Consider the following 133164-nt stretch of genomic DNA (forward strand, 5'->3'; position numbering starts at 1 on the left):
CATACACGGCCTATGTACGCGCACATGGACCCACTAGGCGGGCTCATATACGTACCTCCTGAGCCTGGCTTGGTCGGGCACAACATAATACACGTCGCCGGACACCACAGAACAGAAAAGGGCCCACATGATATCATGGCGAACATAAATATCGTATTTCATTCTTTCGTAACATAAAGGGGAAGTATCCCGATACAAGTGACATACATATATGCATGAGGTCCCTTTAACATATTTAACATGGCATTACATAAGCATTGCTAACATCACATATACGTTTCTTACATTACATGGCGTATCACATAACTTACATTACATGACATATTACATAACATGAAAATACATTCTTGTTCCATAAGCATCTCATGACATGACTCGATAATACTACGTGTATCCATGGCATCAATCAATATTTTCATTGCATATAATACGAGCAGATCAATAATCTTTTCATAGCATAAACAGTCAACAGTCAACATCATCCATAACTTTTCATAGCGTAAACAGTCCACAATCAACCGTCAACATAATTCATAACTTTTCATAGCATAAACAATCAACAGTCAATAGTCAGCATAATCCATAACTTTCCATAGTGTAAACAATCACATAATCCATACATCATATAGTCATAACACATAAAATATGATGCATGCAGAAGCTACAGGGCATGCACCATCATACAACACGTAGTAAGCTAACTCCAACAGTAAAGTCACTTACCTCGATGGCCATGGTCGAAGTCACTCACAACAAGCTAATTCTAACGGTTAATTACGTCCTATAATAACCACATAAAAATTTAGGAACCTTTCATAACATACCATACCTAAATTTCATGCTATTTATTGAAATAAACTCCCAACACAAACTGCCTTTGACGGTTAGGAACCATACTGACCTCAGATGGTAAAAATAAGGGTGTGAACGGCTTCGGAAGGGCCAAAAAGCTAGAAATCGATATATTATGGGTACCGAGCCGCTAAGCCGAGCCACTGAGCCGACAATCGAGCCGACCGTCGAGCCGCCTTCGATGAGCCGAGGAGTGATGTAGCCGAGCTGCTTGACACACGTGTGAGCCGAGATGCCACGAATACGTGTGCGAAGCTGAGAGAATGCACGCGCCTGCTGGGCCGAAACGAGTGCGGCCCGTGTTTGTTTGTGGATTGGTTAGAGGCTGAACCCGACCTGATTCCTTCGTCTTCCTTACTCAAAAGGCCGAAACCCCTAATTGATTATGTTGCCTCCCGTCCGACAACCCACGATGCAACCTTCTATTTCCAACGGTCACTTAACGCCTCCTACTCTAATTTCTGACGAGCACAGCGATCCTGACGTCGATTCACTCAATTCTGCCTCCGAACAGCACGTTTCACAAACTCACCGAAAAAGAAATTTAGCGAACCAACACGCTTTCCCCTCTAACACTCTCGGTTTTCCCATTCTTTTCGACACCCTTGGACACTGAGACGAGTTTGGAGAGCAAAAATCGTTTTTAAGGAAAGAAAAGGGTTGAACATAGGAATAAAAGGAGTCCCATAACATTTCCATTAAGGTAATAACTTCCTTGTCGGAAATCACGCACCTTTTCCGATAAGAACAAATGCATAGCATAATATCCTTTCATTTTTTGCAACAAAAATAAAATCTCAAACATAAAATCTAAAAAAATGAAATTAGAATCCTCATCGTTTGATTTTTCCATGATGTTTATTTAGCTGCCACATTATCATGTCGGGTATCTTGTTTCGATTGTAACTTCTTCGGAGTGATTGAAAATTCGCTGAAATTGTTATTTCCCGTCTTAGACTACGGACAGTTCAAAATACTTAAAATTGTTAATAATTAGAAGTAGGTTTGTTATCATCAAAACATCACTTAATTAAAATTAATTAAAGCGAGATTAAAGGCCAAAAAGTCAACAACTGCTTCATGCTAATTTTTGTGGCCCAATCATCACATCATCATCCTTGTTGGTAATAAGTATTTTCTCTTACTTGTTGATGATTACAGTAGTTGGATATGGGTGTAATGCTCAAAGAAAAAGGAGAGGCATTATGTGCATTTAAGAGATTCAGAAGACTCGTTGAAAACGAGTCTGATCACAAGCAGAAAACCTTGCGCACCGACCGAGGTAGCGAGTTCTTATCCTAGAACTTCTCAAAGTTTTTCGAAGAGGAAGGTATCAAGCGCCAACTCATTGCACCGTACACTCCACAACAAAATGGTGTGGTCGAACCAAGAAATCGCATCATAACAAACACTGCAAGAAGCCTACTCAAGAGCATGCAAGTCTTGGCGATTTTCTGAGTAGAGGCAATATGACATGCAGTTTATCTTCTAAATTGTTTACCGAAGAAGGCGCTAAACACTTGCAGCCCCTATGAAGCATAGTTCGGCAAGACACCTAAATTCGAGTAGCTAAGAGTCTTTGGTTGTACAGCACATGTTAAGACTGCAAAACCATATATCAAAAAGCTTGATGACATAAGCCAAAAGATGGTGTACTTTGGCATAGAGGATGGAACCAAGACACACAAGTTGTATGATCCGCAACATTAGAAAATTCATGTAAGTAGAGATGTCGTATTGATTGGTGCAGCGTTGGCGATTACAAGCAGACTGTTACAAAGTTCATTACTCTGGAAGAAAAGGAAGACGCCACAGACCTCAAAAGGGCCCCTACAGCAACTCCAACAAGTCCACACATGTCATCACTGGTGATACCAAAAGGCGTGATGGACTCTCTAGAATAAGAGAGCTCAGGCGAGGGCACAAGAGGATCCACAACAGAGGATGGACCAAAGAAGTTTCGTTCTCTTGCTAAAATTTATGCTGATACACTTGAAAAAGAATTGGATCCTAATGAGTTAGTGTTGCTCGCAATCGAGGAGCCGATAACCTATCGTGAGGCAGCTGTTGGGATTTATGCCCTAAAGCCTCGTAATTAATTATTTAGTTTTTAACAATAATTTTATTATTTTATTTGTAATTTAATTGTTATCCATGGTAAGAAAATCCAAGGTCATTAATGTAATCTTAANTATTTATAATTTAATTGTTATCCATGGTATGAAAATCCAAGGTTATTAATGTAATCTTGAACAGTACTTGGTTGACATACAAGCAGATCGTGTTCAAGTAATAACATAAAGAGTCTATAGTATATGAATAAGGTTGGGTGCCGTATCCTGTTAACACTATCGATACGACCCACTTTGTAATCATTACAAATGATTTGATCTAAATCGTTCATGTGGAGACATGCAAGTGGGGGTATCCTATACAATGAGTTTGTATAAGACGGACCAAGAAATATTTAATCTCTCTCTATAAATCTGTCAATTGAGAAGATTAATATTTCACATGATGATCATATGCGACTCGATCTTAATCTTATGAACTCCTGCCTGTGAGGGCTTGTCCTTTAATTTACATGGGTGAGAATGGCTCTGTTAGCCGATTCAATATGTCTACCATTTTGGGGACTTGACCAAACAAGGAGTTGTGAACATAATATCATGAAATGGAATTCACTCATTTCCATATAAGGAAGGTAGATGAGTTGTTCTCAAGTACTATTTTGGAACTTGAACAATGGACCCCACCCTCTCATTGGCCCGAGAGAGACTTGGTTTATGATTGGATCATAAACAAATTGTTCATTAGAGAATCAGTGGTACTTAAGGTGAAATATGTAATTACAAGGGTAAGATGGACTTTTGACCCAACTGTAATTATGAACAACTCGTGAAGGATTGACTTCCTTGTAATGTCCTACAGTGCATAAGAGTGCAACTCTAGGTCTATAGTGAAGTGACCTATAGTTAATGAATGAAAATTGATTAATTAATTAATTTTATATCATTGGAGCTTATAATATGTACGTCTATAAGGTTCCCTTGCTAGCTCATAGTAACGTTAAAAGGTTCAATTTATTTGAAAGAAAAATTGAAGTGTTCAAATTTATATTTAATATATTAGATAGGTTAAATATAAAGGAAAAAATAGATTTAATTTAAAATGTCAAATTAATATTTAATATATTAGATATATTAAATAAATAGAAAAATATATTTAATTTGAAGTGTTAAAATTAATATTTAATATATTAGATATATTAAATATAAATGGAGAAAAATATAATAATTTGGAGGTTCAAATTAATATTTAATATATTAGATATATTAAAAAGGAAAAATATATTTATTGTATTTGATACAACTAAATATTAAATCAATTAGTATATTTGAATACATTAAATAAAAATATATTTGAAATTTGAATGAGATTCAAATTAATTAAATATATATTAGAATATGTTATTATATCTAAATATGATTTACATAAGGTATTATATTCTAATATATTAAATATGCAAATATATTATTTGGCAAAGATTCTCCAAGACTCTCTATCAATAGGACTCTCGAGTTGAGCCAAAGATATATTAATCTCTCCTACTTTCTCTGGAGAATGAAATTAAATCTCCAAATAATTCTCGAAACTCTTTCTCCAATCCCTTTGGGATTTTCTTTCAAGAGGCTCCCACAAGCGTTGATCTTGTGTTCGAGAGTAAGGAAGATCTTGTAGAATGTTGAAGAACTTCTGCATGGTTGGAATACTCCGATGAGTCTTGCAAGCTAGGGTTTCTACAAAGGTAGAGTTTTTACTCTTCTATTTATTGCTTTGTTTTAATTCATAATAAAATCAAAACGGTTCTCAATGCTTCTGCTACGTGGATGAAGAGTTCATTCCTTTCAGCAGCAACTGAGACGATCTGGCATAGGAGGCCATACAAAAGGAGCTTGAAGCCATTGAGAAGAACAAAACGTGGGCACTAACTAACTTGAAGCCATTAAGAAGAACAACACAGGCCCATCGGTTTGAAGTAGGTGTTTAAGTTGAAGAAGAATAGTGAAGGAAATGTCATCAAACATAAAGCAAGACTCGTAGCGAAGGGATACGTGCAATGACAAGGAGTTGATTTTGAGGAGGATTTTGCGCTTGTGGCTAGACTAGACATTGTAAGATTGATTCTTGCCCTTGCAGCTCAACATGGGTGGGAGGTCCATCACTTGGACGTCAAATTAGCATTTCTAAATTGTGACCTCCAAGAAGAAGTGTATGTTGCCCAACATAAAGGGTTTGTCATCAAAGCAGAAGAGCACAAAGTGTAAAAGTTGTCAAAAGCCCTCTACATTTTACGGCAAGCACCGAGGGCGTGGAACATACATCTGGACAAGAGCTTAAAGAGTCTAAACTTCATGAAGTGCTCACAAGAATAAGTAGTGTACACAAGAAACGATGGGGTTGAAACACTCGTCGTTGGCATGTACGTTAATGACCTGATTGTCACTAGTACAAGCGTGGAAGGCGTCAAAGAGTTCAAGCAGAAAATGATGAAAGAATTTGAAATGAATGATCTCGAGTTACTCACATACTACCTCGGTATTGAAGTTGACCAAAGGAAAGATTACATCATGCCAAAAAAATCGACCTATGCTAAGAAGTTGTTGCAGAAATTTAAGATGGCAGAGTGCAACCCGACCAAGTATCCCATGGAAGTATAGTTACAACTCGAGAAAGATGCTGGAGGAAGCTTGGTGAATTCCATTGAGTATAGGTGTGTCATCGAAAGTCTAAGGTACTTGACTCATACTCGTTCGAACCTTTCATATGATGTTGGAATAATGAGTAGGTACATGGAAAAGTCCACTATGATGCATCATCAAGCGGTTAAGTATATTCTCCGCTACGTGAAGGAAACCACAAGCTATGGGTTGAAGTATCAAAGAGGGCGAGGTCTTGAAGAACTAGTCGATTTTACCGATAGTGATTTAACTGGAGACATTGACGATAGAAAAAACACTGTAGGAATGACATTTTATCTCAACAGAAATTTGATCTCTTGGCAGTCTTAGAAATAGAGAACTGTGTCATTATCTTCCTGTGAGGCCATCAGCAACTATGGCCTCGTGTCAAGCATTGTGGCTGAGAAATTTGTTGAGCGAAGTGACTAGATGAAGTAAATGAACAAATTTTCCTGCAATATTTATGGACTAGATGAACAAAATGTTTAAGGAATTCCTGGATAACTTCGTGATTGCATTCATTTATGAAATTCTGGTGTATTCTAAATCTAAGGCAACGAGGAACATTTGATAAGAGTCTTGACCTTATAAAAAAGAGTCTTGACCTTATTGAGAAACCACAAGTTGTATGTCAAATTCACAAAGTGCAAGTTCTAGCTACAAGAGGTGACTTTCATTGGTCACATAGTGTCTAACTTGGGAATAACCGTGGATCGAGCTAAGATCGAAGCAGTTTTAAGGTGGCCCAGACCAACCACCATATTTAAGTAAGAAGTTTTCTGGGCCTCGCAAACTATCATAAGGTTTGTACAAGATTTTTCTAAGATCTCAACAACTGACTCAACTAACCAAGGGAAGACCCTTCGTTTAGTCACCAACATGTGAGTAGAGTTTTCTTGAACTTAGAGAAAGGTTGGTCATTGCACCATTACTTACAGTGACGGATGGCTCCGGCAGACTCGTAGTTTACAGCGACGCCTCAGGAAAAGGACTAGGGTCTGCACTTATGCAACAGGGCAAGGTTATAAACCTATGCCTCAGGTAGTTGAGAGAATATGAGTGCAACTATCCTACCCATGATCTAGAATTGGCAGTTGTGGTGTTCGCATTGAAAACCTTGTGTCATTATCTGTATGGGAAGAGGGTAAGTGTACATCGACCACAAGAGACTCAGGTACCTGTTTATGCAGAAAGAGTTGAACATGAGACAACAAAGGTGGTTGGAATTTGTTAAGGACTATGACATCGAAATACTCTACCACCTAGGATAAGCCAATGTGGTGGTCGATGCCTTGAGTAGAAAAACAGTCCAAACATTCGCTTTGATCACAAAGCATATAGGTATCTACAGGATGAGATGTAGAGTGACATAATAAAGGTCATCGTTAGAGGCGTCACTGCTCAATTAGCACAGCTTTCTGCTCAACCTAACCTTAAAAGATGTATCATCGATGCTTAGTGAATTGATATGCATCTCAACAAGATCTGGGATCAACATAGAACTGAGAGAATAGAGGGATACTCAGTTTGTTCAGAAAGGGAATTAATGTGGTAGGACTGACTATGCATGCCTTGAGATGAGAAAATCCTATAAGAAATCCTAACTAAGGCCCACTACACGTCCTATACCTTCCACCCTAGAAGCACTAAAATGCATTAGGACTTGAAGTGTAGTAACTGGTGGTCGGGAATGAAGAAGAACGTAGTTGAGTATGTGGGTCGGTGTTTGTGAGTCAATAAGCTTGACTCGGTAAAAAATAGTTATTGGCTTGAATAGGTTTACAAAAATTGTTAGTCTTTAACTAGGAAGATAATTAGCTGTGCGTAAGTTGAGGAGAAATTTTAGGAAACTAGTTGTGTTTTCTCCACTATAAATACTCATGAGATGTATGCTACTTTCATAACAACAAATATATTTGAAAAGCTAAGTGCTTAACGCTTCTTTGTTTCAAAAGATATCTCCCCTCAAGTTGTCCTTTTTGCTTCCTTCATTTGTTTGGACACATTTCAGTCGTGGGCCAAATCCAATGTTTGGTATCAGAGCTATGATGCCAAAAAAAATGTCGTCACCATACAAAGTTGCTGGAGGAAATGTAACAATGATAAGGAGCGAAAGGGAGGGAAGTGTAACGCTCCAGTACCCGTTACTCACGAAGAGGAACTACGCAGCATGATCGATAACGATGCGTATTAACTTACAAGCACAAGATGTGTGGGGCACTGTCAAACATCGTGACGTTGAGGAGGACGTCCTTCTCATGTTGGTAGAGAAGGACTCGATAAAGGGAGCATGCGATACGCTGCAAACAATGCATGTGGGTGTGGAACGCATCAAGGAAGCAAAGATGCAGGCCTTGAAGAGTGAGTTTGAGGATATCCGCATGAAGGAAGGTGAGTGAAGAGGCGAAGTTGGCATGAAGTTGACAACGATTGTCAGCGGCATCCGTTCATTAGTCGACGTGATGGAGGAGATCTCCGTCGTCAAGAAGTTCTTTCGAGTTGTTCCCTCAAGACTCATGCAGATTGTTACCTCCATCAAGTAGTTTGGCGACCTCAAGAACATATCGGTTGAGGAGGTCGTTGGTCATCTTAAGGTCTATGAGGAGAGACTTAATGACTATGAAGACAAAGAGAAGGAGAATACCTCTTACTCACACATGTAGAGTGGCTCACATGGATGAAAAAGAAAGATGCAGATGACTCTTCTTTTTCAAGTACGAGCAGACATGGCAGCCATAACAAAGAAAAAAAGGTCGTGGACGTGGTGGCAGAGGAGATCATAACAATACATCACAAACTCATTAAAATGCCAAACCTCGGAAGGACAAGAGTATGATCAAGTGTTACTCTTGTGGAAAATATGGGCATTACGTGGCAGAGTGCCGCAATAAGGAGCGCGATGAGGAGGTAAACCTCATGTTCTCGGATGATGAAGAGCCTACATTGATGTTGGACGAGAAAATGCCCAACATGTTGATGCTCAATGAAAAGAAGGTTATGGCGAACCCCTTCATAGATGAAGAAGACCAAGTGGAGACCAGCATGTGGTATCTAGACAACAGAGCGAGCAACCACATGACTAGAGATCAAGGAAAGTTTAAGGAGCTTGATGAGAAGTTCACTGAAAATGTGAAGCTTTGCGGCAGATCAATTGTACTGATCCAAGGCAAAGGATCTATCTTTTTCCAGTGTAAGAACGACGATCAACGTCTATTGACCAAGGTGTATTACATCCCGAGTTTGAAGAGCAATATTATTAGCCTTGGTCAAATGATAGAAGAAGGTAGCAGAGTGGAGATAGTCGGCCCATTCCTCAAGGTATACGATAGAAATAGAGCCCTGTTGATGAAGGCAAAAAGGTCGTAAAATCGCCTGTATAAGATACTATTTAAATATAATCAACATCTTCCAAAAGTATCCATTGGTGTTTACAACAAGAAAGTGAAGAAACCAACCGGTTAGAAGAAAAAGGAACCGACGAATATAGCCAAGAAGAAACCATAGGTTACTATAATTAGTGAAGAGAAACCTACAAGATGACGTGTTTCATCATACTTATCATCTCAACCACATAGGTCTAGAGGAAGGCCACCAGGGCATAAGAAAAATGGGATATCAATTTGTCCCCTCACTGATGAAGGCTAGAGGCATGTTTAAAAAGAAGGTTGAAAGAGAAAGGAGTACCCTACAAGATGAAGAAGTCCCTGCACATAAGAGAGAAACGAAAGAAATTTTATGTTGTGCAATTAAAGCTTCTTATGAAGAATACAGAGTTGATCAGGGACTCAGCAACGTTAACAATACAGAGCAACATGCAAATATTCTCACTAAGACCCTAACAAGGGTTAAGCTTTGCAGACATGCAAGTGTTGTTCGAAGTGAAGAATCTCAAGAAAAGTCAAGCTTATGGGTAGAAGGTGAGTCAATCAGCTTGACTTGGTAAAAAATAGTTATTGGCTTGAATAGGATTAAGGAAATTGTTAGCCTTTAGTTAGAATGATAGTTAGTGGTGTATAAGTTGAGGAGAAATTTTAGGAAACTAGTGCTTTGCTAAGTGTTTAACGCTTGTTTGTTTCAAAAGTTCTCCCCTCAAGTTGACTTTTTTATTTCTTTCATTTGTTTTGGCATATTTCGATCATGGAATATATCCAACAGTGTCTGATATATAAACAGGTAAATATCCTATGACAATGACCAACAAGGTTGTTACAATCGTTGAATGTTCCACAGTGGAAATAAGAAGAAATAAGTATGAATTTTATCTCGAACCAATTGAAAACAAGACGAGGCTTCAACGTTATCTGGGTCATTGTGGATAGATTGACCAAGACAACCCACTTTCATTCCAGGCAGGGTCACTTATGTAGTTGACCAATGGGACCAGTTATACATCAGAGAGATAATCTGTCTACAGTGCCAGTATCCATTGTGTCAAATCGAGATGTTAAGTTTACATCGAATTTCTGGAAGGGTTTGTCGAAGGCACCGGGAATGCAACTCATGATCAATACGGCGTTGCACCCTCTAACGGTTGGGCAAACTCAGAGGTTGAATCAACCTAGAGGACATGTTGAAGGTAGACTTTACAGGTTGCTGGGACAAGCACCTGACCCTTATGGAATTTGCCCAAAACAACAGTTATCAATCGACTATTCACATGGCACCATTTGATGCTCTATATGGGAGGAGATTTCGAACCCCAATATTGTAGGAGGTTGTAGGGAAGAAACATCTTTTATGGCTAGAGTTGGTATAAACTACTAATGCAGCAGTATAGAAAATCTGACAGAGGGTACTCTCTACACAAAGCCGATAAAAGAGTTATGTATACTCTTGCAGGAAGGACCTCGAGTTTGTAGTGGGTTGTTAAAGATCACGTGTTTGTTTAGATTGATGTCAGTTAGTATATGATTGAATCTTCTTATAGTTAGAAGTTGATTTAGTTTTGATTTGATTTAGTTTTTGATTTGTTTATTGATTTGTTACCAGATTTTCTGCAGATTTTTAGGTAGATTTTCTAAATTTCTTTTTGTATTCTCTCTCTATATATATAGAGCATTCTTGCTCTTCATAATTCAATTTTCTTATCAACCATTCAGTCACTCATTATTTCACTAACAGTTGGTATCAGAGCCGTCTTCTTAAGGGATCTGTGAGATCAAGATGGAAGGAGAATCTAGCTTTTCAGCTGTTGCACCACCAGTCTTCGATGGAGACAATTATCAAATGTGGGCAGTTTGTATGGAGACTTATCTGAAGGCTTTGGATCTTTAGGAAGTAATAGAAGAGGATGACGAGGTCCCTCCGCTTCTAGAAAATCCTACTGTAGCACAAATTAAAGTACAGAAGGAAAAGAAGACAAGGAAATCAAAGGCAAAAACTTGCCTATTTGCGGCTGTATCTCAAATGATCTTCATGTGAATAATGTCCCTCAAAACAACAAAGGAAATCTGAGATTATCTCAAGACTGAATATGAAGAAGATGAGAGGATTCGTGGAATGAAAGTCCTAAATTTGATTAGAGATTTCAAGTTGTAGAAGATGGAGTCTGAGTCGGTGAAAGAGTACTCTGACAGACTTCTCAGCATTGCCAACAAGGTGAGATTGCTTGGTTCTGTGTTAAATGATTCAAGGATCGTTGAAAAATTGCTAGTCACTGTTCCAGAGAAGTTTGAAGCCGCCATTACTACTCTGGAGAACACCAAAGACTTGTCAAAGATTTCTCTTACAGAGCTCTTGAAAGCTTTACAAGCACAAGAGCAAAGGAGGTCTATGAGGCAAGAAGGGGTGATTGAAGGTGCCTTACCTGTTAAGCATCAAGACAACAACAGGTATAAAAACAAGAAAATTTTAAAAAATCAATCGACGAATGGAGATTCATCCACCTTGTCGCCATTGTGAGAAGAAAGGTCATCCACCAACAAGTGTTGGAGAAGACCTGACGCCAATTGCTCCAAATACAATAAACTTGGACATGAAGCTGTGATCTGCAAAGTCAAAGGTCAGGTGATAGAAGTAGATGCACAGGTAATTGATCAAGAAGAAGAAGATCAATTGTTTGTGGTCACTTGTTTCCCAAACAAAGAATCAAGCGAGAGCTGGTTGATTGACAGTGGATGCACAAATCATATGACATATGACAAGAAGTTTTTTGAGGAATTAAGAGACATTGAAGTCAAGAGAGTGAGAGTTGGCAATGGTGAACACTTGGAAGTCAAAGGAAAAGACACAGTAGCTATAACAAGCTATGAAGGTACAAAATTTATTCCAAATGTTTTATTTGTACCTAAAATTGATCAAAATCTCTTTAAGTGTTGGTCAGTTACTTGATAAAGGCTATAAAGTGTTGTTTGAGAATAAGCCGTGTTTGATCAAATATGCTAGTGCCACTGAATTTTGGCACAAAAGACTTGGGCACTTTCATCATCGAGGTTTGCTTCAGATGCAGTCAAAGAAGCTGGTAGAAGGACTCACTGACATTGATGATGACATGCCTCCTTGCCGTGCTTGTAATTTTGGGAAGCAACTTCGGCAACCCTTTCCTAAACACGCATGGAGAGCCTCGAAAAAACTGCAACTGGTTCATACTAATCTTTGTGGTCCTCAGCGAACACCATCGTTAAATGGTAATCTTTATTACATTGTTTTTATTGAAGATCTAACAAGAATGTGTTAGGTCTTCTTGTTGAAGCAAAAGTCAGAAGTTGCGGGTGTATTTTGGAAATTCAAAGCTAGAGTTGAGAATGAAAGTGCATGCTTGATTCAGATTATAAAATCAGATAATGGCAAGGAGTACACTTTCAGAAACTTTTAAAAGGTTTTGTAAAGAGGCTGGAATTGAACATCAATTGATAGCACCATACACTCCTCAACAGAATGACATCAGTGAAAGGAGGAATAGATATATAATGGCGATGACGAGATGCATGCTTTATGAGAAGGATCTTTCAAAACTTTTTTGGGGAAAAGCAGCAAATACTGTTGTGTGCTTGCAAAATCGAATTTCAACAAAAGCTATGAAGGACCTGACACCATTTGAAGTTTGGTATGGTTACAAACCTTCTTTAAAGTTCATTAGAGTATTTGGGTATCTTTTCTTCACTTACATTCCACAGGTCAAGCGTGAAAAGCTTGACAAAAAGGCAGAAGCTGGCATCTTTGTGGGGGTATAACATTATATCAAAAGTTTATAGAGTTTTTCAACCACACATTAGTCGTGTTATTGTGAGCTGAGATATTCATTTTGCTGGAAATGAGCAATGGAATTGGGAAGAACTGACAAAGGTGAATCAGATTTCTAATGCACCAAACAATTTAATCTTTGGTAGCATGTTAGAAGAGTCTGAAGATGAACGACAAGATGCTTTGGTTGATGATGCACCTGTCAGAGGAGGAGCTTTCGGTGATCGAGAAAAACAAAACCAGGGAGTTGGTTGATCGACCTCTAAACAGAAAGATTATTGGAGTAAGATGGGTATTTAGGAAAAAGCTTGGAGTGTTAAAGATCACGTGTTTATTTAGATTGTTATTAGTTAGTATTTAATTAAATCTCCTTATAGTTAGGAGTTTAATTAAATCTCCTTATAGTTAGGAGTTTAATTAAATCTCCTTATAGTTAGGAGTTGATTTAGTTTTGATTTAATTTAATTTTTTATTTGTTTACGAGTTTGTTACCAGATTTTCTGCAGATTTTTAGGTAGATTTTCTAAATGTCTTTTTGTATTATCTCTCTATATAGAGGATTCTTGCTCTTCATAATTCAATTTTCTTATCGACCATTCAATCACTCATTCTTTCACTAACATGGTTAATCACGTCTTCCTAAAAGTGGCCCTACGAGAGGGATGCTGAGGTTTGGGAAGAAGGGCAAGTTGAACCCGAGTTTTGTGGGCCCCATTGAAATTCTAGAAAAGGTAGGGCCCGTGACATAAGATGTGTTACCACCCACCCTCGCTGCGATGCACAATGTCTTCCATGTCTCGATCTTGATGAAGGACACTCCGGATCCCACTCGTATCATTGATCATGAGACACTTCCCCTCTGGGAGTACCTGTCCTACGAAGAGAAGCCCATCAGGATAATGGCACGTGATGTAAGGAAATTGCGCAGAAGAGAGATTCCCTTAGTCAAAGTCCTATGGAAAACCACTAAGACAAGGAAGCCACCTAGGAACATGAAGATGATATGAGGAGGTCTTACTGTAAACTCTTCCAGGGAGGACCAACTTTTAGGGCGAAAGTTCCTAAGAAGGGGAGAATTGTAATGCTTGAGCTTAGGCGGTACTAACGACCGTTGCTTTCCTTCCTACGATTCAAAAAAATATTTATATAATAAGAAAATCATAAGATCTTATTGTATGCCGAGGAGACCGAGACTCAATTCATTGAAGAAGGGAGATATTCTCAAGATAGTTGGAAAAAAACGATCAAAGTCAACTTAGGGGCAAAATGACCATTTTCCCCCTACTCCGACTTGAGGGGTCTGAAGGGTCTGAACATAATATGAAAGAGAGCGAGAGAGAGAAAAAAGGAGATTAGGGTTTTGAAGGGGGAAGAAAGACGAAGCCAAAAATTGCTCAAATCTGTCATTGGCGGAATCACTCGTTTCGGCAAGAAACCCGAGAACACATCAAGGTATGGTTATGGCCTTTCGATTTGGTTTTATGTAGATCCAAAGAGTTTTTCGAGTTTAAAGCTCTAATCTTTGAAGAGATGAACTAAAGAGGGTCTATAAAGGTTTCTTGAAGAAAACTTAGACGAAAATCGGAGTCTAATAGGAGATCAGGTGAATCAGTCAAGAACAGTAAACGTGAGTTTTTTTCGCTAATTTGAACGTTCTTATTTTGTTTTGAGTTCAAGTAAAAGTAATAAGAAAAATACATCGGGGTAGGTGGACTAAAACTCTACGACTTTGGTGAAAAAACCAAATCGATATGAGTTGTGTGCGTTAAGTTATAAAGATCCGAAGAAAATGGATTGAAACAGGAAATTCTAACTTTTTGAAAAATTGCAACACACAAGGAGAGAGAAAACTACCGGTATGCATTGCCCGACGTGCGGAGGAGCAGCGGAGCCCGTGGATGGCACGTGACAGAACTCGGCTGAAGAAACGCGTCAAGCCCACCAGTCGACACGCGCTAGACGTGCATCCAATGTGAAGACCCACACACGATCCGAACTGCTCAACTCGATGCCGATCAGAATTTCATGTGTGGTACGCACACATGAAAACATGTGTAGTGACCCCCTGAGCGTGTGGTCGGTGCGTGCAGCGCACGTGATGTCAGAATTTAGTGCAACTTATTGCTAGTTTGAATTAGTCAAGTTATTCATTTTTATTAGGAGTCGGTTAGCTTTATTTCTTCAAATAAATTAGTTGCACGTTAAGTAGTTCTGTGCAAATCAATTGAGTCTTTATATGAGTTATTTCAGTTTAAATAGAAGTCTTACTGTTAGTAAAATACAGCTACAATACAACAGTTCATATTTCAGTTTTCTCTGTGTTGTCTTCTTTGAGTAATAATAATTTCAAATTTCTTCACACTTTTGAGTGTTAGATATTGTGTAAGTTGATATCAGAGCTAGGTTGGTAACTAAGAGCTTGATATTATTACTTAACAAGATGAATGGTGGAAGTGCTTCTACGGGTATAGCTATGGAAAAACTTGTTGGCAATAATTATAATGGAAAAACTTGTTGGCAATAATTATAATTATTGGAAGTTATGTTTGGAAGGTTATCTATAGGGGCAAGATTTGTGGGATTTAATTGAAGGTGATGACGCATAAATTCCAGTAGATACTCCACAGAATGTTGAATTACGCCGAAAATGGAATATTAAATGTGGAAAATCTTTATTTACCTTGCGAACTTTGATTAGCAAGGAATATATTTATTGATCATGTTCGTGATTTAAAGTCACCAAAGCAAGTGTGGGAAATACTTCAAAAGCTGTTCACTAAGAAAAATACAGCTCGGTTGCAATTTCTAGAGAATGAACTAGCTATGGTAACTCAAGGTAATTTTTCTATTGAAGAATATTTCTTGAAAGTGAAAAATCTGTGTTTTGAAATTTCAGAATTAGATGCTGAGGAGCCAGTGAGTGATGCTCGATTACGTCGTTATCTTATTCGTGGATTATGAAAAGACTTTATGCCCTTTATTTCCTCCAAAGCCAAAAGATGTGTTGTATGTCAAAGATCAAAGGAGACAGAATTCTCATTCAAAGCCTTGATCAAACAATCAGAATCAATTTAGAAGTGAGGAGTCGTCAAAGAAGTCATTTAAAGCTTGTTACAAGTGTGGAAAACCTGACCATCTTAAACGAGATTGTCGAGTGAAAGTGGTGTGTGATAATTGTGGAAAGCCAGGCCATATTAAGCCAAATTGCCAAGTCAAAATGCAAGAATCAAAAGAAAATGTTGTACATGAAAGTAAAAATTCTTCAAATCCATTTTGGGAACACTGTTTAACTATTGAGGTTCTTGACTAGCCAACAAATGTGACTTCAATTATACATCAAGACCATGTCTCTGCATATGTTCATGGCTTTATAGACTACAATGAAGAATAAATTGTCGATTCTAGTTGTTCTCATTATGCAACTGGAAACGAAACTTTTCTATCAGATGTTCGTCCACATTGTTAAAAGAAGGTCATTATGACAGTTGATAATTCAATGCGTCCTTTGACGAAAGAAGGGGATTTGAATGATGGAAGTGTTCTACTCAAGGATGTTTATCATTTTCCTAGTTTGAAGAAAAATCTTGCTTTTGTATCACAAATAACAGATTCAGGAAGGTATGTTCTCTTTTTTTTGCTTGAAGATGTTCAAATTCTTTCTAATGTGAACCATGGTGCTGCTGATATCCTGTTCTGTGGAAAAAGAAAAGAATCTTTGTATGTTTTATCAACTAGTGATGAATATATCAAGAAAGGTGGTCATAATGCAAGCTCAACGCTTTGGCATGCTCGTTTGGGTCATGTGGGTTCTCAATTGTTGCAGAAAATATCCACAAAACAACTTCTTGATGGTGTCCCTGTTTTTAAAGATATCTAGCATGATGAGATTTGTCTAGGCTGTCAATATGGCAAGTCTCATCGTCTTTCTTTTCCAAGGTCAAAGAGTAGAGCTTCAACAGTATTGGAATTGATTCATTCTTATCTTTTGGAACCAACGCGAACAGCAAGCTATACCGACCTTCATTATGTGATGGTGTTTGTGGATCATTACTCTTGTTTCAATTGGGTATACTTCTTAAAACACAAAAGTGAAGCTTTTTCAAAATTTATTCAGTTTAAGCATGCTGTAGAAAAAGAATTTAAATTGAAAATCGAGTGTTTGCGCTCCGATAATGGAGGGGAATTTCTTTCAAATGATTTTATGAAATATTGTAAGGAGCATGAGATTCAGCGCCAACTGACTTGTCCAGAAACCCCGCAACAAAATGGGGTGGCTGAGCGCAAGTTAGCTCATCTTACATCAGTTTGCTTGTCTTGGCTGCATGTGAGGAGTCTTCAAAGAGAGTTATGGGCATTAGCTTTTCAAACAGCTTGTCATGTTGTAAATCAGTTGCCTCCATGACCAAGGACAGAATCATCACTATTCAAGCTGGTTTATCATGGTAAACCCAATGTGAGATATTTTCGTAATTTTGGGTCTATTTGTTATGTTCATGTACTGGAACATAATCGAACTATACTTGACCCAAAATCCAAGAAATGCATTTTTGTTGGCTATGATACTCATAGAAAGGGTTGGAGATGTATGGATTTGGAAACAAAGAAGGTTATTGAATCTCGTGATGTGGTGTTTGATGAAATTTCAAGTTACAAATATGATGCAGATGGCAGCAAAGTACAACTACTGTTGCACTCTTCCCTGATGATTGATTCTACGTTAGGGAGAAAAGATTTTTTAATTGCAACAGACATTCAAGCGGGGGAAAATACAGAAGCCACTACAAATATTGAAGTTGCTACAAGAAAAATCCTCAATGACAGAAAAAGTTACTAGATCATTTGTCTTATTTTGTAGTTGACATTAATCAATTTTCTATTATGTCTTGTTCGTTTATGGGAGATACAAGTGAAAATAAGCCGAAGTTGTACAATGAAGCGAAAGGAATCTCAAAATGGGAAAATGCAATGATGGAAGAAATTTTAGCACTTGAAAAAAATGACACTTGGGAGCTTGTACCAAAGCCTCATGATGTCGATTTAATTACTTGTAAGTGAGTTTAAAAGTTGAAGAAAAATGTTGATGGTAGAATTGATAGACACAAAGCTCGTCTTGTTACTCGTGGGTTCTCTCAACAATATGGTCGAGACTATGATGAGACTTTTAGTCCAGTCGCAAGGATGGTAACATTACGGACAATCATCTAATTTAGCTGCTAGTAAAGGCTGAAAATTATGGCAGCTTGATGTGAAAAATGTTTTCTTTTATGGAGAGTTGGATCGCGATATTTTTATGGAGCAGCCGCAATGAATTACCTCTAAAGAATATCCTGGCTATGTGTGTAGACTTAAGAAAACATTGTACGAACTCAAGCAAGCTTCTCGTGCTTGGTTTGGTAAGATTGCTCAATATCTTAATTTTTGTGGTTTTAAGTCTTCATGTGTTGATCCGAGCTTATTTGTAAAGAAAACAACAACTGTATGCACCCTGCTCTTACTTTATGTTGATGACATGATTATTATTGGTGATGATATTATTGAAATCAGTAGTCTCCAAGATACCTTGTCTCGTCGTTTTGAAATGAAAAGATTGGGTGAAGCTGATTGTTTTCTGGGTTTGGAAATTAAGAATTGTGATGGTTATTTTCTCTAAAAAAGGATATGAAGCAAGTTTATTATAGCGGTTTCATATAGAAAATCATTAGAAGATGCTATATTCTTTCTTCAACTTGTTGGTAGTTTATTCTATTTAACTATCACGAGGCGACAATGTTTTTTTAGGAGTTGTCTCAATTTATGGATAAGCCACTCATTTAATTGCAGCAAAAAGAATTCTTTGTTACACAAAGGGACTTTAAATTATGGATTAATGTATGAGAAATCAAAGTCTTTTTTCTTGAGTGGTTTGTGTGGATGCTGATTGGGCTGGTGATGTGAACGATATATGCTCCACAACAAGTTTTTGTTTTACAGCAGGCTCTGTTGCAATTGCATGATGTTGTAAAAAGCAAAGCACTGTTGCTTTGTCCAGTTGTGAAGCAGAATATGTAGTTGCTACAATAGCTACTCAAGAATGTTTGTGACTCAAGAGGCTTATTCAAGAAATGGTGACTACTCACAATCAGCCAATTCAATTAATTGTGGTAATGAAAGTGCAATAAAACTTGTGGGAAATCTGGTGTTTCATGCTCGTTCGAAACATATTGAAACTCATTATCATTTTGTTCAAGAGAAAGTGTTTTCATAGGATGTTGAATTGCAGAAAATACATACTAATGATCAAGTTGTAGCCATATTTACTAAGACATTTGTCAAAATGAAGTTGGAAGTTTTTCGTAAGGCTCTCGGAGTTATTGAGAAATAAGCTTCCACTAAGGGAGGCTATCAGAATTTAGTGCAATTTATTGCTAGTTTGAATTAGCTAAGTTATTAATTTTTATTAGGAGTCTATTAGCTTTATTTCTGCAAATAAATTAGTTGCACCTTAAGTAGTTCTGTACAAATCAATTGAGTCTTTATAGAAGTTATTTCAGTTTAAATAGAAGTCTCACTGTTAGTAAAATACAGCTACAATACAACACTTCATATTTCAGTTTTCTTTGTATTGTCTTCTTTGAGTCATATTAATTTTATATTTATTCACACTCAATGAGTGTTAGATATTGTGTGTTGAGAATTGTTGGGGGCGAGTCCTACAAAATGATCATGAGTTTATAAGTAAAGGAATACATCTCCATTGGTATGAAGTCTTTTGGGGAAACCCAAAAGCAAAGTCATGAGAACTTATGCTCAAAGTGGATAATATCATACCATTGTGGAGATCTGTGATTTCTAACATGGTCTTAGAGCCATACCCTAAAATTAGCTATGACAATAGAATCCTCATATATTGAACAAAGAATTGTGAGCCTCAAAGGTGTAGTCAAAAGTGACTAAAGTGTCGAAGAAAGGGAGTAATTTGTTCGAGGGCTCTAGCGAAAGGAGTTGAGCCTCGATTAAGGGGAGGCTGTTTGAGAGCTCCATAAGTTTCAAGGGAGGCTTATAGTGTACTTTGTTCGAGGGGAGGATTGTTGAGAATTGTTGGGAGTGAGTCCCACAAAATGATCATGGGTTTATAAGTAAAGGAATACATTTCCATTGGTATGAGACCTTTTGGGGAAGCCCAAAAGCAAAGTCATGAGAGCTTATGCTGAAAGTGGACAATATCATACCATTGAGGAGATCCGTGATTCCTAACACGTGAGTCCTCCAATTTCCTTTGTTCGGCCTCCGTTTGCTAGTTTTTCACTTTGATTTCACTACTAACTCTGTTCTGATGTGAATTAGAACCCACCAAGGAAATTTCATAATTTTTAGTACCTTCTCCAGTAAGAAGTTCGAGCTTGGGAAGGCACTCGTCAACCATGTAAATAACCATTTGGATTTTTCCATAGACAATATTTGTAGGATTCGCTTGGATAAGCATGCATGCTATTAAACCACTATCCTATAAAGTCGGACCAAGTGGATTAGATTACAAGTTATGGAAAGAGATTAAAATGAGAAAATATTATGTTATTGTATGTACATGAAAAGAGGAAGTGAATTTTGTGAAATCTGTGCTCTAGGTGAAGATGAACGTTATCTCCGTGTCGAGAATACATGTTAATATTGTATGAATTGTTGAATGTTAACTCCAGTGTGTGATTGCCTGTATTTTCTTACTTGTTGAGAATAAGGAGGAATAACAAACCTAGTCTAGGGCGCTAGAGACTAATTGGCCTAGATAAAGACCTAGAGTAGGATACCTCCAGGAGACCGTGCAATTAGGGTCGCATAAGGGTGGCCAGTGGGCCTAGACCCTAGTATTCCAGACCATGATAAGTTTGAGAGCTCTTGCGCAAGAATCCTAGAGATGTGTGAATCCATGTCTAAGCCATCAAGATTCTCCCTAGAAAACCTAATAGGACACCACGGTAATCATGGAAAACCGAGGTAGCTCACCACGATTAAGCAGTATGAATAGTGTTACCATAACCTCCACTTCCCTCTTTGCTCCGATACCGTATCGTCGAGGCTCCACTCTAATTCTGGGATCGTCAACTAGGTTTAGCTGAACATGGTAGTGTCACTCGTTCCCCAACCTAATGAAGATAGCTAAGCCAAGGGGTGATCAAATAAATCAACAAACCAAGTTTTCTTGAAAATAAATACATCAACCTTCGTGAAATGGAAACCCTAGCAAGTTGAATTTAAGAACTCTCATACTCACAAGCGCTTTGATATGCAAGCCCCTAGTTCACAAATGTTCAAACCCTAATCAATTTGATTTCATTCCAAATGGTTACAAATTTTGGGAATTTGATCTAACAATCTTATTGAAGAATAAGATCTTTAGAACTAAATATATCTAAGAACCTCAAAACATAAATCATCCCAAGAGAAAATAAGACTCGAATTATCTTGTAGATCAAATATCTCAAGACAATAACATTTTTTTTAGATTCGAATCACTCCATAAGTAAAGATTAATTATGTCAAGCTTGAATGATTTTAAACATACCACCTAAATTACATAGAATAATAAAGAAACTTAGCTCTTAACTAAAAGAAAGCACAAATGCTATGCTTACTACATTTTCCAAATCTACTCCACAAATATAACATACATGACTTTATATAGTCTCAAATTGAAATCCTTAACTTTCCATGAGACATTTCAAGAATGACAACATTCCTATTTTATGACCATCATTAGTCACTATGTAAATGTAACCTTCAAGTATATAAAGTCTTAAAATACATTGATAAAACATCCTATCTACTCAAAATTTATAACCATTTGAGAATAAATGAAATTCATCTCTCTTGAAGTTCATATTACAGGACTGAAATGTCTTGCTTCTTATCATATCGAGTAAAGTGTATATACCAGAAAAAAAAAATATATATATATTAAAGAGTAGAATCAATTTCCATGACATGAATTAAATTTTTTTCATTGAAATTTTGAGTGAAGAAATTGGCACACTTAGTAAATATAGCCGAGTGGTAATTAAATAATTTGGAATTTTTAAAAGATTAAAAAGAAAAAGGATGAGAATCAACTTAATTGAAAAAAAAAACTGAATTTTCTTTTAATTGATTTATTAATCGATTTTATCTGACATTAAAAACAATAAAAATTTCCACATATGATGCATAACCACTTCAAACATCTTGAAATGAATGTGAAAGGTGCCTAATAAAGCAGACGTGGAGGGGAAGGGAGCCACCTCATTTCCCGCCAAAAATTCCCGCCAAAACAACCTCATCGATGACTGAAGTGCGTTTAGGTCAGTGAAGTTCATTTCGTCCATTCACACTCCCATTTCCTCTCCTTCTCCCGCTCCCGGTCGCTAAGAAATGGCTGGGCCAACTCCCGATGGCAACTCCGGCAATCCGCCTTCCACGCCTGACTCTCCCACCACCTCCGCCGGTTTCGAAACGGACCAGCTCCCTCATCTCAGCCAAACTTCCGACGTCTACCCCGATGAGGACGAAGCCGCTGTTGATCCTCATGTCCTTCCCGACGAGCCTGACCCCGATGAAGAGGAGGAAGGAGAGGATCTCTACCACGACAATTTCTTGGAGTCGGTTCTCGAAATCAAATCCCGTTTTGTTTTCTTGTTTTTTAATTAAAAAAAAAAAAATCTCGAAATCTCTTGCCTAATGTAGTACCGATCTTATGAATTTTCTTCTTAATCTTGTAGCGATTATCGGAGGATGGACGAGCATGACCAGTACGAGTCCTTGGACCTCGACGATTCATTAGAGGACGAGAGAGATTTGGATCAGATTATGGAGGACAGACGAGCTGCCGAGATAGAATTGGACACTCGCGATGCTCAGTTCACCCGTCGGAAGCTTCCTGAGCTATTACATGATCAAGGTAATTTTTTTGCCTATTATATTCCATCTGAACAGCAAATTGTAACCTTTTCCCTCGATTTCAGCGTGTTCACTCGCTCAGCAAGTTGTCAATACATTACTGAGCTATTCGTGCTTCCATTCTTTTCTCTTACCCTTCGTTCGTGTTTTCTTTAATGTATTACTATTCTAATTTTAATTTTAGGATTGATCATGCTTGAGAATATGAATTATGCACCATATTGATTCTTCAGCTTTACTTTTCCCTAACAAAAGCTTGAGATATGTAGGAACTAATTGAAGTGAACTCACTCTAACTGATGAGTTTCAATATCTTGATAATCTTTAGTTTCAATTTGTATTGAAGTTATTTTCAGGCACAAGTTTCCAAGTATACAACCATAAAAGATTGACTGAAAACTTTCGCAACAAAAAGAATCGTGAAGCATTCTATTCTGGTTTCTAGCCATTCTGACTTGTCATCCAGAACATAGTCATCTGCTCTAACCAATACAAAAATTCCTGTTGGTATACGCCAAAGATGTTTTATTATATGGTTTTTAAAATTAGTTGAAGATACCTTGGGGTGTAGCCTCCTAAAGGAACTGAAAGCTAGAGACGTTTCCTTGATGTTGCTTTACTACTCTTAGCAGCTGGAAGTTATTAGTTGTTTCCCTTTTGATTTATTTTTTTGGAGACTGGCAGATTTAACTCTTGAAATTTAACTAGTTTGTATGTTTTGTTTCAGACTCGGAGGATGACAATTACAGGCCTTCAAAAAGAGCAAGAGCTGATTTTCGGCCTCCAGCTGCTGCAAGAAGCTATGATGACATTGATGGTATGCAGAGTTCTCCTGGTAGATCACAAAGGGAAACTTCACGAGACGACGTGCCCATTACAGATCATTCTGTTGATGACCAATATGAGGTATTTAAGGCTGTCACATCTTTATTTTCCTCATATTAGGATTTTGCACCTAATTATTGTTAGCCATATTTGGAACTAACAATTTACCTCTAATTTAGGATGAAGACGATGATGAAAATGAGAATGAGATGTATCGTGTTCAAGGGCCACTTAGAGAACATGTTACCATGGATGCGGTTCGGCGCTTTATAGGGAAAAAGTTCAAGAGATTCTTGGAAACATATGTGAATCCAAAGAGTGGAAATGGTGAGCTTGAGTACATGCGACTGATAAATGAGATGGTGTTAGGTGAGCATCTGCTTCACTGTACTTGCAGTGGATTGTTAACATTTAGTTTATTTTGTAAAATGATAAAACAAATATTGTTTTCTAAGATAACCTGTTAGAGTCATGTTCATGCTTCTCTCATTTTTCTGACTGGTTGCTTTAATGTTTGATTGCAGCCAATAGGTGCAGTTTGGAGATTGATTACAAACAGTTTATCTTTGTCCATCCGAATATTGCAATCTGGTTGGCTGATGCACCCCAGCCCGTCTTAGAAGTTATGGAAGATGTTGCAAAGAAGGTTGTCTTTGACATACATCCAAATTACAAAAATATCCACCAAAAGATCTATGTTCGCATCAATAACTTACCAGTCTATGATCAGATTCGAAATATTAGGTATCCTTGTAGATTCATGGTGCAGGGCCTTTTCAGATATATGTTTTCTTTTATTATTTTCCTAGTCATCCTATTTTCAATTGTGTCCTGTTGCACTTTGTAGGCAAATTCATTTAAATACCATGATTCGTATTGGGGGCGTTGTAACCCGACGCTCTGGTGTCTTCCCCCAGTTGCAGCAGGTGAAGTATGATTGTGGTAAATGTGGCACAATATTGGGACCATTTTTTCAGAATTCTTATTCAGAGGTCAAGGTTGGCTCTTGTCCTGAATGCCAGTCGAAAGGGCCATTCACAGTAAATGTCGAGCAGGTGAATTCTTAGTTTTAATTTCCTTCTATATTTTTATTTTTATTCTTTTTGGGTGGAGCAACTACGGTTGAAATTCTGTACCTACAAATCTCATTTTAGGGCTTGTTTCATTTATTTGTTTCGGCTGTTCCCTTAGTGCAAAATGGGCGAGATGGTTTCTTGTCATGTATTTTTGGTTAACATTTCTCTGTAGTGAAATAAAATCTCGGTGAATGTCAATCAAATTTCACACATTGTTGACTGTTATGCTGCAGACTATATATAGGAACTACCAAAAGCTAACCCTCCAAGAAAGTCCAGGAATTGTGCCAGCTGGACGACTTCCTAGGTACAAGGAAGTGATACTATTGAATGATCTAATTGATTGTGCTCGTCCTGGGGAAGAAATTGTATGTTCCCTGCCCTTGATGTACTTTTGTCAAATTTTCCTTTTTGTAACACTTGCAGACTTTTTGACATATGACCTGATTGATTTCAGGAAGTTACAGGCATTTATACAAACAATTTTGACTTATCATTGAATACAAAGAACGGTTTTCCTGTATTTTCCACCGTTGTTGAAGCAAATTACATTACCAAGAAGCAAGATCTCTTTTCTGCTTACAAGCTTACCCAGGAAGACAAAGATGAGATTGAGAAGTTGTCTAAAGACCCTAGAATTGGAGAAAGGGTTAGTTATATTTAGAAATTAATGAGTACATTCCTTACGTGTTCAGATTAAGCGTTTTGATTTGGTTTGAACTAATAACAGATAATCAAGTCCATTGCACCATCAATATATGGTCACGAGGACATAAAAACAGCAATTGCTCTTGCAATGTTTGGAGGTCAAGAAAAAAACGTTGAAGGGAAGCACCGGTTACGAGGCGATATCAATGTACTTCTATTAGGTGATCCTGGCACTGCGAAATCTCAATTTCTCAAGTAAGAGCTACATTTATCAGTTTGGGGATAAACCTCCTAAATGACATACGGGTCTACAGCTGGTGGAACATGAAGTTGTATATTATTTTTTCCAGGTACGTTGAGAAAACTGGGCATAGAGCAGTGTACACCACAGGGAAAGGAGCTTCAGCTGTAGGTCTAACAGCAGCAGTGCACAAGGACCCTGTCACAAGGGAGTGGACCCTTGAAGGAGGTGCCCTTGTATTAGCCGATAGAGGAATCTGTCTTATTGATGAGTTTGACAAAATGAATGATCAGGATAGGTAGAGAAAACAACCATCGATTCAACATTCTGAATTTTGCAATTCTATCTATTTTCCTGCCGAGTCTAGAAAGTCTTAAATTTTTGGTGTGTTGGAATTAAAGTTCTCATCTGTGATTAGGGTGAGTATCCATGAAGCAATGGAGCAACAAAGCATTAGCATATCAAAAGCTGGAATAGTCACTTCTCTTCAAGCCAGATGTTCTGTCATTGCTGCTGCCAATCCCATTGGAGGAAGGTATGACAAGTACTTTGTGTTTGACTTGTAAGCATGCGAGGAAAGAAATCAAACAGTACCAATTGATGAACAATAAATGGTTGTAAGTCATAAATTTGATCAATTCTGGGATGATCATGTTTTTATTGTTTTTGTCCAAGCACACTCTTCCTCACTAAATAGGATAAAAAGTGAACTTATTTTTCACCAATCCTTCACATCTAGTAATTTTAAAACTACTGCATATTTAATCAACTAGCATTTTTATAGGTACGACTCCTCAAAAACATTCACGCAAAATGTAGAGCTGACCGATCCTATTATTTCTCGATTTGACATCCTCTGCGTTGTTAAGGTAAATTTCAGGAAACTGCATCCTTCTTTCTTCAAATTGTAGAAGTTGATTGTAACTGAAAAGGATTTTGATAATTTGCAGGATGTGGTGGACTCTGTAACAGACGAGATGCTTGCTAAGTTTGTGGTTGATAGTCATTTCAAGTCACAACCAAAGGGCGCCAATATTGATGACAAGTCTATAAATGAATCTCAGGAGGACAGTCAAGACTCTGCAGGGCCACTGGATTCGGAGGTCATACACTTGTACTTATCATCCTCTTAGTAGGTTATCTGTGGACTTCTGCTCTAATATTTCTAAATACTGATCCTCCAGGTGCTCCCCCAAGATCTGCTGAGGAAGTACATAACTTATTCTAAGTTGAATGTTTTTCCAAGGTTGCATGATGCTGATATGGATAAGTTAACACACGTCTATGCAGAATTACGAAGGGAATCTTCTGTAAGGCTTTACTTTACCTCCTTATTTTTATTATTATTATTGATAGTATTTTTTTTAAAGCGCACTTAACTTTGTCGATGGAAACATCGCATATTAACTATCATTTGCCATGTGACTAGCATGGGCAAGGAGTTCCTATTGCAGTTAGGCACATAGAGTCAATGATACGCATGTCTGAAGCACATGCAAGAATGCACCTTAGACAGCACGTCACACAAGAAGATGTTGATATGGCAATTCGTGTGTTACTGGATTCTTTCATTTCAACCCAAAAATTTGGAGTGCAGAAAGCTCTGCAAAAGGTATAAAAGGATATCACTGCTCTCTCTCTCTCTCTATCTCTCTCTCTCTCCGCATGTCATATAAATGCTGATATGGCTATTCAATATTGGCTACAAGAATTAACCAGTTGCCTTCCTCGATTTATATTAATATACAAGGATATGCTTGAATCATGAAGCTGAAATTCTGCTTGGATCTTCGAATTATACTCTAAAAGAAATCCAATATAATTTCTTTATTATTCTCGATTAAATGATCAAGGTCCTGTAGTTGCCATGGGGGATATTTCCATCAGAAATTTGATGACCTTAAGTGGTGCTAATGCTAATATTCGTACCATTTTCTATAATTTACTGATAAAGACAACTTTGTGCAGTTCTTAATGTTGTATTTTTGTTAGACTAACTAGTTTTAGTATCTCAAATCTTAAGATGTGCGATGTGGCTGCAAATATGTTTGATGAAAGTTCGGATAATACTAATGGAACAATAATGACCTTTTGTTATTCTCACTGCTTCTATTCTGCCAAGATGACCANTTTTTTTTTTTTTTTCCGTATCTAACGTTGATTTTTACATTGTTTTGCGTTGTTCTATTCTGTAATTTTCCCCATGTTCTAACATATAACATGTAACATCTCCAAATAGCATAGTTAAAAATAATTTTGTTACAATAGATTTGTACCATATGATTATTTCATGTTTTGAGTACAATTATTTCACAATATATTATAGGTAAACAGGGGTCTGAGCATATATTTATAGGATTTGGAAGGCGATGGGATATTGTAAAGGATGAGAGTTGGATGGAAAGGGATTAGTACACTTCAATGATAGACCTTAAACCCAGCACAGGAATTATGTTGTAATCACTAAAACCAGCTGCTAGGAAAAGACTCTTCCATTCTCTCTCATTCCGTTCTCTGCCAGTGAAAGTGGTCATCATGTACACGTCCAAACAGAGTTGAGTTTCTACCGACTCCTTGTCTCTCTGTTCTTCCAGTACTATCTCTATAATTATTACCTTACCCCCCTCAGCTCTACTTGGAATTGCAGCCTTACAATTCTTCAATATTTGAATGCTCTCTTCATCACTCCAGTCATGTAGAACGAACTATTAACCAAAACCAAAAAGGAACGAGTGGTTTACTTGTTAGGTGGTTTACTTATGTTAGGTTAGTTTCGTCTTTAAACTTTCACTCATGTGTTAAATAGATCTTTCAAATTTAAAAAAGTATTATGAGGCATTGAAATCTTTCAATTTTGTATCTAATAACTTCTTAAATCTTAAAAACTTTAAATCGGTCCTTGAAATAATAGGACATGTTTGAAATCAATTTAAAGACGTATCAGATATAAAATTGAAAGTTTCTTTTGACAAATTAAAACTTTTTATGGAAACGATTCTTACTCGCCCTTTAAAAATATATTTACCTTCAACAGGAGTGCATTTGCTTGTGGAATTTTTTCAAACATATCTCCTCCAATGAAGTTGAGGTTTTTTTTGGCTTGTTGAGGCTCTTGGTTAGCAACAACTTGTGGGAGATCAAACACAATGCAAGAGATGTGTGGGAATGCCTCCACAATAGCCTTAGCCATAGCGCCTCCACCTCCGCCAACATCCACCAACGACGTCACCCCTTCAAACATCCCTCGGCATTCGCTCGTCACCACTTTCCCAATTAACTGAGAATCATGGATCAGCGTTTGATGGAATAGATTGCCAAAACCAGAAGGTTGTTGTGCAATATAATCCCATATTGTATTCCCGTTTGCCATTTCGAAGGCAGTGGAATTATGGTCTTTATCATCACTACATAGCCAGTTGCTCATAGTTTCCCACGGAGCCATGAAGACTGGACTGATAAGTAGAAGCAACAAGGGCGTGGTGTCAAATGCGTTATGGTTTTGGCGGAGGAGAAGGCGAGAGGGTGTGGTGAGAGAGAAGAAGCCAGAATGAGTTTCAGCAAAGAAGCCAGAATGAACGAGGAGACGCATAAGACGGCCAAGGCATTGAGCTTTGGAGGGTTGAATATGGAGTTCTTTCACTAAGCTAGAAAGACTCATGGGTTGGCCATGGCTGTGGATGATGTCTGGTATGCCTAATTGGACAATGCATCTTAGAGACATGGAGTTGATATACTTGAAAGTATGATTCCAGACATGGGCTTGAGCTTCCATTAATTCTCTGTTTTCTCCCATTTTGTCACCCAAAGCTTCTTGCTTTTCCACCAAAGAAACACACGTCTATATATAGACGCACATCCAACTTTCACAATCCTTCAAATCCCTTTCATCCAAACTATACAAATTTTATTCTTGTGAAATATAATCCAAAACATTGCTTTAAAATATGTTTAATATTTAAACCTAAGCAACCAACATTTGGGTGGAGTCTCACATTGACTAATTAAGAGAAAGATGATGGAGTTTATAAATAAGAAATATTATCTCTATTGGTAAAGCAAAATCCTGAGAACATATGCTTAAAGTGAACAATATTATACTATTATGGAAATTCGTGATTTCTAACATGCTAGTCATGTCAGAATCCTAAATGTCGAGTAAAGAAGTTGTGAGCTTTGAAGGTGTAATCAAAAGTGACATTGANATAGCGCCTACTACTTATGTTACCGCCCTGAGAGAAACTAAGGCCATAAAAGGAGATGAAGGACCTCGAGAACCCCCTCCACCGACCATCGTTGTGGGACAAAAATGACGTTATGACTAGATTGGCCCTTACGACCAACCTTCTACGCGATCACAACGACGACCTGATAGATATCCAGGGATCCTAGGCGTGGTCAACAACTAGGCCGATATGAGACTAGAGAAGTTGAGAGACCTAGATGCAATGAATACAAGAAAAATCATTGGGTGTAATGCTAAAAAAAAATTAAAAAAAAATGATCAAAGTCAGAGGGGCAAAAGGGGCATTTTGCTCCCAGCCCATTATAGGGGTTTTGAGGATTCTCCACAAATTACCTGCAGCAAAAGAGAAAAGTGTGAGAGAAAAAGTTGAGAGAAAACTTGAGAGGAAAAAGTAAATCGACAGAGTCCTCGTCGGAGAATCACCAACGAAATTCATCCTCTACCGAGACTTACACTCTGGAGCTTCTTCGAGAGAGAAGAAAGACTCGTGTTGTTGAGGTTCCATCTTCCGTCAAGATCCGAGAGAAATCCGCAAGGTAAGATCTCGAACGTTACTCTCTAGATCTGAGATCTTTGTTTGGGAATAGAGTGTTAAAGTTTACTATCTTCTTCTAGGGAAGTTCAGCCACTGATTTTGTGAGGAAATCGGACGAAATGTTGAGATCGGAGAATCTTTCCAAGAACGGTAAGGATGTTATTAGACTTCTTTCCGATGCTCATAACTCGTTGTATGATTAAGTAAAAATCAAGAAAAAAATATTGGCACGTAGGTTGTAGTATGATCTAAAACTTTGTTGAAGAAGTCATTATGGTTTGGATCAAGAATCGAGAGATAGAAAAATGAGAAGAACGTCATAAAACTAATCGAAAACCTCATTTTTCGGCTAGGATGAGAGAGAAGGCGACAGCGCGCCACGTGTCAACCGGCAAGAGGTCCGCATGCGCCAATAATCACCGGACACGCGTCGAACGCCGCCTGGGGAGCTGCGGCTCCAGCCTTCCAGCGACACGCGTCTGTTGCCACGCAACCCGACCCGCGTTCCTCGGCTAACACGGTACCCGCGAGACGAAACAAACTGCGACGACCCACAGTCCACCCGAACCGAACCAACAACCCACGGCTGCAGAAAAACGTGTGCGTGTAACACTCATGCGTGGAACCTGCGAGTGAGTTTGTCCCAGCGCGTGTAAGCCCATTTTCGTCCCGTTCAACTCCTTTTTTCCCTATTTTCCTCCCGAATCCAATCCTAACTCTATTTTATATGAAATAGGATCCTATTGAGGAACAATCAGTACCTTTTGATATGCTAATTGTGTGGAAACGCTACATAAGGGCACACATCATCCAAGTAAGTCACCACACGGATCTTTAGGAAGAAATACTTGTAGGAGTCGCTTGGATAAGCATGCATGCTAGTTTAATTACCTTAGGTAGTAGCTTTCCATGTTTGATTGTAGGTAATTTGTTTGTTAAGATTATGGATGTTTTATGAGAAGTATTATGAGAATCGTCTGAGTGTTGCAATTATGTTTTAACTTCCGCTTTATATGTATATGTTTATTTCATGCTGAAAGGAGGATGGGAACATGTGAACTCTGCGCTCCGGGAGTTGATGGATGTTATTGCCCCGTTGAGCATGTATGTTTACTTTGCATGAAATATGTATGATGATGTTGAATGATAGTTTTGTGCACACTCACTTAATTTTCATGACCCACATTTATGATTAAGTCTAAGATTTGTGGTTAGAGTAACAAGACACTAGGTAACCTTTCCCCTAGGAGTATAAGAAACTACCATGGTAAACAAACTACCTCTAGAGTACCCTTAGGTTAACTGTGTGCGATTGGTGTTAATGCTTCGTGGGAGACCAGGGGGTTCCTGATCAGGACTTGTCTGCTCTAAAGCCGTTTTAGCATGGGAAATGGGAGACCCACGTTGAAACGAACCATTTAGCTAGATGGGAATGGGGGAGGTAGCCCTCCCCGAACAATGGGGGATTATCATAGGACTAGGGGGTTGCAGCTCACTTCCTAGATATGACACCAGGTAGTCTCATAGCCATGCCGAGGTAGCTACTCGTAGAGTACTAGTCAAACACAGGTTGGCGTAAGGGAACTCTTAAGGTATAAATGAAAGGACGAAGTACCAAAGAAGCCTTAAGGAGCTAAGACCTGAACTAGATGTTCTAGAGTCAAAGAAAAAGACAGTGGCAGTTTGTCAAAATTAGGATGTGATAAGAGCCTACAAGTAGGTGGCTTACTCAATATAATTTTATACTCATTCTTGCTATATCTTTCTTTGTTAGGTACGTGAGGCGTTGGGTCAAGAGAGGGCACGTTGAAAGATGTGGAATGTCACAGAGGAAGCGTGTCCCGGGGCGTCAGTCCAGTTTTACCGATTAGTACACTTGTCCTTCATGTTTTCTCTCTTTGTCTAAAACTAGTCACCCACGTTCTCTTTGTATTAAAATGCTCTTTTTACAAAATAAATGATTGATTTTTGAAATGATGTTTTCCTTTGAATTTCTTGCATACATACTACACGTCATGGTCTTAATGAGTCACGACTTGAGGTAAAATTTATGGGTCGTGACAAATTTGGTATTAGAGCACCAGGACATAGGTCCTGTAAACACTTAGGTTAGAGAATCGTATCCTCTGTGACGCGCCCATCAATCACGTGTCGCTCGCGACCAGACAGTCTCACGAATTTGAATTGCGAAATCAAGAGATAAGTTGTTAAGTAGAGAATTTATCATGATTGTTTCTTGTGTTATAATTGCACATTTTCTAGAGGTTGAGCTTTGAATGAATTGTAACCGTAATTTTTCTATTGTGGTAGCTAAATGGCACCAAAGAGATGTGGACCCTATCTAGGGCCTGGACCTAGAAGGAGAAGAAGAGTCGCTCAGAACACTGATGTCCCGTCACCTGAGGTGGAACAACCTATACCTGAACCTCAAGAGGAGGTTGATGAAATGCCCTAATGGTTCGAGAGTCCTATACCACAGGCATCAAGATCAGGAATGAGTCAAAGGAGAGCAATGACTCAAGACTTACCTGACGTAGACTCTACTGCTCCTTCTCCTAAGGCGGTCCCACCAGTGCCCACCAATAATGTAGAGGTTCCACCTAGCCAACCAACAACTAATCTCACTACAGATGTACTACAGGCATTTATGTTAACCTCTATGGAGAATCAGGCACAAATGACTCAGATGATGCAGACACTAGTTACTAACTAGGCTACAGCAACAGGCAATACAACAGGCAACAATGCAACAGACAACAATGCAACAGACAACAATGTAACAAACAACAATGTAACAGGCAGCAGTGCAACATACAGCATTGCAACGGAACAGAGACTCAGGGACTTTGACTGTGGAGTCTCGTTATCTGAAAGACTTCCAGAGGCATAACCCGCCTTCCTTTGATGGTGGTAAAATAGATCCCGTCGCAGCAGAAAACTGGCTCGAGGCTATGGAAACAGTCTTCTTTTACATGAACTGTCCACTGGAATATCAGGTTCATTGTGGAACTTATATGTTGAAGGGAGAGGCTCATTTCTGGTGGAAGGATGCTAAAAAAAATATTGCACCGCTTGGAGAGTCTATTTCTTGGTGTCAGTTCAAAGAGGCCTACCTCCGCAAATACTATCCAGTCACTGCCAGGATGAAGTTGCAGACAGCATTCCAAGAACTCAAGCAGGGTGACCAATCTGTGGAGGATTATGATTTGGAATTCAATAAATTGGCAAGATTCTCTCCTATATATGTCAGCACTGAAGAGCTTAAAGCTGAACGTTTTATCGTCAGTCTAAGGGAGAACATTAGAGGTTACGTGGCATCTCAGACATCCATAGATTATACAGCAGCCCTCAAAATGGCGACCCTCATTGATACGCCTCGTATTGACAAATTACAGTCAGGGTCAGCCCAAAAATCCTACATAGCAGTTCTAGGGAAAAAGATAGACCAGAACTATCCCAAGACTAGCAGAGCACCCTGTGGTGGCACTGCCAATCGTGGAAGAGCCCTAGCACAGAACAAGGACCCATGTCCTTGTTGGATTTCGATAATCGGCCACGTAAATCCTTTCTTTTCGGTGAGAGGAAATTGTCGACAGGAGGTTGTTGGAAGAAAAAATAATGCGTAAAATAACAGAGAGAAGGACTGAAAGTTTGACTGCTCTTCAAAATCAGGTTATGAAATCTTGTAAACAGATTTCCTATTTAAATATAACCTATACTAAAAATGGGTGGAGAGTGGCCAACTTAATCTGTGCCACTTCCTAGAAAATTGCCATCTAAGAATTCGCTAATCCATTCGAAGTGTTTGTCAAATGGTCAAACGAAGAATTAAATGTAAACGTGTGAAACTAAATAAGGAAAAACAAAGGTTTTATCTAACAATCTCCTCCTAAAACATGTGTTATATCTGCCTTATTTCGTTTCGTTTGAACTCCGTTTTGAGCCCTATGGCTCGGTGTTCCTGGCGGCATGTCCTCCAGACTCCACGTCTTGTTCGGCCGCCTCTTCTTCGAGTTGGCGCGCCGCCAGTCCAGGTGGTTCACCTCTNAAGAAAAAATAATGCGTAAAATAACAGAGAGAAGGACTGAAAGTTTGACTGCTCTTCAAAATCAGGTTATGAAATCTTGTAAACAGATTTCCTATTTAAATATAACCTATACTAAAAATGGGTGGAGAGTGGCCAACTTAATCTGTGCCACTTCCTAGAAAATTGCCATCTAAGAATTCGCTAATCCATTCGAAGTGTTTGTCAAATGGTCAAACGGAGAATTAAATGTAAACGTGTGAAACTAAATAAGGAAAAACAAAGGTTTTATCTAACAGTCCTAAGTGTCAGCGCCCTCACCTAGGGGAATGTCGACAAGGAACTGATGTATGCTACAGTTGTGGCCAAACAGGACACTTTGTAGCAAACTTTCCTCATAAGAGAGAACATAATACTAACCGACCTGCAATAAAGAATCAAAGGGATCGGGGTGCCCAACAGCAGCAAGGGTAAGTTGTAGCCCATGCAACCACAGGCAGACAAACCGACGCGCCTGACGTAGTTGTTACAGATACACTACCCGTCTTTGGTCTTGATTCAGGTTCTACACATTCGTTTGTGTCTGAGGAATTCGTTGACTTGGCGCACCTAGAAAAAGAACCCTTAGAGACCATTCTATTAGTGTCCACCCCTGTTCACGAGCTATTAATGGCTACTCATAGAGTTAAGGGAGGTAGTGTGACAGTGTCAGGACGTGTCATAGAAGCTGCTTTAATAGTATTAAGTATGCAAGACTTTGATGTCATTTTGGGTATGGATTGGCTAAGCGAGAATCGTGCTTTAATAGATTGTGAAACTCGAACAGTTACTCTCAGATTCCTGCGAGGGGATAGTTTTACATATAAAGGAGCCACTTCCAAAAGAATCCCAAGCGTCATAATTGCACTAAAGGCTAGAAATATGATCCAAAGTGGTGCAAGCGCATTTTTAGCCACTGTGACCCTAGACAACAGAAATGAACAGACAGTCTCGTTAGTACACATTGTCAGGAAATTCGTTGATGTTTTCCCTAAGAATTTGCCAAGTTTGCCCCCAATTAGGGAAGTTGACTTCGGGATCGACCTAGAACCAGGAACTGCACCGATCACCAAGGCACCCTATAGAATGGCACCTGCAGAACTCAGGGAATTGAAGGAACAGATACAGGAGCTATTGGATAAGAGTTTCATAAGACCCAGTGTATCGCCCTAGGGAGCCCATGTTCTGTTTGTCAAGAAGAAGGATGGATCCCTACGTCTGTGTATAGACTATAGAGAACTGAACAAGGTGACCATAAAGAATAAGTACCCCCTCCCGAGAATCGACGACTTGTTTGATCAATTACAGGGAGAAACGATATTCTCCAAAATTGACTTGAGATCAGGGTATCATCAATTGAGAATAAGAGAAGAAGATATACCCAAAACGGCCTTCAGAAGTCGCTATGGACATTATGAGTTTCTTGTCATGTCCTTTGGTCATACCAATGCACCATCCGTCTTTATGGAACTAATGAACAGGGTGTTTAAGGAATTCTTAGACACTTTTGTTATAGTCTTTATTGATGACATTCTGGTGTACTCTTAGTCAGAGGCAGAGCACGAAGAGCATTTGAGGAAAGTTTTGACCGTACTGAGAACGCAGCGACTGTACGCTAAGTTTTCAAAGTGTGAGTTTTGGCTATCTGAGGTAGCGTTTTTGGGTCATGTGGTGTCAAGCAGAGGAATCACAATGGACCCAGCTAAGATAGAGGCAGTGATGAAGTGGCCAAGGCCGACCACAGTCACTGAAGTACGGATTTTTCTAGGACTAGCTGGATATTACAGAAAGTTTGTCTAAGATTTCTCCAAAATATTTTTGGCGCTAACTTAGTTAACCAAGAAGGGCAAGTCCTTTGTGTGGATATTAGCTTGCGAACAGAGCTTCTAGGAACTCAAGGAGAGGTTGGTGACAGCACCAGTCCTCACAGTTCCAGATGGATATGGGAATCTAGTGGTGTACAGCGACGCATCAGGAAAAGGTTTAGGGTGCGTGCTCATACAGAAGGGTAAGGTGATAGCTTACGCTTCCAAACAACTGAAGGAATATGAACAAAATTATCCCACTCATGACCTCGAGTTAGCAGCAGTGGTGTTTGCATTGAAACATGGCGACATTATCTGTATGGAGAGAAAATCCAAGTATTCACTGATCACAAGAGCCTCAAGCACCTATTTACACAGAAGGAGCTTAATATGAGACAGAGGAGATGGTTGGAACTAGTAAAGGATTATGACATCGAGATCTTGTACCATCCAGGTAAGGCCAACGTTGTGGCGGACGCATTGAGTAGAAAGGTTTTTCATACTTCCGCGATGATCACCAAGCAGGAAAGAATACAGGATGAGATGAAGAGGGCTGGTATCGATGTTGTAATGAGAGGTGGTACTGCTCAGATAACATAGATTACCATGCAACCCACCTTGCGAAAACAAATTATTGACGCTCAGAAGTCTAATGAACACCTTGGAAAAGTGTGAAATCAAACAGAGACAGAAAGACTAGTATGGTACTCTATCTCTTCAGAATATGACATCGAGATCTTGTACCATCCAGGCAAGGCCAATGTTGTAGCGGAAGCATTGAGTAGAAAGGTTGTTCATACTTCCGCGATGATCACCAAGAAGGAAAGAATACAGGATGAGATGAAGAGGGCTGGTATCGATGTTGTAATGAGAGGTGGTACTGCTCAGATAACACAGATTACCATGCAACCCACCTTGCGAAAACAAATTATTGACGCTCAGAAGTCTAACGAACACCTTGGGAAAGTGTGAAATCAGACAGAGACAGAAAGACTAGTATGGTACTCTATCTCTTCAGACGGGGGCCTGCTGTGGAAAAATCGTCTGTGTGTTCCCCATGACAAGAAAATCCTGAAGGATATTACGACAGAAGCCCATGATACTTCTTACACGTTCCACCCTGGAAGTACAAATATGTATCAGGATCTTAAGGGATGTAATTGGTGGCCATGGATGAAGAAGGACATAGCAGATTTCGTAAGCCGATGCTTGACTTGTCACCAAGTGAAGGTCCCGAGACTGCGCCTAGCAGCACTGCTACAACCCTTAAAGGTCCCTCAGTGGAAATGGGAAGCAGTTTGTATGGATTTTATCTCGGGTTTGCCCAAGACCAAGCAGAGCTTCAACGTAATCTGGGTAGTTGTTGATAGACTTACCAAAATGGCTCCCTTCATCCCAGTAAAATCCACTTATCGTGTGGATTGGTGGGCTCAACTGTTTATTAGAGAGATAGTACGCCTGCATGGGGTATCGGTGTCCATAGTATCTGATCAGGACACTAGGCTCACCTCTCAGTTTTGAAAAAGCCTCCAAAAGGCATTGGGAACTCGGCTAAGGTTTAGTACAACAATTCATCTTCTGACGGACGGACAGACTAAAAGACTAAACTAAATCTTAGAAGATATGTTGCGAGCATGTGTCATGGATTTCGCTGGGTGCTAGGACGAACATCTACCTCTGATAGAATTTGCTTACAATAACAGTTATCAAGCGACCATCCAAATGGCCCCTTTTGAGGCACTGTATGGGCGGAGGTGTCGAACACCGATATTTTGGGAAGAAGTAGGCACGCAGCAACTATTGGGACCTAAGTTGGTTCAGGTCACCAATGCAGCGGTACAAAAAATTAATCAAAGAATTCTCACCGCACAGAGTTGACAGAAGAGCTATGCAGATTTTCATAGAAGAGACCTCAAGTTCGAGGTGGGTGACCATGTGTTCCTGAAGGTAGCCCCTATGAGGGGGTGATGAGGTTTGGAAAGAAGGGAAAGTTAAACACAAGGTTAATAAGCCCTTTCAAAATTTTAGAAAGAGTTGGGGTCGTGGCTTATAGGATTGCTCTACCACCAAACCTTGTCGCGCCGTTCACGATGTGTTCCACGTGTCAAAGTCAGAGGGCAAAAGGGGCATTTTGTTCCTCAACCCATTATAGGGGTCCTGAGGGTTTTCCACAGAGTACCTGCAAAAGCGAAAAGTGTGAGAAAGAAAGTTGAGAGAAAACTTGAGAGGGAAAAGTAAATCGCCGGAGCCCTCGTCAAAGAATCACCAACGAAATTCATCCTCTACCGAGACTTACACTCTGGAGCTTCTTCTTGGAGAGAAGAAAGACTCGTGTTGTTGAGGTTCCATCTTTCGTCAAGATCCAAAAGAAATCCACAAGGTAAGATCTCGAACGTTACTCTCCAGATCTGAGATCTTCGTTTGGGAATAGAGTGTTAAAGTTTACTATCTTCATCTAGGGAAGATCCGCTATTGATTTTGTGAGGAAATCGGACGAAACGTTGAGATCTAAGAATCTTTCCAAGAACGGTAAGGATGTTATCGGACCTCTTTCCGACGCTCATAACTCGTCATATGATTAAGTAAAAATCAATAAAAAAATATTGGCACGTAGGTTGTAGTATGATCTAAAACTTTGTTGAAGAAGTCATTACGGTTTGGATTAAGAATTGAGAGATAGAAAAATGAGAAGAGCATCGGAAAACTAATTGAAAACCTCATTTTTCTGCTAGGAGGAGAGAAAAGGCGACAGCGCGCCACGTGTCAACCGGCAAGAGGTTCACGTGCGCCAATAATCACCAGACACGCGTCGAACGCCGCCTGGGGAGATGTGGCTCCAGCCTTCCAGCGACACACTTCTGTTGCCACGCAACCCGACCCACGTTCCTCGGCTAACACGGTACCCGCGAGACGAAACAAACTGCGATGACCCACAGTCCACCCGAACCGAACCAACAACCCACGGCTGCAGAAAAACGTGTGCGCGTGACACTCATGCATGGAACCTGCGAGGGAGTTTGTCCCGGCACGTGGCTGGCGCGTGGAAGCACGTGTAAGCCTGTTTTCATCCCGTTCGACTCTTGTTTTCCCTATTTTCCTCCCGAATCCAATCATAACTCTATTTTATATGAAATAGGATCCTACTGAGGAACAATCAGTACCTTTTGATACGCTAATTGTGTGGAAATGCTACGTAAGGGCACGCATCATCCAAGTAAGTCACCACACAGATCTTTAGAAAGAAATACTTGTAGGAATCGCTTGTATAAGCATGCATGCTAGTCTAATTACCTTAGGTAGTAGTTTTCCATGTTTGATTGTAGGTAATTTGTTTGTTAAGATTATGGATGTTTTATGAGAAGTATTATGAGAATCGTCTGAGTGTTGCAATTATGTTTTTACTTCCGCTTTAAATGTATATGTTTATTTCATGCTTAAAGGAGGATGGGAGCTTGTGAACTCTGGGCTCTAGGAGTTGATAGATGTTATCGCCCCGTTGAGCATGTATGTTTACTTTGCATGAAATATGTATGATGATGTTGGATGATAGTTGTGTGCACACTCAGTTAATTTTCATGACCGACATTTATGATTAAGTCTAGGGATTTGTGGTTAGAGTAACAAAACACTAAGTATAGACCTAACCTTTCCCCTAGGAGCATAAGAAACTACCACGGTAAACGAACTACCTCTAGAGTACCCTTAGGTTAACTGTGTGCAATTGGTGTTAATACTTCGTGGGAGACTAGAGGGTTCCTGATCAGGACTCGTTTGCTCTAAAGCCGTTTTAACATGGGAAATGGGAGACCCACGTTGAAATGAACCATTTAGCTGGATGGGAATGGGGGAGATAGCCCTCTCCAAACAATGGGGGATTATCATGGGACTAGGGGGTTGCAGCTCACTTCCTAGATATGACACCAGGTAGTCTCATAGCCATGCCGAGGTAGCTACTTGCAGAGTACCAGTCAAACACAGGTTGGCGTAAGGGAACTCTTAAGGTATAAATGAAAGGATGAAGTACCAAAGAAGCCCCAAAGAGCTAAGACCTGAACTAGATGTTCTAGAGTCAAAGAAAAAAACAGTGAAAGTATGTCAAAATTAGGATGCGATAAGAGCCTACAAGTAGGTGGCTTACTGAGTGTAATTTTATACTCATTATTGCTATATCTTTCTTTTTCAGGTATGTGAGTCATTGGGTCAAGAGAGGGCACGTTGAAAGATGTGGAATGTCACAGAGGAAGTGTGTCCCGAGGCATCAGTCCTGTTTTACCGATTAGTACACTTGTCCTTCATGTTTTCTCTCTTTGTCTAAAACTACTCCCCCATGCTCTCTTTGTATTGAAACGCTCTTTTTATAAAATAAATGATTGATTTTGAAATGATGTTTTCTTTTGAATTTCTTGCATACACACTACATGTCATAGTCTTAATGAGTCACGACTTGAGGTAAAAAATTTGGGTCGTGACATTGGGAGAAATTTTTGGCCTGCATTAGAGTCTGTTATCGGTGTGGACAAGAAGGTCATATAGCCAGGAATTGCTCAAGGGTCACTTGGATAATTGTGGTAACTAGAAAAGTGGTCCAACTGCAGCAGATCGCCCCACTCAGAACCGTCCTCCAGCGAGAGCTTATGCCTTCACTAGTAAGAATACTGGAAATCCCGACGTTGTGGTGACAAGTACTTTATCTGTCCTTGGTCACCTTGCTTTAACATTATTTGACTCCGGATCTATGCATTCATTTATATCTACTGTTTTCATTAATCAAGCATAGAATCTCTTTTGCATGAATTTTTTGTTATCACCCCAATAGGTGTGGATTTGATTTCTGCGAATCGGGTGAAAGACAGTCAAGTGATAGTATCAATAATTAGCCTAGAATTAAACCTAATGGTTTTTGACCTTATTGACTATGACATAATACTATGTATGGATTGGTTAGCTAAAAATCATGCTAGTATAGACTGTTATAAGAAGGAAGTGGTGTTTACGTCACCGTCCAAGACTAGATTTAAGTTCAAGGGTATTTGTCTAGGGACTATGCTTAAATTAATATCGATGATGAAAGCGAGGAAGTTGGTCTAGCATAGAGCGTGGGTTATACTAGTCAATGTTAGTAGAAAATGAATTTCTAGACGTGTTCCTAGAGGATTTACCAGAAATTTCCCCTTCTTGAGATTTGAACTTCGTAATAGAACTTGAACCATGTATCGACCCTATCTCTAAGGCCCCGTATCATATATAACTTCTTAACCTACTTTCTCTATTGTTTCTATTGTTTGTTAATGTATATACCTCATCAATATAAACCTTTTAGCCAGGGTTCTTCTTGCATTTTCTCTCTCTTGTTCTTGTTCATCTAGATCGAATGTAAGCGTTGTTGTGCGATCCTAACATTTTCATCCACAGATAGATGGTCAAACGAAACGTTTTAACCATATCTGTCTAACGGATATGGTTTAAACAACAGTTTTCAGGAAAATATTGGCATGATACCATATGAGACTTTATATGGAAAATGGTGCAGGTCTCTATTATGTTGGGACGAAGTAGGGGAACGATAATTGGGGGGTCCCAAATTAGTTCAAGTTACCAATGAGGCGGTGCAAAAGATCAAGGCGAGGATGCACACTGCTCAGAGTAGACAGAGAAGTTATGCAGATTTAAGGCGTAAGAGCCTAGAATTTGAAATGGGCGACTTGGTATTTCTAAAGGTGACCCCGATGAAAGGCGTTCTAAGGTTTGAACGCATAGGTAAATTGAGTCCACAATTGGCACATGAACTAAATACACTACGTAACAGGGACATTGCTTTAGTCAAAATATTGTGACCAGTGAGGATCTTGGCACATGAACTAAACACAATACATACCAGGGACCTCGCTTTAATCAAAATATTGTGACCAGTGAGGATCTTGGCACATGAACTAAACACACTAGGTAACAGGGACATCGCTTTAGTCAAAATATTGTGACCAGTGAGGATCTTGGCACATGAACTAAACACACTAGGTAATAGGGACATCGCTTTAGTCAAAATATTGTGACGAGTGAAGATCTTGGCACATGAACTAAACACACTACGTACCAGGGACATCGCTTTAGTCAAAATATTGTGACGAGTGAGGATCTTGATACATGAACTAAATACACTACCTACCCGGGACATTGCTTTAGTCAAAATATTGTGAGGAAACTAGCAAATGGAGGAAACCACGTGAAAAATTGGAGGAATAAATGAGAGAGAAATACCTAATCAAATCAGATGCACCGATTTTATAATCTTGATCTCAAAATAATAATCTTTTATTATCTGATGGATTATCATTCTTATTCTTGGATACATTAACTAAAAAGGGCATAAAATTTATTGGATTTGGTAGTAGATGTTGTGAAGGATAAGATTCAAGGGAAGACCTCAATAAGAGACCTTAAACCCAAGAAGGTAGTTATCTTATAGTTACTAAAACCAGCTGCCATGAACAGATCCTTCCATTCTCTCTCATTTCTCTTTGTATTGTTGAAAGTGGCCATCATCAACGCATTACCACAAAGCTCAGTTTCAGTTGACTCCTCATCTTCCATCTGCCTTTCCAGCACTGCCTCTATGATAATCACTTTCCCACCTTTGCCCTTACTAATTGCATCTTTACATTTCTTCAGTATTTGTATGCTTTCTTCATCGTTGCATTGGTGTAGAACTGACTGATGATCACCAAAATCCCAAACTAAGTACTTTTTCGGAATGTTTAAGGTTTAAAATCGAAAGGGAAACAACCTTCATACCTTGAGTAAGACTGCATCTGTTGGTGGAATTTGTATTGCTAAGTTCAACCCTTTTGTGGTTTGTTGCGGGAGATCCAACACAGTGCAAGTGATGTGTGGGAATGCTTCCGCTATGGCATTGGCTATAATGCCTCGATCGCCGGCAACATCGACCAGTGACTTCACCCCCTCGAACACGTCTCGGCACTCCGGCCTCGTCACGATCCTCCCAATCAGGTGAGAATCATAAGCCACGGATTGATGGAACAAATTTCTAAGATCAGGCTCATCAGCAATGTAATTCCATATTGACTTCCCATGCACCGTTTCAAAGGCAGACCCATCTGCAGTGCGCAGCCAGCTGCTCATGGTTTCCCATGGAGCCATCATGGCTTGATGGAGGGCTAGAAACACGAAGGGTAAGGCTTGTAATGTCGTCGTCGTTGAAGTCGTCATATTGGGGCTGAGGAGAAATCGAGAGGAGGGTGTAAGACCATACTTCACTACTTCTTGATGCTGATGATTCTGGTGTTGAGTTTGAGAAAAGAAGCCAGAATGATGGAGGAGGCGCATAAGAACGCCAAGGCAATGGGCTTTGGAGGGTTGAATATGGAGCGCTTCCACTAATTCTGATAGGGTCATGGGTTGGCCATGGTTATGGATGATATCTGGTACGCCCAATTCAATAACACACTTCAAAGACATGGAATTGATGTATTTGAATGTATGGTTCCAAATATGGGCTTGAGCTTCAATCAACTCATCTGTGTTCTTCTCTCCCATGATTTCCCTCAACGATTAACTATGCCAACCCAAATATATATGCACACAAGAGACTCAACTTCCTTCATAACTCAACTATATAAAAAAAATATTTGATATTCGTCACAAGAAAAGTTAAATTTAATTTTTCAGCTTTATTTCTATTTAATATGAAGGATCCTTTATTTAAACTCTATTAATCTTCCTTCTCCAATGAATGGAATTCAATATACTAGCCCCTCTTTTGTCAAGTTTAATTATAACATTAAATTATGGGTTTTCCCCTATGGAAATTTTTGGTTTAGACCGGGGAGCGAACCATACCCATCTAGATTTTCACATCACCTACTGCTTGCTTCTGAGAAATAAGATTATCCCCACAAACCAATATGAATACTTTCAATTGAATTCATCCTAATTACTCCATCCTTCTCAAGGTGGACTCTTTTCAGCCTCACCTCTTCCTCTACCTCTAATAGGGGTTGTCCCTTTCCTTGTGTTCCTCTTCCATGTCTTCTGGGCGGTATGGTTCTGGAAACCAAGATGATTCAATGTATATCATATTACATTATAACAAAAAAAAAATTCATATAGCAAGCATATAATAGCCAAATTAAATCAAGCATCATGCCCCAATAAATGATATAATTATAGCTTATCAATTTTCATGCTACATAACATTTAATACTTAAAGCAAATTACAATAAATATCACCACAACATTCTTCTTTTCTTATTTTATGCATGGCATACCTGACAGTGATGGGGTATCGATGATTGGACCATGGAACATGTCAAGCCTACGTTATAGACTAGTCTATAAGATATGTAACTTAGAACTCTAATACCAGTTGCAATAACTCTAGATTTTTCTATTCAACCTAAAGTCACTACTATATACATATATTGCGGAAATGTTTCACTGAAAACTTTATAATAAAAATATGACTTTGGTCTTGCATGTCCCATCTAAAGCCTTTAAACAAACTAATACAAATTGAAATAAGGAAAATAACATAAAGTAAAATTGCCCTACACTAGCCTATATACTAGTAAATGAAAATGCAACTAACCTATACTAACCTATAGTCTAATAATTCAAATTACGAAACTATTTTAAGCATGTGTCATGGTCTCCTAGTTGCGATGTCACCATCAGTCGTACAGGAGAGCCTTGTCTTTACCTAAAAAATGAGAGTGGCACATAACTTAAGTATTTTAAGAAATACTCAATAAGCGACTCCCCTATCGAGGCTAAATGCAATCACATACAATTTCATGAGTGAGACCAATTATAATAGTCTATTTTCCTACGGCGGCTATCCTAAACGGACAATTGGATGTGTACTTAATTTTCCTACACACGGTCCACACGTGCGAGTATGGACACATCTGTCAGTTCACACACCTCCTGGACCCTTTTCTGGTCAGGTGAGCATTCTCTAGTAGTTGTTGATGTCATACACCCATTAGGAATTGCAGCCATCATGGCAGCATTATGGTAAACATAATGATCGTTTCCCTGTCTCATAGTGTACGTGTCTGTACTATTGTGAAGGAGAAGAGGTATCCCCCGATGCATGAACACACAATAATGCATGAGATCCCAATATTTTTCCATTTTCATTATCATATACTACAACCCTGCTAGCGTCTTTCTTCATACCATATCATTTTTATCATATCTTCCATGCGTGTATTGAGGTCTTATTTCATGCCAATTCGTCATTTGTATGTCAATCATATCATATCATTCATGTTACACATATGCCATATCATAATATATTGATGCTTCTAGACGTACCATTCTCATCATGCACATATAATATCATATCATATATCATAACAGTCACATAACATATCTCGAGAATGCCTTCAACATATCATATCATATCACAAACATATCAATTCATCAAATCCAGCATAACAATAATGTACCGTAACATATACACATCGTTTCATAATAATTTGCATATAATGGCATATGACACGTGCGAAGCCACAAGCACGTGTCATCATACAACACACAATTATAACCAAACGACGATAGGACCACTTACTTGGTTGGTCTTAGCCCGCATTTTTCCTAATTTGAGCACGATCGCTCCTGTTCCTCAAAAATTTTTGAATTATCGCCCGCTGTCATTTCCTACTAGAATATCAATCTAGTTTTCTTAGTAATCTAAGAATTATTAACTCAATTGAACTTAAATTTGAGAAATTTACCCTTATACTGACCTTATTTACCTTAAACAAGGTCAAATTCAGCTTGGTATGGCTAATTTTCCTTTACCAAGCTGAAAGGGTGAGTTTTAAGCCGCAGAACCGTTTAAGCCAACTAAGCCGAGGAGGTGTTTTGCTGCAAGTGTGACATATGACACAAGTAGATGCTGACGCGTGTGCAGGCTGCTTCGGGTCGAGATGTGGGTCGAGGCACGGGTGCGGCCGCTGCGGTATGGGATGATGCGAATACTGGGCCATAGCAGGTTGGGCCTCAGGCGTGGGTTTCTTTCGGGCTACAGGCATGCGGGTAGTGGATGTTGGCTGCAGGTTTGGGTTGGAGAGCTGACGGGTCATGGCTGAAGGTTGGGTTGTGGGTTGTGATCGACCTAGGTCCGGATCCGTCGGATCTCATCTTCCTCACCCGAATTACTCTCGATTTTCTAGCATTTTTCTCTCTTTGAGAACGACACTTCGATAGACCGCTTCTCATCATCTTTCCTTCTGTATGTCTCAATTGACCCTTCCTCTTCACTTCCTACGGAGTAGTTCGTATTGTAAACACCTATAACACACAGAGCTATGAGAACCCAAACAAATCTGAAACCAAATCTCAATTTTGACCATGAGGGACATTGTTAAGATGTGGAAACTATAAAACCAATCTCCGTCACACTATTTTTTCTTTTTCGAGAATGGAGAGACAAAACACTGTATCACTTTAAAACTTTAAATTAACTATCTGTTTATAAGCATTCACAATCTACTAAAACTAAAATAATAAAAACTAATTATAGCCATAAAAACGACACAATTCCTTATAACCACTCTTGCCCTTTCATCTTTCACTTTGCCACTCACTTTTGAATTTAAAACCACTAAAAAGAGTAACATTTCATGTTTATTCAACAAAACTCCCCCATCAACTTAAATACTTCTACCATCAGTCATGCCAATCATCTCCTTGTATTTGTCAACAAGTACTTTCAGTAGAGGTTTTGTAAAAATATCTGCAACTTAATCCTGACTTGCCACATGCAGCAATTTCATACTTTCTTCCTTCACAGGATCTCGGATAAAGTGAAAACAAACGTCAATGTGTTTGCTTTTTCATGGTTCAGTGGGTTCTTTGCCAACTCAATTGCTAATTAGTTGTCAACTTGAATCACTGTTGCACCTAGTTGCTTTAGCTCCATCTTGCTTAACACATTTCTAAGCCATATCGCGTGACATACACATCAAGATGCTGCCACATATTCAGCTTCACACGTCGAGAGCATCACGCTCGATTGTTTCTTTGAAAGCCAAGTAAATGTTGTGTTGTCCATAAAGAATACATAACCTAATGTACTTTTTCAATCGTCTATGTCTCCGCACCAATCGCTGTCAGAGTAACCAACCAACTTGTAATCTTCTACTTTCGAGTAGAATAACCCAAGTGACACTGTTCCTTGGATGTACCATAGAACTCGCTTCAACGCCTTCTAATGAGAATAAATCAGCTCCTCCATGAACCGACTTATAATGCCAACACTTTATGAAAGATATGACCTTGTGCATGTAAGATAGCGAAGGCTTTCAACCAAACTTCGGTACCTATTTCCATCTACTCGTTCTCCTTCATCGTACTTTGAGAGTTTTAAACCTGGTTTCATTGGTTTTGATACCGGGTTGCAATTTTCCATCTTGTACTTCTTCAAAATCTCTTTTGCATATGTTTCCTGTGATATAAAAATACACGTCTCTCCTTGTTTAACCTCCAAACCAAGGAAAAACTTCAACAAGTCCAAATCTGTCATCTCAATTCTCGTGTCATTGTGCCCTAAAACTCTTCTTTCATCTCATCATTGTTACCCAAAAAAATGAGGTCATCAACATAAATAGCAACAAATATCACATTACCTCCATTCTTCTTTGTGTAAAGTGCATGCTCGTGGGGACATTGCTTGTACCCATTTTCCTTGAAATATGTATCGATACGAGTATTCCATGCTCGCGGTGCTTGCTTCAACCCTTAAAACGCCTTCTTCAAATTTAATACCTTCTTCTCTTCTCCAATTTTCATGTACCCGGGTGGTTGTTCGATGTAGACTTCTTCTTCAAGCACACCATTCAAGAATGCTGACTTGACATCCATTTGAAAATCGGCCATTTGAATTGAGCTGCTTGGGAAATGAGCAATCGGATTGTCTCCATTCTTGCAACGGGAGCAATCACTTCATCATAGTCGATTCCCGCCTTTTGCTTGTATACCTTCACAACAAGTCGCACTTTGTACCGCTCTATCATGCCTTGAGCATTCATCTTTTTCTTGAACACCCACTTCACACCAATGGGCTGGCTTCCTTCCGATAATTCTGTTAACTCCCATGTATTATTGCTATAAATCGCTTTAATCTCCTCATCCATGGTAGTTTGCCACTTCTTGTCTCGTACCGCCTCTTCAAAGCTGATATTTTCAGCATCTAGCAGAAGCCACACAAGGTGTACCTCATTTGTTGAATCATACAAATCTTGCAAATTTCGCATTTTGGGTTGTCGTGGTTCATATTCATCATCGAAAATTCCTGAGTTTGTTGGTATACTTGTTGGTGCAACGACCGATGATTCTCCAACTTTAATATTAACTTCCATCGAATTGTTCCAGTCCCATTCACTTGCTTCATTTACTCGCACATCACGACTCACCATCACCTTCTTCCTTATCGGGTTAAGTAGCTTGTATCATTTTGTCTTCTCATCATACCCAATAAAAATATATCTTTTGCTTTTGTCTTCGAGCTTCGTTCTTCGTTGATCCGGTACGTGAGCATAAGCCACACTACTGAACACTTTGAGATGATAAGTTGTAGGCTTTTGTCCGCTCTACGCTTCTTGTGGTGTTTGATCATCTAACTTCGCATGTGGACATCGATTTTGCACATAGATGGCGCATTGCACGGCTTCTGCCCAAAATTCCTTTGGCATCCTTTTGCTCTTGAGCATTGACTGAACCATGTCGAGAATGGTCCGATTTTTTCTCTCGGTCACACCATTTTGTTGAGTGTACGATGCGGTTAGAAATCGCCTTTTGCCTTGCTCCTCGTAATACTCCATGAAAGTCATCGAAGTATACTCGCCACCTCTATCGGATCGTATAGCTTTGGTGTGTCTACCAGTTGCCTTTTCCACCATCATTTTGAACTTTTTGAACACCTCAAATGCCTCGGTTTTTCTTTTAGAAAATAAACAAGTTTTTCGTGAGTAATCATTGATAAAGGAAATGAAATACCTTTTACCGCTGAAAGACTCGGGGGTAATTGGTCCACATATATCTGTATGAATCAACTCGAGAGGTTGTTTAGCCCAAAATTCAGCCTTCTTTTGAAATGAGGTTCTCGCATGGTTGCTGAGCACGTGCATTCTTCACAAAATTTTCCTTTATAGTCCATGTTGGATAGCTCGTGCACCATATTCTTCTTCACTTACTCTTTTAGGTCGCCATGATGTAGATGGCCAAAGCGGAGATGCCACAGTGATGCCTTGTCTTCTACATCGACACGCAAACATGTTTCTCATATGCTTCTTTAATTCAGTTTGGACATTCGATCTCTTCCTATCTCGACTCGAGCAACCAGACGCCCTTGCTTGTCCTTCAAATGTAGTAGCCGATCTTTTAAGAATATCGAGTAACCTTTCTATGTGAGTTACCCCATACTCAATATGTTGGTCTTGAGGTCTGGTACGTAATAAACATCTTGGATTGACCCTATTAAGCCATCCTTTTGCAAGTAATGTACCGTACCTCGGCCTTTGACCTCCACCTTTGAAGCATCTTCAAATAACACATGACCATCTTCAATCTTTTGCATCTCTTTGAATAGGTACTCGTGACCACACATATGGTTGCTTGCTCCCGAGTCGAAGTACCACAAAGTGTCGTTGTTGATGTTGTCTTCATTTTGAGCCATCAAGAGAAGACCTTCATTTGTACGTCTTCCAAGGCTAGTGATAACTCTCCAAAAGTAGAGTTATATCAAGTATTTTTATAGTTAATTTTGCACTTATACTCACCATTTTCTCATTAATTGCTCCACTTATTCTAATTAGTATATATGAAATAGTCAATTGTGGTTTAATATGAAAAGAAGATCAATTTGCATAAATTGAGCTTAATTGTACACTTAACTGAGTTATTTAGTAAAATTTTAGAACATTTATGCTAAACCATGATGTTGTAGCACATCTGGAAACAACACTACTTACAAATCTGGAAATAAATTGTTGACCCTGATGTTGAAGCAATTCAGAAAGCAAACTTTTCAGGGATGACCTGGAAATTTTAATCCACATCAACAGTCAACGTGGATCATTGACTACCAAATTAGAAACATCCTAAGTGGACGATTTTACCCTTTCTCATCCCTAAATGAGAAGAAACAGGAATTATAAAAGGAAAAGGATATCTAAAATAGGGGGGGATCCACACTTTGAGAGAAAAACGGATTAGACAGCAGCAGTCTCTACTACAGTGAACTGCTGTGAAATCAGAGAAGAAGAGATGATAAGATAAGGAATCAATACAAGGGGAATAAGATTCGGATTACTTTGTTGATCGAATGTCTCAAGGCAAGAACATTGTTTGAGATTCGAATCACTCCACAAGCAAGATCGATCATGTCTAGCTTGAATGATTCTACATGCAACCTAAACTACATAGAATTGCAAAGAAACTTAGCCATAGGCTAAAAAAGAGCACAAATGCTTCTTTAATAATGTTTTTCAAGTCTCCTTACAAATCCAACATACATGGCTTTATATAGCCTAAAAAAATGAAACTATTAAGGCATTCCAAGAGTTGTAACATTCATATAATGGCCATAATTAGCCGGTAATTGTAACCTAAAGAAAATAAGAAGTCTTAAAATACAATAACTCTAAATTACTTTAAATTGTAACCCACCCAAAATTTATAACAATTAAACTTCATTCTTCTTCAATGTGGCATGAATTGAAACATCTTTTGATAATTTTGACAACTTTTTCTTCACATCTTCATTGAAGTATATTGTATGATTGATGTCTCTTGGTTCATATCAAGAGAACCCTAATCCAGCCGTTGTTGACAGTAGAAGAAAAATGAGACCAACAAGGATTGATTAGGGCAAAGAGATTGGCATGAGAGCTCAAGCGAAGGGAACTTCCATTGACGAACGACAACAAAGTGGGATAACTCTCTTTTCCATATTCTCTTTTCTTATTCCATCAATTTTACATGATTGAGATGTGGATTCCTCTGTTTAATTCAGTTTGTATGGAGAGCTAAACTTTATAGGGGAGGTGAGAGAGTTTTATATAGTTTAAGTATGTTGACGGTATGATTTTAGTTTATTAAAGAGTTGTTGTTAATGATTTACATGTATGTTTAATTAGCTACTTTACNATGAAATCCTCTTTAAAACTCTAGTTTCATTGCAAGGGGACTTGAAGGGTAATAGAAGGTTAGGAATAATTTTTCTCCTAAAGCCTTGTTAATAGAAATTACAAACGATTATGGAAATAATCACCATGCATGACCCTCGGAAGTGGACTTGAGAATCTATTAAAAAGAACTAAAATCTACCACAAAACTCAACAACTTATCTATTTACGAACCTTCCTCATTGTAGTTGATTTTCTCATCATTTTCTATTTNTGTGAACCTTCCTCATTGTAGTTGATTTTCTCATCATTTTCTATTTTTCGACCGCAGTGGTACTCTGCTTTAGTTTTGTTTAATTAGTCAAAATCACCAACACCCATTTGAATGTTACCCAAAAGATAAAATTAACCAAAAAGATAGGTTATCTATGGAATCGATAATTTACTTATTACTTGCTACTTGTGATAGTGTATACTTGCACTTATTCTTGTGAATTTTACATCATTTTAATATATACATCCACAAGCGATCAGCTAGGTTGCTTGTTCCTTCCACCTTTTTATCGGCTCGACAATCTTCTACAAAATGCCCCACTTTACCACAATTATAACATTTGTCGGAGTTACAATCATTCGCATAGTGACCAAATTTGTGACATTTGTAGCACTCAATGTTGGAATAATTTTATCGGTCGTCTCTTCCTCGACCGCGTCCTCTTCCACGCCAATTTGCTTGGCTCGACTATCCCTTTTCCTTATAGTATCCTTCATGACTGCTGCCTTGACCACCGCAACTATTTCCACGACTTCCACGGCCACGACCTCTACCTTGAAAATTTNTCGTCTCTTCCTCACCGCGTCCTCTTCCACGCCAATTTGCTTGGCTCGACTATCCTTTTTCCTTATAGTATCCTTCATGACTGTTGCCTTGACCACCGCAACCATTTCCACGACTTCCACGGCCACGACCTCTACCTTGAAGATTTTGAGAATAAAGTACCTTTTCATCTTTGATTGACGCCTTGTTTGAAGTACTTGATCGAGTGTTTCCTCCTTCTTCTACATACGTTGCTCGTGTACCTCGAGAGAACCGGCGAGCTCGTCGACCATGAACGTCGCTAGGTCCTTTGACTCTTCTATCACGCATTCAACGTTCTCAAAGTTNTCATACGTTGCTCGTGTACCTCGAGAGAACCGGCGAGCTCGTCGACCATGAACATTGCTAGGTCCTTTGACTCTTCTATCACGCATTCAACGTTCTCAAAGTTGTTGGTTAATGATCTCAAAATCTTTTCCACAACTCGCGTCTCGGTTAACATTTCTCTGTTTCGGTCGAGTTGGTTTACCACAGTTTGTACACGCGTGTTGTAGTCAGATACACTTTCCGACTCCTTCATCTTCATGCTCTCCAACTCGCCACGAAGAGTTTNAAAGTTGTTGGTTAATGATCTCAAAATCTTTTCCACAACTCGCGTCTCGGTTAACATTTCTCTGTTTCGGTCGAGTTGGTTTTCCACAGTCTGTACACGCGTGTTGTAGTCAGATACACTTTCCGACTCCTTCATCTTTATGCTCTCCAACTCGCCACGAAGAGTTTGGAGACGCACTTGCTTGACTCGGTCAGCTCCTTTGAACAATTTTTCTAAAATGTCCCACACTTCTTTTGAAGTACTTGCACTGGCAATCTTCTCAAGCCTGACTCGTCAACGGCTCGGAACAACATGTATATCTTATTCTTTGATCGCATCTCTTTCAATGTCTTGTTTTGTACCGCCGTATAACCTGTGGTATCTTTTGGTTCTTTGAAACCTTTTTTGACCACCTCCCATGCATCTTGAGAACCGAGAAGAGCTTTCATTTGAATGCTCCAATTCTCGTAGTTTGTCTTTGTTAGTCGGGGTAGCGGCATTTGACCCGTCACATTTGACATTGGCTCTAGTACCAATTTGTAAAAAAAATCTCAGTCACACTATTTTTCTTTTTTTGAGAGTGGAGTGACAAAAAAATCTCAAAAAAACACTCTTCTATTATTTCTCTATTTTTTTCATTTTTCTCCGCTTCTTGGCAAGGGAGGAACAATCTATTTATAAGCATCTAAAACTAAAATAGTAAAAACTAATTATAGCCATAAAAACGCCACTATTTACTGAGCTATAAAAAAGCCATTATTTCCTACGACTCTTGTCCTTTCATCCTCAAGACTCTTGGTCGTTCACTTCACCACTAACTTTTAAATTTAGAATCCATTAAAAAATAACATTTAATAAATAACATTTAATGTTTATTCAATAGAAACTTACCTTCTGCATACATGCAGTCATCGGTGGTCTCTTTCGCAGTGTGGGATGGATGTTTTGATGTCGAGTTTCTTGAGGTTCGTTTCACCGGAAACTTTCGGTCCTTTCTCTCTCTTTCTTGTTCAATCTCGTTCCTTCTTTTTTCCTTGCAGGTAGGCTTCTGGGACAATGGCAGGAGGTTTGTAAGGTTGTTTGGAGTAGCATGGGGGTCGGGAAGGGTAACTGCAATGTTGAAACAAGAATTCTGGCACCGAATTCGTTATCGGTAGTAATATTGTTACTTCATTATTTGATCAAATAAAATTAGAGCAGCATGTGTCAAGATATAATTAAGGATAAGTTGCCATTTAAACTTGTAGAGAACAAGGGGTTCAAATTATCTTGTATTAGTGTAACTATTCTGATTTTCCATTTTTGCCTTATTTGGTTAAGATTTTATTTTTATTTCTCTAAATGACAAGATATTATGTTATGCATTTATTCCAATCGAAAAGGTGCAATTTTAAACGAGGAAGTTATTAGAAATTGTAACGGTTTTGGTTTCTGGAATAAAATAAAATCAAATAAAAATAGAATAAATAATTAAATGTAATCTTCCGGATTTCCTGCGAGACTTTTATTGCCTAATAAAAATATTCCTATTTCTCTCAATTTCCTTATCCTAAAACACTAGTATGCCTTATTGGGAAATGTCTTGAGATTAGTTTTATATTCCTATGCCCAACCTTTTACCTCTCTTGAAAAGGATTCTCTCCAAACTTTCCTCCGGAACGTTGGGGTTGCTCTTCGGAGGAAGAATCGAGTAGAAGTTAAGGCATTGATGTTGGGATCATTGTGTCAAAGAAGGTTGACCGTCGGAAATCGGTGTTGAGGACGTTGTGGGATTGTCGGCGCGCCGCTGGAATTGGGGAGGCGGACACTAGAGTTTCGTCGCTTGTCGGGTAAGGAAGGCAAGGTTTTTGGAATAGGGTCGAGCTGCAGACGCACACCCAGCAGCTTCGGCAGCTTCGCACGCATACACAGTGCGGGTCAGCTCGCACGTGTACGAAATTGGCTCGGTTCCGTCAATTCCCGTAGCTCGACTTGGCGGCTTAGTTGGCCGGCTCGGCAACTAGGCTCAGCGGCAAGGTATCACTATAATATATCGATTCCAAGGTTTTTGGCCCCTCTGAAGCTGTTTCTGCTCTTAGTTTTACCATCTGAGGTCAGTATAGTTCCTAAACGTTAAAGACAGATTAGGTCGGGGGTTTATTTTGATAAATAGCATGAGGTTTAGCTAGGGTATGTTATGAAAGGTTCTAAGTTTTTATGTGGTTATCATATGACGTACTTAAGAGCTGGGATTAGCTCGTTGTGAGTGACTTCAACCAAGACCATCGAGGTAAGTAACCTTACTGTTGGAGTTAGTTTACTACGTCTTGTATGATGGTGCGTACCTTGTGGCCCCTGCATGCACCATATTTATGTGATATGATTATGTGATGTATAGATTGTGTTGACCGTAGATTATGTATGTTATGTGATATATGAATTATGTTGACTGTTGACTGTTTATGTTATGTGAAGTTATGAATGAGATGTTAGTATTATATGTCATGAACAGTCAACAGTCAACATAATTCATACATCACATAACATACACAATCTACCGTCAACACAATCTATACATCACATAATCATATCACATAAATATGGTGCATGCAGGGGGCCATAGGGCACGCACCATCATACAACACGTAGTAAACTAACTCCAACAGTAAGATCACTTACCTCGATGGTCTTGGTTGAAGTCACTCACAACGAGCTAATCCAAGCTGTTAAGTACGTCCTATGATAACCACATAAATACTTAGAACCTTTCATAATATACCCCAGCTAAACCTCATGCTATTTATCAAAATAAACCCCCGACCTAATCTGTCTTTAACGTGTAGGAACTATACTGACATCGGATGGTAAAACTAAGGGCAGATATAGCTTCAGAGGGGCCAAAAACCTTGGAATCGATATATTATAGTGATACCTTGCCGCTAAGCCTAGTTGCTGAGCCGGCCAACTAAGCCGCCAAGTTGAGCTGCGGGAATTGATGGAACAGAGCCAATTTCGTACACGTGCGAGCCGACCCGCACTGTGTACGCGTGCGAAGCTGCGTCTGCAGCTCGACCCTATTCCAAAAACCTTGCCTTCCTTACCCGACAAGCGACGAAACTCTAGTTTCCGCCTCTCCAATTCCAGCGACGCGCCGACAATCCCACAACGTCCTCAACACCGATTTCCGACAGTCAACCTTCTTTGACACAATGATCCCAACATCAATGCCTTACTTCTACTCGATTCTTCCTCCGAAGAGCAACCCAACGTTCCGGAGGAAAGTTTGGAGAGAATCCTTTTCAAGGGATGTAAAAGGTTGGGCATAGGAATATAAAACTAATATCAAGACATTTCCCAACAAGGCATACTAGGATAAGGAAATTGAGAGAAATAGAAATGTTTCTATTAGACAATAAAAGTCTGGCAGGAATCCCTTGATTTAGGTGGAGATTACATTTAATTATTTATTCTATTTTTATTTGATTTTATTTTATTCTAGAAACCCAACCATTACCATTTCTAATAACTTCCTCGTTTAAAATTGCACCTTCTCGACCAGGAATAAATGCATAACATAATATCTTGTCTCTATAGAAATAAAAATAAAATCTTAAGCAAATAAGGCAAAAATGGAATATCTTGTCATTTACAAAAATAAAAATAAAATCTTAACCAAATAAGGCAAAAATGGAAAATCTGAATCGTTACAATTAGTGCATGTCCTACATTTGACCTTCTTGCAAGAGTAAATGTCCTAGGTTTGACCCTCTTGGTGCATGTCCTACATTTGACCTTCTTGCAAGAGTAAATGTCCTAGGTTTGACCCTCTCTCAAGAGTAACCATTGGTAGAGGTATATTTCAACCCTATTCTGAAGAAAAAAAAGTAAAATATTTTTTGATCAGTCATTTTAAGAGGGTTGTTTTACCATTGATACCTGGAATTCGATGCAAAACATTAACTACTGAACACTTTATTGATTCCAAATAAAATTTGTTTAAAAGAATTCTCAACTTTTGTCAAGTTGCTAACTATAAGGGAGAGACGATTGACGAGATTATTGTGAGTTGTTTATTGGAATGGGGTATCGATAAAGTTTTCTATATTATAGTTGATATAATGCAAGTTCCAATGATGATATTTTGTATATTATAAGAAGGCTTAGAAGTTAGAATTCATTTGTCTTAAATGGAGAAATATTACACATTAGGTGTTGTGCCCACCTAATTAATTTGATTGTGAATGAGGGCTTAAAGAAATGCATGACTACCTTTCTAGTTTTTGCCATGCAATGACTTATGTTTGATCATCCCCAAGAGATTGATAAAATTTAAAAATCGTGTTGAACAAGAAAAAATTGAATGTAAAGCATTTTGTTTAGATGTGGCAACTAGATGGAATTTCACATGTTTGATCATGTCTTAAAATTTAAAAAAAAANCATGTCTTAAAATTTTAAAAAAAACCTTGAAGAGTTAGAAGAAGATGAATTATATTATGTTGAGTATTTCAAATAAGGGGTTCATGGAAATAAAATAATAGGTTCACTAACAATTAATGATTGAAAAAATGTTGCAGTGTTTCTAAAGTTTTTAAGGTCTTCTATGATGTCACTATAATGACAAGAAGTTGTTTACATGTAACTTCTAATTCTTATTTTTATGAACTTTCGGGTTAGAGTACAAATATGAGTACTTGTTCAAGTACAACAAGTTCAAATATGAAAATTAAGTATGACAAATATTGCGACTCAGTTGACAAAATTAATAAGTTGATATTCATAATTGTGGTACTCGTTACAAATTGAATTACATATCATTTTAATTTTCGAAATTTTTATGATGATGTCATGGATAATGCTCAAGGTCATCACCAATCTAAATTAAGAGTCACTTCTAATTCTATGAGGATGGACACAATCGATGAAGTAAATTTGAGTGGTTTAATATTAATACTATCACGATATAAACAAAGAAGAGAAGAGACAAATTCATTGGAGTTAAGAGAAGGGTGTGGATTGATATTTATCTAGCCTCACTGAAAATAGGTGGTAATATCCACCTGACAGAGGGTTTAGTACTTTTAAACTAAAAGTTTACATGTGGTAGTTGTTTTAGGGAACAGTATCACGACTTTTAGTTCAAAGGAGTTTTGAATCCATTGAACAACTAAAAGTTTGATAGGTTGATAACAAATTAAACTTTTAGGTCATGCAGCTGATTCACAACTAAAAAAATTAAAAAAAGAAAAAAAAAAAAAAAGAAAAAATTTGGAACAGCCTGAACCCATCTCGAAAATTTCGGATTGGGTTGGATTGTAAAATTTTTTAGGTTGGGTTGGATTACGAATCTAACCAACCCAAACTTTGGTTAGAAATGCCTTAAAATGTAGTATAGGAGAAGGTATGGTGTCAGCATTCCACCACCCATGGGCTCTGTGGCCTAAGTGAACTACCTTGTGGCATGTACATGCGTCACAATATGGGAAATCATTGAGACGAGCATCTCAAGCCTTTTTATTTGGAGTGGGTCTTTCAAGTACAATGTCGGACAACATGAGTGTGTCAATATTGCACCTCAGCCCATGTGTCAGAGGTTGGTCCATGCAGCAACCATCTAGTACAGAGTTTGTAAATGATATGAGACGGTCATTAGAGGATTCATGTCCCAATGAGAATCCAGATGGATGGATGTTCGAGATGTTCCAATGAGATAAGCGACACATGTGTCGGTTCTAGTAGACATGTCTGAACAAGCCAAGATGGTCAAGTTGTCCCAAGTCATGGGATGACATCACGATGTATGTGTTGTGTTGTTGTGAACCAAGATGATGATGAGATGCGACGTTCCATTATAAGATACTTTGGTCTAGTGTAGAGGTAAGGTCGAGGTGGATGACTTGGCCTAGTGTAGAGACAAGTTGGCTAGAGTTGCAGCTGAGGCCAAGTCATGTTTAGCTGCTAGAGTCGCAAACGGTTAATTTTGCACGAGTTGTGTTCAGTTGGCATAGGAGAATCTTGCCAAAGGTCTGACGAAGCTACAAAGATTGGTGAAAAATGTGAATGAGGCTTGAATTTTCCTTAAGGCTTGTCATGAGCGCAAGAAGATCATGATGCTGCAAGGTTTAAAATGTACGATTTTGACAATTGGTATCAGAGCCACGCTTTGCGTGTTTATGTCAAACAAGACAATTAAGAAAACGAACCCGAAGGTTGAATAAAGACTTTGCAAGTATGTCATGAGAGCCAAATTGGACGGGACAGTGGCAAGTCAAAATCAAGATTAGCTTTGTGGCTCGAAGCCAAACTCTTTGAAGATGAGTCTTAAGTGAAGCAAGAAGCAAGCTCATTTGTCAAGAGTTTGGAATTTTGAATTAGGCAATAGATAATCAGAAAATGTATCAAGTAGGGTGCCTTCGAAAGAACCATTCACGGAAGAGGAATAATGCGAACGATTGCAAGTAAAGCAGTTGAGGGTCAGATGAGACATGCACCAGCCAAGTGCAAAATTGTGCACAATGCAAGTCCATATGGGTGGACGACATCACTACGAGAGAGAAATTAAGTTGAGTAAGGTTGCTTACCTCTTAGAAGTGCTCCAAGAATCGAACACACATGTATTCCTTGAGCCATTGTATAGTGCCTAAGGTGGGTGGCTTCACCAGAGTGTTGAGACAAGCATTCGCTCGAGAAGAGAGCATTAGACAAGATGTGAGCGACATAGAGAACAAAGTTGTAACAAGACTAGAGAAGTATCAGTGTAGCGTTTTCCACATAAAGATGGTCAATTAAGAAATTGGCTGAAGTGTAGTGCCAACACGGGACTATGTTACAAGCTTACAGACCTTGCTTCCTAAAAGGGCAGTGACTATGACAAGAAAAGGTCGTGATACACAAGCTCATCTTGCTACTGTAAAAGGGATGTGGTAATGATGAGAAAATGTCGTGATACAGAGCTATGTGCAACTCATAGAATATGATGGTTGAGTCCAAAGCGGCAACGTTTAGGGCGCTCTCCCCCTTACTCAGCTGAAGAGAAGTGGATACTAGTTTTTTCATGGTTTATCTGTTAAGTTCCAGGTTGAGTATGGGAGTTAGGTCCCAAGTGGGATAATCCACCACCATTGGACAATTGTGTTTTTTTTTTCGTGCTTATGCTCTGAGTCTTGGAGATTAAGAGAAGGTTCATCAGTGGGATAACCCATAAGTAGTACACAAGTTTCTATATTCATTCTAGAGCACGAAAAAATTTAGTGGGTCAAGTTAACGGCTAGTCAAATGTTTGGTTAGTCATCTAGATGATATTGAGATTAAGTGGGGAAGAGTGTCATAATCCACAATACAATTGTATCTTCGAGTAAGTCAGCGAGGACGATGACTAGTTTAAGTGGGGCAGAGTATCACAACCATGCTATGAAGATAGTAGGTTGTGACCTCCACACGCAGACCGATAAGATGACGACCCTCAAGTGGCACCCATCTGGCCACATGAGGGTTGAGACAAACAAGTGCTATAATGCGCCTAAGGAGGAGATGCATCATCTAACACACCAAGAAGAGTGTGCCTTAAATAAAAATTGAGGCATAAGCATGGTTAGAGAGAACGAGGTGACATGAGTACCGAAGATAAGCTCGAAGAGAGCTAGGGTAAGTTCCCAAGCCATAACCTTAGAAGTTGGAGTTTCGATATGAGTTTTGACATGCGACTTTGGAGTTAAGTCTGTCTATATGAAAGATGAAAATTCACCAAATTAAGGTATCAATCAGACACCTGATGGATGCTCCACAAGGCCGTATGATTGCTCGTCAAAATCACATTTGCTCTAGAAAGATTAGAAATGCCTCAAAAGTTACTATAAGAGGGAGACATGGTGTTTGCTCTCCACTACCCTTGAGGGCCTAAGCGAGATACCATGTGACACATATCGTGGGCGAACATAGCAAGACGAGCATCTTCTTTTGAATGGGTCTTTCAAAGACAGTGTCAGACAACACAAATATGTCGACATTGCGCCCTAGGCCATGTGTCGGAGGTTGGTATATGCATTCGCTATCTGGTATGGAGTCCATAAATGACATGACATGAACACAGGGGGATTTATGCTCCAATGAGAATCCAGATGGATGGATATTCAGGATGTCCCAGTGAGATGAGTGACACATGAGTCGGTTTCGATAGGCATGTCTGAGCAAGCCAAGATGGTCAAGCTATCCCTAGACATGAGACGACATCACGATGCATGAGTCATGTTGCTGGGAACCAAGATGATGATAGGATGCGACGTTGCGTTATGAGAGACCTTGGCCTAGAGTAGATGCAAAGTTGAATTGGACGACTTGGCCTAGTGTAGAGGCAAGTCGACTAGAGTCGTAGATGAATGAACATGCATGTATAGACAGCGTGTGTGACTAAGCAAGTTTGGATTCTGCATGAATTTGTTTAGTTGGCAAAATTATGAATATGGATGGAAAATATGAATAGGCTTGAATTTTCCTTAAGCCTTCTCATGAGCCTGTCAAAATCATGATGCCGCATGGTTAATAATGTACGACCATGACTCCGAGAAAAACAGCAGCAAAGATAAAGGACATAGTATTGATATCCACTGTCATAAGAACCAGACAGCAAAGTTTACACCTATGTTTCTGAATTTGTTATCATGCAACATACTATTAGCACAAATTTCAATTATGACATTGATAAGTAAATATATGTCACAATAAATCAAGTGAAGAAATTTCAAAGGAGCAGAGAAACCAACGAATAAATATTCCATGTATAAGATGAATAAATATGGCATTTAATCACATGAGAATCCGATGCGCTACAGTTAAATTTCCTTAGTGAGAAACCCTCGCCCGCGTATCTCTATTGACATTCGTTGCTTTATTCCTCGGCGTGAAAGGCGCGCCTGTGCCCTCTTCAACGCATTCCGCGTCTCTTCTCGTTGAAACCCTATCTCTGACAATTTGTCTCTGTCTCTCTCTCACGTTGACTCTCTCGTCTCTTACTCTCAATCTCTTTTGCAGGCCATCATTTTCCCCAAGGCAAACATTCCTCGGTGGAAGGTATTTTTGGTAAAACCCTAACCCCTTCCTAAACCCTCGAAATTCATCTGCATATGCTATTCTTATGCTTATGCTCTCGAATTGGCCGTAAAGCAGTTTCATCCTCCACTTCTCTCCTATCTACAACTTCTCTCCGCCTCTGCTCCTCAGTTGCACAACCAACGGCGGGGACACAAGCTTCAATGGCGGCGCAGCACCCTAAAGATGAGCACTATCTCAATTCTGTCATTCCTAAACGCATCCAACTTTTTCAGTCGATACAAGCAAAGCTGCTCGCCGACCGTCGTTCTCTTCCCTCTGATCCAATCGAGTTAGTATAACGGTCCCATATGTGGAATTGGATAACCTATGCTTGAGCTCATGAAATCCGAATTTTACTTTGTTCTTTGCTTTTTTAGGATCACCTTGCCGGATGGGACGGTGAAGGCGGGTAAGAAATGGCAAACAGCACCAATAGATGTAGCAAGAGAAATCTCGAAAAGCTTGGCTGCGAATGCTTTGATTGCCCAAGTTGATGGAGTTCTATGGGACATGTGTAGGCCGCTAGAAGGCGACTGTGAGCTTAAGCTGTTCACCTTCGAAAGCGATGAAGGGCGCGACACATTTTGGCATTCTAGCGCTCATATACTTGGACAGGTTGATAGCCCCATGTATTCTCGTGCATTCAATCTGAACTCATTGATGACAGTTCATTACACCGTTTCACCTGTATTGTTTTTCCTGGTTTAGTCGCTCGAGATGGAGTATGGTTGCAAGCTCTGCATTGGACCCTGCACCACTAGAGGAGAGGTATGCATATTTATATCTATTCGTGATGATCCATATTTGGTTGACCAAACAATTTTAAAGTCAAAGAGATGGATGACAAGATATTCTGAAAGTGGGAAGCATTTTTTATTTTGGTTGTCCAACAGCTAAAGGAATTTGCCTATATTGTTGCTATACTTAGGATGTTGAATATAGAGAAAAGGATTTAAACGACTATTGAGCACTACATCTGCCAAATTAACCTAGTACTCCTCTCTGGTAATGCCTCTAATAGTCCAGCTGCAATTTCAGCTTGTCTTCCCTTCTCTCTCTTCTGTTGCCTAGAAATGCAGAGCAAAAATAATTCAGAAAGAACTTGAATTCTGTACCAATTTCAATAGGAGACTCTTTCTTTCAACCTCTTTGCCTAGTTGCGTTCAGAAGCTTGTCATCTTCCATGTGATTTTTTCAGTGTCCATATTTCATCCTCTCAATCAACTTCGCTTTCTTAGTTCTCTTCTTGTCCATATTTAGCATATACCTTTCTTCTCTCTCTTTCGTAGGTCCTTTGCCAATGCACTTTTCCTGTTTATGGCCACAACTCCATGTTATTTGGACGGTGGTCATTCAGCAACTTTTGCTGAATCTTCATCCATACTCTTCAACAATGTGAAGTTCTATTATTTTGACTGCCTAAATTCCATGTGTTCTTTAGCTAGATGCTTCTATTATAGGAAACCTGTGTGAGGATTATTGTAAACCAACTTCTGTCCATTGTATTAAGCCCAAATATTGATCAGAAATTTCGAGAACAAAATTGTGTTTCTTCTCAAGCTTTGAGGAAATCAGCAATAATCCATATGGTTGACTGTGATTCTATTAAGAGCATCAACACAATGGTGCGAACATCATGCAAAGCATTGTGAACACTGAGAAGGATGGGGGTGGCTGTTGGAAAAAGGGACAGTGAAAGAGATAGGAATAGATAGAAGTTGCAGTGCTTTATTAATGTTTTCTAACTCAATGCTTAGAGGGTTACCCAATTCCAGTATTATAGCTTATACATTGGACCAGGAATAGTAAATCATGGAAATCTAGATAAATTCAAATCTACTNATAATGATGGTGTTCGCTGAGGACCACAAAAATCAATATGAACCAGCTGCAGTTTTTTCGAGGCTCTCCATGCCTGTTTAGGAAAGGGTTGCCTATGTTGCTTCCCAAAAATACAAGCACGGTAAGGAGGCATGTCATCATCAATGTCAGTGAGTTCTTCTACCAACTTCTTTGACTNTGTAAGTATGTTTGTTTTAACCCGTACAATGTCTGTCTCAGCTTGTATACCTTTGNATGGCACTAGCTCTAGATATAAAGGCCGTCGAATTTAGAGCAAAGCTTTTTCCTTCCANTTATAAATCTCTTCTTGTAAATCTCTTCTTGTAAATCTCCATCAAACTGATAAACAGGCTACCGCAATGGGCTGCATGTCCCATGTAAATCTCCATAGAACTTTTCGTTTGGTAAGTCAACATCTCCCATGTTCCATTTTTCTCAATGGAATGCATGGCTTTCTTCCATGGCTTTCTTTCCCTCTTCTTTTTCAGCTGCTTCTTCATAACCCATAAGGTCTGAAACAGTAAGAGCAAATTGACATGATGCATATATGTCAGCTAAAGATTTATACTTCTTTGGAGGTGTCTCATCTGAAAATTATTCAAGAGAAGAGTTACTGTTTAGTGATGCTGAAGATGATGAATTTGACAAATTTTGTAATGCAGTGGAGGCACTAGCCTCTAGGAGATGCACTGGAGTTGATCCTTGTCTCTTTATCTGGAGAAACTTCAACTGTAATATCTTGCTGCTCCGGTTCTTTACTCCAATCCCAACTCACATTTTCATCAAATATTGCATCCCTTCTAATTGAAATCTATTTACTAAGAGACTTGTATAATTTATTTATGTCTTTGATTGAGTACAATAGCCAATGAAAATGCATTTTTTAGATTTTTCATCCCCAACGTTTGATGAATTTGAGGATGTTTCAAAGCATAAGTAACACAACCAAAGGCTCGTAATCGACTTACAAATGGTTTCCTTCTATGCCATGCTTCATAAGGAGTTCGATTCACAACAACCTTTGTTGGTGAGAGATTTAATAGATAGACAGATGTTGCTACAGCTTCTGCCCAAAATTGGTTTGAAAGTCTCATTGCTTGTAACATACTTCTTGCCATCTCCACAATAGTTTGATTTTTTCGTTCAGCGATTCCATTTTTCTCTGAAGTGTATAGTGTATGGAGCTGTTAACTCCCTTTGGATACCCTTTTCTTCACAAAACAGATTGAACTATTTAGATATGAACTCGTCACCTCTATCTGTGTGAAGAACTTTAATGTGGCAGCACTTTGGTTCTCTACCATAGCTTTAAAATTCTAGAACTTCTGAAAAGTTTCTGACTTATGTGGTAGGAAGTAAACCCAACTCATGCTACTATAGTCATCAATAAATAATCAATATATACTCCCACCCAAGGACCTAGTTTGCATTGACCCACATAAATCAACATGCAATAAATAGTAAAAAATATATACTCCCACCCAAGGACTTAGTTTGCATTGATCCATATAAATCAGCATGCATTAGTTCTAGACAATGTGAGGCTCTTTTAGCTTTTCCAGGACTTCCTAGTTTGCTTGTCATAAATGCATCCTTGACATAAACTAATTGAATCAATTCTTGGTGATCCGAAAACCATACCTTTATCCGTGAGTATTTTCAGGCCCTTCATATGATTGAATCAATTCTTGGTAATCCGAAAACCATACCTTTATCCTTGAGTATTTTCAGGCTCTTTATATGAAGATGCCCATATCTAAGATGCCATAATGTCGAGTCATCTTTTGTGCTAGCAGCAAGAGCAAAATCCTCCATGTTGGACACATCTAGTGGAAACATCTTATTTAAAGTCGTGACAATTTGAACTTTATGGTATGATTTCTTATTTGTAATGACACATGTGTTGTCATCAAATAGAACGGAATATCTTCANAGGGAATACAAAAAGATATATAGAAAATCTACCTAAATCGGCAGAAAATCTGGTAACAAACCAGTAAACAAAGCTAATCAAATCAAATCAAATCAAAAGTAAATCTAACTCCTAACGGAGATTTAATTAGATACTAACTGACAGCAATCTAAACAAATACGTGATCTTTAACACAACTTCTATCCATTGTATTAAGCCCAAATATTAATCAGAAGTTTCAAGATTGAAACAAAATTGTGTTTCTTCTCAAGCTTTGAGGAAATCAGCAATAATCCATATGGTCTGTGATTCTATTAAGAGCATCAACGCAATGGTGCGAACATCATGCAAAGCATTGTGAGCACTGAGAATGATGGGGTTNTTTCTACCTGCTAAATGGATATTTTCTCTTTTGTTGTTTTCGTTGTTGGTTGTCTCCTCCACTTGTAGTGCCTTTTCTTCGTTCCTTTTTGATGCTCTATTGATTCTTGCCTCATGAGCCTGAAGCGATCCCATCAGTTCATCAATGGAGACTATGGATAGATTCTTAGCTTCTTCTATGGCAGCCACCACATAGTCAAACTTTGGAGTCAAGCTTCTCAACACCTTTGCAACAATTNCTGTGATTCTATTAAGAGCATCAACGCAATGGTGCGAACATCATGCAAAGCATTGTGAGCACTGAGAATGATGGGGTTGGCAACACCCAACTATGAAGGCAGACTTGCGATCAACATCTTATATGATGACAATCCAAAAATCTGAGAAAAGGTGTATAAGTGGTTCTGCAAAGACTTCCATTTAAGATATTGAAAATAGACAAGAAAGTAGTGCACTATTGCTCCTTGTTAATTCTCCATCCAATTGCAAGTGGTTAAGGTTGTTAATTCTCCATCCAATTGCAAGTGGTTAAGGTTGTCCAGTATAGTTTCTTCCACAAAAGCATTTTGATGCACGTATATCTTCTTCGCTTGCAATCTTCTTGGCTTTAAATGTGGAAGTTATAAAAATAATACAATCCACCAAATGTGAACTTCTAAATCCTTCCTCTAGAAGATATGTCTATTTTGTTGAAGCTAAACTGAATGCATGTTATGTTGAGATATGATTCAAAGTATTCAAAATGAAGATATGATTTAAAGTAGTTGAAATATGATTCAAATATTCAAACTACCAAGATTTTAGGAGATTTTAGGAGATTGTTAGTAGATTTGAATTTATCTAGATTTCCATATTTTACTATTTATGGTCCAGTGTATAAGCCTATAAATACTGGAATTGTGTAACTCTTTTAAGTATTGAGTTAGAAAACAATAACAAAGCACGGGAGCTTTCATCTATTTTATCTATTCCTATCTCTTTCACTATCCCTTTTCCAACAATTTTTGGTATCAGAGCCAAGTTCCTTCGACACGAGGGTGAGTGATTATTTTCTTTCACAAAACAAAAATGGCAGTAGCTGGTTTCTTCCTCTGCACCGTTGTTACCAATCTTTAATGGTGAGAAATATGAGTGGTGGAGCATCAAGATGAAGACTTTGCTCAGGTTGCAGGAGCTATGGGACTTGGTGGAGCACGGGTTCGTTGATGTATTTGAACCCACAATAGAAGTAAAGGAGAGACTAAGAGAAACCAGGAAAAACGATGCCAAGACTCTATTCATTATTCAGCAAGCAGTTCATGAGACTATTTTTTCACGAATTGCAGCAGCAACCACATCAAAGCAGGCGTGGTCAATTCTACAGAAGGAGTTTCTAGGAGATTCAAAGGTCATGAAAGTGAAATTGCAATCTCTAAGACGTGATTTTGAAACTCTACTCATGACAAATGGCGAATCAATTGCTGATTTTTTGTCAAGAGCAATGACAATAGTCAGTCAGATGCGTACCTATGGAGAGAAAATCTCAGATGAAACAATTGTTGCAAAGGTGTTGAGAAGCTTGACTCCAAAGTTTGACCATGTGGTGGCTGCCATAAAAGAAGCTAAGGATATATCCATACTCTCCGTTGATGAACTGATGGGCTCGCTCCAGGCTCATGAGGCAAGAATCAATAGAGCATCAGAAAGGAACGAAAAAAAAGCACTACAAGTGAAGGAGACAACCAACAACGAAAACAACGAAAGAGAAAATATTCATTTATCTGGTAGAAGTCGTGGAAGAGGAGGATTTCGTAGCGTTCATGGTGGTCGTGATAACAGGGGTAGATGGAGAAGTGATGCACAGAGACAATTCAATGAACAAAGGAATGTCATACAATGTTACCATTGTAGAAGGTATGGGCACACAAAATCTGATTGTTGGTATAAAAATCAACGAATGAATTTTGCAGCAGAGAATGAAGAAGAAGAAGAAGAAAAGCTGTTTATGGCGTGCATGGATACTAATCCGAAAAAAGGTGACTTATGGTTTGTTGATAGCGGATGCTCGAACCATATGAGGCACCAAATCCTTCAAAGAGCTTGATGAGACGCAAAAAATTAAGGTGCAACTTGGAAATACAAAAGAGATGCAAGTTGAAGGAAAAGGTACAGTGAAAGTCGTAACTAGTCATGGTAAGATAAAACAATTAGATAATGTTCAATTTGTACCTGATTTAGGGTACAATTTATTGAGTGTTGGACAATTGATGACCAGAGGATATTCCGTTCTATTTGATGACAACACATGTGTCATTACACATAAGAAATCAGGCCATAAAGTTCAAATTGCCATGACTTCAAATAAGATGTTTCCACTGGATGTTTCTAACCTGGAGGATTTTGCTCTTACTGCTAGCATGAAAGATGACTCAACATTATGGCATCTTAGATATGGACATCTTTATATGAATGGCCTGAAAATACTCAAGGATAAATGTATGGTTTTCGGATTACCAAGAATTGACTCAACTAATTTATGTGAAGGATGCATTTATGGCAAGCAGACTAGGAAGTTATTTCCTGTTGGAAAAGCTAAAAGAACTTCACATTGTCTAGAACTAATTCATGCTGATTTATGTGGGCTAATGCAAACGAAGTCCTGGGGTGGGAGTATATACTTTTTACTATTCATTGATGATTATAGTCGCATGAGCTTGGTTTACTTCCTACAACATAAGTCAGAAACTTTTCAAAAGTTCCAGATTTTTAAAGCTATGGTGGAGAACCAAAATGGCTGTCACATTAAAGTTCTTCGCACACACAGAGGTGGCGAGTTCATATCTAAAGAGTTTAATCTGTTTTGTGAAGAAGAGGGCATCCAAAGGGAGTTAACAGCTCCCTACACTCCAGAACAAAATGGAATCGCTGAACGAAAAAATCGAGCTATTGTGGAGATGGCAAGAGTATGTTACAAGTAAGGAGACTTCCAAACCAATTTTGGGCAGAAGCTGTAGCAACATCTGTTTGTCTATTAAATCTCTCACCAACAAAAGCTGTTATGAATTGAACTCCTTATGAAGCATGACATGGAAGGAAACCATCTGTAAGTCATTTACGAATCTTTGGTTGTGTTGCTTATGGTTTGAAACATCCTCAAATTCGTCAAAAGCTTGATGAAAAATCTGAAAAATGCATTTTCATTGGCTATTGTACTCAATCAAAGGCATATAGATTATACAACCCCCTTAGTGAAAAGATTTTAGTTAGAAGGGATGCAATATTTAATGAAAACGTGAGTTGGGATTGGAGTAAAGAACAGAAGCAGCAAAAAATTATAGTTGAAGTTTCCCCAAATGAAGAGACAAAGGTCAACTCCAGTGTATCTCTCAGTGCATCCACTGCAACACAAAATGTGTCAAATTCATCATCTTCAGCATCACTGAACAACAACTCTTCTCTTGAAAGAACTTTTGGATGAGACACTTCCAAGGAAGTATAAATCTTTAGCTGACATATATGCATCATGTCAATTTGCTCTTACTGTTTCAGACCCTATGAATTATGAAGAAGCAACTGAAAAAGAAGACTGGAAGAAAGCCATGGCAGTAGAGATGCAGTCCGTGAAGAAAAATGGAACATGGGATATGGTTGACTTGCCAAACGAAAAGTTCTATGGAGATTTGCATGGGACGTGCAACCCATTGCGGTGACCTGTTTATCAGTTTGATGGAGATTTACCAGAAGAGGTTTATGTAACACCGGCAGAGGGATTCATAAAGGAAGACAAAGAAACAAAGGTATACAAGCTGAGACAGACATTATACGGGTTGAAGCAGACATACTTACGAAGGCCTTGTCAAAAGAAAAACTCTGTACTTGACATTTGCAACTTTGAATCAAGGGGAGTGTTGAGATATGATTCAAAGTATTCAAAATGAAGATATGATTTAAAGTAGTTGAGATATGATTCAAATATTCAAACTACCAAAATTTTAGGAGATTGTTAGTAGATTTGAATTTATCTAGATTTCCATATTTTACTATTTATGGTCCAGTGTATAAGCCTATAAATACTGGAATTGTATAACCTTTTAAGTATTGAGTCAGAAAACAATAACAAAGCACTGGAGCTTTCATCTCTTTTATCTATTCCTATCTCTTTCACTCTCCCTTTCCCAACATGTTAGCAGCAAAAACATTACTTACAAATTATTAGGCTTGATAAGCTATGTCCAAAAAACTTGCTCAACAAGAAATCCCAAGTCATTGGAGGAGACAGCATCACAAATTGGAATGTTGATAGATTTTGGCGAATACTTCGTTGGAGAAAACAAAATTGAGAAAATATAATCATGAAGTTTCTTTTCCTTATTTCATCGGCAAGATAGATTTCAATTTGAGGATAAGTCAACTTTTTTGATTCTTTGGCTCGATAATTTTGTTCAAGGGAAATCATTGAACTTTTGAGTATAAGTCAACTTCTTTTGATTCTTTTTCAATTACACCTTGGCCATCATCTTATCAAATTGGAAATCTCTTTTCTGGTCTTTTGGTGTAGAAGTGGGATCTCTCTTTCTCTTGCCCTTAGGCTGTATTTTTTGGTTATGTGCATAATGTATTCTTGCTTCTTATAATAAAGGAGAGAGAGCAATTTTTATTTGAATTTTATCAAGAGAATTGATCTCTGTGTGCCAAGGACCATCAAAAGAACCTTGCTTCTTTTGGAATTTCCGACAATATCAAATGTCACATTCCAAAGCAAGGGTGAAGGACCTTGACCTGTTTTTGATAGAACGTCCAACATCTTTTGGAGAAAAATATCTAGATTATATCTTTTTTCTGAGTTCAGCAACATGTGGCCTGTGGGGGGGGTGGGGTTTTTGAACTTTTAGGTCGAGGATATGTGTCCTAATCGGATAAACTATCCTTAGATTGGAAGAAAAAAAAAAAAAAAAACCCAAATTATCTAGTGATTGGAGACTGGATTATCTTTGTGGTGTAGTGTAGATGAACCCTCCTTTGTTTAGGGAGATCATAGTTCAGTTCCTTCATATTTTGGCTAAAATGTGCGTTTAACTGCTGACTTTGATTTATTGGTGTATGAAACTGAACCAATATCTAAATAGGTGAAAATAGCCAAAATATTTATTTTGGGCCTGGTTGGGTTTACAATCTTAGCTCAATGGGGATGGTGTGAAGGGAAAAGTTGGAAAGAGATGGGTTTGTGGGAGAGGGAGAGTGAAAATGTCACGAATGAGAGAGAGGGTCGACCTATGCGGATGCACCAAATTTGAGTTTCATTTTAGTTACAATGCTGAAAGTTATTGGTACAACACTAATTCTCCTTATTACAAATGCACATGGAGTTGAAAATTACCTATTGGATTGTGAGTTGGTATTGAAATAGGGGGCGATGTAGCCTAGTGAGGGGAGTGATGAAGGTGGAGGGAGATCAAATTGCTACTGGTGGAAAGAGGGTTATGGGTCTACCACGACAAAAACTAAAAGGAAGAAAGACATCTGGAAAGTATGAAACTCTAGGGTTCATATATATTGGTTTAGATCATTTCATATTATTTATTTCAAGCAAGCCACACACCAAGCATCTCCAGGGAAGAGTTCTGAATTGAGTGAGCAAACCCATATCTCCGAAGGATTTGATTCAAATCCTCAATTGTCTCCTACAAAGAACAGTGCAGCCCCATCAAGAAAGATGAGTGTCTTCGAATATGGATGGAAAGAAATCAAAGGTTTTTTTGGGGAAAAGAACGAGGCTACAATAGATTTTTTTAGAATGCTATTTACCTAGCCACATCTTGGCGTAATTTGTCACTTCTTTTTTAATCTTATAGTTATGCTTCTCTCTTGTCCAATGGGAGATGTTATTGTCACATTCTTTTATAAATTTCGTACAACAATAAATTGTTTCTTATAAACACTGTATGTACCTTCTCTAATTTTTATGCTTGCAGTTTTGTTTCCTATAGACTAATTGGACTTCCATGTCAGGGATTCTATTATGATGCTTTTTATGATGATTTGGGCTTGAATGATGACCACTTCAAGAAAATTGAGTCTGGTGCATTGAAGGCTGTATCGGTATTGTCCTATTTTATTTTTCTTGATAAGGAGTTGACCCCACTTATTTCATATAATTAAAATCTGGTTTTTATGTTTTTCCATGAATTTACACGTGGAAGAAGTATGTTAATAGTTATATATATAAAGAATGCTCATGACTATTTTTTTTTTCTTTCTTTCATTATTATCTTTCCTTCGAAGGGAGAGGACTGGTGTTGCTTGTAATTTCATTGTCTTTCTCATATGAAAAAGGCTCAGCCAAGGTTTTGTGACCAATTTTACATACTGTAGCGCTGTGCTAGAGAGTTCACATCCTAACCCTAGTTAACTTTAGTTTCATTTATTATAAAGAGTGTAAAGATTCAGTGCAAGTATACTATCCCTTTGGTTGTTCAAATTTTTATGACTAGTTGTGAATCAATAATTGACAATCGATATTTTCTTGTAACAAAATTGTCAAACGATGTGAAAGTGTATGAGAAGCTAGAAACTACAGTGCAGATCTTTTGCTACCTCCACTTTGTTAGTGCTTGCTTATCATCTATTTATTAACTGTATTATTGTCTTTTTAGCTAGAAAATAAACTGCTGCAAGATTCTTCCCAATAAAGTATTCAATGATCTGGTTTCATGCATGAGTGTATCATTACAGAGTATTATTGTTGTCAGCGGAATAATTCAATCTATTTTTCTTTAATTTTCAGGAGAAACAACCATTTGAGCGCATTGAAGTTTCAAGGGAACAAGCTCTTGAAATCTTTTCCGACAATAAATTCAAGGCAATTGAATAAAATTTGCAGTTCATTTGATGATTGGTGATTGAAGCTCTAATATTCCTATTTATGTATGATTTTAATCAGGTTGAAATCATCAATGATTTGCCAGAAGACAAGACTATCACTGTTTATAGATGTGGTCCCTTGGTTGATTTATGTCGTGGTCCCCACATACCAAATACATCATTTGTGAAGGCATTTGCATGCCTGAAGGTAATTATTTATTTTCTTGTTTACTCAAATCTGAATGTAATGTTTGAACCTTATCCGGGATATATAGTCGGAAGAACAATTAGCTATGTTCTTCAAAACAAATAAATTCAACTGTCACTGATCCTGATTATACTACACGTTCGGAATGACTTGGTGTTTGCACAAAGTTTTAGATATGGCATTTCTGGAGTTCTCGGATTGGTGGTTTAAGGGAAAAGCTATATCATTTAAAAGAGCTCTACCAGAGCTGTCATTAGGTTGATTTAGATTAAAAGGATCAATCAAAATTCTAAGAAAATGGAGATTTTTGTAGCTTTTGGGAGATTGTACAGGGCATCCTATCTTAAGAAAACCTACACAAATAACTTTTCTTTCTTTCTAGTGTTTCCAACTTTGATTGTGGTTGTTTATTAGATCCATTTTTTGGGTGCTCGGGAAGAGATGCCTTATCTTCTTGCCCTTTATTCTGTGTATTTTGTCATTTTGATATTTATTTATGAAGCTGTCATACTTAATTTGAAATTTCAGGCATCATCGGCCTATTGGAGGGGAAGTAAAGATCGTGAAAGCCTACAAAGAGTTTATGGGATATCTTATCCTGATAAAAACCGTTTGAAGGTGCTTTTTATAATTTCTTTATTAGTTCTTATAAACCACATATTTTTGCTGATTCAACGAGGATGTGTTGAACTTAGGTTGTGATTGAAAATTAATATGTTGATTTGATTACAATCGGAAAAGTTCAGTTTCACATGCATATTGCATTAAAAGGGTTTTCCATCCATATTATTCCCTTCTTTTTGTTGGCACTGTCTTATTTTGAAGTCTGTGTTTGTGCAGGAATACATCAATATGCTTGAGGAGGCAAAGAAGTATGATCATAGATTACTGGGTACAAAGCAGGAGCTTTTCTTTTGTCATCCACTTAGGTAAGTGCTTGATTAACTCAAAAGTGTAGCCACCTGTGACTATTACTGTTCTTGAAATCCTCTTGTCATATCGATCGTAGCCCTGGAAGCTGGTTCTTCCTTCCTCATGGGGCTCGGATCTACCACAAACTGATGGAGTTTATGCGAGCTCAATATAGGGATCGAGGTTATGAAGAGGTTGACATCCAATGTTATTGGTCCTTGTAGAATTGTAATTCATAGATATATCTTAATACCTAACACTTTCAGTTCTTTTGCAGGTTGTGTCACCAAATATGTTCAATATGCAACTATGGGAAACGTCTGGTCATGCTGCAAATTATAAGGAGAATATGTTCTTATTTGAGGTTCGGCCTTGAAATAATATCTAGACATTGGCTTTATGCGTATTTTTTTTAAAAGGGAACTTGCATATTAAACCAAAAGAGATTTCAGGAGGTAAGGTAGACTTTCAAACTAGCCAGAGCCATTCAAGGCTTTCCAATTGATTTGAATATCAATTGCACTATCAGAGAGTATACTCATTTAGAAACTAAAAAAAGAAATTGCACTATCAGAGCCTTGAGGGAAGTTGAGAAAATATGATGAACTTTTTGCTAATCGTTTTCCAGAAAATATTCCTGAGAGATCACACTTCCTCTTAAGGATCATCCTTGTAGAAAATTGCTAGCCAAAGAAATGCGAGGGATGAAGTCTTTAACTGTACAACAATGTCATCAATAGTTTTCTGCTTGAAGGAAAACAAAACACAAAGTTGAAGCAATAAAAAAGAGACAGATGATCAAACGTATCAAAGGATTTGCTATAATCAGGAAAAGCAAATTTTGGATTTTTTTTNTTTTTTTTTTTTTGTATATCCATTGTAAAGACTTTGTGAATGGATAAGGTTGGCAGTGTGAGCTTCTAAATTCTTGTACAGATTGAAAAGCAGGAATTTGGATTGAAACCGATGAATTGCCCTGGCCATTGTTTGATGTTTCAGCATAGAGTTCGTTCTTATAGGGGTAAGTTCGGGTGCATCCATGTTAATATGTAAAATTTCTCAGTATTTAAAAAAAAAAACAAAAATTATTCTGGTGAGTGTGATGTCCGCAGTTCATTGTCACTCAGTGTAAATCTTTGTAGTCTACCACATTTAGTGAACTTGTTCATTTATCTTTTTTTCTTCTTCTTGATTTTTCTATTGGTCAATTGTTTCTTTAATGTTTACTATTGATCTGCAGAACTTCCTCTTCGGTTAGCTGATTTTGGGGTCTTGCACCGTAATGAGGCTAGTGGGGCTCTGACTGGATTGACTCGTGTGAGAAGATTTCAGCAGGTATTTCTAAGTGCTGTTGTATTTATGAAATTGTGCTTGGATATAATTTTGTTAGCATCTTATTATATAGGTTCCATACGGTTTCCGTAGCTTGGTTCTTTGGGTATGTTAATTTGGTTGGTATTCTATATGCATACACAGTCTACTTAATAAGTTCAGTCCACTTTTGCAGGATGATGCTCATATCTTCTGTAGGGAGTCACAGGTTAATATTATTTAATTGATATGCGACGAGTATTATTTGTGAGATTATTAAGATCCCTCTTTTCTTATGTTTCGTGTTCATTATATAGATAAAAGATGAAGTCAGGGGAGTCCTAGAGTTCATCCAATATGCTTATGACATTTTTGGGTTCACATTTGAGCTGAAGCTATCAACGGTATGTTAGCGTTTTTTTTTTTTTTCCCTTTTTTGTTTTTTAAGGTGTAACAGGGAAATGATTTTTTCTGTAAAAATTGATGACAAAACATATGTATTTATTTTAGTAAAGAATGCATTTAAAGAATATTTCTTTGTCCTTACCTTCACTTAATTTGAATTCCAGTAATGATATCTGATGCATTTTTTGTTAGGGAGGACACATCCTACTTTCCCTTCATCGAATTCTTTTGATGAAACTGTTTTCTTGTACAAAATTTTTTTAGTGTGAAAATATTTAGAAATGTTGCGTCACTTGTCAATCTAGGTTTCGAATTTGAAATTATATTGCCTTTACATTCATGCTAGTTTTTTGGTTATTGAAAAACATGATAGTTTTTCTTATAAAAAAATGAAAATTTTGGCTCTAACACACCAATCCCTGTTTACGTTGACTTTCTGTATAAGTTGTATTGTGTTTCTGTTTTGCCCCCTTTTACATCTCCTTGCACTAATGTAGAGCTGCGGACTCTAGTGTACTTCTATTACTTCTATTTTTGAAAGAAAATCATCAAGTTTAGAAATATAATTCCGAAGCTTCCCCTTATGCTCTTCTTACCGAAATCAGTTTGCTAAAAAAATACCACCCCACTTCACTCTTTCTTGCTAAACTCTCAGTAATGTGGAACAAAAAAGGCTGTAAGACTTTCGTGCTGCCCTGGCTGGTGAACTTCCTACTAGTTTAGTAAGCCTCTCTTGACTATTGGGTGTATCGAGTGTGTCTTTTGTTCCTGGGCTTATCATTCAGCACCAACTCCTTTGTAAGTTCTGATGGTGAAGGCCCCATACGTAAAAAATATGGTGTGTATTGAATCCTCTAGCAAATCAAGCTTGTAGGCTGCTGCCCTACTTCTGAAATATTCTCATTATACTTTGCCATAGAGGCCCATTGATGAGGATGCAGCTTAGGATACACGCATTCATTAACCTTGAATTCACCATCCCATTGAATGAGCATTAGCCACTTGCTTCATTTGACGTTCCTTGAGCACATTGATGATGGCTGCGTTTCTTTTTCTCATTTGTTGATGAAGGGCAAATACCATTGACTTATTGCTAGTATAAAAGGTAGGGGGTGGGAGATCTTATCCATGAACAATCACCTCTACCCCAGCTCTAATCTCTACTACAGCTTAACGTTTCTCAGTTGAAACTTCCTCATTCGATGTAGCCTCTAATTGAGTTTAGAGATAAATATTCAAGTTTCTAGGTAATAGTTGACGAGCTCCTCTTTATGCTCTCCTTACCAAAAAGAGGGAAACAGAAGATAGATGCCACCGTCTCGCACTTTATCTGCCTAGTATTCTCCATGATGCGCATTCTACCCACCATTAACAATACACTCCTGCTTGCACTTTCCACATTTTCTACCTTTGCTTCCTTTCCTTTCATAGATTCTTTTAACCTTGGGCCTATTAAACTCCTAGTCCGTGTATGTATCTTAATGATTACTATGTCCATTTATCTAAAGATGTGCCCCAGAATCTTTATAACATCGATACTCCTCTTGCACTTTTCACATTTTCTACCTTTGCTTCCTTTCCTTTGATAGAATCTTTTAACCTTGGGCTTATTAGAGTCCTAGTCCTTGTATGTATCTTAATGAGTACTATGTCCATTTATCTAAAGATATGCCCCAGAATCTTTATAACATTATCAACTCCTCTCTACCCAACTCTCAATTTGTATGCCGTTTTTCTCTTTACCAGTTGGATGACAGGTTCATGTTCAACATCTCACTGCTTTTTCTTATTAGTATTTATTATGATCTTGTAGAGGCCAGAGAAATACCTTGGAGATTTGGAAACATGGGAGAAAGCTGAAGCTGCACTTACAGAAGCACTGAATGAGTTTGGGAAGCCCTGGCAGGTACTTGTAATTGTGGTTGAATCTGCATTATGTTCATCTTTGATTCACTTAACTGCTATGCTAGTACAATGACATGAACCTCACGAATTTGAATTCACTTTAATTGGTTTTTAACCATTTTTCCTAGTGTTCGTTAAATTTCTTTGCGCTCCTGATCGAATTTCGCTAAATTTGAATTCTCTGCATTTGACGTAGCTACTTCATGAATAAATTTTAGCCTCTTTCCTCTCTCTCTCTCTCTACACCCCATTCCATCTTTTAAGTGTTTGCAGATTTATGCCACTACTTGTGGATCTTGCTTATAAATCAGTTTGGTTCTTTAGGACTCTCCTGGTTTATTTATTTTTCTTTATCTCTTTTTGTCACTTTACATTATCATATTGTGATCTATTTTCTTAATATGCTTTCTTAAAGCATGGCTTTTACTTGCAATTTTGGCTTTTTAAGTAAATTTCCAGCGATAACATTTTGGTAGCGGCGGGAAATGAAAGTTTGAAGACCAAAGACATAGCTCTATGTTTGTTTCATTATATTGTTGCTATCTCTAATAAATTTTGAAGATCAATCCAATGAGCCATGAGAAGATACTATTTAATGGAAACAAGGGAAAAAAGTGGTCGTAATTATTTAGAAACCTTTCTTAAAGCATGGCTTTTACTTGCAATTTCAAAAGGCTTTTTAAGTAAATTTCCAGTGATAACATTTTGGTAGCCAGGGGAAAAGAAAGTTTGAAGACCAAAGAGTTAGCTCTATGTTTATTTCATTCTATTGTTGCTAACTCTAATAATTTTTGAAGATTCATCCAATGAGCGATGTGAAGATGTTATTTAATGGAAACAAGGGAAAAAAGTGGTCGTAACTACGTAGAAACCTTTGACTTCATTAGTGTTAGATTATGTGAGAACCTACTGGAGTGAAAAAATTGGTGAATCAGCAATCCAAATTGAACCAGTCAAAATTGACTGGTTTGGTTCGAATAAGAAAAAATTATATCTTGTGTCTACTTTCAGAACGTTGACTTTTTTTTGGTTTTGTTTTATTATTCAAAATAACTATAAAAAAAGAAAAAAAAAAAATATTGATTCGAGGTTTTATATATTAGGGGATAAAAAAAAGACCCTAGAATTTCAATTAACCCACATTCTCTTATATTCACACTGGCGTGCTGTGGCACAGCAATAGAACCCTTCACACAGACCCATTAGCTACATTGAGTCCCCGCCCTAAGACCTCACAACTCATCGTACAAATTACAAATAAATTTTGCTTCTTTTAAAAGCCTCAACTCGAAAGAGATCATAATCTTCCAATTTTGAATAGTATGTTTAAATATTTTTGTTTGTCAAATGAAATCTTGTTGAGAAACTATCTTAGCTCCTCTATGGGAATTCCATCCCTCTGAAACCAATATCCCACTCAAATTTGGTATGTGGCTCGGCCCAAATATGGGTTATGAGAGCCATCCATGGTGTTAAGAACTTGCTTAGGAAAAAGTGATACTATTATCCATTCCTCTTCTCGTTTGTAAGTATGTCCATAAACTTACAAAATTTTGTGTGAGGCTGAGCCCTAGTATGTGTACAGAGTCATCTTTCTATAATTGTTGTAGTTTTTTTGTTCACTCTCTGTATAAAATATTTGATAGGAATGGTATTAAGATGGTTATGAATATTGTTAGGAGGGTGTTAAGGGTATGTTAGTAACTAGTTAAGGAGTTTTTTAAGAGAGGTTTTTTTAAGTACTGCTGAGCGTAAAAGATTGAAGGCAAGCAATTACTGCGTTAGTTTAGGTTTGAGTGATATCAAGGAAGGCAGGTTCCAAGTACCTCGAATTGTTTGGTAGTGATTTTTCAATATTTTCTTCTTTATCAATATAGTTCTGACTCCCCTATCAATATCTACCACATTTTCTTCCTGGCTAGCTTTTAGTCATGGTGTTCTTGATCGTAAGAGAATCAAGATATTTCCTAATATGCAAATATTGGAAGTCGTTAAATTTTCGATATCTCGGATCACAGGTCGCCACATACACTCAAAGGTAAAAAGGGCTGTAAATTTTTCTTTTGTAAAATAGGAGACTCAAGGAGTTTAAAATTTAAATATGTATTCAAAACCAACATAAAAGTAGTTTAAAAGTAATATCCGCAGGGTCAAATCAAAATGGTTTAAAAAAATACACTAGTTTTGAGAAGTAGGTTTAAATTAATAGTAAAATGACAAGAAGGAAGAAGGCTCGATCTAAAAGGCACCCCTGCAGCTACACGGCTCTGCACGCTCCCACCATCAACAGTGGCCTACACTCCATTGAAGATGTAATTTCTATCGAGTACTTTATATTTCTATTGTAATTTTTGTTGGACAACAACTTTCATATCACTGTCGTTTATGTATTAATGAAACCAATGCTGTTTTGTTATGTTCAATTTGAGTAGTTAATTTATTTAGAAGTATCATTATGACAATATTATTAAAAAAGTCTCCAGTGTGACCGTGTCTTACATTTTTAGAAATTAGTGTGAAACTGTGTCCGTGTTGTGTCTTGTCCATGCTTCTTAGTATAAATCTTATGTCTATCTATGTTGACAACATTTTAGCTCTCTATGCTTATTTACCTTTTGAGGTTTGTGTCTCCTTGACCAATGGATTATCTGACATAGATCAATGAAGGAGATGGTGCATTCTATGGACCGAAGATAGATATTAGTGTATCCGATGCATTGAAAAGAAAATTTCAATGTGCAACCCTTCAGGTATTATATACTTGTGTTTGTAGCATCTTGTTTGCATTTGTTGCGTGGGCTTTAAAACCAAACAAAAACATTTACACGTTGGGTATATTTGCAGTTGGATTTCCAGCTTCCTTCTCGCTTTGATTTGTATTACTCAGCAGAGGATGAGGCCAAAAGGGAGCGACCTGTTATGATTCATAGAGCAATCTTGGGGTCCGTTGAGAGAATGTTTGCTATTTTGTTGGAGCACTACAAAGGGAAGTGGCCCTTTTGGCTTAGTCCACGTCAAGCAATTGTTTGCCCTGTATCAGAAAAATCTCAATCTTATGCACTGAAGGTACCACTTGAAGTGTTATTGGTTTGATTTCCTTACAACGAATCTGTTTTCCTGTCTCACTGTCAAAATTCTAGTTTTCAAAATCTTCAGCCTGATATATTGTTGGATTTGCTCACTCCATATAAGTTTATTTTCATTAAATGTAAATGTAGAGAGCCTCTGACATGAATACATGCTGTAGTACAATACACACAGGAAATTGAGTACATGACTTGTCTGGCTGTTACGTTTTATATATCATGATTAATCTTGCTGTTTTATTTTTTTTGTAGGTGCGTGATTTAATTCATGATGCTGGTTTTTATGTTGATGTGGATGTAACAGACCGAAAGATTCAGAAGAAGGTGAGTTCAATATATATTTACCTTTAGTTATTCATGTTCATGGTTTTGTGCCTTGTTGAATTAAATATTTCTTACTTCGCTGGTTCTTCAACATAGAAGTGAGTTGCCTGCCCTAATGCGTCTTGCAATTTAAATGTGTCTGAAACAAACTAATACGTCTGATTATTGTAGTATTTTATGCTGTTTACTCAATACAATGGATTAATGAGTCTTAATTTAATGGTTGGTTAAGATTGATAGATTCCTTGTATGAGCAACGGGTATCTTGGTTTCTTGCAGGTGCGAGAAGCACAGTTGGCACAATATAACTACATATTAGTCGTTGGTGAGGAGGAGGCCAACACTGAACAGGTTTCAACGCTTATAATGACTTTGTTTGTTCCGTTGCTTGTTTTTTACTTTAAAAGGCGAAAATTACCCAATTTAATGGTCCTATACACTTTTCCCATATAAATTTTCTATATATGTATGTTATATTTCCCAAAGAATGATCTTGATCGAGTCTTATCCGGTTTAGTTAAATGTGTAGTATTGAACCCTTGTGTTGTGGCAGGTGAGTGTACGGGTGAGAGATAAGGGTGATCACTCAGTGATGAGTATCGAGAACCTGCTCGAACACTTCAAGATAGAAGTTGCAGCCTTCCATTAGATCCTTCTGCATTTGACAATATAGCAAGTTGGGGGCAGTCGTCGTAAGATATTACTGATAAACTGATTGTTGCGAGAAAGGTCAGATGCCTTCTCACCATAATTTACAACTCAATTGTTGTTTGGCTTCCCCCTATTACCTGAATACATTGGTTTCCTTGTCTGGGATTTTGTTTCCACTTTCTCAACTGTGTTGATGTATATCTGTTTTTGGTTTAATCCATGGAGAATTCTTGAAGTAGTTGGTTGGAGGCTTTGGGTTGTGCAGGGGCCTAAACTAGAAAGATTTTAATGATTTTTAGTGCAGATGCCTACCGGTCATGGATGAAGGCGCCAAAACTAAGAAAACTTCGTACCAGAAACTCAGATAGTTTACTTGAAATTGTTCCAAGTATCTGAAAAATATCTGTTTAAAAATGTCATCCAGTTTAATATTGATACAAGCTGAACTGCCATGCCGCACCAAAAATGCATCAAAATTAATATTATCAAAACGTGTTCGGTGACTTTGCCTTTATGCATATGTAATATTAATAGGGTTTACATTTCTATTTGTTGATGTTTTATTTTCACCGAGCATAAAAACGCAATGAAATTTGTCTGTAAAATTGAATGGGTTGAAAAGCCATATGTTCTTATTTCGTTGCCTTTACAGTATCATTACTTGACTTTTGAAGCTTTGAATCTCCGGACGAAAAATGAAAATTTTTAAGGCAAATAAAATAAGAAATCTAGTAAATTTTTGTGCAAATTCCATCTCATATAAGCTGGTGCAAGTCTAAACAATAGGTTTAGGATGCAATTTCAAACGAAGTATATATCATTCAAAATTCACAGATAGAGTTGATGCCTCTGGATGACTTTGCATAGTTTTCAAGCCCTCTTCTTCCCTCACGGGTAGTCAACAAACACTTGGAAAAGAAAGAGTTTTTTAGTATGAATTTGTAAGCATCTTACTTGTAAGTTTTCATTACCTCAAATTTCTAAATTATAATGAGATATTCTCTAGTTTTTTTTTAGTAATTTCATAACTAATTTATAGTCATTAGAGCAGTTTCTTTATTTGTCACACAGATATTGTGAGAATCTAGGAGTTATTCATTGGATTTTAGCATTGCGTATCTAATGGTCGACGTATCTCATTGAATGACGAGTGTCGTGAGTTAGTGAAGATGTTATATAAATCAACCATATATAATATTATTGATATATTTTAACTTTTTTCCCATAAGTTTTATGTTACAACCTCATACTAAACTACAATGATGCATTGATGATGCACTTCATATTAGATATATTATTTTTTATCTTTTATCATTAATTTGTTATTGGTATATCACTTATTTATCTACATCTTTTGATATGTAGATCAAACATACATATGTATTTTGTCTTCCACAACCTCATTAAAAATGCATACAAAATATACCCAACACATTTACAACCAGAGTATTTTCGTATACTACTCGCTTGATATCTACCAATCTGAGGTAATATAACATCCTCAACCTCTACAACATTCCAATTCAAATGGTTGACTCACGTACTACTTCATACATATTATGAGACTTAAATATTCATACATTCATCTCAAACATAAATAGCATCATAAAAAAAAAAAAAAATAAAAATAAAAAACATAGTTGAAAACAGGAAAAACCACCTCTTCTATCAAAATTTATAAAATAAAATATTGTTGACCTATTCTAACGTAAATCTATAACTTAAATGAAAAAGAAAAAAAAAATCGCCATCAAGATTTGATTCCATGGCAGCGATGCCGNAATGAAAAAGAAAAAAAAAATCGCCATCAAGATTTGATTCCATGGCAGCGATGCCGTACAAGGGGTCCTTGCAGTTGCCTAAATAATGTTAAACGTAGATTGGGTATTTAAAAATATTCAGTGAGTGATTCCACTATTGTGGTAGAAAATACAGATGCAACATGGTTCTGGGTGAGATCTACTTTTTGTAACTATTATTTGGACTCTACGCAAAAAAAGTAGAGTTAAATGGACAGTACTTCTCTACACATAGTTCATGCATGCACGTATAAAGCTATTAGATGAGCTCGTATACATACCCTTTTAGACCTAACTCAAGTTAGTGCATGCTCATGCTGTCAGAAATCAACAGAAAGATAGAAGCACGTATCATAACATAGTGTACACGTTTGTATATAACATATATTGGAAAACTAACTCATGCTCGTGATATACAACATGAATGAGATCCCACATTTTAAATCATGATACATGGTTATGATGCACGTCATACTTCCATACTTTTTATGACATGGATTCCTTACGATACATGTGCATGACATATTATTCATACTTATGATACATGGTTCATCAAGAGTATCATAACATATATGAACTAATATACCAAAAGTAATTACATCAGAATAGATCATAAGTATATCATATCATAAGTAATAACACATAATAAGCTACAAGTTATGTGTCAATCAAACATCATCCAATTCTTCCAAGCTAGCCTAAAGACATTTCAATAGTAAACTTACTTACCTCCCTCTCACGTGTGAACTAGTTCAAAGCATTGTTGGGTTAGGCAAAATGTGTGGGTTAGGTTTCGGCAGGTATAGTTAGTGATTTGTGTCTAAAGTAGAGATTCGTTAGGAGGTTTGGTTCCGAAGAAAACTCTCATATGAGAAAAGAAGCGGAGGAAATGAAAAAAGAAAGACAAAGTGAAATGTATGTCTATATATATATATATACTCTTCTTTTTTTCAATTTGACTATAACATTATGGTCAAATGAAATCATATTTCAAAAATATGATTACTTTTATTCACTATTTGGTATTCAATTTCATTGATAGACTATCGTTACTATACTTTCTTAAACATAAAACGTAATATTTGTTTAATATATGTTTAATATATCACGTAGTATATCACTAGTGGATTGATCTATTTGCTTTCGAGTATATTAATTTAATGATATTCTTAAAGTTGATAAACAACTATGAAAACAACCATTAAAAAATAAAAACTAAAATCAATTACTAGTTTATTGCTATATCAGTCACAACTAAAGAAATATACTTCTCTATATTGTTATATGATATATTAAGTATATTTGTCACATGTCTGGTTTGACCTAATGCACTCTCAAATCATTGAAAAAACACAATTATAATTAACAAGCAACCGTCCTTTGACTAGAGGACAAAAAAGAAATTGAAATGTAGAAAAAGTGCAACAAAAAAAAAAAACTAAATAATCTATAATTAATAATGATTATGCAGAATATTTAAAGTAGATCGGTTCTAAAACATATTTGTCTCTTATTTAAGTTAATACCTTAGTAAAAGGATTACAACAATCACTTACCTAATGCACATTATACAAGAAGTTTCATTCATATAAGTTCATATGCTTAATATAAGAATTGGGAAGATCTAGGATGAATATGAAGAGTAAATTGATATTACAACCCTAGATTTCTACTTAGAATCGCTACCATCGTCATAACATAATCATTTTTATGCAGAAATAAGGATTAACAATTCATCATAAAACATAAATTTCATCCTGCCATGGACATCTTTAATACGACATGTTGAAATACTAAATGAAATAAATAAACATTAAAATTACAAACATTCATCCCAACCTAAGTCTAATAAAATAAATGCAACTATCCTATGCATATGTCATGGTCATGAATTGCAACACTATCGTTAGTCGTACAAGAATACTTTGCTTTTACTTGAAAAATAAGAGTAGCACATGACTTGAGTATTTTAAGAGATACTCAGTAAGCGACCTTCTATCAGGATCATATACTAACACATACAATTTCATGAGTACTTAATTTCCTACGACAGCTATCCTAAACGGGCAATTGGATGTGTACTTAATTTCCCTACACATGGTCCACACGTGCAAATATGGACCCACCAATCGGTTCGCACAGACGCACACCTCCTAAGTCCCTTTCTGGTCGAGTGAGCATTCTTTGGTAGCGGTTGATGGCAGATACCCGATAGGAATAACGACCGTCAAGCAGCATTATTATAAACATAATGATTGTTTCCCTGTCTCGTAGCTACGCGTTCGTACTATCGTGAAAGAGAAGGGATATCCCCCAATGCATGAACACACAATAATGTATGAGCTCCCAACATTTTTCCATTTTCATTATCACTACAACCCCGCTAGCGTCTTCCTTCATATCATATCATTTATCATAGCGTTTCTCGTATCTTCCATGTGTGTATCAGGGTTGTATTTCATGCTAGTTCTCATTTTGCATGTCAAACATATCACATATCATCATGTTCCATATAAACTATATCATAACTTATCATGTCTTTGCACGTATCAATTCACATCATGTACATATTATATCATATTATATTATCATAAAAGTCACTCAACATATCCTACCATATCATATTGCAATATATCATATCATAAATATATCAATTTATCACATATGGTGCAACATACACATAACATCTCATATACATATCATTTCATAGCAATTTACATATACGAGCATAAGACACATGCAAAGCCACAACCACGCATCATCAATCAGCACACGATTATAACCAAACGACGATAGGACCACGTACTTGGTTGGTGTAACGACTCATAATTTTCTACTTAATTTAAGGTCGCAAGTGTATACATATCATGAATATTGAATGCAAAAATACTTCATTTAATCTTTCATAAAACGTCGCCTTTATCTTAAAATACAGTCATATACTTACGTGTTTTGAAAACACCTTTAAATAAGGCACAACAAAAGACTAAATAAAATAAATAAACGTTTAAATAAAAAACATCATATTCTAGCCTAAATCTAAGAAAATAAATGCAACTATCCTATGCATGTGTCATGGTCTCGAGTTGCGATGTCGTCGTCAATCGTACAAGAATGTTCTACCTTAACCTGAAATAGAAGTAGCACGTGACTTAAGTATTTAAAAAAATACTCAGTAAGTGACCCCACTACTGGGGTTAAATGCAACAAGCTTGTGAATGCAATAACAGGACCTATCATATCAGTCTATTTTCCTATGACACTATCCTAACAATGAGCTTGGATGTGTACCATATACTCTACACACAGCCCACACGTGCAAGTATGGACTCACCAGTTAGTTCGCACATCACTAGACCCCTTTCCTGTCAGGCGAGCATGCTCTGATAACTCTTTATGCCGGACAACCGTTAGAATTAGTAATTGTCACGATAACATTATGTAAAACATAATGATAGTTCTCCTGCCTAGTGGTGTATGCGTCTGTACCCTTGTGATGGAAATATAACCCCGCTATCATTTTTCATTCATATCATATCATTTCTCATTTTTCAGTTCACATATCATACATAATTCTAAAGGGGTTATATTTCATGTCATTTATCGTGATTTCATGTCATTTGTATACATACAATTTACGAAACATAACATAACGTTCCATGTTTTCAACATAACATTTCATCATATACATATCATACCATAACATATCACATAACAATGTATCATGTCATAAACATGTCAATTTATCACATGTCTCATACCATAACATATTTCATATCATTTTCATATCAGTATCATAATCGTATCATATCGTAAACACTTCATGGTCATATCGCTCCCTAACTTATCATAGTCTTAACGTTCTTATACATATCATAGTCATATCATTACATGAACCTACCTTAGTCATATCGTTACAGGAACGTGTCATAACGCTATCGTTTTATCAATCTATCATAATCATATCCCTTTCTACCCGTAATATAATCGTATTCTTTTATCAATCGATCGTGACCATATCGTTTTTATCAATCTCTCATATCCATAGCACTTCGATATGTAACATAACCTTAATGTTTCATGAATATATCTTACTCCTATCGTTACATTACGTTTAGTGCATCTTTCTTGTATCCTATCTCAAACACATCATTGAACACATCGTACTGTAAGTATTATCATACAATTCACATATTATATTATATACATATCATATCATAAGCATATCGATCCATAAACAATTTACGCATATCAATATATATGATACGTGCAAAACCACGGGGCACGTGTCAACATCAAATATAACCATGCCAATAGTAAGGCCACTTACTTAGGTGGCCTTAGCCGAAGTTCTACCTAACTCCAAATTAGTTTGCTTTCGTCCCTCGAATTCATTCGCACATATGCTAAGGCGCTTCACACTATTAAAGATGTTCATCGAATTCCTTCCATAATTCTAATTCCTAAATTTTGTTAAGTATCTAACAAATTATTAAATCTTTCAATTTAAATTTAATGTTTGTTGGGATATAAATATGTCTTACAATATAATACCTACTGACATTCTAATTAATTTATTTCATAATATATTTTGTGCACAAACATTTTTGGCTAATTTTTTAATCGATTTGGCCATCAATATAAAATTACTGATTTGACATTACCAATTAATGTGATTGGCTAGAATTCATAAAAAATTATTGACATCTCATTTCTAATCCAAACCTAAATAATTACAACAGTTTACGAAAGATTTAACTATAATTATATGTGATTTTTTAAAAAGTAAAATTATAATAAAAGAAAAAAAAGATTTAATATATCCCTTATCGAAGTGACCAGATCTCTATTCACCTTAAGCATATTGTTTTTCTGTCCATGAACTTGATATTTTGGCTGAAGAGGATGAGAGAGGTGGGGGAGAGTTTATTTATTTATTATCTTTGTTTTTTTAACCTAATTTTTTTATAATTTTTTTATTTGTTTATTTTTTTTTCCGTCTATTATAGTTGTCCTAGGCCAAAATTACTACTACCCTTATACTAGTTTTAATTCTGCATAAAATGTCATACGATAGGAATTAGCTTACATAGTTTTGCGTAAAATAATTTAAACTAGGTAAGCCTGATTATGCATAAATACTTGACTCCAAAAATTTTAACTAGGTAACATGTAATCGTACTAATCTTATATGCTTCCAAAAAATTGAAACTAGAAAGAAAGGATTTGAGCGTATTAGACCTAAGTCGGATCAGCCAAGATGTCGACATTGAGCTGTTAGCAAGTGTATTCTCCGAGTGGCTTTGAGACGTTCAAGTGGAATGCTAAAATAAAATGAGGGATCTCCCTTATATAGTGGGGGTTGTATTTATATTTTATAAAATATAGCCTTGAGTTTATACCTAAAAGGGGGAATGAATACAAAATGACAAGACTATGACAAAAATATACAAAGTTCTGAGGAGACCTCGAACCAAGGTTGTTTTTATGGTTCTTGCTCCAACCACTCTTGTCCTCGATCAACATCTAATCATTATTTAGAAAATACTAAAGAACTAGAGTGAGTATAAAATACTTAGAGAGTCTTAAAACCTTGATCAGTCTATACGTAAGCTTTGTCCTATGTACCTATGTAGTCTTTCGTCTCTCACAAAACGAGTTTATGGAACGGGATCCTATCTAGCCGCCCACTACCATAATTCTAAATTCTAAACTTAAAGAAATGGTCAGTACTAATATTATGAAGCTGACAATAAACATGCCAAGAATTTGAAATTCAAATTCAATCCATCGAATATTCTCCTGCATCCCCTCTGACATGGTCATAAGTTGACATCTCGCTATTTAAAGGAGGGCATTCCACCACTCTACGTAACATACCCTTAGAGCTAAAGTATGGGCCTTAAATTCATAATTCCGGTTCTAGAGAGTTCATCGTAAATGTTGGGTGCATAATGTAGACATACGAAATTCTACTAATTTGTATTAGCAACACGCTCAATCATACGAACCTCCTATTTAACAACTCTTATAACTATTCCTTTTGCTCCATCAACTTAGCTAAGACCAACCTAAATAGAGATTTCAAGATTGGAGTTGTCTCTAACTCGACCTCAATCCCAAAACTAATTTCCTTCACTGAAGATAATCTTGATGGCTCGTCACAAGAGACATCATCAAACTTTCTTATCATGGGTAGTGAAACGTTTCAATTATACAAATAAAATAAAAAAATATAAATAATATGAAATAAGATATGAAACACATATATAATTAATCAGTATCATAATCGGAGTCAAAATTACCCTTAGAATTCATAATAATTTCATAAGAGATGGTTCCTTTTGTAATAATGCATCTCTAAAAAAACACTATTTTTGTAAACTATGTCAAATAAATTTACTTACCTAACTTAAAAAAAGAAAAAAAAAAAAAAAGAAAATTGATGGCATTCAAATTAATCCATCTAAAAAAATATAAAAAAAAAGCAATATATAATATGAAAAAAAGGCAATTTAAATATTTTAGTAATTAGTCAACCAGTCAAAAGTAATTTTTGACCATATGCTAAATTCTTTCCTATGCTTTGAATGGTCACAGTAGAATTATTTATCATTTTCTAAAATCAATTAATTATTAGTTCATTCATTATTAATATGGATAATAACTAACTAAAATATTTTGAATAGAAGGGATAATTAATTGTTAACAAAAAAAAAAAAAATTATATAATTTCATGAGAATCATTTATTTGAAAATATTTATACTTATTATTAATGAAATAATGATTATGAAATTATTTAAAATGAAATGTAAGATCCGTAATAAAGGAGAGTTTCGGGAGAAAAGAAAAGAGAAAAAGAGGAAAGGTTTGAAGAGTGGGAATTAGGACAAACATTTATTCAAAACCCATTCACCAAATTTTGTCGTTTTAGAGATATAAAGTTTGAATCAAACTGTGGAAATAAAGAAAGGAAGAACATGAGAGGGCCCCACCCCCACCCCACAAACTCTACGAACTTTGAACTTTCTATGTAATTTAATCACAAATTACCTCCTTAATCCGTCAAAAATGAATCCCACAAAACTCTCATTGCAGATTGCACATACATCATCAATTTTTATACAACTAATTGATTCTGGGTTTGGTGTGTTATGTTTATACACATCTCTAATCATACAATTAATATCTAATCTACGTTAATTAGCAACCACAAAATCAATGAATTAATCAATTAATCCCGGGATTTTATGCGGATCTTCGGCTTGTAGTGAATGGCACGGAGATGGTGAAGTGAGTAGGACGATCGTGGCGGTGGAGAAGGAAATGGGTTTCCCTTCTTCAACCCAAATGGAGAAATCCCGCCTTTCTTTCTGCTCTCTTCAATCGTCTCCAGCTTCGGCTTCCATCGCCGGGTTCTGACCAGCTGGGTGTATTCCTTGGCCAACTGGGGCGTGGTGCAGATTTTTCCTTGCGGCAACGGCGGTGAAGGCAGGGGTTTCGGATTCCCCTGTTCGAGTAACTGAGAGATGAACTCGTCGGAGACTCGGATTCGGAGGCAGCCGGAGGGGGTTCGTTGGAGGTCGAAAGGGTGGAGGCAGGCGGCGGCATTGGTGTGGAAACGGTTTGGTTTGTTGGGAGGAGAGAAGAAAGAGGCGATTGAGACGAAAGAGAGAACAGAGTGGAAGAAGGGCTTGGGGAGGAGGAAGTACTTATGGCCGAGTTGGAGAAAGTCGTGTTCGGAGAGATGAGGGATTTTCTGGCCGATGTAAAAGGCGTCGGATCGGCAAACTAAGTGCTTGGGGAACTCAAGCAGAATCTCAGAGACAGAGATGGGTCGGTGGTAGACTCTCACAACGCCGTGGGAAAGAATGAGCTTGATGTTAGCAGAGGGATCGGGAATGTCAGTAGTAGCAGTAGTAGTAGTAGTCGTCGTCTTGGCCAAATGGAAACAAGACCATGAAACCATATTCTGAACACTCAGCGCCTTCATCCCCATATCTCATGTGAAGAATGTGGTAATTGCAATAATGGGGGAAATGTGGAAGGGGGAGGAGATTATATGGGGGAAGAATAAGAGGGAGGGAGAAGAAAGAGGCGTGAGACCCGGGTAAACCCTTTTGGTTTAGTTTCTCTCTCCTTTGAATGTTGTTGTATGGAGAAAGTAACAGTAGTTGGGATTTGTTGTTTAGGTGTTAAAAAAGAAAGAAGAAGAAGAAGAAGAAGTTTGACTGGATTTGTTAAGGTGTGTGTGTATATGGGTATATGGTATGATCTGTCGTACACCAAATGCGGCCGCATCCATCGACCATTTTTGAATCTTACGTAGCGCGCACTTTTTCTTTTCCTTTCTCTTCTCTTCTCTTCTGTTCTGTTATGTTCTGATCTTATCTGACCACCATCCCCGAAAACAGGGTGACGTTTTGTTTTTATTTTTTTCTACATTAAATAAAAGAAGCTGAGCGACGCGACTCATTAAATTACTGTTTTTCAGGATACATTTTATGTAGTATAGGCAAAGCAAGAGGGGGGTGATACGCGCCCGCCCACCCACGAACCCTCACGTGGGGGGACACATTTGAAGGCGCCAATGGTCTTAGTACATGTCAAAAATGGCGTCTTATTCAACAAAAGGTGGAGAGAGAGAGAGAGAGAGAGAGAGAGAGAGAGAGAGGGATTTGATTGGTGGGAGTGGGAGGGGGAGGGGAAGGCATTGTATGTAGGGCTTTGAACAACAACTGTAGACCAAGACTGACACCCTCATTCCGGGTTGGCATCCACTCTCCTTCCAACCTTTCTTCTTTTGCTCCATATATTTCTTCCTCTTATTTCATGGACTCCAATTTTTTTACCTCTATATTTCAATTGTAGTGTGCCAAATTGCTTATTCCGGTATAATCGGTTTACACCCTTTGCCCTATAAAACACACTTAAAAGTTTCTCCTATAAATTAAGAGTCTTACCCAAACTAATTCGATTGTGATTATAGTAGTACACAAATTACTTCGATCGACTTTACTTGGCCATGATCGTGGCTTAACTCTTTACAAGCACTATAGCTCAAACTTCCCCTCACACCCATGTGCAACTCACATCCATCATCTACGTTTACCATAAATTAAGTTGATTCTTTTAATTAGATTAGTTTGATATTTCTAATTCACCATTCGTGTGAATACGTAAATACGTACTCTATTCACAATATCATAGCTCATTTTAAGAAATCTTTTTAGATGTGGAAGTTAAAACAATACTACCATCATAAAAAATAAAAAAAAAAGAATAGCACGGAATTGACCTAGAAAAATTGTAAATTGAGAAATAACATGAGTCTTCAAAAGGTTACACCATTGTTTCAACCACAAATAGATTTCTAGAAAAGTTTTGTACAACTCTAACACTCTTTTCCTCGTTCGCAAATAAGATAATAGAAGGAAGTTTAATTCGAATTAGTATGCTAAAACTTAAAATATTTCCAGCTAGGACTAAAATTATCCTAAAATTATAAGAGACTTTTGTAAAATACTTGAGCCTATCACTTTCGAGTACCTTTAATACATGATAATTTGTTTTTTTTTTAAATATTTTTCGAAGACTAATGAAATAATAAGTGCTGCTAAATACAGCAATTCTTAAACGAGTCCTAGTCTTGAATTGGATAGAATTTTATTATAGTCAAAGAGGTTTATCCGGTCATATTTTATTTTGTGTATGCAGATAGAAAGGATAATGCAATTGTAAATTATTACTTGAGTCATCGGATTAGAGCCGAATATGTTTCTCAATGTCTGATTCAAGCTATGTGAATCCACGACATCAAATTAGAACAAACTAATGAGTTTATCTTACCTAAAGATATCAAATAATTTCACTTTTAGTTTAAAATAATTTAAATTGAGTAAAGAGGGGTCATGCTGACCTCAAAAAGTCTCAATAATGTTAAAAACGGCTTCAAACGTTCTAAAATGGATTAAAAGGGTCCGACAACAAAAATGAGCCCAAAATAGTTAACTCGAGCCATGTAAGCCAAAGGGGAGGCGTTGGATTGCATCAGCCGAGCCGAGCTGCTGCTAGAGAAGGGCGTGGATCATCTTGGGTTGGGTTGGGTATACGAGTGGACATGCAGGTCGCATGCTTACATAAATGGGGTGGTTGCGTATCTTGGCCTGAACCTGCGCATCGACAACGCACGCATGAACTAGGCCAAGAGCTTCTAGAATGAGGCACACCTAGTGATTCTAACTGTGCCTTGCGCAAATGGAGAATCAAAGCAGGCAAAGCAATATTTGCCTTGAAAACCAGAATCGAAGAAGAGATGTTAGAGCACATTTGGAATGACAAGACACCAAAAGAAGTATGAGACACGTTCGTGATGTTGTTCTCAAAGAAAAATGTTATGAGATTACAACTTTTGGAGAATGCATTGTTAACAATTGCTTCGTACTTCCACAGGGTCAAGTTTATCTACGGGGAGATTACTGAACTAGACCCGAAATTCTTCATTGAAGAAGCTCAAATGAACAGGATCATTATTGACGTATTGCGACCAGAATATAGAAGCTTCGTTATTGTTAGACAAGGATGTCCCACTCAACTATCACTTGTAGAGTTTGAAAATTTGTTAGCTAGTCAAAAAGTCATGGCTAAACAAATGGGAGACATCAAATTAAAGGGTGTAGAAGAAGTACTCTACAAAAGTGAAAGTGAGAGCAACAATAAGCAGTCTACCAAACGTGGTTACAAAAATGGTGAAAAAGAAAGAAGTCACCAAAGAACTGCACAATCAGGGAGAACTCAGAAGAACGACAACAAGAGTTCTCAAGGGAAGAGGTTTGAAGGTATTTGATGTAACTGTGGGAAGAAGGGCCACATGTTTGTTGGTCCAGAGAAGAGCCGGTTGAAAGCAATGTGGCATCTCTATGCAATGTGACATCTTCCAACATGGAGATGGAGGAGGAATGGGATGCAGAGGCAATATGTGTCATAGAAGAAGATAAGCTAGAGCTCATGGCAATGATGGAAGAATACATCGATTATGAAAATGACTAGATCATTGATTGAGGATGCTCAAACCACATGATTGACGATTGAAGTGGTGCATTGGAAGCGGGGTGACCCTCAGGGAAGGAAGTATTACTAAGCTTGGACAACATTGAAGAAATTCTTCCATAAAAGACGAGGGAGCAACTGTACACATTTGCTTAAGTACTGATGTGCCTGGAGATCCGAGTGACACTAATGTTGGTGAACAAGAAGTGACTCAATCAAATGAACACGGTGAAAAGGAAATGATACCTCAACAACTTAGATAGTAAGAAAGAATCCTAAAGCCAAATCCAAAGTACACCAATACAGTTATTATAGAAGATGAAGTTAAAGAGTCAGAGACGTATGAAGAAGCATCACACAATACAGCTTGGTAACAAACAATGGAGGAAGAAATTATAGCATTTGAGCAAAATCAAATTGGAAACTAGTGCGAAAAGTAGGAGATATCACATCCATCTTTTGCAAGTGAATTTACAAAATAAAGTGTACCCCAGATGGATCAATCGAGAGATACAAGGCTCGGACTATAGCCCCAGGGTTCTCTCAACAATATCGACTAGATTATGATGAAACATTTAGTCCAGTGGCGAAGATCACTATCGTACAGTAAATAAAGATTGGAAATTATGGCAAATGGATATGAAAAATGCTTTCTTGCATGGAGAGTTGGATCGAGAGATCTACATTAACCAACCAAATGGATTTGAAAATGGAGCTGGAGTCATTAGTTAGTACATGCAAGGTTCAAAAAAGCCTCATTTGGATGCGACTCGACAAATCTTGAGATATGTCAAAGGCACAATCGATTATGATCTTTTGTACAAAAGAAAAGAAGACTGCAAGCTAGCTAGATATCATGATGTTGACTATGTAGGATATCACGGTACTGAAGATCAATCATTGGGCATGTGTTCAAGCTTTGGTTCAAGAATATTTTTTTTGTATAGAAAAAGGCAACCAATACTATCATTGTCAACTATAGAAGTAGAGTACAGAGCAGTGGCTGGAGCAGAAAATTAACTATTCCATACCATTTGATTGCGACAACTAATTTGCAAATCCATTAGCAGAAAATTCGATGTTTCATGCTAAAATAAAGCATGTGGAGTTGCATTATCATTTCATTACAGAGAAAGTTCTGAAGGAAGAAATCGTGATGCAGCAGATCAAGACAAATGACCAAGTGACAAACTTGTTACAAAAGGGTTGAATACCGACAAACATGAGAGTTTTCACTGTCAACTTAGCATGGTGCAGCGAATGAAGACAGGTGCCAATAGAGAGTGTTAAAATATCATCACTGGCCCAATAGAGTCAAGCCCAATAATTACAAGAGTATTGGTACATAAAATTTATGAATAAAATGGTTAGATTTTTAAGAATAGATTGTCTAGCATCTACTCTAAAGACCGTTCCACCCTACCTAAGTTTTCATCCCAAAAAATCCAAAGCACAGAGTGCAATATTTTCTATAAAGTGTCTTGTAATATCTTCTGATATCAATAAAGAGGGTTTGTAATCTCTTTTCGAATGGTGTTCTCCCAAAGAATTATATTCAATATAGGATCCTAGGTAACCTCCCAAGTTTGGAGTACCCAATCATGAATGTGGTCACAAGCAGCACCAACAGTAGACAATGCACTTGAGAGCTTTTGGGGTTTGATGATTGTAGCACCACGTTGTTGAACCGTGGTAACAAACTCTCAATTCAACCATGTATCATCAGCAACAAGCTCATAGATAGATTTCTCCTGCCTAGAGATAACTCAGTAACATGGTTGACCTTCGGGTATTTTGTAGTTGAATGATTACCCGATATGATAAACCAATTCAGCATTTTAAGGCCGTTTGACCCAGAGAAGGATCTTAAACAACTCTCCCCAATTTCCCGATCATGGAAATGGATGACAACCACCTCGAAAAAGGAAACTTCAAAAAAGTAAAAATAAAAAATAAAAATTCATAATTCATAATCCATAATCCTGTAAATGGATTATTGGCCCGTATTGAATATCCAAAAATTAAAAGAAAAAGGGTAAGAAAACGCATAAGTGGATCATGGCCCACAAACATAGAGAATTGGCTTCACCGATCCGCAAGCTTCACAGTGCACATTTAAGACGATCGGTGGTAGTTTCGGCGCCGGACGGTTTCGACCACAATCAAATCTCGAGAGAGATAGAGAGATGGGAGCTGGGTGGGGACGGTGGTTCAAATTAGCCGCCGTTGTGGCGGTGGTGGCGATTCTAAGAGCATTAGGGAAGCTATACGGATGGGAAATTGACAGAGAAGCGGCTCTCAAGGTTTTCGGCCAATGGTCAGATCGCTTGGGGGTATGGGCCATGCCTGCGTATGTCGGCATCCATACCTTCACACTTGCACTCTGTTTGCCCTACGCCGTCTTCTTCGAAGCCACTGCTTCTTTGCTCTTCGGCTTCTTCCCTGCCGTCATTTGCGTTTTCTCTGCCAAGGTGCTTGGGGCTTCCCTCTCCTTCTGGATCGGCAGGTTTCATCTCTAATTTCTTGCCACATGATTTTGCTTTATTAGATTCTGAGTTCATGTAAGGCTTATGATATATCGTAATATGAAATCGTCTGCTCGTTGTATGGAATTAGGTTGGAATTTTCTAGCTATAGTTTAAGATGTGTTTGTTGATTGGACAGTTTTCTTTTGTTCGCATCTTGGGATCTTTTATCTGTTCTATATTTTAATTGTAAGTGGATGCCACGAAATGGATTCCTTTTCGCTGATGCTGTAGTTTGAAGATAGATGTTCAAGACTTCCTTAGTCTGTGTAGATAAGTGAAATGATACACGTTTTGCTGGTTGTACATAAGAATAGTTAGCATTGTGTTCAAAAGAATCTTTGCTTGGAATCTAAAGGGATGAGGATAGCCACAAAGAAGCTGAATCATTATGTTAGGGAAGTACTGATGTAGGTTCAATTGATTAAATGACTCCACCCATCTTTTAGCTGGAAAGGTGCCATGAAAGTAGAGGTAATCTAGTCATCTGATGGTCTTTTACAAAAAGTGCTCAAACTTGTGGACTAAGTATAGTTATGATGTTCTACAATTTGTTGCTAGTGGTCAACCGATCATGGAGTTTCAGATTTCCAAATACCTTTTGTCTAAGCAGCTACCAAGGATTTGTTTCATTTGAAAAAGTTGTAGAAACAGGGATCCAATGATTTTTAAAAAAACAGCACACTCCCTCCATTGATGAGCTTTTTGAGGTCAACATACTTGAATGGATGCCAGAGAGCAGTGGATTCTTTACCTGCAAATTGGTGTTCGTACTCAATCCACCTTTAGCAGAAAACAAAGGGTTGTTGTATGACTCTTCATTTCTTTAGCTATCATCAATGATTGCAATCAACCATTTAGAATTGATTAATATATGCATTTCAAAGTTAGTTTGACCAATAAATTGCTTGTTTTTCTAATATACTTTATTTCTGTCATCTTTTTGATTGGGACGTGGTGTGATCTGACAGGCTTTATTTGATTGTTTATATAAAATGTTTGAAGAGTCTCTTGATTGGTTCTTTTGAATTCCCATTCTCTATCCCTCTTCTCAATCTAANTGATTGGTTCTTTTGAATTCCCATTCTCTATCCCTCTTCTCATTCTCAAGCCAAGGTCATCTTTTGTTCAGGTTACTTTTTAAGAATTCAAGTTCAGCTATGGAGTGGGCTCAGAGGAACAAATACTTCCATCTTCTTTCTAGAGGAGTAGAGCAAGATGGTTGGAAATTTGTCCTTCTTGCCCGCTTTTCACCGATCCCCTCGTACGTTATAAATTATGCTCTTGCTGCAACCAAAGTTGGGTTCTTTCTTGACTTTCTGCTACCTACTGTAATCGGATGTATGCCAATGATACTTCAGAACACGTCGATTGGCAGTCTCGCCGGTGCTGCAGTTGCTTCAGCGTCTGGCTCCCAGAAATCTCAGATATGGTCATACATTTTTCCTGTACTTGGTATTGGGTCGAGCATTCTTATTTCCTTGAGGATTAAGAAGTACTCTAGTGGACTCAAAATGGCCGAAAGTTCCTCTAGTGTTGAAAGGAGTGACAGTGTTGAGCCATCCAAAGCCAAGGNCTCTAGTGGACTCAAAATGGCCGAAAGTTCCTCTAGTGTTGAGCCATCCAAAGCCAAAGAGTTTAAGAAAACTCAATAGTTTTTAGTAACAGATGAGTTATTTACAAACTCTTAGATGATATATTTTCATTCATGATATTCATACCCTGGAGATCAGTGTCTACGACATTTTTCCCCTTAAGAAGTTAGTAGATTTATGGCATATTTTAGTCTTCTGATTTTGTAGTAACNAGTTAGTAGATTTATGGCATATTTTAGTCTTCTGATTTTGTAATATCCGTTCACTCGCATTAATCCAAGCCTATGATGACATACAAGTAAACTGAGAGATGGATACTCGGATGAAATATCCTTGGAGGAGATGGGCACTAATTTCCAGAAGTTTAGGAGGGTTATCTTATATAGTAAACACTTTACTGTAATTGATCTCGATTGTTTTATACATTCCATCATATATACTTGATATCTATTTATCATACTATACTATGAAATTATATGTTTTACCTTGTATGAAGTTACAGTATTTATGAAGTCATTAGTGTACATGGTATTTAAACTACAAGAAGTTTGTCATAAATACTTCAGTAATCACATGTACCATAATAAACTTACATATATGTGAGATTTTCATCACTCAAAAAATCTCACAAATTTTTAACTTGGTTGTAACGATGAACAACTCATAAATGAACAACTCATAAATGATCTACTTTGTCTATAATGATTATATCAACATATATAATTTTAGGTGTATAACATAGTGGTACGTAGGTATATCATGTCAAAAACATGTAACACTCCCTCCACTTAAACTTGGCACTACATCGATGGTGACCTGAACATGAATCACAACAACTATGAAAAATGTGCACGACTTATGAGCTATCTACATCTACTCACAGACCTTTGCGTGCCCAGATAAAACATGGTTTCGAGACTCTTACTATATGCACGACAAATAACAGCTGCACACTGGTTAAGAGTTATTCCGTAACCGTTATCCCACTAACGAAGACATAGAAAGGCACAATGGTGTGTGCTATCTCCACACTAGACCTATGCACATACAAATTGGACAAATGACGACAACTAATTTACCCTCAACTAGGGGGAGAGTGCTCCAACTCTCTCTTTAGTCATTCTTGCCCTAACATATATTCTCTTGGAGAAACATAATGGTGCAACCCCTGAAGATGAAACTCACAAGTCTACCACAAAATTTATTCATCATATCACCAACCCAATTAGTGGCAAAAATTGAAAAGCATTTTTTAATTTTTATTTTTATGTCTTCTTTACATTTGTAAATAGTTGCAGTTTTAGTATGCTTCCATTGTGAATTATTATATTCTTTTACTATGCTTATTCATACTCATGGATGTAATGTATCATTCATCATAAACAAATGGTTTACCATTGTAGCACACTGATATGATAAGCTTTGAAGTGTTAGATTCAGTTTGTGCAATGCTGAGTAATGAAGCAACCATGCCATTCATCATCTCCCTTCATTCAATTATCATCTACCCATTTCCATATAACTTTTCAACTATTTTTTATTTTTATTTTTTTTTTAATTTAGGAAATTTATAAATGTTGAAGCCAATATTGAACTTCAATTTTGTAGGATGTAACATAAATTATTCGTTTCTCTAATTTATATTATAAGTCAAACCGTACAAAATTCCTCTTAATTTTATATTTTACTTGAATAATGTATCTGAACTTTTAAAAAATATTTTTTTATTTATATTTTATGAGTGAGGAAGAAAAGAAAATAAAGAAGAAAAAAGAAAAAAAAAATAGAGAGGAGTGAGATGAGGGTTTGGAGAAAAGATAATAGTTGGGTGTGCTTCGATTCAGCCACGAGGAAGCATTTTTCAGCTATAGTCCCTTCACAAAACTTGCTCAAAAGGTTGAGAAAATTTGGTCGGGACACTTTGGGTCATCTAAATTCATCAAGAAACGAAAAAGATCATGATGTAAGAATTTTGAACTTTTGTTAAATTTTCAACACATTTGTAAGGTTCGAGTATAGTTAGATTCTAAAATTTGATTATGCTTTTCTAGAGAAAATTTTGCACAACTTTCGTGTGGAATTCTAGAGTTGAATCAAATCACAAAGTGAGTTTAATGATAGTCTAAAACGGTAAGAAGTTACTTTTTTAGCGATTTTATTTCTATATAGCTAATGAAATGGAATAAAAATAATTGTTGGAAAGTTGGTAGGAAAACTCTGAAATTATAAAAAAAATCATTCAACTAGAAATTGGTGGACGACATTTAATACATGCACGTAATCTTAATATGAGACATTATCATATTAAATCATTTCATCACCATACCTCTTACATCATCTTATTATCATGCATCATCATCATGTGAACATTATGTACATCATCATATCATCATATCATCATATAACATCATCACGTCATCACATCATCATATAATAACATTATCACATCATCATATAACATAAAGCATAAATGACACGTGCAAGGGCCACTATGCACGTATCATCATACATAAGATAAGTCTTCCAACCGAGTCGATAGTAAGACCACTTACTTGGTTGATCTTAGCTAAAGTTTTATTTGGCTCCAAATTTACTTTCTTTCATCTTTCGAATTCATTCTCACTTGTATCAAGGCTTCACCTATTTTGAATGTAAACTTAATTGCCGAACTAAAAATCGAATTCCATGTTTTCATTGTTTTTATATTGGGTATGATAGTAAAACTTAAATTAAAAAATACGTCAATATTATTTTATGTTGCTTGGATCATACCATCTAAATATTGCTTCTTATAATATTATTTTCATGCCAGTAACACTTCTAAGATTTTTCATTTTCTTCCTATTTGTCTTTCCTTTTTTCATTTATTTATTATGTTCGAAGGTATTTTGGGTTATGTTAATGGATTCTTATTTTTTTTTTCTTTCCTTAGAAATGACTTTGTATCATGAAGATTTCTCAAAACAAGTAAATCATTTTTAGTTTACTTTTTTTTCTTTCCTAAAAATGGTTATGTACAACATATAAATGATTATTGTATTTAATTTCTAACTAAAATCTAAATAATGACAACAAAATTTGAAGATCTAGTTATCCCATTGTGACAAACTCTTCAATCAACATATCTCTCCATCTAAATTTTCACCAGTCATTTTTATTTTGGAGGAAGGAATTACTTGTTAGTTGGGTTGAGGTATGTTAGAGAAGTCGTGACGAGGTGAAAAAATGGGTTATTACTTTCTTTTATTTATTATTCTTTTTTACCATTGTTACCATGCGCGTAAACGCTAAGAAGATGTGTGTCAGGTGCCCATTTGGACACACATTGGCAGTAGAGGGAGGCACGTGCCATGTTGGTAGAGGGAGACTCGAACCAATTGACTTGACACAAATTGACCGCCTTTGACCTGAACCGCCATATTAGCTCCGACCCCACTTGGAATTTAGTGAGCGCCACNGTGTGGGGTCCATCCCGGGCAGGCTCACTCACTCTTCCACGCCACCATTGTGTGATGACGGGCGTTGGGTTGTCGTTGAGCGAGTGATTAGGGAGACGACGACTACCACCATTATGAAATTTGGCGACGGCTCTCTCGTTGAGATCGAAGGGCACGGTGTCACAATCGCATTTCTAATGGCAGCGGACTTGCGTCGCCTACGGCCGAGCGACGTATGCTGGATTAGGGAGACGACGACTACCACCGTTCTGAAATTTGGTGACGGCTCTCTCGTTGAGATCGAAGGGCACGGTGTCACAATCGCACTTCTAATGGCAGCGGACTTGCGTCGCCTACGACCAAGCGACGTATGCTCGAGCCTCTGGCCTCTCTTTTAAGAGAAGGTCGCCTACGGCCAAGGGACGTATGCTCGAGCCTCTGGCCTCTCTTTTAAGAGAAGGTTTTAGAAAGCGAGGGCAGATAGAGATTTTTTAAAGAGAGATTTTTTAAAGAGACGTTATATAAGCAAGCAAGAGAGAAATAACAACGGCTTACAGTATATAACCTTGGTAGGGAGAAGTTGACAACTAGTCGTATCCCCTAGGTATCCCCCTATGGCTTACAGTATATAACCTTGGTAGGGAGAAGTTGACAACTAGTCGTATCCCCCTATAGTACATTCTGAGGCATAAGGGGTTGGGCTTGTCATGGGCATGCGGCCATGGGAAACACGCCTTGGACGAGCATGACCGTAACATCCTCCCCCACCTAATTGGTTGACGTCCCTGTCAACCGACTACTAAAGAACCTGGCGATGTGGGTGGCGGCGGAGTCCAAATCTTCGACGCGTTCCCAGCTGGTTACCTCCGTAGGGAGATTCTTCCATTTGACAAGGAATTCATGAATCGTCTGTACGGGTCTTCCTATCTTCCTAACCCTGTCTGCTAAGATCTCCTCTATTTCTTTGTTGTCTCTTTGTTTTAGATCGATGCTCGGTCTTGTGATTACATTTCGCTGGTCGTCGTCTGGGTCAGGGTGATAAGGCTTCAAGTTGCTCACATGAATTACTGGGTGAATTTTCATCCATGTGGGTAGTGCAACTCTGTAGGAGGTAGCCCCGATCTTTTTGAGAACTTCAACCGGGCCTTCATATTTTCGAACTAGTCGCTGGTTCTTTCGGCTGCGAAATCTGATCTGTTCTGGTCTCAACTTGATGAGGACTTGATCTCCTGCTCGGAATTGAAGGGGGCGACGCTTCTTGTCCGCCCACTTCTTCATATGCTTGGAAGCTTTCTCTAAATATGTCTGGGCTATATCTGTTGTCTGCTTCCATTCGCTTGTGAAGTTTTGAGCTTGAGGGTTTTTTCCTGCATAAGGATGATCAATAATATGTGGTAAGGCCGGTTGTCGTCCACTTACAATTTCGAAGGGGCTCTTCCCCGTAGACGAGCTCGTTTGACAATTGAAACAGAATTAGCCTACATCTAGCAGTTGTATCCAGTTCTTCTGGCGAGCGTCGACGAAGTGACGTAAGTATTCTTTGAGCAAGCAGTTGAACCGTTCCGTCTGTCCATCGGTTTGGGGATGGTAGCTCGAAGAGATGTTTAAAGTCGTTCCCAAGAAGGCGAATAGTTCGGTCCAAAATGTGCCAATGAACCTACCATTCCTATCACTGATGATGCTTGACGGAATGCTCGATAACTTGACAACGCGTTTGAAAAATAATTGGGCTTTTAGTTCAGTCGAGCATAATTTGGGAGTGGGAACAAACGTCGCATATTTTGAGAACCGATCTACGATAACCAAGATGACATCATATTCTCCAACTTTTGGGAGGTGTGTTATGAAGTCTAGAGACACACTTTCCCAAGGTCTTGTTGGCACAGGTAGAGGTTCCAAGAGTCCCGAGACTTTGGCTTTCTCGACTTTGTCCTGTTGGCAGATGAGGCACGTCTTGGTGTACTCCATGATATTGTCCTGCATATTCGGCCAGAAGTACCCCTTTTTTATTAGGGCATACGTTCTTTGCCACCCAGGGTGTCCTGCCCATAAGGTATCATGACATTCCTGAATGAGCTTCTTCCTCAGTTCTCCCGTTCTTGGGACGTATAACCTGTTTCCTTTAGTCATTAGAAGGTCACCCTCGACCCAAAACTGTCGTGTCTTCCCAGCTTTAGCTAGTTCGATGACGGCTTTGGCCGATGGGTCTTTGTGTAAATGTTTTTTGATGATGTCGCGCATCGATCCATCGATCTTACTTGAATGAATATGGGCTAACATGCACACGGTCCCATGTTCGCCCTTTCGACTCAGTGCATCGGCTGCTTGATTACTCTTCCCTGCCTTGTGTTCGAATTTGAAGTCGAATTCTGCCAACGACTCTTGCCACCGGGCTTGTTTTGCCGTCAATTTTGGTTGATCGAAGAAGTGCCAGATGGCGTTGTTATCCGTCTTCACTATGAACTGTGATCCCAAGAGATATTGTCTCTAGACTCGTAGGCAATGAACTACAGCCAACATTTCTTTTTCGGAGACAGTGTATCTCCGTTCGGCATCATTGAGCTTTCGACTTTCATAAGCGATGGGGTGCCCTTCTTGAATAAGGACACCGCCTAGGGCAAAGTCGGAGGCATCTGTTTCTATTTCAAATGGCTTTGTAACATCTACTAACCCGAGGACAGGACCCCTCGTCATGGTTGCCTTCAGATCTTCAAAGGCCATTTGACATTTATTTGACCACGACCAAGGGTGGTCTTTCTTCAGGAGCTCCGTTAAGGGGGCGGCTCGTCGTGAAAACCCTTCGACGAACCGCCTATAGTAGTTTGCTAATCCTAAGAAGGATCGCACATCGGATACGGAAGTAGGGACTTTCCACTCTTGGATAGCTTTTATCTTATCGCTATCCATCCCGATCTGTCCACAACTGATGACATGTCCGAGGAAGTTGATGCATGTCTGTGCGAAGGCACATTTTTCTTTCTTGACGTACAACTGATTCTGCCGCAGCTTGTCAAATACCAGCTTCAAGTGTACCTTGTGTTCCTCTAGGGTTGTGCTGTATACAACTATGTCATCGAGGTATACTATGACGAACTGATCCAAGTATTCGTAGAAAACCTGGTTCATTAACGTGCAAAACGTAGCTGGGGCGTTTGTCAAGCCAAAGGGCATCACCAGGAACTCGAAGGCCCCATATCTTGTCACGCACATCATCTTGGACTCGTCCCCCTCGGTAATACGTACTTGGTAGTACCCCGATCGTAAGTCCAACTTCGTAAAGTATTTGGCCCCATGAAGTTGGTCGAACAAGTCGGATATTATCGGCAGTGGGTACTTGTTGCGTACCGTCACCTTGTTTAAGGCTCTATAATCTATGCACAGGCGCAACGTCCCATCCTTCTTTTTCTGAAATAGTACGGGGGCTTCGTAAGGTGCTTTTGTCGGGCGGATGAATCCTGCCGTCAACAACTCATCTAGTTGTTTCCTCAATTCGGCTAGCTCAGGGGGAGCCATCCGGTATGCGTTCTTCGCTGGGGGTTTAACCCCGGGAAGGAGTTCAATTTCGTGATCAATGCCTTGACGGGGTGGTAATGTTTGGGGTAGGCTCTCTGGCATTATGTCAGCGTAACTGTTTAGTACCTCCTTGATTTCGTTTGGGATAGTTTCCTCGGTAGTCACTTCTTCCATCAGTGGTATAGCCATAAATGTAGGTTCCTCTCGTGCGAGCTCTCTTTTCAATTGTATGGCCGAGATCATTCTGAGATTACCTGGCTGCTTGATGCTTGCAGGTATTACTGTGGGATTGCGGTCGGTGATCACCAAGCATTTCGCCAGTGGCATTGGGATAACTTTGTGTTCTAGGAGGAACTCCATCCCAAGTACCACGTCAAAGTCGTCCATGCAAACTACGACAAGGTCCAGCTCTCCTGTCCAAGTCCCTAATTTGAAGGGGACTCTTTTGGAAACTCCCACAATAGGCAAGGCCTCAGAGTTGACAACTTTCATTTTTTCAGGGTCCTTTCCTATGGTGAGTCCCAATCTTCGGGCTTCTTGATCGGCGATGAAGTTGTGAGTCGCTTCTGAGTCTATCAAAGTGCTCTTGCTCGGTCGAGAGTTTATTGTCGCATCTACAAACATGAGCCCTTTCTCTATTATCTCATTCGGTTCGACCTTCTGTTGAAGGGCTGACAGGAATTTGAGCGCGCCCATTCGAGGGTTGTCTTGATCTTCCTTCTTGTCTAGCATAGTCTCGACTCTTGTGTCGTTGCTCTCTTGGATGGACACTTGGAGTGCAGTGCGAGAGGCCCGATGAGAACAGTAGGACACTTTGTGGAGGCCTCTACACAATATGCATTGTATAGGTGTTGTCGGGTGGTTCCTTTAAGGGTAAGGTCCTCGAGATGTCCCCGCTTGGTTGTTCTGAGGAGGTCTATCTTTCCACCCGCTTGGTCTGTCGTTACATCCGTTTGGCCTGTTGAGGCTTCCATTTCGGTGACCTGGCGACTTATATGTTTTGCCCCCAGTGTTTGGGGCCTGTGTTGTTTTTCTTTGGTAACTCGCCTCGTTCCCATAGTCTAGTAGTCTCTCGGCGCTGGCAATTGTGGTAGCTAGGTCTTGGATCTTTTTCTCGTGTATTTTTGTTTTGGCCCATGGTTTTAACCCATTTATAAAGAAGAACACTTTGTTCTTCTCTGATGTGCCCCTAAGCATCAGGGTCGAAAATTGTCTAACATAGTCCCTCATGCTTCCAGTTTGCTTTAGGGCTATTAGTTTTTCCATTGCTAGATGGTCTACGTTTTCAGGGAGGAATTGGTCCCTCAACTCTCCCTTGAGATCTTCCCACAAGTCTATGGTGTACAATCCATTCTCGATGTCTTGTACCTTCAAACGCCACCAAAGTTTGGCATCGTCTATGAGATACATTGAGGCTACTGCACCTTCATGTCATCGGTACAAGCCAGTGTGGCTTTGAAGTACTGTTCGACATCAAAGATGAAGTTCTCCAACTCTTTGACATCTTGGTTCCCTTTGAAAAGGTCTAGGTTCGAGAAACATCAGTTTGTTGGATCCTGTATTACTTTGCCCAGCCGAGACGTTCTCCACGGCTTTCATGGTCACCTCGATTCGGGTGCTCATGGCGGACATCTTTTCTTGCATGTCATCGATCGTTGTTCTGAATTCGTCAGCTAATCCATTGAACAAACTCATCATTGTATTTTGTAGCACGTCGAACTCTTCGCCACGTCCCTCCTTGTGTGCGACAGAGCCATCGGGACTACCAGACGGTCTTGGGTTGCTCGTAGAAGCAACCTTTTTTTCGAGTGAGGATACTCGAAACATCAGTTCTGCGAATGGCAACCCATCCAGGCGGTTACCCATTGCGTCGATCTCTACGAATTTTCCACTCAACTCTTTCACCCGTGCTTCCAGGAAGCGGATGGTGTCAGGGACTTCTTTGAGGAACAACATTTCCTCCTCTATTAAGGTAAGTCGGTCGGCTTGTGCTTTGGGTGTCGACTTTGTCGTCGACATGTTCTCGATCTTTGCTATTTCATGGAGCTTATAAAGCTCTGATATCACTTGTCACAATCGCACTTTTAATGGCAGCGGACTTGCGATTGTGCAGCACTCACTTTCCAACGACAAGTGAGCTAAGCCAATTCATTCTTGCGTCGTCTACGGCCAAGCGACGTATGCTCGAGCCTCTGGCCTCGATTTTAAGAGAAGGTTTTAGAAAGAGAGGGCAGAGAGAGATTTTCGAAAGAGAGATTTTTGAAAGAGACGTTATATAAGCAAGCAAGAGAGAAATAACAACGGCTTACAGTATATAACCTTGGGTAGGGAGAAGTTGACAACTAGTCGTATTCCCCTATAGTACATTCTGAGGCATTTCATGTCTGACAGGCCTAGACATGATATTTCTAAAACGTCATATTTCCTAGAAATATGAAAGTAAAACACTAGAATATGAAAAGACATAAAGGGTTGGGCTTGTCATAGGCATGCGGCCATGGGCAACACGCCTTGGGCGAGCATGACCGTGACACCACGCTCCCCTTGAGGCGTGTCTGTACACACTCATGGAGGTGCGTGAGGTTATCTTTTTATCCTAGTTTGACTTCCGTTTGTCCATTTTTCGCCCCAATTTTGATACTGACCTTAATTTCACTTGAATTATGACCTACCATTGAAAATCCAGAAAAATCGAGCTCATAACAAGTGAAAAATTGAGCTCAAGAAATCGTGATTCACCCAAGTAATACTTATTAAGATATGAGAGCATGTCTTCCCGTGCGTGGTTGGAATATGCATAATTTGAACTCTAGAAGGGTAATTTGGATGACTAGGTTATTTATTATGTAAAAATTACCAAAATGCCTTTATGATGGGATTTTAAGATGAACGTTGCTTTAATTGTTTTCCACTGTGATAGAGCAAGACAAGATAGTGTGATATGTGATTTAAGTGATTAATGGATGTTATCTCCCGTTGAGTTTACATGAAATGTTTGGATGATATTTGAAGTGTTTTAAGTGATTGTTAGGAATATCTCCTTAATAAGTATGCATGAATATATTGTGTTAAGGTAAGGGCGCTAGAGCTAGAGTAGCAGTAACAACTCTATTTTTTTCTTTTAAAATAAAGTCGTTACCACATGTATGATATCCCTAATATGTGCATAAAATTATTTAAAATATTTCACTACGTATGCTGTCATGGACTTAAACGTTCACCAAATTCATTTGAAATAAAAAATAATAATACTAATGAAATGTCGAAATTGAAAAAAAGAAACCAACCACTCCTATCAAGAATTCAAAAGAAATGCATACATCATGATCTAACCCAAGGGCTACTACTTAAATAAAAAATACAACTACTCTAACTTTATTTTCATAGCCTTCATAGCAACACCGTCACTCGTACATGGGTGATTCACCTTTACCTAGAAAATGATAGAAAATATGGCTTGAGTATTTAAAAATACTCAGTAAATAGTCTCACTCTTTGGGTTGAGAAATGCAATCATGGTGGGACCTATCATAGCAAAAGCTACTCTTTGGGCTTTATTTTTTAGTCCATAGAAGATTAGATGTGTAATACTTCTACATACGATCCACATACGCACACATGGATCTACTAGGACGGGCTCGTATGCATACCCCCTTGGGCATGACTACGAGCTATTGTACGCTCACGCTGCCAGAAGTTATGAAGGGAAAGAAGCACGTATCATATCATAGTGTACGCGTTCATACTAATCATACCGGAGAAGTATCCCAATGCTCGTGACATACAACATGCATAAGGTTTCATAGTTTCAAATCATGGTATATACTTATGATGCAAATCTTATTTTCATTCTTTTCATGACATAATGTTCCAATGGGACATGCATATGCATACGTGATATATCTGTCATGGTTAGCACACGTGGCTTATAAATTTCTCATAAACAAAATGTGAACATACTATCATAATAGATATGTCATGTCATAAAGGAAGTACGTGTATCATATGACATTCATATCATAACATAATAATCACATCATACATAACACCCCTTAGAGCCCTTTCCTTTTCCTGCCATTTTTTTATCCTTCTATCGTGATTTTTTACTCAGATTGGCTCAACTCTAGCTTGACTTAGGTCATTATAGCTACTATTTAGCTAATCTAAAATATTTTGAGCCAAAAATTGAACTAATGGACTGTCGTTAGGTAAATCAATTCATTTAATATTATATTAACCCGTGTCATGGGACTCCATAGGTAGAATTGGATTGCAAGGAACAAATTCAAGTTAGCATTAAGAAACTCCCCGGTCATAGAGGGTATTGCCCTGAGCCATTGTCGGTTTGTATATTTTGGGTCTTTTAATTTTGTTTTAAATTGTATCCCAAACTCATTCTCCATATATAATAAACTTGAACAACACCAACTTGTATTGATTTTTTATTTGATCTAATTGTGATATTGTTTGATTTCAAAATTACACATAATTTTAATATATTTTATTTTGTTTGCTTTTGCCTTATCTCCTCTGTGGCCAGCTTGACGATATGCCCTACTGCAACCAAGTACGTAATCTAAACAAGTAAAGTAGTATATGAAATGTTATAAGTCTTGTATGAACTCGGTTTATGATTTTGGTTATGTAGATGAGGTATTCAATTACGATGAAATTCTAGGGCATTAAAGAGTGAACGTTAATTGTACAAGAAGTGGTTGAATCCAACTTATAGTATCTAGATATGGTGATGAGGCCGAAAGAGGTGGTTGAATCCAACTTATAGTATCTAGATATGGTGATGAGGTCGAAAAGAGTCATAAGAAAGCAGACTGACCGTAAGGCCTTAGGAAGATAAAGATTTGATGTTATAGAGAACAAGATCCCCCATAGATCATGAGGTAAGTTAGGCTAACTCTAGAAGCCAAGCATGCAATCACTTTGTACAGCCAAATAGAACATTTCACTTAGGCGATGGGGACCACCAAAGAATAAGCACCTCCCAAGCAAACCATTACCCCTTGGAAAATTCGGATACGAGACCTTAAGAGACAAGCTATGATGACCATGGTTGCAAGGTTGACCATTACCCCTAGGGAGTTTACCAAAGAATAAGCACCTCAAAAGCAAACCATGACCCCTAGGAAAATTCGGATATGTTGGCGTATCGATATTTAAGATTCACCAACCTTAAGAGTTCTAATATCATGATAGGTGCACACTATAAAGATCATGGGATAGTAGGCCTTCAAGGGAGAGATCCAAGCTCATTGTGTATGAAAAACATCATGGGATAGTAGGCCTTCAAGGGAGAGATCCAAGCTCATTGTGTATTAAAACTGATTCGAGCCCAAGTTTCCACGGCCACAATGTGGAATTCTCACCACTAAATTAGAGGTAAAAAAAAAAGTTAACCGAACAACAAACCTTGTTCACCTCGAACTAAGGTCTGTCATCTAGTAGAACCACCGTCACAAAAATGGATGATCTGACATGTTAGTAAACCTCATTGTGTATGAAAAACTAAGGTATGTGGCTACTGGGATTCAAGCCCAAGTCTCCATGACCACAACATGGAATTCTCACCACTAAACTACAACAACTTATATATTATAAAGTTATTAATTAAGAAAAGTCCAAAAACAAAACTCATAAAATTTTCCCTAATCGAGCCCTACAAGTATTTTTAAAACTTTCCATGTGGCAAATTGTTTATCAAATTTCCAAGATTGGTTCGGAAATTCTCGGCAATTTCTCGAATACACCCTTAATTAAATTAAAAGAATCAAACTCATAAAAATAAGTTTAAAAACAAACTCTACTAAGCTTCAAACTTGTTGAAAAGAAAAAAGGAATGTTGATCGAAATCTAACTGTGATCGTATGGTTATCTTCTCAAACTTGCATGCATGGCATTCTACTTTCCTTTTTATTTTTAAGAAGATTCTTTTATTTATTTCTTAAAGCTTTAGGTGTTACAATCCCACTGCGCTAACAGATTTTCGAGGTAGTGTCTCAACCTAAGATATTGGTCATTCACTATTGTGGCTATATAAGCTAACTAAATCAAAACAACAATAAAACTTGTCCATCTCAAGCTAATATACGCCATCTGGTAGATCCATCGTATCAGAAATAGATGAACCACCTCTAGACCTAGTGGGTTTGTGATAGATATGAGAATTGCTCTGAATTTTGAGGCATTCCCAAAGGCTTAGATAGTTGTAGAAATAGGCTTGAACTTCCTAGAGCCTAGAGAAAAACTTGTGGAAACGTACAAGGAATTGAACATGACGAGGGCCTAAAAGTAGCTTACTAAATATTTTTACAATCACCCCATTCCTCATTTCTTTTTCAGGTGTTCGCTAACTACTGATTAAGGTCGGGGAGCACTTGGGATTTTTGCGGTTTTAGAGGGTGTCGTCCTAATGCGTTGTCAGTTTGTGTATTTTTTGTCTTTTAATTTTGTTTTAAATTATATCCCAAACTCATTCTCCATCTATAATAAACGTGAACAACACCCACTTGTACTGATTTTTTATTTGATTTAATTGTAGTGTTGTTTGATTTTAAATTAAGCCAAATTTTACGGTATTTTATTTACTTCTATTTTATTTGCTTTTTTCTTGTCTTTTAGTCACGGACTAAGATTCAAAACCTCGAAAATTGAGTCGTATAGATTGCTATTAAAGCAATCGAGTTTTAGGCCTTGTAGGCCTATCTAGGTAGAAAAATGTACACCTCTGTGACTGAGCTCGACGATATGTCCTACTGCAACCATGTATGTAGTTTATATCTGTAAAGTAGTATATGAAATGTTATAAGTCTTGTATGAACTTGTTGTATGATTTTGGGTATGTAGCTCAGGTGTTCAATTATGATGACGTCTTATGGCATTAAAGAGTGAACATTAACTATATAATAGGAGGTTGGATTCAAGTTATAGTGTCTAGTGAACATTAACTATATAATAGGAGGTTGGATTCAAGTTATAGTGTCTAGATACGGTGAGGAGGCCGAAAGGAGTCATGACATAGGAGACTGACCTTAGGGCCTTAGAAAGATAAATATTTGACATCATAGAGAACAAGACGTCCTACCATAGATTTAGGTACGTGCCTTAAGGCCTCATACTAGATCATGAGGTATCTTTGACCCAGCCTTCCATGACCATAACTCTAGAAGCCAAGTATGCCTCCGTGTAGATTACGTTGTAGACCTAGATAGAATAGTTCACTTAGGCAATGGGGACTACAAAAGAAATTAAGCACCACACAAGCAAACTATTACCACCAGGGAGTTTTAGATATGTTGGCATATCAAGGTATTCAATTACAATGACATCTTAGCGCGTTAAAGAGTGAACGTTATTCGTATAAAAGGAGGTTAGATCTGAGTTATAGTGTTTATATACGGTGATGAGGCCGAAAGGGGTAATGAGATAATAGACTAGCCTTAGCGCCTTAGGAAGATAAAGAGTTGACATCGTAGAGAGCAAGTCGTCTAACCCATAAATTTAGATACGAGATACCTTAAGACCCCATATGGATCATGAGGTATCTTTGACCCAGCCTCCCATGACCCTTACTCTAGAAGCCAAGCATTCCTCCCTGTAGATCACGTAGTAGACCCACCCATAATTTAGGTACGAGATACCTTAAGGCCTCGTACTTGATTATAAGGTATCTTGACTCAGCCTCCCATGACCATAACTCTAGAAGCTAAGCATCTCTCCATGTAGATCACATTGTAGACCCGAATAGAACAGTTCACTTGAGCAATGAGGACCATCAAAGAATTAAGCACCCAACAAAAAAACTCTGATATATTGGTATATCGAGATATAAGATTCACCAACCTTGAGAGACGAGCTATGAAGATCATGGCTGCAAGGTTGACCATTACCCTAGGGAGTTTTGGATATGTTGACATATTGAGATATAAGATTCACCAACCTTAAGAAACAAGCTATAAAGATCATGACTGCAAGTTTGATTAGATGACCACGCTCCAAAGTGTCCTCAAGATTGGATAAGCATGCGCTCTAAAGTGTCCTCAAGATTGGATAAGAATGCTAAGTGTCACAATCCAAACTGTGGTTGTGCCCCAAAGTACGTCATCAAGAATGATGACTAGTTTAAGTGAGAAGAGTGTCACAATCTAACTATGAAGAGAGTAGGTTGTGACCCTCACGTTGCAACAAGACAATTGGTGACCCTCAAGTGGCGCTCATCCGGCCACGCGAGAGCCTAGATGAGTGCTATGATTGTCACGACCCAAAATAAATAACCTCAAGCTGTGACTAACAATGACTATGACATGTAGTGTGTAAGCGAGAAATTCAAGGAAAACATTATTTCAAAAGTATTTCATTTATTTCGTAATAAAAACGTTTCATTACTAAAAGGACATATGTGTCTAGGTAAAAACAAGAAGAAAAACATGAAAGACAAAGTGTACTATTCAGTAAAACTAGACTAACGCCCCGGGACGCGCTTCCTCTGTGACAACCCACATCGATCAACGTGCCCTCTCTCGACTTGACGCCTCACATACCTGAAAAATAAAGATATAGCAAGAATGAGTATAAAATTATACTCAATAAGCAACCTACTTGTAGGCTCTTATCTCATCCTAATCTTAACAAACCCCCACGAACTCTACTTTAGCTCTAGGACATCTGGTTTTCATTTTAACACCTTGGGACTTGCCCCTTGCGACTTCTTGGTCCTTTGTCCTTTCGTTTAAAGATTCTTAAGAACTCCCTTATACTGACTTGTGTAATGGCTGGTGCCCTACGAGTAGCTACCTCGGCATGGCTCTGAGACTATCTGGTAACTTACCTAGGAAGTGAGCTGCAACCCCCTAGGCCCATGACAGTTCCCTTGGTCGGGGAGAGCTACCCCCCTTAACCCATCCAGCTAAATGGTCTATACGACGTGGGCACACGTTTTCCATGCTAAAACGGCTAAGAGCAGTCGGATTCTGATCAGGAACCCCCTAGTCCCCCACAAAGCTATGACACCAATCACACACCAGTAGCCTAAGAGTACTCTAGTGAGGCTTCGTACTCCGTGGTGGTCTGTTGCTCTACTAGGGAAAGGATTAGGTCTATACCTTAGTGTCTTGTTACTCTAACCAAGAATTCCTAGACTTAATCATAAATGCGAGTCATGAAAACTAACTGAGTACGTACATAACTATCATCCAAAGTCATCAAACATGTTTCATGCAAAGTAAACATACAAGCTCAACGGGGCGATAACAGCCATCAACTCCCAGAGCGTAGAGTTCACAATTCCCGATCCTCCTTTCAGCATGAAAATATACATATACATAATAAGCGGAAACTTAAAGCATAACAGCAGTACTCAGGTAATACTCATAATAATTCACAACATACATCTTACTTTTAATAACCGATTACCTACGATCAATAACGGAAAGCTATGACCTAAGATAATTAAGTTAGCATGCATGCATTCCAAGCGACTCCTACAAGTATTACTTCCTAAAATTCCGTGTGGTGACTTACTTGAATGATGAGTGCCCTAACGCAACGATTCCACAAAATTAGCGTATCAACAGGTAGTGATTTTCCTCAATTAGGTCCTATTTCATATAAAATGGAGTTGGGATTGAAATCATGAGGAAAATAGGGAAAATAGAAGTCGAACGGTCGAAAATGAGCTTACACGCGCTTCCATGCGCCAGCCAAGCGTCGGGATGTAACCACTCGTAGGTTCCACGAGCAAGTGTCATGTGCCCAGGGTTTTCTGCAGTCGCGGGTCGTCGGTTTGATTCGAAAACAGTGGTTCGGGTGGACCGCGAGTCGTTGGTTCGGTTTGTTTCGTCGCGCAGGTATCGGGTCAGCCGAGGAACGCGGGTCGGGTTGCAATGCTGGGGACGCATGTCGCAGGAAGGCTGGAGCCGCGTTTTCCCTGGCGGCGTTCAATGCGTGTCCGAAGGTGGTTGGTGCACGCGGTCCTCTAGCCGGTTGACACGTGGCACGCCGACGGCTTCTCTCTCTTCCTAGTAGAAAATCAAGGTTTCCGATTAGTTTTTCTAACATACTTCCCATTTTCTATCTCTCGATTCTTAATCCAGGCAGTAATGACTTCTTCAACAAAGTTTTAGATCATACTTCAACCTACATGTCAATATTTTTTTCTTGATTTTTACTTAATCATACGATAAGTTATGAGCATCGGAAAGAGGTCCGGTAACATCCTTTACCGTTCTTGGAAAGATTCTCGAATCTCAACGTTTCGTCCGATTTCCTCACAAAATCAGTGGCAGATCTTCCCTGGATGAAGGTAGTAAACTTAAACACTCTACTCCCAAACAAAGATTTCAGATCTGAAAAGTGACGTTCGAGATCTTACCTTACGGGTTTTCTTTCTGATCTTGACGAAAGAGGAGGAAATCTCAACAACACGAGTTCTTTCTTCTCTCCAAGAAGGACTCTAGAGTATAGGTCTCAGTAGGGAATGGATTCCGTCAGTGACTCTCCGACGAAGACTCCGGCTATTCAGTTTTCTCTCTCAAACTTTCTCTCAACCTTCTTTCTCACACTTCTCTCTTTTGCAGGAATTCTGTGGAGAACTCTCAAGACCCCTATAATGGGCTGAGAGGTAAAATGTCCATTTTGCCCCTTGGGCTTTGACTGATTATTTTTTTATTTTTATTTTTTTTTTTAATAGCATTACAATGATGCGACCAAGGATTATGATGCATCATCTAACACACCACACAGAGTGAGAATTGAAGACAAGTCGAGGCATAAGCAACATAGTGACATTGAATAGACAAGAGTTGCAAAGATAGGCTTGTTGAAGGGTCGAGTAGGGTCCCGAGCCTTAGCCTCAAAAGTCAAAATTTTGGAAGAAATTTGGGTATGTTGTTCTAGAGTTAAGTCTATCCATATGAATTATGAATGCTCGCCAAATTTGGTGTTAATCAGACACCAGAGGGATGCTCCATGACACCGTATGACCGTTTGCTAAAATCACGTCTATGCGTGGAGTATTGAAAATGGTTCAAAACGTACTATAGGGGGACGCATGGTGTCAGCTCTCCCCCACCCCTAGGAGTGTCACAGCGGGGGCGAGCATGCTGATACGAGTGTCTCGAGCAACTTCCTTTGAAATAGGTTTTTCATGGACAGTACCACGCAACAATGGTATGCTAGTATTGCGCCCCAACCCACGTGTTGAGGGTTGATATATGCACCCGATATTCGTTACGGTATCCGTAAATGACATAGCATGGACACGGGAGGGCCAATGGCTCGATAGAACTCGTATTTGAAAGATGTTCGGGATGTTTCGATGAAATAAGCTACATGTGGGCTCGTTCTCGATGGCATGTTTGAGTGAGTTGTGATGGTCGACGACACCACGAGACTTGGGATGGCGTCAAGACATATGGGCCATGTCGATTGGGAACCAAGATGACAAGATGAGATGCGATGTTGCAGACGATTGAATATGCACGCGCAGGTGGCGTGTGTGGTCGAACAAGGTTGGATTCCGCACAAGCGATATTCGATTGGCGAAGAAAAGCCTCGCCTAAGGTCCAATGTAGCCACAAAGTCGAGTCGAAAAATATATATGGGGCTTGATTCTCCTTAAGTCTGATCGTGAACATGTCAAGATCACGATGCCGCAAAGTTGTAAAAGTAGGACCGTGACACTATGCATAGTTAAGCATGCGAACAAAGTCAAGTTGGGATCTTTAGTGACTAAGTTCAAGATTATAGACTTCGAGGAACATGATAGGTGCACGATGACATTTATGAGCTATGGGCTAATGGACATTTCTAGTGAAAGATTGCCCAAAGAAAACAAATTTGTATGGGCTTTAGTGGAGAGATCGAACCATTATGGTATACTAGTGAACATTAAAGTGGAAAACAATATGAAAAATAGTGTGGCTGTTGGGATTCAAGCCCAAATCTCGATGGCCACAATCAAATTCTCACCACTGGCCACAATCAAATTCTCTCATCACTAAAGGACAGCCACTAATATATTATAATATTATTAATTAATAAAAACTTGAAAAACAAATTATAAAATTTAGGTTATAATAACTAAAATACCAGACTAATAATTATATTATTTAAATTCTAAATCTTGATTCAAGTTCGATAAAATTTTATCTCCAAAAATTTTCTAAAAAAAAATTATTTAGATGGATCATTAAATATATATAATTACTATTTTAATATCTTATCCCAAATTTTCACAACCAAAATTTCACCCCTATTTGTCCTCTAATTACATTGGATAAAAAAGCAAAATATATTATAAACTTTTATCTCCTCAAGCCAACGATACAAAATCATTAATCGCATTAGGGTAGTCTTAGTGAATAATTTCTCTCTACTTATGCGAGTGCAAATTTGAAAATGATGAATGGATCTTTTTGAATCTATATATATATAACTATTAAAGAAAAAAAAAAAGTGGATTTCTTAATATTACCGGTGTAGAAAATAAATAAATAATAATATATTAAATAAAAAGTTTCTTTATAAATTGTATTGAATAGGTATTTCAACCATAATTTGTTTAGTTTTTAGTCTAATTAATTGAATTTTTGTGTCCTTTCAAAAAGAGATGTGACATTTATAACGTTCAAGTTTGAAAAATGTAATTCATTAATTATAATTTAAAATGAACTATTAATAAGGATGAAATAGATATATATTGAAAAAGAAGAGTAATTAAAATGGGTATGCAAGGATTCTTGGCATAGTGAGATTCTTGTAGCTTTCAAACAATCTAAAATCATGAAAAATCTGTATAGCCTTCCTTCAAACAATAACCAATTAAGGTGATTATTGTTTCTGAGTTAGGTCCTGGTTTTTCAATATCAATCAGCCCACACTAAACTAACCCATTTGAGTCATTGGGTATAATCCATTTTCTCATTGTTGGGTCACCATCACTTAGCTTTTGTAACCACTTGTAGTCTCATCACATCACCATATGAATTATATGCCATTGGAAATGGCATGGAAGAGTTGACGTTTCTTGTACTCTCATGACATCGCCTCTTTCTTTTTGAGTGCTTAATGCCTAACTATTTTCTGGTTTGCTTCAATGCTTCCATGATTTCTTTTGAGTGCTTTATTTTGTATAATATATATCCTTTTTAGTTTATAGAGATTCAAGAGCTAGTTTCCAAGAGTTTACTATTTTTAAAATTTACTAATTTTATTTGTTCGTAAGACCTATAAAAGTGATTAACTTTGTGTTTTGTTTCCTATACAATTTATTTCATACCTACCTTTTGACTTAGTTGGTGCTAATTCACAACCACATGGCAAGGTTTGATTACCAGAGAAACAAACTGCACAAAGAATATTAGTGTTTGGTAGAGACTTGAATACCAAAGCACGACAAAAAATAATTGTAAAGCATAAGCTAGAAAACTTAAATGTTATGAATTATCTATTCCAAGCCATTGATGGAACCATTACGAAACAATATTATCTTAACATAGACACTGCCAAACAAATTTGGGACTCTATGAAGGAGAAGTTCTAGGGTTGATGCATAATTCGCTCGAACATTCATCATCACAAATAAGATGAAAATTCATGGTGAAACATGAAACCAGAGGTGATCATTGAAAAAATATGGAGATCAATGGCCTCAAGTTTTGACTGTGTTGTATGTTTGATTGAAGAGTCTATTAACTTAAACAATTTAAATATCGATGAGTGGCAAAGCAGTTGACTAGTACATGAGCAAAGGTTGAATGGACGTCGCGATGAAGAACAAACATTAAAGGTGACATATGATAATAGAATTGGTGGAAAATGAGGTGATCGAGCTCTTGAAGTTTTTCGAGGAAGAGAAAGAGAAAGAGGTAGACAACCATTCAACAAAGCTACAATTGAGTGTTATAAGTGTCATCAGTTAGGACATTTAGGTATGAGTGTACTCTGTGAGAAAACAAAATGAATTATGCTGAGCTTGAGGAGAAAAAAGAAAAGTGGTTGATGGCATACGTGGAGCCTAATCAATCAAGGGAAGAAGATGTTTGGTTCCTTAACGGTGTAACAATTAAGATGACTGTGTTGGGGAAGGATAAACATTAAGTTGCAAATTGCTAGAATCGCTCAAATAATCACGGATGTTTTCTATCTAAGTTGAAAGTAACCTATTAAGTATTATACAATTACAAGAGGTGTATCTATTTTGATACACATGGAGAATGCATAATTTATCATCTCAAGAAGGGGCTTAAGTAAACAACAATTTCTGCAAACAAGATGTTCATATTACTTACAAAAATCATGTCAAAAGTCCCACCTGCTTCCAAATAATTCTAGAAGATGACACTCACATTTGGCACTACATATATGGATGGGCATCTTAGGTTTAAATGGATTTAGAACATTACAACATAGGCAAATGGTGAGAGGGTTACCTCAATAGAAGGCATCATCCAAACTATGCACTAATGGGAGGGTGGGAAAGCAACATGGGGATGCATTTCGAAAGAGAAGTGTAGGGAGATCAGCAACATAAAGGCTGTAGTCAATACATGCAGACATCTGTCAACCCATCAAATTTCTTTCCAATAGTAAAAAAAGATATTTCATAAGTTTTATTGATGATTATAATCGTAACGTATCAATATATTTTCTTGGTGAAAAATCTAAAACCTCTATTAGTTTCAAGAATTATAAAAATTTTGTTGATAAAGAGACTTGAAGATTTTATTCTTTGTCTGCGCACATATAGGGGTTGAGAGTTCAGCTCTCACGTGTTCAATATTTTTTGCAAAGCTAATGAGATTAGTAAGCAACTTATGGCAGTCTACACATCCACAAAAGAAATGGAGTAGATGAGCGCAAGAATAGAATAATCATGAACATGGTTAGAATTATATTATTAGAGACACAAGTTGCAAAGAATTTATGATCTAAAGCAGTAAATTGGACAAAGCATGTACTCAACCGAAGTCCTAAGAAGATAGTTTTAAGCATAAATGTGATTTTTGAAGAAGATAAGTACTGAGAGAGAAGTAATGACGAAGCTAGACTTTATATCCTCAGTAAGAAAATAGTAATATAGAAGGGTTTGAACATGACCAAAGTGAAGAATCTGAAGAGGAAGTGGTAGCAGATAACAAATGGGAGGTTCGTATATCTTCAAGTGAGTCATTTGAAGAAAACACATCATAAGTGAGGAAAAGAAAGTGTCATTATGGATGGAAGATTATGTGAGCGGTGAAGAATTTTCAAGAAAAGCTGAACACAACAATTTAATTTTATTAATCTCAACTACAAATCCGACTACCTTTGAAGAAGTTGTTCAAAGTTTCTGGAGTACTACAATGGACTTGGAGATATAAACCATTGAAAGATATGAGGCTTGGGAGTTAAAAAAATTCCCTTAAGAAATCAAGAAGATAGGCGTAAAGTGAGTTTTCTCAACAAAAATGACAAAGTTGACAAATATAAGGCTAGGTTGGTGACAAAAGGGTATATACAACAACATAGTATAGTTATATCAAGGTGTTTGAATCTATAGCTAAGTGGGATACTATTCAAATGATAATTGCTTTAGCAGCTAGAAATAGTTGGAGTCTGTGTCAACTTGANTTTTTTATGGTGAGTTAAATGAAGGAGTGTATAAAGCCATACAAATTGAAGAAGACATTATATGACCTTAAACAAGTTCCACAGTCATGGTACAATTAAATTGAAGCACATTTTGTCCAAGAAGAATTTGAAAGGTGGAGCTGTGACCATGCTTCATTTAAACAAACAAAAGGTGGAGGTAAAATTTTGATTGTTAGCTTATATATTGACCATAAAAATGAGAGCATGTTTTTTAAGTTCAATGAAACTTGAATTTGATGACTGGTTTTTAGAAAACTAAATATTTTCTCCCGGTAGAGGTTTTACAAAATTCTGAATTTATATTAGTAAGTATGGAAAAGAAGTATTAGAGAAGTTTAGGATGGGGAAGAGTAGTAGTGTGAAGAATTTGATTGTTCCTAGGATTAGACAGACAAAAGATGAAGAAGGAACTAAGGCCAATGCTACCATGTACACACAATTGATTGGAAGCCTTATGTATCTAAGTGTAACAAAGCCAGATATGATGTTTGTAGTGTTCCTCATTAGCAGATTTTATGGTAAGTCTAACTGAGTTGCATTTGCAAGTTACAAAAAAGGTGTTAAGATATTTGAAAGGTACGGTGGATTTAAGAGTCTTTTATCGAAAAAAAAGGGTAATGGAGAGTTGATGGCAAAAACTAATAATGATTATGCAATAGATATAGATGACCAAAAAAACACTTCTAGCTATGTATTTTTAGAAGTTGTGTTTTGGTCCAGAAAAACACTATGTCATGGGATGACAGTTTTACCATTAAGCTATCCAAGAATCCAATCATGCATGGAAGTAGCAAACATATTGTATAAGGTTCATTTTTCTAGTGATTTTACTAGAGATGGAGACATTGAGCTAAAGTATTGTATTTAACAAGACCCAGCGGCAGATATTATGACACAATTGAACCTGCATGAGTCAATAGATGCATATGTTTATGCATTCTGTATAGGGGAGAAATGGTAGAAATTGTTAGACTACACCATTTCATGTGGGTCTCCATTGTTAGATTAGAGCATTTGCTATAACCATTAAACGTTAGTGGGTTGCTGAGTTTATTATTTTTAAAGTTTACCGGTTAAAACACCTATAAAAGCCATCAAAGTTTTTGATGCAATTGATTTTATATATTTCTTTTTGAGCTAGTTTGTGTTCGTTCATAACAAATTAAAGCTTTTTACCTTAGTTGAACATGTATACCACAAGTACTAATATATAATCCATGAGGATGGTTGGAATAATTAAAGAAAAATCATAAATATTAAAAAAATAAAAAGCAAAGTGGCCATAATTTATATTAAATGTTTGTTGTCCTATCTTGAGATTTCAATTTATCAAAATATCAATAAAATGTCGATATAGATGAAAACATACATCTAGATAAGATATAAAAATAAAAACAATAAAATATATTAATAAATAAACATTTTACTTTTTTATATACAAATTAAAATACCTATTATTTATACTATATTGTTTGCTAAATTTTAAGCTTCATAGATTTTTGTGAACCTTTTTAATACTTTTGATTTTTTTTCATTTTAATAATTGCAATATAGTATACCTAACTATGACTCTTTGCATTTTGTAGGGTCACCCCATTCCCATGTGGTCGCGCTCCATTATCCGACAAAATTCAAATTATTATTCTTTAATTTATTCAATCATATTCCACGCCCGCTTTTCTTAATTAATTACCCTTAAAATCTTATATTTATCACAATTTCATATCCCATTATTATAAGTAATACCACCCTTATGTCAATTTCATTACCCAAATCTTTTAATAATTTTAAAATTATGTGACCATATTCAAAGTATACGACAAAAATATTATTATTAATTAAAAGAAAAGAACGGAAAATTCTCATCAGACAACAAAAAACTTAGATTTGTTGGTAGAAGTAGGATCGAAATTACATATTTACGGTAAGTTTTTGCATATAGAAATGAAGAGAAAAAACAAATGAAAGATACAAGTTAAAGAATGTGGGTAGACGAAGCGGCTGCTCTAATGGGTATGTCATGAATGGACGCTATGGTGGTGGTACCCTTCCCTATAGATTATATGGAGGGTGGGATTAGTGCTGTATGTGTCACCCACCACCAAAATCATTGAGACCTTCCTCCACTTCAATGGAACAATTAATGGAATGTAATTAGAAGTTCTCTTTATGGAACTCGAACTTAGTGGATGTTTTGCGGGAGAAATCGGAAGCCAATTGGCTGAGCTCCTTGGTGAGTGCGGGCGCCCCACAATAGAACACCCCAACGCGCGTGTCCGGATGGTGAAGAGTGATCTTTTTGTACACTTGACGCCAATTAGGCTTCGCAAAATGCGACTTCACTCGAGTCCCAGACACCACATCCACTCCACTCTTAGCATGCTGCAACGACTGAAGCATTGCTATCAACGCGGATCGAGCGTCCCCTTCTTCGTACACGCTCGTGCAGTAGTTGTGTAGCTCGATCACGCCCCTCTCGTCCATTTCCGCTACCTCGTTCATTATCCCTTTGAACCATTCGAATGACCCTTGCTCTCGCGTCACCCAATAAAAGTATGCCTTTCGGGTTCGGAAGCCTTTCCCATGCTTGCTACCCCCTCGGCTGCTATGCCCCCCTTGCCCATTCTCCATCGCGTTGGCTTCGGCTTCTTTCTCCTCCATGTTGTCGATTATGTCCTTCACTATACTCACCATTGGCGTCGCCCCGATTCCTAGCCCCACTAGCAAAACAACATCGTATTTCTTGTAGTCTTGTGCTGGTGCCCCATATGGACCGTCGATCAATATTTTTGGGAACCTACACATCCAATTATTAACTTATAAGTTAAATTAAAAGAATACCCTTCACGTGATTCCATCATATCATCTATGAAAATGATTCAATGTTCTTTTNTAAGTTAAATTAAAAGAATACCCTTCACGTGATTCCATCATACCATCTATGAAAATGATTCAATGTTCTTTTCAAACGTGTGTTTTGGACGAATTATATGGTACCAATAACTCAACCACCATATGATGTGATGGATTGTAACCCAATAACATAAAAAACAAATGGGATTATTACACTAACTTTGGGTTAAATATCTTACTTGGGATTCTGAGCTCCCCCTTGCATGAACTCAGCTCTGAGAAGTCCACTCTTTCCAGCTTGAGGAGGCTGACAAACCTCTGAGAAAACAGTCTTGAGCTGCCTTGTCCAATCACCCAATGTCCGAATATGAACACTCAAATAGTCATCTTCTGGAGCAGAGGTAATTGAAAATGGATGCCTGTGATCGAAACATTCAAAACCCATTAGAATTATATACTTTTTCCATATTAGCTTTGAAGAACATAGATAGATATAATATTAAACTTACCACTCGAATTGGGATACGTCTCGGCAGTTCACAAACATGTACTGCCCACTCTTGTATTTGAACCCATGTGGCTTTGACATGTGCAGTGCCAGAACGTTTCCAGGATAAACAGCCACCTTCATTAATCAACCCCAAAAATGAGCTTCCCTTTACTTAAATCTTAAACTACGCACCACAATATAGGCTGCACCAGCATTTATTGATCTAATTACTTACCTTAAGGATCTTCACTGGCTTGATCCCCGATCTGAATGCTCTTATCAACCTTTCACACCCGTAAAGGGTGACTGGAACCGCCAAATACATCCACGTCTGTAAAATTTAACAAACAGAGTTTAGACTATGATATTGTCTACTTTGATGTGGGCATAAGCTCCCAATGTGGGACTACCTCCCAACAATCTTCAACATACACTTGATGANATTTAACAAACAGAGTTTAGACTATGATATTGTCTACTTTGACGTGGGCATAAAGCTCCCAATGTGGGACTACCTCCCAACAATCTTCAACATACACTTGATGATTTATTCAAATACGTATCAGCACTTACCGTTTGCTTGTACCATTCCTTGGTGAGGTAGAGGAAGATGCCGTGGACGACGAGGAGGGCGTAGACGATGACGAAGAGGTGGTGGGAGTACCAAAAGGCGTTGAAACCAGTGAGCTTTTTGAGGGATTCAGGTAAATTGAGCTTGTTTCTTCTGAACCATGGAGTGGCTAATGTGAAAGCAATGGCCATTAGTATTACCATTATAATCCCTGTAATTCCCTCCACTCCCTTTAAAAACCACCAATAGTTATCCGGCTGCTCCTTTCCAAAAAAGGGCTTCATTGGCTTGTATTCTTCATCCGATGCGTCGAGAAGCCGGGGGAAATCGCACGTTAAATGGGCGAGTGCGTGCAACCCCACTCCCACTGAAATTCCCACCGCTATAACCTGAAGGGAAAATCAAGCAACCCCACATTAAAGAATTTGAATTATTGTAGCTGAAAATATGTGTTTGAGAAATTGTTTTTACCTTGTGGAAATTGAGATTGTCGTCGAAGGGGACTATGACGCCTAATTTGGTTTTGTTGCGAAGCCAAGTGATGGTGTTGCGGCAAACAGGGAGCAAAATGAGCGCCATGTTGAACTTGAGAGTTTCGGCTCCTCCTTTGGCAATACAAACGCAGTAACCCATGATCTTGAACACGGCACGGTGGCGGTATTGGATGAATTTGTAAGCGAAGAGACCGGCGCAGATGCCGAGCCAGAGCATGATCACCCAAATCCTCTGCCAATTGTCCTCCACGAAGTACTGGAATTTGTCATATGTCCTTATGATTGGGTTGCTTTCGTTTGTGGGCTTCAGCTTTTGGCTCAGTAACTGACTTAGAACTCGGCTGTCGCTCACTCTCACCGATTGATTCGGAGCTTGTAATAACAGAGTTTCCAAATTGTGAATCTACAACAGCGACAGATAAAGAGTATCAGAAAACAGAGTTGATGTTTCAAGATTCTTGTTCTTTCTTTAATTTCNACAGAGTTTCCAAATTGTGAATCTACAACAGCGACAGATAAAAGAGTATCAGAAAACAGAGTTGAGGTTTCAAGATTCTTTTTCTTTCTTTAATTCCACTCACCATGATGTACCCTGCATTTCCAGGGTCCAATTCTTCCATGATCAAGGCTGCGTATTCTTTTGCTTGTTTTTGAATTGTGGACAGTTTGTTCGTAGAAGCACTCATGCTAATAATCTATAAACAGGGTAGATTTAAACAGGGTTTAATGAATGGGAAAATCTATATATTTATGGAAATTTGGGTAAGGTCATTGGATACCTCTTCGACTTCTTCTTCTGTGATTCTTCCATCTGCGTCCGAATCCACCCTGCAGTTTCAAATTCAATTCATGATTTTAGTGTTGGTTCGATCTGGAAAAGAAGATTAAGTAAAAAGTGTTTGGGAGGTTGGTTACATGTCAAAGAATGTTTGAAGCCTGGAATCGAAGCTATCATCGGAGATCTGATCCCAGAACTCTTTGAGCTGAGATTTGTTGATAGTATCATCGGTAATGTTGTGCCTCCGAGCAAGTGCACGGAAAAGCTCACCGGCGAATTCTTTCGAATCTTTGTTCATTCCTACAAAGAACATAAAATAAAATCAGAAACAGAGTATCAGAAACAGAGTAATTCTGCAGGTCTGTTTTGGAAATGGGTAACAGAATCAAATGATTGACTCACCAATACACTCTCCGAACAAGGAGGAGGGGAGGAGGCCATTGGTGGAGGCGGTGAGTTCATCGAACTTCTTCTCAACCGGAGCCCAACTGGGGGAGGTTTTGCCACCGCCAGTCTTGGCAGCAATGAACTTGAGCCCCTTGAGAGCGTGGGTGGCTGCAGACTTGGTCCGGTCCAACCGACGAGTGGAGGTCCGGCGGTTAAGGGAGGTGAAGCGTTTAAGCTCCTGAGAGACCTGTTTAAAACGGGAAGAAGTGGAGCGAAGAACAGAGGCCCGGAAGGAGGAAGATTGCTTCTCGAGAGTTCTTTTGGCAAGGAGGGAAAGTTCAGGGTCATCGAGAGTGTTGGGATCGTGGTCGTCGCCGGCAGTGTGAACGCTATGGACGGCGACAGAATCATCACGTATATCAAGGGTAATTTCAACATAGGTGTCATCGGCATCGGCAGCCTTGGGGGAGGAAGAAGAAGAAGAAGAAGAAGAAGAGAGGTCAAATTTGGCATTCTTCTTTGGCTTAGAGGTGGAAGAAATTGGGCCGCTGAAGGCTCTCCGGTCACCCCTTCTAACGCTGCCGACGCTCTCCACATCGGAATTGTTCTCAGAATAAGGTTCGTGAGGTCTCATCTTGGTGTGAAACAGAGAACTTGGGAATGTGGGATTTGAAGAAGAGATGCAGATGAAATGGATAAGAAATGGAGATTTATATATATATATATATACACACACACACACACACACAAGTGGGAATGGAGGAGGAGGAAGAAGAAGAAGGAGATTGACCAGTCAGGGTGAGACTTGAGAATCGCAGCTGGAAAGTGCTCGGAAACTGTATGGAACCCGACCGTCTTATTTTTATTTTGGATATTCACATTTCTCCCCTTTATTATTTTAATTATACTACGGGAAAATCATTATTAATTTCAACCTTTATTATATATTTTATATGATCTAATCTCAATATTCTCCGGAAGTCTCAATTTTTGAGTTATTTATTTCTCTATAAATAAAATTTTAACCAAATTAATTTATGTGTTTGTGACACATGGAGATAATTAGATCGATTAATTATTTATTCTTTCTGGGTCAAATTACCCATTTGCCCTTCCATTTTTTATTTAGTTTTTGTAACTGAATTAGATTTGTATAATGTATTTATTTTGTTGAAATATATGTAAATAGGAAGTTCAAGACTTAGGTGGCATATTAATTGTAATGGTTTAATGTGGCAAATTTAAGGAGTCATCTAACATTCCACTTTAATCCTTCTTTTCTTCTTTGGGGAAAAAGCACAAAACCTAATATACTCATTTACTCTCCGAGTTCATAAATGTCAACCTACCAACGTTAATGCAGTGTAAAATGAAGCATATTAGATAGAAAAGTTAAATTTTTATTTTTTTAATTTTAGAAAGAAGAGAGAGAATATAAGTTTATTATTATTAAGAATGGGTAGGAGAGATTTAATAGGCAACCGAAGAATTAGACGCAAAAATGGAAGGCATGCAGAAAGCGTGGGAAAATGAGAACCCGTCAAACCCTATTTCTTTCTCTACGTCTCCTTCTTCCCCCAAGGATTAAATCAACCCAGTCAAGAGTCCAATGAATGAGTGTTATAGAGTATCATTTCATTAAAAAAGAGAAAGATCTATGCATATACGTAAAGACAATTATCTTTAGTAGGTATGATGTCTTTTAGGTGATGATAAGTATATGAAGCCGTGACACCTTATATGGTCGTCTGTTCTTAGAGTTTAACTATTCAAAGATCATCTTTCTCATAAAGTTATTTCTCGAGTTTTATCTCTTTTGAGCTCATTTTTCTTATAAACTTCATCCTTCACGTTTAGCTCTTCTTAACTCATCTTTCTCATAAAGTTTGTTCTCGGAGTTTAGCTCTTATGAGCTCATCTAAGTTAGATTGTTCTCCTAGTCTCATTCATCATCATCATAGACCTATGTCTCATGCAATCTGTAGTTCTTATTATACCATTATGCACACAATTCTCAGATTCTTTAGTATGGCTTAGTTGGTATCACTCTAGTAGGTCTCATAATCTAAACATCATAAAGGAGGTAGCCTCAATCTAGCCAACTTTCATCTACCTGTGTGGTTCCTTATTCTCATTCGAACAAGATCACAATTAAGGAGCAGTTGGAGACTCCAAGATCTCATAAAGTTCTCATATCTTCCATACCTCTGGGGACTATCCCTTGTTGCAAGTTTACTAAAAGAAAATTAATTGGAAAAATCCTTTATGGCCCCAAAATATTATCCTGACGACGGTTATGTGAAGTTCACAATTAGGGATTAGTTGACGAAACCCTAATCATCCTTGTATAACAACATTAAATATCAATTTCATGAACATTCATTCATCATACGAGATATAGTACAGTTACCAAATCCATAAATATCCAGGCATGTTCTTATTTCATTCAATTTGGAGTTCATTTCATTAATTTCATCCAACCTAACTTCATAACACTAGAATCTCGAGGTGCTACTTACTTGGTACGCTTGGTACTTTTTAGGTCAGGTTGGCACTCCCACGTGTGCGCCTATGGTCACCTGCCCTGCTGTCACAACTCTTTAAGCATATTATCCATATTAACCTCTCGTGCAATGTAAGCCCCTAAGGAAAAACAATGTAAATATAATTATCTACCATGTACATAAACAATTGAAGAAAAAAGAAAAAGTCTAATTAAACTAAATAATAATGTATACCCAACAAATTATTTTTGGATTAGATTACCGCCATAAAGACTATTTTTCTTATGGTATACCTATGACATGTGAAAATTCATTTAGAAATATTCAGTTGTAAACGCTTTCCTAGACTAAAAAGTTCACAAAATTTATCTCAAATGAAAAGGAAACTGCAATGAGATAGCGAAATTGAAACTTAAGAGCTACCACTTAAATGCAAAATACACTTACCCTGACTTTATTTCCATAACTTCTAGAGCGACACTATCATTCAATACATGAGTATCTTAACTTTACTTGGAAAAAAATAGAAAACAAAACTTGAGTAATCACATACCATCATGGTTAAGGGTGGAACTTATGTTTTTGTAAAGTGTTTTTAGACTCTTTCTAGTCAAGCTCGTATACATACCTCCTAATAGGACTAGTGCACGGTCAGAGGAGAAAAAAGTATAAAAAAGTATGCATGTATACTAATATCTTCCATAATTTGAAATGATGTATATAACTCATATTTGAAATGTTTGCATACGTTGACGTTGTTCTCATTCCATACACCAAAAGAAAAAAAAAGAAAGGTGAGGTGGGGGTGGTTGAATTGAAAAGAAAGAGAAAAGAGTTGGGGCATTTTGGTCAACAAAGCCGGTCCGTGTTGAAACTCAGGCTTGAACGCGCGTCTCAAAAATTCACCTTATAACTCTAATATGTTTCATTTATTAATCAATAAAAAAAAATAATAATAATAAGGAAAAGAAAACAACAGAAGGTAGCCAGCCACCCATGTTTTACTTTTTGGCGGTTACACAAGGACATACATATATATATATATATATAATGTTTGTCCACATCAATCCCTTTAAATTCCAACACCAAGGGTAGAAGTGGAACGCTATTATTTTATGTTAGATTGGATACTCCATTTTCTCGTGCACAAAAGTAAATAATAAAATAAAATAACACCATATGATTATAACCTAGTTTTGGTGCAAGTTGATGGAATAATGATGGAAGTAGGTGTTCCTTCCATTATCCCCATCTCCTTTCATATTTACACCCTTTTCTCCTTCATTTACTAATAATAATTACTTCCATTTCTAATTATTATTTCCTTTTCTTTATTTAATCATATTGCTTCAATACCATACTCCCCACCCATTCTTATTTAATTACTTTAATTCTATATCTCAACCACTTTATTTATTATAATTCCTACTCAAACTTTTATACTAATATATTTTTTTTTATTAAGAGGGCTACGACCACGCCCAAGATGAGATTGTGGATCAACCAACTGTGAACAGGGATCTGGGACGGTGAACCAGAAGACACAACGATCGTGATGACATACACGATTTATTTTTTATTTTTAATCCAATTTTCTATGTCAACAACAGAAAAATAATTTAACAATTACAAATATGCCACGTATTCACTTTAAACTACCACGTCACGTTTCTGTTTTTCTTTTAAAAAATCACCAAATTAACTTATAACTTTAATGACTATTTACAAACATTTTCAACCCCCACTGTTCTATTTTATAATTAGGCCACCAAAAATTTAAACACTAAAATGCTTAATTTTTTTTTTTTTTTCTTTCCAAAAATAAATTTAAAATATAATTAAAATAAATAATAATAATAATTAAAATATATATATAATAATTGTCGTCGTCATCCCAACGCCCCTCGCGACTGCAACGACTGTGCTCGCGTCGGAGAAGAAGTTGCAGGGTTACATACCGTCGCTGAAGGAGTTAGATCTGAATTTTTTTTTTCAGTTATAAGAAGATGGAAGGTGGTGGCTATCACCAGCGACGGCGGGCGATGGCAGCGGCGGTTTTGCCGGCTGAGGGTTTAAGCAGAATGAGGCGGTTGACGAATTTATTTATTTATTTATTTATATTAATATTACATTTTAATAATTATTAAAAAATTGTTGCACAAACTCGAATCTTATGACCAACAATATAATTTATTATTAAAAAAAAAAATAATCAATAATGTTACAAAAGTATATAAAAACAAACTTCTGAAAGGGATGATTGAGTTATAAGGGTATTTGGGCCCAACAGAGTAGTAGTCCAAATACAGGCCTGTCTCAAATTCAAAAGAAGGATGATTAAATCATGATCATATTTAATTAATTACCCATCTTAACTTTAAATCAAATCGAGTGGACTAAATTCCCACCCTCCCCTCACCCTATTGTCAAGTTGTCTAAAAACATAATCGGGACCCTATTATCACGAAATATTTGTGGCCATTCTTTCAAAATATAATTGTATCTATATTGTGCGTCACGAGAGACCCTATCAACAATCTCCTCCATAATCATATCGTCAAGTTTTCTAAATTTCATTTTTGATGGGTACAATATAGATAGAGATTTCATCAATATTATAAAAATTATCTTTTGGACCAAAATCATCTTTTCTGTCATGACTATCATTCATAACATTATGTTTAGCATCATATCACCATATCATGACATTCACATAATTACGACTCATATAGAATTTTATAGGATTGTTGTAAATGCGCATAGATATGCATGATGTGCCGTAAAATAATAATGTATAATACATACATATGATGTGTCGTAAAATAAAAAGGTATGGTATAATCATTTCTTCCATGACTAGCCTTCTACCAGTAACCGAGTTGAAGCTGGAAGGGGCGCGGGTCGCGTCGCCGGTCAGAGAAGCGGTTTAGATGAAGGAGCGAGTCTGGGCCGGCAATCGGGTTGGGCGCGGGTCATGGGCTAGTTGTTTAGGTCATGCGAGCGTCGGGCCATTCTGAAAAGAGCAGATGGAGGTGGGCCAGGCTGAAGCGCGGTGATCTGTCTGGGCCGAGGAAAGTTGGATGCAATGCCGGTGAGGCTCGCTGGGTTGAGAAAGTGTCAATTTATTTTTATTTTTTTTTTATTAAAAAGTATTTTCTAATGAATAAAAATTCGACACTTTTTATTCTTATAATGTCTTTTTTTTAGAAAATAAAAAAAATAATATTTGTTAGTAAAAATACACTGTCGCTTTAAATTTGTATTAATAATTAATAGAAAATTGGTTGATGACGAACTCAAATTTTAAAATGTTAATTTTTTTTTTTAATTTAATTTACTCTTTACCTATAAATGTTTACAAAAAGAGTTCAATAAAATATAATACAGTATAGAAATGTCGGAAAATAGGATGCACGGAAAGGGAAGTTTGTTTTATAGAAATGACATTATTTAATTTTAGTATTTAAATAATTCATTTATTTAATAAATTCGGGAAAAATATATACATTTAAATAAATTATTATTGATTTATTATAATTAAATAATTAATTACATTTATTTGAGTTTATTCAAAATAATTTTTTTTTTCATAAATAAATATTCTTTTTTATTCTCTTAATTACTTCTAACAATTTTATTATATTAGTTTATTTTAGATAATAAGTGTTCTTTCTTAATTTACATTTTATTAAATTAAATTATTAAAATAATTATCACTAATAAGTATATTATATATGTCTAAAATTTTAAGTTTTTAAATTTCTTTAATGGTCAATACTAATAAATAATTTTAATAAAATTGTACAAACTTTTAATGCTAAATAATCAAATTAAAAGGTTAATTATGCATGTTATTTTTTAAAAAAATAAATATAATAAACTATTTGGAATGGTTGATAAATAAAAATATTTTTTTTATAAAAAAATAAAAAATAAATAGCCAAAAGGAAACTAGAGGCAAAACAAAAATAATTAAGAAAAAAAAACTAAGTTAAAAGAGTTATTAAT

General features: G+C 37.7%; 8 protein-coding genes and 1 long non-coding RNA gene across 17 annotated transcripts; 5 read left to right on the plus strand and 4 right to left on the minus strand.

The window, feature by feature from the left end:
• Positions 1-7777: 7777 nt before the first annotated feature.
• On the plus strand, positions 7778-8960 carry LOC111784187. The gene is made up of 2 exons (XM_023664967.1): positions 7778-7985; positions 8473-8960. The coding sequence occupies exons 1-2, from the start codon at positions 7778-7780 to the stop codon at positions 8958-8960; spliced, it is 696 nt and encodes a 231-aa protein (XP_023520735.1).
• A 13124-nt stretch (positions 8961-22084) lies between these two features.
• LOC111784199 (DNA replication licensing factor MCM2-like) lies at positions 22085-27105 on the plus strand. The gene is made up of 15 exons (XM_023664983.1): positions 22085-22384; positions 22505-22683; positions 23410-23588; positions 23687-23876; positions 24032-24251; positions 24355-24562; positions 24817-24951; positions 25041-25232; positions 25314-25486; positions 25582-25770; positions 25891-26007; positions 26257-26341; positions 26423-26575; positions 26657-26782; positions 26902-27105. The coding sequence occupies exons 1-15, from the start codon at positions 22158-22160 to the stop codon at positions 27088-27090; spliced, it is 2562 nt and encodes an 853-aa protein (XP_023520751.1). The 5' UTR covers positions 22085-22157; the 3' UTR covers positions 27091-27105.
• Positions 27106-27602: 497 nt separating this feature from the next.
• Positions 27603-29265, minus strand: LOC111784201 (probable O-methyltransferase 3). Its single transcript, XM_023664984.1, has 2 exons — positions 28498-29265; positions 27603-28177 (listed from the first exon to the last, which is right to left on the minus strand). The coding sequence occupies exons 1-2, from the start codon at positions 29263-29265 to the stop codon at positions 27881-27883; spliced, it is 1065 nt and encodes a 354-aa protein (XP_023520752.1). The 3' UTR covers positions 27603-27880.
• Positions 29266-30065: 800 nt separating this feature from the next.
• Positions 30066-32990, plus strand: LOC111784194. 2 transcript variants are annotated; one of them, XR_002813495.1, is made up of 5 exons: positions 30066-30251; positions 30331-30400; positions 30604-30902; positions 30987-31064; positions 32561-32990. It is a non-coding gene; the product is annotated as an uncharacterized LOC111784194 (long non-coding RNA). The 2 variants fall into 2 exon arrangements; XR_002813494.1 differs by lacking the exon at positions 32561-32990 and having other exon boundaries at positions 30987-31229.
• Positions 32991-42183: 9193 nt separating this feature from the next.
• Positions 42184-43677, minus strand: LOC111784198 (probable O-methyltransferase 3). The gene is made up of 2 exons (XM_023664982.1): positions 42908-43677; positions 42184-42826 (listed from the first exon to the last, which is right to left on the minus strand). The coding sequence occupies exons 1-2, from the start codon at positions 43667-43669 to the stop codon at positions 42527-42529; spliced, it is 1062 nt and encodes a 353-aa protein (XP_023520750.1). The 5' UTR covers positions 43670-43677; the 3' UTR covers positions 42184-42526.
• A 17856-nt stretch (positions 43678-61533) lies between these two features.
• Positions 61534-82066, plus strand: LOC111784195 (threonine--tRNA ligase, mitochondrial 1-like). Of its 8 annotated transcripts, none has more exons than XR_002813496.1 (21): positions 61534-62030; positions 62119-62356; positions 62450-62509; positions 71865-71954; positions 72640-72714; positions 72796-72924; positions 73453-73542; positions 73765-73853; positions 73934-74030; positions 74114-74200; positions 74773-74857; positions 75077-75171; positions 75344-75376; positions 75465-75551; positions 77366-77458; positions 80115-80207; positions 80302-80523; positions 80796-80867; positions 81147-81218; positions 81421-81596; positions 81818-82066. XR_002813496.1 is itself a non-coding variant. In XM_023664978.1 (21 exons), exons 2-21 carry the CDS (start codon positions 61903-61905, stop codon positions 81514-81516), a joined length of 2031 nt encoding a protein of 676 aa, XP_023520746.1. In that variant the 5' UTR covers positions 61535-61729; positions 61814-61902; the 3' UTR covers positions 81517-81766. The 8 variants fall into 8 exon arrangements, 6 of the variants coding, with proteins under 6 accessions (XP_023520743.1, XP_023520746.1, XP_023520745.1 ...); XR_002813497.1 differs by having other exon boundaries at positions 81823-82066; XM_023664978.1 differs by lacking the exon at positions 81818-82066 and having other exon boundaries at positions 61535-61729; positions 61814-62030; positions 81421-81766.
• An 8486-nt stretch (positions 82067-90552) lies between these two features.
• Positions 90553-91317, minus strand: LOC111784188. The gene has a single exon (XM_023664968.1). The coding sequence runs from the start codon at positions 91315-91317 to the stop codon at positions 90553-90555; it is 765 nt and encodes a 254-aa protein (XP_023520736.1).
• Positions 91318-96422: 5105 nt separating this feature from the next.
• LOC111784193 lies at positions 96423-98689 on the plus strand. The gene is made up of 3 exons (XM_023664974.1): positions 96423-96873; positions 98025-98466; positions 98527-98689. Exons 1-3 carry the CDS (start codon positions 96554-96556, stop codon positions 98545-98547), a joined length of 783 nt encoding a protein of 260 aa, XP_023520742.1. The 5' UTR covers positions 96423-96553; the 3' UTR covers positions 98548-98689.
• Positions 98690-122938: 24249 nt separating this feature from the next.
• On the minus strand, positions 122939-127556 carry LOC111784202 (respiratory burst oxidase homolog protein D-like). The gene is made up of 10 exons (XM_023664985.1): positions 126668-127556; positions 126403-126565; positions 126267-126315; positions 126069-126182; positions 125465-125890; positions 124996-125382; positions 124658-124753; positions 124442-124557; positions 124172-124351; positions 122939-123876 (listed from the first exon to the last, which is right to left on the minus strand). Exons 1-10 carry the CDS (start codon positions 127284-127286, stop codon positions 123234-123236), a joined length of 2793 nt encoding a protein of 930 aa, XP_023520753.1. The 5' UTR covers positions 127287-127556; the 3' UTR covers positions 122939-123233.
• Positions 127557-133164: the final 5608 nt, after the last annotated feature.

The sequence above is a fragment of the Cucurbita pepo genome, unplaced genomic scaffold (genome assembly GCF_002806865.2).
Source record: "Cucurbita pepo subsp. pepo cultivar mu-cu-16 unplaced genomic scaffold, ASM280686v2 Cp4.1_scaffold000170, whole genome shotgun sequence".
Lineage (NCBI taxonomy): Eukaryota > Viridiplantae > Streptophyta > Magnoliopsida > Cucurbitales > Cucurbitaceae > Cucurbita > Cucurbita pepo.

Coding starts and splice junctions, on each gene's coding strand:
- LOC111784187 (XM_023664967.1), top strand. CDS start 7,778: ATGCGTATTAACTTACAAGCACAAGATGTGTGGGGCACTGTCAAACAT. Junction 7,986..8,472: donor GGATATCCGCATGAAGGAAG/GTGAGTGAAGAG, acceptor ATTACGTGGCAG/AGTGCCGCAATAAGGAGCGC.
- LOC111784199 (XM_023664983.1), top strand. CDS start 22,158: ATGGCTGGGCCAACTCCCGATGGCAACTCCGGCAATCCGCCTTCCACG. Junction 23,589..23,686: donor CTGTTGATGACCAATATGAG/GTATTTAAGGCT, acceptor CCTCTAATTTAG/GATGAAGACGATGATGAAAA. Junction 24,952..25,040: donor CTCGTCCTGGGGAAGAAATT/GTATGTTCCCTG, acceptor GATTGATTTCAG/GAAGTTACAGGCATTTATAC.
- LOC111784201 (XM_023664984.1), bottom strand. CDS start 29,265: ATGGGAGAAAACAGAGAATTAATGGAAGCTCAAGCCCATGTCTGGAAT. Junction 28,178..28,497: donor CAAATGCACTCCTGTTGAAG/GTAAATATATTT, acceptor TTTGGTTAATAG/TTCGTTCTACATGACTGGAG.
- LOC111784198 (XM_023664982.1), bottom strand. CDS start 43,669: ATGGGAGAGAAGAACACAGATGAGTTGATTGAAGCTCAAGCCCATATT. Junction 42,827..42,907: donor CAGATGCAGTCTTACTCAAG/GTATGAAGGTTG, acceptor GGTGATCATCAG/TCAGTTCTACACCAATGCAA.
- LOC111784195 (XM_023664975.1), top strand. CDS start 61,774: ATGCTATTCTTATGCTTATGCTCTCGAATTGGCCGTAAAGCAGTTTCA. Junction 62,357..62,449: donor GCGCTCATATACTTGGACAG/GTTGATAGCCCC, acceptor TTCCTGGTTTAG/TCGCTCGAGATGGAGTATGG. Junction 75,552..77,365: donor TTGAGCTGAAGCTATCAACG/GTATGTTAGCGT, acceptor ATGATCTTGTAG/AGGCCAGAGAAATACCTTGG.
- LOC111784188 (XM_023664968.1), bottom strand. CDS start 91,317: ATGGGGATGAAGGCGCTGAGTGTTCAGAATATGGTTTCATGGTCTTGT.
- LOC111784193 (XM_023664974.1), top strand. CDS start 96,554: ATGGGAGCTGGGTGGGGACGGTGGTTCAAATTAGCCGCCGTTGTGGCG. Junction 96,874..98,024: donor CTCTCCTTCTGGATCGGCAG/GTTTCATCTCTA, acceptor TCTTTTGTTCAG/GTTACTTTTTAAGAATTCAA.
- LOC111784202 (XM_023664985.1), bottom strand. CDS start 127,286: ATGAGACCTCACGAACCTTATTCTGAGAACAATTCCGATGTGGAGAGC. Junction 126,316..126,402: donor CTTCAAACATTCTTTGACAT/GTAACCAACCTC, acceptor TTGAAACTGCAG/GGTGGATTCGGACGCAGATG. Junction 124,558..124,657: donor AGCCAGTGAAGATCCTTAAG/GTAAGTAATTAG, acceptor TGATTAATGAAG/GTGGCTGTTTATCCTGGAAA.